Source organism: Notolepis coatsorum, assembly GCF_963971535.1.
Source record: "Notolepis coatsorum genome assembly, chromosome: 7".
Classification (NCBI taxonomy): domain Eukaryota; kingdom Metazoa; phylum Chordata; class Actinopteri; order Aulopiformes; family Paralepididae; genus Notolepis; species Notolepis coatsorum.
Genome location: NC_140171.1, coordinates 78868434 through 79012612, shown reverse-complemented (window position 1 = coordinate 79012612; position 144179 = coordinate 78868434). Strand labels below are relative to the sequence as shown.

Here is a 144179-nt window from a genome sequence, read left to right as displayed (position 1 = left end):
GCAATGATGAATATGCTTTTGAATTGATGACAAGAACGGAACTATAATGGAATGTATTAAAAGTAATGTAAAATAATTGAACTAAGTGATGGTATAATGTTATGATGATTGATTGAAGATTCTCATGAATAAATGAGTGCTGTTGTAATAAACACAACTGAGAGGATTCAGAACCAGTAACATCATGTCCGCGCCTCCTTTTGTCCATGACTAACTACAACCTGTTTCATAGGTTGAACATATCTAAATAATAATAATTTATAATAATTTAGGACCTGCTCAGAGGTCATCAATCGGCACACATGCGATGCATGCATGCAATTCGTATCTGCGATTAACCCATCCCGTCGTCCTTCCCCCCCAAGGGCAGCCGGGAGCAGACAGGCGTCAACGTGAGCCGCGCCAGGGGACCAATCCAATTGCTCCTGTCCGTCTTCGTCAAGGACGCCACAGTGTTAGCGATCTATTGTTGTGCATGTTTTTCCATTGGGTTTATCTTATCGGGGGGGGAAACCCTTGCGAGCACAGGGAGAACATGCAAACTCCACACAGAAAGGCCTGGGAGATACCCCACCTGGGTAACTGGCATCATGGAAACCTGGTCCCCAAGCGGGAATCGAACCCTGGACCTTCTTGCTGTGAGGCGACAGTGTTAACCACTACACCACCGTACCGCATAATATCTCTGCTATCAGGTGCCATATCCTGGTACCTGTAACACATGCAGTACAAAGAACACAGTACTGTGAAGCTTCCTACTATGATGGTAAGTAATCAAGAATGTGTCTTTTTCCAAACATGAGTGATCTTATAGGAAAAAGCATGACAATGAAGTCGTCATTGAAGTGAAAATGGAAAAAACATTATCGTACAGGCGAATGCAGATTGTGGAGGAGAGGCCCCTGGTCTGAGAGTTCAACTGGCCTGCCCTGTTCAGAGTGTAGTAAGTAAAAGTGTACACAGTATACGTTGACATTTTTAGCTGTGACCAGCAAAGGTCTCTTGGTTGATACACAAAAAAATCTTGTCTCATTCAGACGCAGTTGTGTGTAGGATTCTCAATGGCTGGTTTCTCCATTTGGTGTGCCTTCGAGTCCTCTGTCCATTTTAGGCTTAAAGGAACACGCCAACTTTTTTGGAAATTAGCTTATTTGCCATCTACCTAGAGTTAGACAAGCAGATACATACTCTTTTCTTCTCTGTGCATGCATTAGGCTTAGGGAACAGCCGCACCGTTAGCATAGCTTAGCGTCATTCACTAGAAGTAGGTGTGCCAGTGTAGCCTAGTTCCCAACAGTCACGAAATACACTTTTTTTGAAAAACAGGGCTTTTGAGGTGATGAAATCACTGCGGTCAGGCAGCAGCGGTTCGGCAAAAAACTAACCTCAAAAGTGAAAGTGGCAGCAGCATCAGAGGAGTTTAGTCCATGGTTCCGTCCCACTAGTGGTAGAAGCCCTGTTTACCACAAGCAACCTAGTGGTGTCTCACCTGCGGTAGTGAGAGGAGATGAAGGAGCCCCCCTCCCAGCAGCAAAGCAAGAGGGTCTAACAAATACACCACTATCACCTTCAACATAGTATAATATTTGTATTGCGTTTTTGAAGAGGACAATTGAGTGTAACACTTTAGTTTTCAGATTGAGTAGGACTCTGAGTAGGACTCGGCGCGTCAGAGGGTTAGGCGTCCTCTCTATGATATCTTCTTCGGCTAGATCTGCTTCCATCCTCATCTTCTGCCTCCTCCGGGAAAAGTTGATGGATGCCATTACGAAGAGCTTGTCTTCATGGATAAGGTAGCCGACTCCCAAAGCCTTGTTATCCTCTTCCTTATGTTGGTTCGGTAGAACTAGTGTCTCTGGCATGGTCTCCGGGGCGTCATGCCTCCCACTGTGACCAGATCGGACCCACGGTTTGAGGAGGAAGCCGCCTGTCTTCAAGATGACTTCGACCCCCTTGAGGATCTCTTCCAGTTTGTGTGAGTCATTGTGCGACACGAGGAGATCGTCCACGTAGCTGTTGTCCATGATGACAGTTCTTTCATCGGTTAGATGGGAGAACCGAGGAAGGTATGCGGTCTCTCGCATAGCAACTTGGGCAATACATCCGGTCGGCTTGTCTCCCATATTCACCCTGACGACGGCGTAATCTTCTATCTCGTCTTGCGGTGAGTCTCTCCACAGAAAGCGGTGTACATGAACCTCCTCCTCTTCCAGCCACACTGAGTTGTACATCTTTTTGATGTCACCGATGGCTGCATGTTCTCCTTCCCGGAATCTTAGGAGCACCGCTCGGATTGGGTTCAGCACATCAGGACCTTTCAGTAGGATGTTGTTCATGCTTACTCCTCTGTACTCTTGGCTGCTGTCCCAGACGATGCGTACTGGAGTGGTGACGGAGTGTGGGTTCGGTGCGGTCAAGTGACTCACGTACCATACTGCACCTTTCCATTGGTACATCATGGACCTAGTTAGTTTCACCGCAGCTCCTCTCTCCACCATTTCGTGGATTTGCCTGGTATAGGCGACCTTCCATGAGGGGTCTTTCTCGAGGCGCTCCTCCGTCCTGAGGAAAGTTGACTCCACAGCTCTGCGGTTGTTAGGGAGTGATGCTGGTTGTTCCTTCCAGGGGTACTTTGCATCCCAGTGGGAGTCCCCACAGTGCGAGTCTTTCTCCCTGAAGGTCAAGCCAGCCTTGATGGTCTCTAGCTCCCTCTCGTCAGCCAGTGTCATCTCCTTTCCTCCAGTAGGACAGTTACCGCAGCGACACCCCCCACAGACGGGGTCACAGGCTGCTCCTATGCTGTCCGATTTCAGCCAGTCGAAGACTTCCTTGTTGCTTGCGGCAGTTACTGCTTCTTTTATGCTTTTCCTCCTGGTTAAGTCCACAGCGAGGTGTTTGCATTCTCTCACGGTTGTTGTTCCCATGGAGCGTGCGAAGTGGGTCAATGAATGACGCGTGGTCATTTTTACCTCTTCGAAGAGGTCCGGATGCGCACCGCTCACAGTTTTGCCCAGTGGGCCGTCCCACCAGATCACCGGCTCTCTCCATTCTTTGTGGGGCCAAGCGACCTTCTCGGGTGCTGATGAGCAGATCAATGGTTTCAGGCCGGGTCAATTCTCCTGGCTTGACACATGGGAAAAACAGTTCTAATTTCTTTGAGTCCACCACTGTCTACTTTGGCGATGTCCTCAAGGCCGTAGCAGAGCATTTCGTGGGCCCTCAAGGTCCCTTTCGGGGTCCATACTTTTATTGCCACCACATACCTCTTGGTATCGACTCTGACTGCCATCTTCCCAACACCGTACACGACCAGTGTGATAGGCTCGCCAGCCAGCCCGAGCCTCTTGGCAGCTCTGTGAGTAATATAGTTGGTGTCGGAGGCAAGGTCCATCAACGCTCCAACACAGTCTCCTCCCCTTGTCGTGACATCCATGAGCATCATGAGGACTGGGTATTCTTTTATGCCGCTTTTGTCCAACAGGCTCTTGCTGGCGCACACTTGGGAGGTTGTTTTGTTCGTGAAGGCTTTCTTGAATGCTTCCATTTGGAGCGTCGACAACTTCAACTCCGTGACAACCTTCTCCTGCTCAGCCGTAAAGCCTCGGAGCCCTCTACGAGCACCGGGCTCATTGGTTGTTTCGCTCCTGCCCTGTGTCTTGGAGCAGAGGAGAAAATTATGGTTGACAGGGCCGCCCCCCTTCACACACTCATCCTTCTTACAGAGGAATCTCTTCTCGCATAGGCCGTTGGCCCCGTGATAAGCGAGGCATTTGGCGCATGCTCCAGCTTTCTTCACCTGGGCTCGTTTCCCAAGCAGTTTAGCCTTCTTGAAGGCCGGGCAGAAGTAAAGTCTTTTTCCATGTGCTTCCTCTCCACACATGGTGCACAAGTCCCTCTGGGGCTCTCTTCTTACTTCGCTCGCTGTTGTTCTGGTAAATGACCGTCTTGTCACCTCCCCTGTCGCTCAGCCTCTCACGCTGGGTTGGTCTATCGCCAGCGTGGGTGGCTCCGATCTCCAACTGTGCTAGCCTCTCGAGGATCCTTTCGTGTCCTTTCAGAAATGACAAGAGTCTATCGAAGTAACTTCCGGGCGTGACACCATTTGCGGGGTCACACTCATAGGAGATCCACTTCTCTCTCATGCCTATAGGCAGTTTTCTCTCTATGGTGGCGACAGTTAGGTAGTTTTTGATCACGTCCTCCATCCCAAGGTCCTTTAAGTCGTACAGTGCGGTTTCCACTGCCTGGACCAGGTCGATCATTGGCCTAGGCTGGTTACTCCGTACTGCAGGCACTTCTTCCAGACCTTTGAGGATCAGACTTGCGGTTGTGCTCCTGTCCCCAAAGCGGTTGTCCAGGAGCCTGAAAACATCGTCCGCCGTTCTGCAGCGATCCAGCCCGAGTTTCTTTCTCAGAGGCTCTTCTACGCTGTCGAGCAGGTGGTATAACTTGCATACAGGCAATCCTGATGGTTCGGCTAAAGCCTGGAGGTCCTCCCAGTTATCCCGCCAGCGCCAATAGGTCCTTCTGTCGCCACAGAATTTGGGTAGATTGATGGCGGCGAGCTTGATCCTTGGTCGGGCTCCCTGGTGGTCTCTGTGGTGAGCGAGACCTTCCTGCATTGCGCCCTCATCACCTGGTGGCATGGCGCGGTCACCTCGTGACTGAGGCATGATAGTGAGGTTGGCGCGCTGGTTAAAATGGGGTTCGCTGCCGGGTTGTCTCACCCGTGGGAGTGAACTCCCTCCGATATACTTGTGAGGCCCACTCCTTGCGGTCTCTTCTCCAAGCTGAAGGTGGGTGGCGTTAGAGGCCTCCTCATGGCTCCCGAAAGGTAAGGGAGAGTCTTTGTAAGTGCCCTCTGTTTGACTGCTGTCATGCTGAGGAGATGACGAGTGGATGTGAAGGACCGCCCTTTTGTCGTCGGTGGACGGGTAAGGTTTAGCTTCGGCAGCAAGTTGCAGAACATCGTTTGCAATACCAAGTGGGCTGGCAACGTCACCGCCCCTTTCAATGTTGTGTGTCCTTTCCTCCTCTTCATCCTCATAAGCACTTCCAATGTCACCCTTTCCCCCAGGCTCTAGGAGGGTCGACCACCTGTCCATTAGTGCTGCTCTTTCCTCGTCCAGGTGCCTGTACCGCTTCTCCAACTCAGCTACATTGGGACTTGGAAGAAGGTATCTCCACTCTCTCACCATCTGTTCGAAGGCGTTGAGTCTCCTCTCCAATTTGTTCCCCTCCAACGCTCTCTTGTCTTTGGGTGCCCATTGGGTGCTGAGTCTCTTTGTCTCTTCCAAGGCCTCCTCGAACTCCACAAGGGGGCCTAACTTTGGCTGCACGAAGCGGGACCATACCTCTGAGAAGATCCTCTTCTCCAGTGCCGCTTTCCTCTGCTTGCTCGCGTCTTTCTTTGCTGTTGTGTCGGCTATCATGGTAGCATGTGCGGTTCCGTCTGCCTCCTCCAATGCTCCAACATAGTCTCCCGTCGTGTCAACGAGCTTCGCAAACTCTACTTGAAGAACTTTCTTGTCGTTGATGAGCTCCGCTGGCGATGCAGTGTCAACATTGTCTGCTACCTGGTTGGCTCTCCTTGTGAAAGCTGTCTGCGCTGCAGTTCGCCTCTTCTTTAGCTCCTCCACATCTGCACCCTCCATCTTGTCCCAGTCAGCCGTTGCCCCAACTGGAGCTCCTTTTGCGGCTGAGTCACTGGTCGCAGGCAGTAGTAAAAAATGGAGTCAACAGTCAGAAGCATCTCACGCGGGCACTTCCTTCTGCGTTCCGTCCGTCCCGTCTCGTGGCGGCATGCGTACGGTAAATAATTGTCCAATTATCTAGCGGTCTCAGTCAATGAGTCAACTAAATGTCCCCATTGGAAGGGTGTAGGTGAACGACTTATAAATTGAACCAAAAGAAACAATTCGGACTTTGCAAGAATGTTCATTTATTGGGACTCCATGTCCAAACATTCCGTTATTTGGATAACTGAATTGCCATCATCACCAGGTCAATTAAGCAAGCAGTTAGCTGGTAGCTGGTAGTTAGTAGCAGCTTAAGTCTGTAGATAGTAGTACTTGTTAGCAGTTAGCCAGCAGCGTACGTTCAGACGTTAATGGATAATGTCAGTATAGAGGTCGATATGGCATTTGGTAATGTCCAGCAGAGTCGACACGGATAACAGTTTGTTGATGGTCAGGTTACAGTTAGTAACTGTCAGCGTTTAGCATTGGATAGTAGCATTTAGCAACTGTCAGTAGTCGATAGCATTTAGTCAGTAGTCAGATTATTTACCTATACAAAGGAAAGGAAATAAACTGCATTAATTAGTAACTAGATATATGAATGAAAGGATAATTGCGGATATTAACGGTGCATACAATGCAACGTACCGTTGGCCAGTCAGTTCGCCCACAGGGCTTTTCACCTTACAGCCTATTCTTCTTCTTCTTCTTCTTCTTTTGATTTTTATTGGCGGTTGGCACATCCTTCTTGGTGCATTACCGCCACCTCCTCTAGCTTGACGCGGTCTTAACGTTGCAATACCGCCATCTTCTGGACCCCTTTACCTCCTACAATGTCCATTCTGCATTCAGCATCCTGGAGTGCAGCTAACACTGCTTCCTCCTGACTGAGTCCCCCTCCATGAGACATGCTTCGCCTCCTGTGGCCTGACTCTGGACTACTCGATCACTCACACCCCCCTTCTCTAACTCTCTTACTTGATCACCCACAACCCCCTTCCATAACTCTCTTACTTGATCACTCACAACAACCCCCTTCCCTAACTCCCTTACAACTTCCTCCAATGTCAACCCCTTCATACCCAAGTGTATCACTGCTGCTTTAACTATCAACTTTAACCTATCTGTCCTACTGCTAACCATCGTTGTTGTATTCACTACTCCTGCCACAAAGGCCACTATATCCAACTTCTGCCCCCACACCCTCTCTTTCTCCTCCTGAACTTCCTCTACTGACAGATGCCCTTTCCTAAAACCCTGTTCCCTATCTTGCTTTCCCTGATCCTCCTGTACTATCCTTACTGCCAAATTCCCTTCTCTAAACCCCTGTCCCTTGTCTTGCTTTCCCTGTACTACCTTCCTAGCTGCCTCTGCATATGAAATCATATCTTCCCTTCTCACCTGCTGGACCACTGCCTCTCGTTTCATCGCCTCACAACCCCAATACGCTACACTATGCTTCCCACCACAACTACAACACCTCGGCTCCACTCCCTGGTCACAATCCCCATACTCATGCTCCCCACTACATCTAGCACATCTCTGCCCCTTCCTACATGACTTAGCTATATGTCCAAACTCCTGACACCTGTAACACCTCAATGGTTTCGGCACAAACTCCCTAACCCTATATGCCAAATACCCTAAAAATACCTCTTTCGGACTAACCTCACCCTCAAACTGAATAACTATTGTCCCTGTCTCCTCCTTCTCTGCACCTCTCTTCATCCTTTCTATACTCTTAACTTTCCCATTACGTTCGTTAATCCTCAAATCTCCTAACAGCTGCTCTATACTAACCTTAATTGGAATTCCACTAATCACCCCCTTGCAACCACCATCCCTTTTCTCCCCTACTACCACTACTCTACAGACATTCACTTTGCCACCGCTCTTCATTTCCCTCGCCTTCTCTACCTGCACTACACTTACACACCCTATAAACAAGTTCCCATCCCCCAACACCTTTCCGTACCTTACCTCTCCTAACTGCGCTTTAATGATTCTTGACAGCTGTCTCGGCTCTATATCCCTAACTCCGTCTTCTCCCTCAAATCGCACCACTACATTCAACCCTTCTACAAAATCCTTCCCTCTACCCTCATCCTCTGACCCACTCAAGCTATCTCCCCTCTCTTTCTTCCTCTTACTCCCCTTCCCTTCACTTCCCCTACTCTTCTTCTCCACCTTTGTCCACCCTTCTCCCCGCTCTCCTCTCCCTCACTACACTCCATACTGTCACTATCCGTCTCCTTTTCCTTGGCTGAAGTGTCCGTCACCTCACTTCCCTCTCCACACGTCGCACCCGGCGACTCCCGTCCCTCCTGGCAAGCCCTCATTCCACTCGCTCCCATCTCGATTCACCCAAAACCCTGGACAGTCTTCCACTGGCCGGGGCCAAACACGAGGACTCCACGCTCCCTGTCCATAAGCTGCATCGTTCGCCTTCCACCACCGGTCACTCCCCTTCATGTCCGATCGCCACCAAAACTAGTTCAAAATCGCTGCGGACCGTCGTCACAACCTCTTCCTCTCAAACCAGCTCCCGAAGCTCCGTTCTCCCTTACAGCCTATGGTCAAGAGTGTAATTTAAATAGCGCGACGCGCCGGCGCAGAGACAGCTTACCTGTCCAGAGTCACAATACGCGTTCCAAAGTGCGTCCACTAGGCGGCACCAAACAATAACTAACGCATGCATTAAATGTTACTTATGATAATAATGATAATAATAATAATGAACATATTGGGAAAAACATCGGATAATTCTCCATTCACCTATTCACACACATTCACACACCAATGGTGGCAGCTGCCATGCATATTGATCCATAAATAGTGTGTTTAGATTGTACTTCTATAGGTTTTTAACTTTACATACTGTATTTAAACATTACATTTAAACAAACACTGCAAGCTAAAGTTTGAAATAATTTTAATCTGTTTTATACAGCACACTTGCTTCCAAAATAAAGCAGTTTTACAATCCTGAGCGTTTGTTAACACTTGAAGCTTTTTGTTTCTAACAATCTGTACAATAAAAGTGTTTGTCTGCTTAACTTTTAGTGGTGCCACTTTATTAAATATGTTTGATAATCATTTAGGAGAAATCTGTAAAATAACAGTGTTTCTCTGCTGAGTTTTTAGTACCATAACTTAAGGGGTTTGATTGTAATAAGTTAGGAAAAACCTGTAAAATAACAGTGTTTCAAGTTCTGTCACTTTATTGAAGGAGTTTGATTGTAATAATTTTGGAAAAACCGGCCAAATAACAGTGTTTCACTGCTGAACTTTAAGTTTTGTCACTTAATTGAAGGTGTTTCATCGTAATAATTTTGGAAAAACTTGTGGAATAACAGTGTTTCACTGCTGAACTTTAAGTTCTGTCACTTTATTGAAGGAGTTTGATTGTAACAATTTAGGAAAAACCTGTAAAATAACAGGGTTTCACTGCTGAACTTTAAGTTCTGTCACTTTATTGAAGGAGTTTGATTGTAATAATTTTGGAAAAACCAGCCAAATAACAGTGTTTCACTGCTGAACTTTAAGTTCTGTCACTTAATTGAAGGTGTTTCATCGTAATAATTTTGGAAAAACTTGTGAAATAACAGCGTTTCACTGCTGAACTTTAAGTTCTGTCACTTTATTGAAGGGGTTTGATTGTAACAATTTAGGAAAAACCTGTAAAATAACAGTGTTTCACTGCTGAACTTTGAGTTCTGTCACTTAATTGAAGGAGTTTGATTGTAATAATTATGGGAAAACCTGTCAAATAACAGTGTTTCACTGCTGAACTTTGAGTTCTGTCACTTTATTGAAGGAGTTTGATCGTAATAATTTAGGGGGGAAAAAGCTTCTGATCGATGGATCTTTCCTTTGGGCCATGTCCAGAGTGCATGAACGTTAGGTTATGACTATCAGCGTCTCATTGCATATATCTCGCTTCAGCATATATATACTGAATAAATTTCAAAATGTACCTTTAAATGCCAGCATTCATCTGGCCACACCCCCATCCGCTTACCTACATAAGCAGGGGTGGTGCCACACACTCATCTCCTTCCCAACAAATTTCACCACAATGAAAAATCAAGGGCCGCAGCGGCGTCTAGACGCTGAGCGTCCACTAGTGTTAACAGATCTTGGTTATAGTCATAACCTAACGTTCTGTATCACACTAGCTCCCGCTCAGCGTCTCATTGCATAATAGGAGCTGAGCGGGAGCTAGAAGCTCGACAAATGTACCCCGCTGAGGCCCCCCACAGCCATCAGATCAGGGAGGACCGAGCCCCCCCGACCCCCCCTAATGGAGGGCACTCCCCCTATTGGGGGCTTCACGGGCGGGCGACGGACCCAACCGTGCGAAGAGGCACTCAAGCAACTCAACGCACAGGGTGAGCAGACCGTGGCTTGACCCCACGACTACACACACGCACAACCCGCATGCCACCCGGGAACGAACGGAGGGAACAACCTCGTTACTGCCCCCAGAATCACGGGGTCAAGGGCAAACCCAACCCCGTGGCAAGGCCGTAGCAGCGGAGCGCGAAGGAAGACCCAGACCCACCAAAGGGACTGGACCCCCTGGAACGGGGGCCCGGAGAACTCCATGATGCCAGCATCAAGACCCCACCAGGTGGGCACTTAGTGACCCCGCCCCCCACATCGCCAGCGTATTCGGACAAAGGCCCCTCAGCCGAGCGGGCCCTGTCCCCCCAATAGTACACCGCCTGGCACACTGACCCTGCAGAACAGGCAGTCAGCATGGCCGTAAGCACACAAAAAAGGTTAACCAACGGAAGCAGGCAGCGCACCGGGGAAAAACCAGGCAACAGGCTGTTAACCCTAGCCTGGAGACTGCGGACAAGACAGGCGCCAGAGGGGACAGCTGAACACAGCCGCCCCGGCGGAAGGGGCGTAAGCTGGCGTTGTTGCATGACCAAGCCTCCATTTAAAAAGCCCCCACCCAGAGGGGTTGAGGCAGAGAATGCTGACACGATTGGCAGACGTCATGAACGTGCAGGGGCACCCTCAACCGGTGAACCCGGGAGTTGACACTGCTCCAACACACCAGGGAATCAACCACCTTGGTGTTACCCAATGCGGTGGTTGTTCCTATAACCCCTCAAGAAAAAAACTCCAAAACACACCTGCGGGTATACACCGGCTATACCACAGTACAAGTGTTTCAGTTTTCAAAAAAGGGTTAACCCAGGCCTACGGGTCGACGAAACATGACTTCGGACCGGGCCCGGCGATACGGGAAGCACAGGGTCACCAGAGGAGGTCAAAGACCACCCCAACAGGCCCCTCTTCGCCATGCGTGAGAGAGGAGCGAAAAAGAATGGAGAACCAGCCCCAAGCACACCGTACTTGGTATTCCCAGGCGGTCTCCCAACCAAGTACTAACCAGGACCAACCTGTTAGCGGCCGAGATCTGACGAGATCGAGCGTGTACAGGTTGGCATGGCCGTAAGCCATTACGACAGTGCTGAGTAAAAAATTTACCCAACCAGGGTCTCCATAGCGCTTAACCCTGTGACACCCGGACCGACCTGGCATTTTTCCCCCTGAAAAAAGCCCAAGTCCCTCAGGGTACCAGAACAGCAGATCTGCATCCCCGGCGGACAACGGGTTCAACTGATCCGGACCAGCGTGACCAGAACCAGTCCCGTGCCCTAACCACACCGACATGCCTACTCCAGGAGAAGGGGCAGATATGCGTGTTGATCTTAAACATGAAAAGAAGGCGCCACCCAGACGTTCGGGCGAACCGCGCCCGGTGGCCCACCCCCAGGGCGTGAGACCCCTCTACATATGTTCAGATCCATTCCGTCATCATCCCCCAGATATGAACGAGAATCCGTCGATAACCAAACCAGGTCGTCGGATTTGGTCGTCGGAAGAGGAAAAACCTCCATCCCAGTTGCTTTATAAAAACGCCGTTTTAACCTCAAGCAACCAAGGCGTGCCAGTCAGTCGCCTGTTTACAGAACACCCCGAGCTAGCACTATACGTGCATCGGGACACACCCACATCAATGAACAGGCTATTTAGACCTGTCATTGAATCCCCAAGGCGCCCAGGGGAACGACAAGAGGGGTGTGATACTTCCTAATTCCAACTCTTTTTAATAGAAAAGAAGGAAGCACCAACAGTATGTATCCCAGTCTACACAGCCGGGGGTAAAGAAAATTCACATTTTTACATCCCACCACCCTCCCATAGGAAGGAGACGGGAATCCCCAGAGAGACTTCCCACGCGAGCTGTACAGATTGAAAAGAATATATTGCACCTTGAGCCATGTAAAAAATTGGTTTTAGGGCTCTCCGGGGAGGAGGCACTGAACCCATACACACTCAATAATCGAATTGAATCGAATACATACACAATAGAGTAGGACTCCTTCTTGAGGGTCCACTCACCTTGACAATCTGAGGAGGAGGCTCTGTACTCTGAAGGAGGCTCCCTCCTCACGGAAAGAGAATCCCAACTCACAGAAGGCCCGAATAGTAGCTTTGTGAGGAGGAGCCCTGACCACACCCCGAAACAGATCCATCACATGGACCTGAACAGCACACGGAAGTCCTACCAACAGAGACGCGCACAGTGACGTACTCTATGGCGGGGGAATTTCTGCGGTGCACACGCCCAATATTCCAGGCCGTGGGACCAGGAAACTCCCCCCCCCCCCCCCCCCCCCCTCACCCTGTAACGTGCCGAACCACGTACCCCTGACCAACAGAAAAAAGGGGGAGGAAAGGTTACCAGTTCACCCCTTTACGACCCCACACCCATGATACGATGTAATGACAAAAAGAGAGTATGACACAGTCATAGTCAGCTCCATGAAGCGTCTGACAGCTTCACACAGCGCATGAGCTAACCTGCTATCTGATTTTTACTAAGGAAAAAACACAGAATAGAGAGGGCTCTCCAAGAGCCCCGGTACCAAACTTACACATGTGCTTCTGTGGCCAGTCCAACCCAGTTGTAGGTCACATGACACACACAACCCATCATCACCTACAAAAAATGGCAAAAACACTCTACAGAGGAACGCCGTTTTTCATAATGAGAGAATACATAATTCTCGATTAGTATCGGCCACAGGCCTTGCTAAGCACACACGAAAGCGACCAAACAATCTTTTCTTTTAGGAAAATAACGTTTCTCCAGCTGTTTTAGCACAACCTCAGCAATCAAGCTAAGGGTTACATCGCATCCCTACCACACAGTGACACAATGTAGTGCAACAACATGTCTGAGAGGAGGATGAAGAAGTCCCCAGGGAACCGGGGGGAAACACAATCCTCCTACTTTACCCTTAATACGGCCAGTTAAAACAGGAAAACCTGTTAATATGTGAACACACTGTTCATTGTCATTACAGGCTGAGAAAAGAATAATTCTTTACTCATTTGTCACTAAGCATAGCTTTATAGGTTAGTTAACCCCCTTAGTTGTGAGTACACGGTACATATAAACACACATGATGTTTCTCAACACAACAAACCAGATCATTTTCACATCTGTAACAACAACCCGATTTGCATGGAGAAGCTAAATACCAGTGACAAGACAATTCACACATAACTCGCGTCGTATCCTAAATGTAGTACAGCAACACTCGTTTTGGAAAACATCGTTATTTACAAAACATTTAGAAGAGAAAGCCAGAAGAAGTGTACAAGGTCTGGTCAGGCCTTGCCTACCCGGAGCGTAGATCAAGCGAAGTGCAGTCTCAAGGCACCGTAGTAAACACAGCCGTTCTGTGTTGTCGATCTGGGCAGCGTCGCCGCTCCATCCCGTCGCTACGGTCCCCCTTGTTGACGCAGTCCTTGCCGTCCTGGCCCAGGGCAGGGTCGACGAACATCCTCTGTCAAAGATGACGTCGTAGTCAAGAGTGTTTAAAACATGTTATAATCAAAGCACGTTCAACAGAGTAGCATTAAGCTAACGGCCGCTCTAACCGTCGGGCGCTACCGCCCCTGCCCGCGAGACGCAGAGCAAACGGCGCACGCGACCAGAGGGGAGACTTCGAATCCCCCCCGCCTCTCCCCGTAAGGGAGAGGGGAGTTTGGAACCGCGGCGGCGCGCGAGGGGCCGGAGCCACCCCGCGCTGGGCCTCGGCCGATAGCAGCAAGCTAACGTTTCCTAGCCTAGCCAGGTAGGCCACCTAGTGATCACAGCAGGCTAGCGCCGCAGCTAACAGCTGACTGGCTAACAGTAGGCCACCACTAGCACGTAAGCTAAGCAGCTATCACCTGAACTTGTACACAATGATATAACACTCACTCAGACAGGCCGCCGTTCTGAAACCCTCCTCACTTTTTAAGAGAAAAGAGAAACAAGATGTTAACACAGTTTTACAACGGTGATTTTACCAACACCCGACGGAGCCAGCACAATACCAAACTGGCCTGTAGCTGACTTGAACACAGATCTTCCACTAACGAACATCTATGCCCATATTTCCTCGTGAGGGAATACTCTCATTTGGATATGAAAGATGGGGCCTACACGGTGACAGAGAAAACATCCACTCGTCCAGAAAACACAGGGATCACCAGTGTTAATGGTCGTGGCCCACTAGTTAAACTATAATGGGCTTCAGATCAAGGTCTTCCACTGTTGCCTAAGAGGCTGAAAAAAAGACCTTAATCTGGGGCCGGTGTTCGTAAACATTGTCAGCCAGCCCCCATAGCACTAACAGACAAGTGGAGCCGCAAGCAAACATCACTCACCAACCTGGAACTCACCGCTTCTCACAACAGCGGCGCGTCCTACAGTTCAGCTGTGTCCCGAAAGGTTTTACCGCAACCAGCACAGCAAGGAACTGCAGTTGAGAGGCATGCAGCGGCGTGCTCCCAAATACGAAAACCGGTGGAGGATTTTAGAATGATCACCATCTTCCAGACACTCCAGTGACGAAGACAATATCGCCGTATTTTCTCGAAAATAGTGAGAGAAAATAAAGATATGATGTCAACGTATCTCTTGTTCTTCCTTTCCTCGTAAACATTGTCAGCCAATATTTTTCTCCACGTCAAGTGGGCATATGAGCAACACGTTGCTTGTGATGAAATTTGAGAAGGAGATGAGTGTGTGGCACCACCCCTGCTTATGTAGGTAAGCGGATGGGGGTGTGGCCAGATGAATGCTGGCATTTAAAGGTACATTTTGAAATGTATTCAGTATATATATGCTGAAGCGAGATATATGCAATGAGACGCTGAGCGGGAGCTAGTGTGATACAGAACACTGTTGAGGATCCAAACATCACTTTGCTTGAATAGTACACAAGCGAAATCTGTATCATCACATTTGACAATGAGACGAGAATGTGACTGTGCAAGGTGTATTGCATGTAACACCAATCTTGTGTCAGCCTCCTCCTGGTCACTATAAATATATGTCAAGCAGTCAACGCCTGACTTGCTAATAGTCTTAACCTCCTCACCATTTTCAAAGCCACCTGCCAAGATGACCGTGTTCTCTGAAGAGATTCTCTGTGGCCCTTTCAGACATACAATGATCTGGGTGAGTGTGTCTGGAAAAGGATTGCAACGTTAATGGGAAAGGAAGGCATCAACTGCGTTTTTTATAGTGTTTTACAGATATGACCATCAACACTCAAAAACCTTGAAAGGCAAAGAAGAGGCACCATCCAGCAGACCAACATTTATCACAGAACAATCAAGTGTTCCCAACTACAGGAAATGCCTAAGGATCAGTGGGAACAAGGCTGCTCTATGTAGCTTTTTCAGCAACTACATAACCAATACAGGGCCACAGAGAATCCCTTCAGAGAACACAGTATGCCCTCCTCCTGTATGACCAAAAGAAAATAGAGAATGGACGTCCTTGCACCAACCTGGATGAGCAGAGGTACACACTAGCATCTACCACAGATTCATCAGCTGCAAATCTACCCCCAACAGAAGATGCCTCGGCTCAGAGAGGCTTCGGCTCAGCTTCTTCCCCCAGGCCATCAGAGCCTTGAACAATGAACACTGAGTGCCACAGAACACTGAACTTCTCACACACAAGCACACATGAGCACACACACGACACGCACGCTGTGCACGCTCACACACTAGCAGCCACTTTAACATGAGAAGGCACACACTCATGCCGCACACGCCCACACTTATGGCCAAAAAGGAAAGGTCACTTTAGAAATAGTATAACAACAGTAACAGTGTATTGCACTACCAAAGGACCCAGCATGTCCTATATGCTCTGTAAATAACTATGTACAGATACCGAGATGTCCCACCATGTTACCTGTTACCTGTTTATTGCACAATGTTTTTTTTTTATTGGATTCTATATGTTGTACCACTGTATTGCACATTGTTGCGGGCAAGACCACCCGCATTTCATTGTATACTTGTATGCCGTGACAAATAAAACTCTTGACTTGACTTGATTTCCAGCAACATGTGTTGAGAGCCTTGTACCAAACAGCAGTGTGGCGTCACAGCCATCTGGCCAAGCCTCTTCTCTGGAACCCAGTTGGTAGAGGGTGGAGGCTCAGAGAAGATGGGACCATTGAACCTGTTCCAGAAAGCACAGGCACCTAAGTAAGTTCAAGACATCACCCACCTGTACTGTAAAGATGGAAACTGCAATGATGTCAGCAAATGCCAATGTCTTTCAGTGGGCTTCACTTGCACTGAGTTTTGCTCTTGCTCTTTCCCGGACTGCCCAAATATGATCCATTTAGTCACTGATGATAATGTGGATGAGTGACGGTGATGTGTTGCTAGAATCAACCACATCTGTTCTTTCCTTAAAGTGACTTTTATATTCTTCATTCCTTTAAAGTGACTTTTCCATTTAGTTTAAAGTTACATTTTGTTTAAAGTGATTGTTTAAAGCGGTTGCAGCATGTGTGTGTGTGTGTGTGTGTGTGTGTGTGTGTGTGTGTGTGTGTGTGTGTGTGTGTGTGTGTGTGTGTGTGTGTGTGTGTGTGTGTGTGTGTGTGTGTGTGTGTGTGTGTGTGTGTGTGTGTGCTCATGTGTACTTGTGAGTGGAGAGTTCAGTGTTCAGTGTTCTGATGGCCTGGGGGAAGAAGCTGAGCCGGAGTCTCTCTGTGCTCGTAGCGTAGGCACTTGCCTGACCGCAGCAGCTTGAAAATGCTGTTGTTGGGGTGGTGGGGGTCTTTCATTATTCTGCAGGCTGTGGATTTGCACCTCCTGTTATATAAGTCCTGCAGGGGTGGTAGTGCAAAATGTGTGTTGACCATGTCATGTCCTCTGTGATGTGGACTCCCAGGTACTTGAAACTGCTCACCCTGTCCAGGATAGCCCCATTTATCTGCAGTGGCGTGTGTGTCACCTGCTGTATTCCTATACAATCCACAATCAGCTCTTTGGTTTTACCAATGTACAGGAGTAGGCTGTTATCCCGGCACCAGCGTGCCAGTTCATCAACCTCCTCCCGATAGGCCTTCTCGTCATTGTTAGAGATCAGCCCCACCACCATGTGTCATCCGCAAACTTCACTATGGAGTTAGAGCTGAACCTGGCCACACAGTCATGTGTGTACAGTGAATACAGCAGGGGGCTCAGAACGCAGTAGATTTAAATAAAGGTGTTCTATTTCTATTTCAACCTGATTCAATTGGATATTTGTTTCCATATGAAGTATCATAAAATGTATCATATGAAATGTATAATTTATTAAATGTATCATAAATATATTAACATTATAGACCAGAACATTACCTCAAGTGACTTTACTTTGCATTAACATTGAATTTGTCAACATGCTTCTCACCACTGATAATGTGCTTTGGACTGAAAACTTCATTATGTCAATGTTTAATTTTCTTTCATTTAGGACACCTCATACATTTACTGATGTAACTCCCTGACCATGCATGCTATATTTACACATGTGGTATTGCTGGATTCAGCACAACAACACCTTTCCGAAGAAGCCGTCATCTGTGTTTCTATGACAATCCATGGCAGAGCTACTACAAAGTAAATGAGAACATTCTGCATAGATATAAATTTTTTACATTGTCCGCTTATTTTAAGTATGTGTACATAGGTATATATATTTCCTACATGCATAAAGATATAATATTCACATCCAGGTTTTTCTATTAGGTTAAGCAACTGTCTGACTGCTAGCATGTCAAATTTGAAAGCTCTTGGAGCTTGTATTATTAATCTACATGAGTTTATATGTCTCAACTCCCATATACGGCCAGGCTATATTTTGGTTCTTTTTTCCTTTGGGGGTGTATAACAATATCTATCAATTTAACAAGTTTTGCAGTAAAATATTTGTATACAAGAATCCATTTAATATATGGGAGACCTTGGAGATGAGGAAAAACGTTCTTGTGTTTTGTTCTACCACCGGTAGGGCGGGGTATCTCAACATTTTGGGGGCATTGTCATCAAACAAGAGGTGGACGCGAGCAAATACTGCGGCATGGTCATGCTGGCCCTACAAAAGGCCTTCGACTGATTGATTGATTGATTGAAAACTTTATTAACAGATTGCAGAATGGGTACTGTAACTGAGGGGTACAATTCCCTGACTGTATTACTAGATATGATACTTACTACCACTACCTTTGTACTTAATATTCGGCCACCCAGTACTCGGCATAAATATATTATGATAAACACTCTCACGTAGATGAAACGGATCCAACACAAATGTACGAAGTCGAAGTATGTATTTATTCCTACACAGCAATGGTGTGTAGAGCAAGCACTTAATCACTTAATTACATTTATGAATTGAAATAGTATGCACTTTTATGGCAAAGAGTATTCGTCGGTATATCAATAGAGAATGTCCAATCTCTGATGGCGCAGGCGGTAAATATACGACCTGGAATAGTTAAGGAATAACAGCAATGATACTTTAATGATTATAAGACTGGATACACTAAGGGGGGTAATCCGGTCGCTTGTAAGACAACAGGAGTAGGAGGGGGGGGGGGGGGTAGAGTCTGGCTGCCTCGTCCGGCCAAGGGTATCCTGGGTGAACCCACAGTTGTGCAGCTCGGTGCGCCAGCGATCCTTGGACCACAGATGAAAGCAGGTGGACTCTCTGTGAGCCGGCTCTCTCCGGTCCACGGGGGAGAGACGTGAAGCGACCTCGTCTTGCAGAGCATCTCCTCACCTTGCGTCCTCTCCAGGGGGGGGGGTTCCAACACACGGCAGTGTCGGGGGTCTTTATCCATGGAATAATCACTGTACACAAAGCATAATCCGTGCCTGGGAAGGCGGGCTGTCGTCGGTAGAATAATCCGGTATACAGGTCCACTCGCTCGTCTGCTCTGGGGCTCCTCGGATGCAGTCTCACATGGGGTCGACCATCCTGGATAAGCAGCCAGTTCTCTGCCCGAAACGATGGGGTACTGACTACGGTAGTATTCTCACCGCACGAAGCACTATATATTAACAGACTATTATTAGCTTAATAGACTACGTCCAACTCGACGATATAGTGCCAAATATGACTATTCAAATATTAATATACACAATGTCTCAATACCGATGGTAGGCCGAACTTGGCCTTACTCCCACACGTGGCGTCGCGGGGAGGCTTTACGTCTGTCACTCTATTGGAGGGTAAGAAACTGGACTGAAAAAGGAAGTCCTACTTTAGTAGCGCAGTATATATACGCACTATGAACAAATAGTACCGTTAGTGGTGCGGTAGCCAGATTCCTACGCGGAACTAGGACTTGTTCGTACATGTTGAGCGGTACGTTTGAACTGGGTCTGGGGGGTATGGCAGCCTGGCACCAAGGTCTCGACCAATAGTAGAATGGAGACTATTATGGGATGTTCAGTAGGCTAGAATGGATATTCAATGCATATTGTACAAGGAATATACAAGGGATATCAGGGAATATTAGAGAATATACAAATACAATTAAATATATATATATAAATAAATATATATATTCGGTTTAATCTGGCCCTTCACAACAGCCACCCCCTGATTGGTCCCAGACCTAATCAGTTAAGCAGAGACAGATTAATCGCGTTGTCTATTTACACATAAGGGTTTGCTGTAGGGGTCAGTCAACTTCACAAAGTCATAGGGTTATAGGGTCATGGTCATCATCGATTGTGTCTGGGAGTCGGGGCAGTTCTATGAGCCTCGCCACGGGACGGGTGTAAGTGCGACCCTGGACAAGCACTTCAGCTGCTCGGACCTTGCCGTCGGCACCGGTGATCACTTTGCTTACGCGGCCGGCCGGCCACATAGCTCTGGGCAGTGATTGATCAATAATCATGACGACTGTTCCTTCTGTCAAATTGTCTCTCTCCTTTACCCACTTCTGGCGGGTCTGTAGAGACGGTAGGTAGTGCAGTAGGAAACTGCTCCAAAACTTGTCGGCTAGTACTTGGCTGTACCTCCACATTCGTCGGCCGTTCGCTTCTTCAGGCCGGTACATTGTCTGGGGTAACGCGGGATCTAGCCGCCCCATCAGGAGTGTGTTGGGGTAACTGGGTCGATATCCGCCACATCGCTGGAGACGTAGCCGAGGGGCTTAGAGTTCAATACTCCCTCAATCTCCATGAGGACTGTCATTAGGACTTCTTCCGCCACAGTCTGGGCCCCAAGTACTGCGTACAGGACTGTCTTTATGGAACGCACTTCCCGTTCCCAAGTACCACCGAAGTGGGGTGCGTTTGGGGGGTTGAATTGGAAGTCAATCTGTGCTGGAGCGAGGTGGGTCTTAAGTTCTGGGCCCATAGCTTGGAAGCTCTCTCTCAGCTCTCTTTCGCCGCCTTTGAAGTTTGTCCCATGATCGGACAATAGTGTAGACGGTCTTCCTTTCCGTGATGTGAATCTACGGAAGGCCATAAGGAATGAGTCTGTGCTCATGGTCGGGAGAAGCTCGATGTGTATCGCTCTGGTGGTCATGCATTTGAATACAATACCCCACCGCTTCTCGGTTCCTCTTCCTTTCTTTATGTGCAGCGGGCCAAAGCAGTCCATACCCGTTGAGTGGAATGGCTTGTCACCGATTCGGAGGCGACATGGAGGAAGGTCAGCCATCCTTGGTATGCTGGGCTGCGCGCGCCACTTGCGGCAGTCTAGACATGTTCGCTGGAAGCGTCGTACCGCCTCTCTTCCTTGTAGGATCCAGTAACGACGTCTGATTTCCGCGAAGACTCTTTCTGCTCCTGCGTGATGTACATCCTCATCGTATTTCTTTATAATCAGCTCTGTGACCTTGTGTCGGCTGTTCAATACGATCGGGTATTTAATGTCATCCGGTAGATTGGGGGCTCTGCGTAGGCGACCACCCACTCTGATGAGGGTATGAGCGTCGCTCTCGGGGGCCAGATGAATTAATCTGCTGTCGGATGGGACGGGCTTTCCTCCCTGTAGACAGGCCAATTCATCGGGGAACGAGTCTCTCTGGGCTCGCTGCAGTAGAAGCAATTCTGCTTCCTCGTAGTTAGCTGCTGACATTTCAGCGGGGGACTTACACTCCGGGTGGTGCCGCAGGAATGTCCTTTGTTGTGCACTCTCTATGGTAGTGCAATCATCTATGTTGGGGTCTGCGGAGATAACAGTGCTCAATCCACAGAACACAGGCTTCTTGTTCTCAGCCTCCTCCTGACTGGCTTCCCTCGGGATAGGCGTGGGCCACTCTCCTTCCGGGAGCTTTAGGAATGCTGGGCCGTCACTGTAGACATTGCGACGGGTGAGGTCATCTAGAGGCATTCCCCGGGTGATGACGTCAGCTGGGTTCTGTTTTGTATCAACGTAGCGCCACTCTGTTTCTCCGGTTAACTCTTCGGTTAAGTCTTGAATCTCGGTGACTCTGACTCCCACGAAGACTTTGTACTTGCATGAGTCCGATTTGATCCAGGCGAGTACTGTCGTGGAATCTGACCACAGGATTGTTCTAGACACCGGTATGGTGAGCTCACGTTGGATGAGCGTGGCTAGGTGCGCTCCGGCTAGGGCTGCGCAGAGCTCTAGGCGTGGGATAGATTGTTGCTTGCGTGGGGCTATTCTCGAGCGGGCGAGAACAAATGCTGTGTAGATCTCTCCCCCCTCTTCTTGGGCCCGCAAGTAGGCTACTGATCCGTATGCGACCTCTGAGGCGTCACTGAAGACGTGTAAGTCCATTTTACATGTCTCTGGCCTCACCGTGGGTGGGAAGTAGCTTCGGCGCATATTAACGCCTGGGAGTGAGTGGAGCTCCATCTCCCACTCTCTCCAGGTGGATGCAAGGTGTGCGGGAATGGGGTCGTCCCAGCCCTGGTCCTTGTCCCACAATGCTCGTACAAACATTTTTGCCCTGGTGGTGTACGGTAGAATACATCCTAGCGGGTCATATTGTCGGGCGAGTGTTGTGTACACACTCCGTCTGGTGGTCGGCGCCGCCGCCGGCCTTCCCTGCTCCGTAGTCAGGGGCTTGTGTCTGTAGTGAAGCGAATCTGTTTTGAATCGCCACACCAATCCCAGGGTCATCTCCTGGGCTTCTCCCGGGATTGTAGCCATCCAGGTCTCGCTGCTGGCTGCCTTGTCCTCGGAGGAGAGGCTGCGCAGTACTTGCGGATCGCTGCTGGCCCACTGCCTGAGATCAAAGCCGCCTTTGATCAATGAGGCGCAGAGTTTAATCAGGAGAGCCTCGGCTTCTTCCTGGGTTGAAAGGCTTTGTAGACAGTTGTCTACGTAGAAGCTGTTCTTTACGCTGTGTCGGACCTCTTCGTCCGCTGCTGGGTCCTCTGCTACATGTTTCTGTAGTGCAAATGTAGCACAGCAGGGGCTGCACGTCGTTCCGAAGGGGAGGACTTCCCATTGGTAGATGGCTGGGTGCTCATCTCCTGGCTTCTCTCTCCATAGGAACCGTAACAGGGGCTTGTCCTCCTCTACTAATCTCACCTGCAGGAACATTCCTTTAATGTCCCCGCTGATGGCCACCTTTTCCTGGCGGAAGCGGAGTAGAACGCCGAGTAGGGAGGGGCCGAGTGTGGGACCGGGCAGTAACTCTTTATTCAGATTTTGGGATCCGATCTGGTAGCTGCAGTTAAATACTATGCGGTCTTTACCGTTGTGATGGACCTTGTGGTGAGGCACGTACCACGATTCAGTGGTCTGGTCAGCCTCTTTAATGTCCATCTTTGTGACGTGTCCCGCTGTGATGAGCTTCTCAATCTCAGCGCGGTATACACTCTCTTGGGCGGGGTTCTTGGCTAAGCGCCGCTCCGTGTTCAGCAGGTACCGTTCTGTGGCGTCTGTCTTGGCGTGGAAAGTAGGCATTCCTTCTCGCCGCAGGAGTGGCGTGGCGTATCTCAACACGCCGTTGACCGGGACTCTCTTGGTCCCTGTCTCGAGGAGGTGAATGGCGTAAATGTCATCTTTAGAGCGAATGTCTTTCTTTCCGTTCTTAAAGGGCATTTGTTCCAAGGTCCATAACCGCTCTACGTGTTGCAGGAGTGCGGTTTCTCCCTCTGTGACTCGGGAGTGGAGACATCTAGTGGCTGTACTTCGGTTGAGAGATTTGGCGAGCGGGCCTTGGAGAGTCCATCCCAAACGGGTCTCGACTGCTGCAGGACAGCCTCGGGGTCCGGTATGAACCCGGTCTATCGGGACAATGAGGTCTGCATGGTCGGAGCCTATCAACAGGGTCGGCGTAGCATTGTCTATGAGCGGGATCGGTAACTTGCGCAGATGTGCATATTTCTCCATCAGCTTGGCGACGGGGTATGTGTACCGCGACAGTCCTATTTCTTGGCTGGTGAAAGCGTCTGTAATCTGGTACCGTCGCTCAGGCTGGCCGCTTGCTGCGATAGAGAATGAGACATTCTCGCCCTTTATCGTCTTCAAATCTCGTCTTATTGTCCGAATTGTCATTTGGGTTTCGCTTCCCCATAGCCCTAGCTGGGCCGCAGCGGAGGCGAGCAGAAGGGTCTTCTCTGACCCGTCATCGAGGACGGCGTAAGTGTCCAGGACTTTATTCTGGTAGCTTAGTGTCACACGCACTACTTTTAGGAGTACTCGGGCTCCACTGCTGCTGGCGGGATCGATGTACATGACGCTCGCTTTGCTGCTGGATGGTGCGGGTGAAGAGCGCCGTCTGTTACTGTCGTGAAGTATGTCCAGATGGGCTCCATCGCACTTGGTGCACCTTTTCTTTAAGCGGCATTCGGCTGCCATGTGTGAGCGCGCACAGCGAAAACAGCGCTTGTTGGACTTTATCCATTGACTTGCTTCCTCCGCGTTCAGCTTGGGGAAGGAGTCACATTGCGCTAGCCAGTGTTCTTTCTCACAGTAGGGGCACACTATCTTCCACTTCTCCGTTCTGGAGGGGGTACTGTGGCTCCTGCTGCTCGGTACTGACTCCGATTGGTGCATCACAGTCACCGATCTTCTTCCATCATTTAGTCGTCTGGTTCCTTCTCTGGAGCCAGGGGTGCTCCGTCCGAATGTATCTAGCCGTAGGCTGCTGACTTCTCTCGCCAGGAAGTCTGCTAGATCGAGGAGGTTCGGTTCGGGGCCATTCGGGTCTCGGTGGTCTCTCTGCCGCCTAAAACGCTCCTGTCGAGCGGGCGGCAGCTTCTCCAAGATCCTTTCCACATTTGAGTTGGCGTAAAGTTCATGCCTCCCCTTCTCTCTCTGCGCTCCCAACATCCCTACCAGGGACTGCACTCTGATGGACAGGTCGTCCAGTGCTCGATTGTCTATTGCTGGGGGTAAGCGGTCGATGTGTCGGATCTCCTGGATCACGTAATCCCATATGCGCCCATACCTCTGGTCCAATGCTACCAGCGCTGCTGTGTATGGGGTGGTGGAAGTCGCGTAGGCGAGCGCTATATTATGTGCGCGGGGTACCTTTAAGTGCTTCAGTAGGATGGCGTATTTATGGCGTTCATCCAATACATCCACCAACATGGTCTCCAGACACATGCGGAGTTCTGTATACTGGGCCCGGTTCTCTTGGGTGAAGTCGGGTACCATAGGCGGGCCAATGTATGACGCTGACTGTGGATACATCGGCGAGCGTTGGGGGAGAGGCCTCCTAGGCGAGTCTCCTCCCGCTCCTTGGTATGGGCTGGTACCGGCAGTGTACCATGGCCCGCTTGTCCAGGTGCTGTTCCTCGGTGCGGGTCGTGCGTCGTGCTCACCCGGGTATAGAGTCGGGGGTCTGTAGCGCAGCTCCGCGGGAGTATAGCCTGGGCTGTACCGGACCTCCTGGTCCGGTAGAGTACTGTGCTGTCGTCGGGCGTGGTTCTCCTCCTCTTCCTCTTCGTCTTCAGTTAGGTCATCCAGTGCTTGTAGTCTCTGGTTTAGCCTCTCCACAGGATATGCTGCTCCTTCCCGGTTGCTAGGTCTCGCTTGGACCGGTGGGGGGAGGTGGTCTGTGGGGGGTATAGACCTCGTCTGTTGGTCAAGTTCAGGGTTGTTTACTCGGCTAGGGGATGCCGCCCTGGAGGTGTGTCTAGACGAGTTCCTGGAGCCTCTGGCGGAGGGAGAGGGTGTTGTCCGTCTGATCAGCTGTTCTATTAGTTGCGCTTGCTGTCTGTCGCGCTCTGCGTCCCGTAGAGCACCAGCAGCTGCTCGCTGGCTGTCTGCTCGGTCTCGGGCCACATTCTCTTCCCTCTGAATGCGTCTTATTTCTAGACGTATATGCTCTTCTTCGCTCCGCTGCTGGATCTGCAGTCGGTCGCGTTCAGCAGCGGCGTTCAGGCTGATGAGGAAGGCCTGCTGTAGGGTCCTCTCTGCCTCGCTGGGAGAAGGCGGTTGTATAGGGGAGCCTTCCCTCGGGGTACTCCTTGCGGAGCCTTGGAGCTCTATCTCCACGGTGCTCTCCCCGTCTTCTTCCGTGCCGAGTTCTCTCTCGGTAGCGTTGTATTCCTCCCGGGACTCATCGGGGACTACTTCTTCAGTACTGGCGGGGTGTGAAGTCATGTCTGGTTCCCACTGGTCCCCACCGTGAACTTGGTCAGTTACATTAGAACCCGTAGGGGCCTCTATGGTCGGGGTAGTCTGGGCGTTGGGGTTAGACATACTTTTACTTTCTAGTTTTACCGCGTTTACTGTTAGTAGAAGACTAGGTTGTTGACTGACAGCGTAAGCCTCTAAGTACTGAGGGAGCCGTCGTTCGCGCTGCGGGCGTTGGTTAGGAGGATCGTTTCGTGGAGTGTTCATCATAGGCCATTTCAATATTAATAACACTATATTAATATTACACTAATTACCCTCCGGCTCGAAGGACCAATTGTAACTGAGGGGTACAATTCCCTGACTGTATTACTAGATATGATACTTACTACCACTACCTTTGTACTTAATATTCGGCCACCCAGTACTCGGCATAAATATATTATGATAAACACTCTCACGTAGATGAAACGGATCCAACACAAATGTACGAAGTCGAAGTATGTATTTATTCCTACACAGCAATGGTGTGTAGAGCAAGCACTTAATCACTTAATTACATTTATGAATTGAAATAGTATGCACTTTTATGGCAAAGAGTATTCGTCGGTATATCAATAGAGAATGTCCAATCTCTGATGGCGCAGGCGGTAAATATACGACCTGGAATAGTTAAGGAATAACAGCAATGATACTTTAATGATTATAAGACTGGATACACTAAGGGGGGTAATCCGGTCGCTTGTAAGACAACAGGAGTAGGAGGGGGGGGGGGGTAGAGTCTGGCTGCCTCGTCCGGCCAAGGGTATCCTGGGTGAACCCACAGTTGTGCAGCTCGGTGCGCCAGCGATCCTTGGACCACAGATGAAAGCAGGTGGACTCTCTGTGAGCCGGCTCTCTCCGGTCCACGGGGGAGAGACGTGAAGCGACCTCGTCTTGCAGAGCATCTCCTCACCTTGCGTCCTCTCCAGGGGGGGGGGTTCCAACACACGGCAGTGTCGGGGGTCTTTATCCATGGAATAATCACTGTACACAAAGCATAATCCGTGCCTGGGAAGGCGGGCTGTCGTCGGTAGAATAATCCGGTATACAGGTCCACTCGCTCGTCTGCTCTGGGGCTCCTCGGATGCAGTCTCACATGGGGTCGACCATCCTGGATAAGCAGCCAGTTCTCTGCCCGAAACGATGGGGTACTGACTACGGTAGTATTCTCACCGCACGAAGCACTATATATTAACAGACTATTATTAGCTTAATAGACTACGTCCAACTCGACGATATAGTGCCAAATATGACTATTCAAATATTAATATACACGATGTCTCAATACCGATGGTAGGCCGAACTTGGCCTTACTCCCACACGTGGCGTCGCGGGGAGGCTTTACGTCTGTCACTCTATTGGAGGGTAAGAAACTGGACTGAAAAAGGAAGTCCTACTTTAGTAGCGCAGTATATATACGCACTATGAACAAATAGTACCGTTAGTGGTGCGGTAGCCAGATTCCTACGCGGAACTAGGACTTGTTCGTACATGTTGAGCGGTACGTTTGAACTGGGTCTGGGGGGTATGGCAGCCTGGCACCAAGGTCTCGACCAATAGTAGAATGGAGACTATTATGGGATGTTCAGTAGGCTAGAATGGATATTCAATGCATATTGTACAAGGAATATACAAGGGATATCAGGGAATATTAGAGAATATACAAATACAATTAAATATATATATATATAAATAAATATATATATTCGGTTTAATCTGGCCCTTCACAACAGGTACAATACAGTACAGCTCAATACACACAATTGTTAACGGTTCCCGGTCGCGGCTCACGGCGCCGTGATGAAGTGACGTCATCAGTTTGTGCCGCTCTGTATCGAAAACTTAGTCCATTTCCGGGTTTTTTTCGGCGTGGCATTATGACGTGGCCTTGAAACTACACGCTACTTTTTATTTTGTCTTGATAAACCAATAAATGACTCAACCAGGATCATTTCAATTCGATGCTAAATAAACTTTTACGCACGCGTAAAATGTGCCAGATATAATTTTACATGCGTTACATTTTTATCAATATCTTGGCCATTTTTTGTGCTAGAATGAAACTGAAAACATTGGGAGGAAGTGACGAAGGAGGCGGAAGTTACTGCCAGAAAAAAATAGTAGAACAAGCCTGCACAATTCGTCCACTAGATAATTTCTGTCGGACAGTTAGTAGTTAGTAGTTCGACTTTTATAACAGTAGTAGTAGCAGTAGTAGTAGCAGTACTAGCAGTAATAGTAGTGGTAGTAGTAGTAGTAGTAGCAGTAGTAGTAGTTGTAGTAGCAGTAGTAGTAGTATTAGTAGACGTTTTAGTAGTAGTAGTTTGAGCTATCCATGTGCTAACGTTGACGATCCAGTGAGGAGGAGCAAGGAGCAGAAGGAGCCCTGCCTTCAACCAGTTCAGTGAGACATGGAAGGAGGGCTAACCAAGACAGGTGAGAGACTTATTATTATTATTGTTATTATTATTATTATTATTAGTGCTTTTGTTTTAGTTATTACTCTGTTCATAAAAGTTGAAAATAATGTATTTTTACATGTCATTGTCTACAGCAATGATTTGCCTGGGACATCTAGGGGGGCAGGGCGTGCCCAAGCCAACCCTAACCCTAACCCTTATTACTAGGTTTGCAGACTTTGTACGCAATATATACAGAATGGAATATTGAGTGTATATACAGTGTGTGTGTGTGTTGTATGAGCAGTGTCTTATATGTACAATGTGTGTGCCATTTATGTGCAGACATGATGAGCAGCCTGCTCCAGGCCGACGCAGGACAACCCAGGCCAGGCCAAGACGTCCAGCCCAGGCAGGAGATCAGGCAGGAGATCAGACGCCCTGGAAGACCGACAGTGATCCTGATCCAGCCCCTCAGCCCCTCCGGTTCATGCCGTGCAGACCCCCAGGACCGCAGCTAGACCCCCATGCCACGTATACACAGGTAACACCTGTCAAAAGGCGTTACAGTTTGACAGGTGCAATATTTTTTTTGGATACGCCTCAGGCATCCTGCACTCTATATGACTGCACTCTAGTCATATGTGTACTGTATATATGTATATTGAATATCCCACAATTTAATTATTTAGTTATTTTTTACTTTTTTACTGTAAAACATTTTTTTTGTAAAAAAAATTACCTTTACTGACTTTTTGTTAAAAAAAAAGCATGCTGGTGATCATTTCCAGTTGAGAATCAAAATTTCGCCTGTGTTTATTACCTGTGTATGGAGAAAATAATGCTTTGTAAATTGAATTCTGATCTGTTCTCTTTTGTTTATGTAAATATGCTACCTGAGGGTGCATTTCCAGCAAATGGGATGCTGTTAAATGTTCCTTTGATGCAGTCAGAGCTTGGTAAAGCTGCATTCTCCCACTATGCTCTCTTTTTATGGAATACGCTGCAAGTGAAACTTTGTCTACAGGCACTTCCTACTGTGAATGCTTTTAAAGGTATGCTACGATTAGCCCTTTATGAAACATGTAACTGTTTTACCTGATGCTATTGTTGATGTGATTATGCTCCTTGCCACTGCACAAATGACCCTCTGTATTTATATTTGAATTGTATGTTTTTTGTTTAATGCCCTGTTTTATGTTGAAACTTGTTGTGTGCTGTGTTGGTCAGGACTCCCTGGAAGAAGAGATCTTGTATCTCAATGGGACATTCCTGGATAAATAAAGGATAAATAAATAAAAAATAAATAAATGTCCACTGTTTTATATCCTTGATTTGATATGTTTGCATTGGTTCATACTAAAAATAACACATTTTCTCAATCCGATTTTGTGTTTTGTGTTGTACATTATGCAGTATACAGTATATACAGTATTATACAATATGAAAATTAACTGTCAGGTCATATATGTGAGGCTGTGCTGAAAAAAAAGATACCAAACATACCATGGTAAAACATTTTAAAATGGGAATTATACAATTTAAATCAAAATTAGCCAAAACATATGAAATATCCCAAGACCCAGAAGGGTTTTTAAGGGGATGCAGACCAAAGAAAGACTTTCGTCTTGTTTACATCAGGGTCCCCCATTTTCAATTCATCAGGATATATATGACATACAGATAGACAGTACTGCTACATCTATACATTTATGACATACCAGATTTGCAAATACAGTACTGTTTGTGATACAAAAAGAGTCAAGAAAAGGGAGTATATACATTTGACGTAGAAACTGTACATTGGAGGAGGTTGGGTGGGGTTGTGTGGGGGGGGGGTTGGGTACATTGGGATATTCCACATTGATGTGGCATAATTGCGAAACGTGTTTAGTCCCTTGTTTGAGCCGAATCTGGGTTTAACATGGTTTGTGGAGCTCCCTCTGGTGTTGTGATCATGGTATTCACTGACCTTTGGGAAGTATTTTGACATGTACATGGGTACCTTGGTCGTGTAGTGTATCTTGTAGACCAGGCCCATTGCAAGTTGCTGTACTCTGTCGTCTACTCTAAGCCATCCTAGGTTGTCAAAGTGGGCAGGGGTGAGGTGGGATCTAGGAGTAAGGTCAAGCAGCTGCAGTAGTCTGACCAGTTTGTTTTGAGATGTTTGTAATTTTGTTTTAGCGCGTTTTAGGTGCTTTGGTACCATGAGGTGCAAGCATAGTCGTAGTACCCTTGAATGAGTGCTCCTGCCAGAGTCTTCAGGGTATTCTTGTTTACCAGAGAGGAGATCCGGTACAAGAATCAAGTTCGTTGGTTGACTTTTTTTTATTACATTTGTAACTGCAGCGGTGATGTCATAATAGAACCGGTTATAACAGGCTAGAATGCCCTGGTTCATTGTGATGTCATAATAGATCGCCCTGTGTGGGCGGTCCTGCTGCCTTGTGATGTCATAATAGATCGCCACTAGTGTATAAATATTGAGAACCCATAAGGTTCGCCCTTTCACTTCTTCACCATCTTCAGACAAGCCACATCGACACCAAGCTCCATAACAGTCCTCTCATATTGCATGCAGTCAATAAGGTACGTTTGGGACCGTACTGCGCTTGTAGTTAAGTTCAGTGGGTTAACAACCACCCTTGTACGACCGATAAATTGTATGTATGTTGTTATGGTTTGATCCGTGATTGATTGTATTTCATGTATGTTTCACAGTTTTACGGTTCGGAATAAAGATGTTCTCTTCGAACGGAAATAAAGCCAATCAGTAAACATCAAAGACGAGTTGCTTCATCATTGCAAGAGTGACAGTTACAGTAAAACTTATATGCACCACGATGACCGTGCAATTCTAGACCATCGAACATCCACAACCTTCCGGAACATTCTAGAACCTCGAACCCACAACCTTCCGGAACATTCTAGAACATCAAACATCCACAACCTTCCGGAACATTCTAGAACATGTTAATTGTTCTAGAATGCGAGCTAACCAACCCAACGGTACCGGTTTAGAAAACGTCCGCTAACTTAACAGCCGGTAGCCAAGTCAACGTTCAATCATTAACGTCATTGTTGGGTAATAATGTGTTAATAATGTGTTAATAATGTGTTAAACATTCTAGAACCTCGAACATCCACAACCTTCCGGAACCTTCTAGAACATCGAACATCCACAACCTTCCGGAACATTCTAGAACATCGAACATCCACAACCTTCCGGAACATTCTAGAACATGTTAATTGTTCTAGAATGCGAGCTAACCAACCCAACGGTACCGGTTTAGAAAACGTCTGCTAACTTAACAGCCGGTAGCCAAGTCAACGTTCAATCATTAACGTCGTTGTTGGGTAATAATGTGTTAAACTGGTGACACATACTGTCAGGTTAGACTAGCTAGCGAGCACGGTGAACTACTACGATGCGATTAGCAGCACCGCGTCACTAAGACATGTAGCGAGTAGCCACCACTGTATTTAGTTACAAAACGGATGCCATTTTGTCACAGGAGAGATTAGCCTCTAGGATGGAACCCAGGTAGGTAATTTCATCTTTCCTTGTGACAATATTGTCACCCACTGTAACTGAGAAGCCGTCGGTCTTGCTGAGTTTGTTATTTGAACCGAAGAGAATGGACTCTGTTTTGCCCACTCTTTTTCTGGACACTTTTTGTATCACAAACAGTACTGTATTTGCAAATCTGGTATGTCATAAATGTATAGATGTAGCAGTACTGTATGTTTTGTATGTCATATGTTATGATGAATTGAAAATGGGGGACCCTGATGTAAACAAGACGAAAGTCTTTCTCTGGTCTGCATCCCCTTAACAATTGTATGTATTGAGCTGTACTGTACTGTGCCCATTCTGCAATCTGTTAATAAACTTTTCAATCAATCAATCACTAGGCTATTATACTTTACCTCAAATACCCCCACATGTGATGGTGGGTGGCGCGTCAGTCGCGCGTGGCTGTGGACGTCGTCGCCAAAGATGACGTACGGGCGCGCCACCATTTCTTCCCGGCGCGAGCTCCCATAGTAGAGAGCACGTTGCTCTCAACAGCGTAACTAAATACACTCACTAAAATTATTGTCTATCGTATCATTGGGACATAAACATAAAACAGGAGGGATTCGAGGTGAGTTTTATTAACAGGTGAACGATACATTGTACAATAATCGTTTGACAGTTGCTGAATGTGAATGGACTCGGAGCCCCACAGCTAAGCTAGCTAACGCGAACCGGCTAATCGTGTACTAGCTAGTTAGCATGGTGGCTACTCGCTACATGTCTTAGTGACGCGGTGCTGCTAATCGCATCGTAGTAGTTCACCGTGCTCGCTAGCTAGTCTAACCTGACAGTATGTGTCACCAGTTTAACACATTATTACCCAACAACGACGTTAATGATTGAACGTTGACTTGGCTACCGGCTGTTAAGTTAGCAGACGTTTTCTAAACCGGTACCGTTGGGTTGGTTAGCTCGCGGTACGTTACCCATTACTTGAGCAGGCCAGGCATTCTGTCCTAATAAAACCACTCATATCTCACTCAGTGTTGTTCATCTGCAGTGCAGCACCTCGGGAAGCGACGATCTGTTCTGCCGAGAACTCAAAAACAGGCAGACAGAATGTCAGAGAAGAACACTAGAATCGCCATCGTCAGCCATGACAAGTGCAAGCCAAAGAAATGTCGCCAGGAGTGTAAGAAGAGCTGCCCAGTTGTCCGAATGGGTGAGATATCATCAACTTTCTGTAGAAATCTGTTACTCACTTTACACATCAATTCTTGTTAGGGAACAAGTAGACCTACAGATAGTAGATGGTAGACCCTCTTATGAGGTTGGGTGAAATACCATAGGCCAGAAAACAAATGCTCTCCATTACGTTGTTGGCGTTATTATACTACCCTGGTGTAATATTCAGTTGATCGCTTGTGAAGTGCAATGTTGCCAGCCATGCCAAAATTAGGCTTACTATGGGTTTCCCTAATTGAAGTTACCTGCCATGTCACTTAATTTTTGCATAGCCAGTCACCTGCAAATGCAATCACGTGTCAGATTGTATAGCTCAGTTTGAGGAATAGCCATTAGGCCTAACAAAAATAATGGGTTGGTTCCGGTTGCCGACCGACCCTGCCGATTTAGGTGCGACCCAATTTATTTTATGAGTTTAAAAATATATATATTAAAAATTAAAGTTTCATAAAAATCTTAGTCAAACCTTTAGTATTATGGATATTAAACATGCTGTCAGTTTACATGCATCCATGTTGTCGTGAACATTTTAATTAAATAAAGAAAGCCCTATCCATAGTCGCCGTGGGAAGAGATAAAATAAAATAAATTCCCTACCTACTCATGGCCTTAACTGACAACCAACAGGAACCAAACAATATTTTTTTTATGCCTTATGCCAAACAATGCTGGGATTATAAACATTGCACTTGACTTTACAAATGATCGACTGAATATTGAAACTTCATGCCATCGGTATGACCAAGTTAGTGTAATAAGTAACAAAGCTAACAAAGTAATTTCATGTCTTTACATTATGTCGCCCGATTGGCGAGCAGATACAGATTTCAAACTGGATCAATTTCATATTCGGCCGATTCTTAAAGCTGTGAACCAGCTGTGAAAAAGTGGTATCAAAGAATTCCTGATTCATGTCACGTGAGTTTTTGAAGCCTTGCGATTGTTTTCTACATATGGTGTGTCTTTGTCTTTCCTCCAGGTAAACTGTGCATAGAGGTTACACCTCAAAGCAAAATTGTTTGGATTTCTGAATCACTCTGTATTGGATGTGGAATCTGTATTAAGGTAAATGGAATGACATGTCGTCTCACATAGTCCGTTGGAAGAACTCAGGAATTCCTATTTTCTTGAGTTTGTACTAACAATGTTTTCGTTCACAGAAATGTCCATTTGGGGCCTTGTCCATTGTCAACTTGCCAAGCAACCTCGAGAAAGAGACCACTCACAGATACTGTGCCAATTCCTTCAAGTTGCATAGGTGGGTTCAAGTCCATAATAAAGATATACATCGAATCCTGCTTGTTAATCCTACTAGCTTGGAGGTGTTTCATCCATCGGCGATGTGTAATGGCCATCAGCGATGTTTTGAGGGCATAGTGATGTGAAATAATAGTTTAATTAAACTTGACACAGGAACTTACATTAACACTGTTGTGGCTAGACTGAATACTGTAGCTACTGTTTTTCAAGGTTTAGACATTCAAACATTTGGAGACACGTTTCACTTGCCAAATTTTACAACAAATCCACATTCTGTTGTCAAATCAACACAACACTGGTTATTTACACCGATTTACCCTCTGCTCATGCTGCAGCATACCCTGCTAACTTGAGGCAGAATGGGCTAGTGTAGTGTGACATACAAACAACGTCAGAGTTCCTTAAAAGTTTTATGCTGTTGATTAAATTGGCAACACTGAAACAAATTTGTCATAATTTGAATGAATACGGCGACTAGCAGGCTGGTTTAAACCACCGAAATCAGTGGTTACATGAAGCAGTTAGAAAAGGAATAGAATAATAGAAATGGAAATTATGTCATTCTCTATGTTGATACAACATCTTCCAACATTGCTGCCTGTAACATAGCAACCATTAGACCTCATGCTCGAATGGACTTATGAGAAAATTATGAAAAAAATTCTTCGTAACTCCACTTACAAACTTCTTGGGCCGATTTTGGCATGATCGAATGGTTTCTTTTCTGTCATTCGTTTGTAGCTATGAACAGGATTTACAAACTCGAAACAGGCAGTCGTAAGTCTGACAGACTGGTGTGCGCAAGGGCTGTCAGTGTCACGATTCATCGCCCATGTCATCGAATATGAAATTTCGTCGATTTGCATATTCATGATCGACGCATTGTATTGTTAATTGTATGTGCCTTTTGCGGTGGAAATCAAAGTCATAACATGTGCCACGCGTAATCTAACAAATACGCAGCGAATCACGTTCAAATATATATAACTTCTCTTAAACCACTATTCGTGATTCTGCCTAGAGCCAGGACTTGACAGTCACAGTGCGAGTTTCGCTGGCATTTGATAACTTCCGTGTTTCACTCCAGCTGGAAGGGAGGGGCTGAGCCCCATACCCCCACCTTAAATTTTAGAAGCTATGGCAGCTCTTCAGCCCTGCGTTCTACAGCCTGTGATAATTCCTCTTGCGAGTTGCGAGTTTCTATGTAAACTCTGCGAGCAACAGGTCCAATAAATGCGTCTAACATGCTTTATATCCTCGCCATTCCTGTATGCCCGTGGCGTCGCGGCATAACTAACGCTAAGCTAGCTCACAGGCACAGGAGAAATCCGTTTCATGGAGTTCCAATAGTGAGGAAAGGTGGGCGGCAGGGGAGGAAATTAGGCCCTTTTACTCGCCAAATGCGAGTATTATTTATGTTTGGCGAGTGATTCATGAAGAGCACTCGCCACACTGGCGAGTAGTAAACAACAAAACCAAAAAAATCATTCTGCAATCTGCTGATTCGCTCACTGGCACAAGCTGAACTCTGACTCCCCCCTTATGATTCCTCCCATTTGCGCCTCATAATAATCCATAACCAATGAACATCATCGTTGCGCTCTAAGCTCCTCCAATGAACACTCGTTTTCTAGAAGATGCCGCCCAATCTACATTTACATTTACCGGTAGTCATTTAGCTGACGCTTTTATCCAAAGCGACTTACAAGTTCTGTACGACAGGTCATCAGGTCACGTCGCGAACAACAGCACGTGACGTGTCTCCTTCGAGTCGGGTGAGAATGACAAGTGGGCGTGAGGCTCACTCAAGTCAACCAGCATTAGCCGGCTAGCTACCTAGCATCATGCTAGTAGCTACTAGCATGTAACAAGCTACCATAACGCGCGTTCAACATAGTGGACTATACTGAGCGGCTTTGCATGCAGCCGAGTGACATTTTATTATTACCGAATTATTACCGGGTTTTGCCCCATATCACCACTCGCCCATATGCCCTTCACAACGGTGATGTTGTCATACTTGTCATTCAGAATACACCTGCTGAACCCCTAGCGTTGACATGAGATTCGATTCCAATGTATTGTCGTCATACATCACAAGTACAGTACAACCAGAATACGTTTGGCATCCAACCAGAGTGCAAATGTAACAAGTCAAGTTCAAGTTGTTTTATTTAGCTATTACATTACAGTGAAATGCTTGGTTCTTTCACTGCCCAGTCCAGCCCAACCCAGTCCAACCTAGACCAGCCCAACTTTCCCTGCCCAACCCAGTCCAGCCCAGCATATTACACTGCCCAGTTCAGCCCAACCCAGTCCAGAATACTTCCCTCTTTCATGTTAATATGTGATATCCTAATATTTTGAAGAATAGAGACAGTGTGATTAATATGTTTTATGCTAATATTGTGAAGAGTAGAGACACTTATTAATGTTTTATGGTAATAAATATTTTTAAGAGTAGAGACACGGTGTGATTATTACTATGATTGAAAATCAATTTAGATGATGACATACAAAGAAGTAATTATCACAATTAGCGATTTATTTATGGCTGGTGAGTGGTAAAAAATCTGTTTGGCTGGTAAAAAAAAATCATATACTCGCCAGTTGGCTGGTAAGCCAAAAAGTTTCCTCCCCTGGCGGGGGGCCTCTCTCTCCCGCTCTCTGTACGTTCAATGATGAGGATCAATGAAGTAGCATAAAAACTAACTGGATAGTGATAATGGATAATAAATATTTCACTTCATTAGCAAAAATATTGTAAAATCATTAAGTCGGCTATAAACTATTCTCCCTCGTGTGTGTGTGTGCATACATTTACTATAGGCTACTCTTTTTGACATGGATTAGGCTAATTAGCTTTAACAATCCTGATTCCTGAGCCTATTTTATTCAAAAGGAAGATATTGATTTAAATATGTATATAGACACAAAGGACAAGTTTAACTAATTCCATGTAAATCTAGCTTATTAACATTACGATGCAGCCCCCTGATGCAGACACACACGTACTGTATATGTGCGTAATTAATCGTTCCAGCAACAGTAGGCTTCTATAGTTATTTTTTTTGTTTTTTTAAATATGTTTTTGTAGATTTTATTTTTATTGGTTTGTACTACCGGGCAGTCCGGTAGAGCAGTGGTTCCCAAAGTCGGGGTCGCGACCCAAAGGTGGGCCGTGAGCAGCCACGGATGGGCCGCGAGATGATTTAAAAAAAATTAAAATAAAATAAAAAAAAACAAAAAAAAATTTTTATTTTATTTTTTTATTTTTTATTTTTTTATTTTAATTTGTCAGGCCACTGAACTTAGAAGCAGGCCAGGACAGTGTTTCTAGTTGTATTCTAAAATTCTATTCTATAGTATTCTAAAATGTGACTATATGGTTTTATATTAACTTAATAAATAAACAAAAACGAAAAATCTACTTATTTCAACGAACATTTCAAACTAAATAACAGATTATGCACATAAAACGCTGAAAACAACCGAAGCAACAATAGTATTTTAATGAGGCTATTATTATTATCATTATTATTTTGCAACAAGTTAGCCCTCTCATAAATAGCACATATAAATTAATAACTAACTTGAACTAACTTAATAGGATTGAAGTGATATTTGGCTTAAAAAATCGGTCGCATGACCAAAAAAAAAAAAAAAAAGCCAGACGATGTGCATTGGGCCGCGGCTCTCTGACGCCTTATTTTCTGGGCCCCGGCCTGAAAAGTTTGGGAACCCCTGCGGTAGAGAGAGAGGGAGAGGAGGAAATGGGAGACAGTGCAGGGGAAGACATTCGGCAAAGGACACCGGGTCCGGGAGTCGAACCCGGGTCGGCCGTTTCGCGACGCAGCGCATTTCATGGTGTGCTACTAGAGCGCCCCAGGCTTCTATTATTCTAATGAGATCGCGGATATGCACTGCCCCCCTGATTCATGACTACACTCGCCAACCCCCAGACGGAGCAGGAGGTGGAGAGCCAAGCGCGCAGGCGTTCCGGTCATTTTTGGACTCTGATTTTACATGAGCCCATTTCTTTTTCACTTCAGCCGCTGTGCGCTCCTCTCCTGACACCACATTAACCTCACCAGTTATCTCATCCCATGCTGCTTTTTTGTACCCGTATTGACACTACTAAATAAGATGTCATGTTCTACAGTATGACTTAGGGTCTTTATACCTCTATCACTGTACATATTAACCCATTTAGACCTAAAACGCCTGCTAATAATGCGTTATATAGCCTGCAATGCATATACACACATGTGTTTCCCAGTTTCAATGGGTTAATACTACAACTGTACATGCATCTGATGAGCACTATTACTCGGTAGTATTTATATATATTTTTTTCTCCACTTTTTCTCCCATTTTTCTATATTTTCTCCCATCCCAATTTCGTATCATCCAATTCAACCATCCCCTGTCACGAACGCTGTTTCTTGCCTCCCACAAGCCGGCTGCAATGTGGACTAAGTCATACATAGCACAAGTCCCCTCCGGTACTTGAGGTAACAGCAGTCGCATCTTTTCACCTGCGCAGCTCGATCTCAGTGGCGAGGAGTAACGCGTGGGAGGCTCACGCTGCCCCCGACACTTCCTGATTCTACTGCGCAGGCGCACCAACCGACCTGTAGGAGTCGCTGTCCACAACGCCCGATCCCTACCCATCAGTTTCCCACCCCCTAATACGGCCAATGTGTATGAACGACCAGCTAAACTGAAAGCAATGTGGAGCGCTGGGCTCGAACATTCGTGGCGAGCGCCTTGCCCACTACGCCACGTAGCCGCCCACTATATATTTTATACCCAGTTTAATGACCTGTGTGTGTTGTATGTTACTATTGCACTTTACTGTTACATTTGTACTCTGGTTAGATGCCAAACTTATTTCCGTTGTATTGTACTTGTGCTGTATAATGATAATACATTTTAATCTAATAAAAATCAGTCGCAAATTGCTTTTGCGTTGCCTGTGGACTCGGTCCTGTGCACATGGTCCTCGCCGGTCGGCACGACCCAGATGCAATGCTTAGCCTCTCTCTGCCTTATAAGGAGCTGGTGGGGCATTTCTGTACGAGAGCGCGCTTCCAGTTTAAGAATGAGTGACGTTCTTCATTCAGGGGAGTGCTGCTGAGAGAATTTATGAACAATGTTTCATCCGTTCAGGCATCCGTAGGAGGATTTTTGTAAATTTGTTCGTATAAACTTCTTATGAAGATGGTTATGTACACTTTCAATCATGTGGTCCATTGATTTGTACATGGCAATGGAAGAGACAACAGTTGCTATGTGTTGATATTAGGGATGGACATTGATTTTCAAATATTCAAATGGTTGTTAAATGATAAAAAAAAATCGAATAGTTGCAAATATCATTTTGTCTGGGCCACCGCTGAGTGGCATGCTGGGTACAACTCCCTATCTAGCCAGGTAGCATAACAGTCTATTAACAGCTGGGAGAACAGAAAAGAATGACGAAGAAAGAGACCAGAGATGTTATATTGTAGCAACATTTTGTATGTTTGCCATGTTGTAAGCTCAGACATTTCAAGCATCAGTGATGTAACGTTTAGAATTAATGCTTTTGTTCCCGGAAAATATGCTTGCCTCGTCCGCTAGCGGCAGCCAGCTAGTTCGCTTGTTGGATTATCTCATGTTTACTATTAAGTAAAAACAAAATCAAATGTTAACGTAGCAACTAGTTCCCAGTGACTATTGAATAGTAATTTGGGGAATTTTGCCTATCCCTAATTGATGGATGAGATATCTATAAGAAAAAAACATAATTAGTGTCTTATTACTGGATCTTGTAAACGAGTAACAGTAGAAGAGTATGCTTTTCCAGTGTTTTTAGTCTACCACTGCACAAATATTTGCATTTTATTTTGAAAGTGGTTACTAATGGCAGAAAATAACTGCATAAACATTCTGTGCAAGGCCTCTAATGGAACAGCAAGTATCACTAAAATGAATGGTTAAATTATATAGATTATAATGTTTGAAGGGAATGCTGTTTAGTTTTTTCTTGCATTGAATTCACTTAAGTAACATAGCTAGAGCAATGACACTCTAATCCAAGCCGGGTTTCACCCTAGTCTACCACAAGCAATGGTTACATCAAATCCTGTATATTGACAAACTTGATTATTTGTTTAATTGATCCGTTCCCCCTGTGGAATTCCAGATTACCAATCCCCAGGCCAGGAGCGGTGTTGGGTCTGGTGGGCACCAACGGAATCGGGAAATCCACAGCGCTGAAGATTCTGGCTGGAAAACAGAAACCCAACCTGGGAAAATTTGATGTGAGTGTGGGTGAAGGTAAACTAGATGGTTTTCTAGTTTACAAGCTTGAATATATATTTAATAATTACAAGGTGATGTAAACCTACCTTTGTGATTCTTTAACTAAAACTTCTTCAGGACTTGAATCAGGTTTAAAACCAGTGCGTCTCCAGTGTTACTTCTTGGTCCGGTGTCACTATATTACTGAGCTGCTGTTCCCTTATTGTCCTGCAAGGTCTCAAGACCTTTGACCAGGCAGTCTTTTGGAAGTTAATCCTAAATTTAAGGTAAAATCAAGAAGTGTTAGTGCTTTTACAGTCGCTGCCCCTAGATACTTCGCTGTATCAGATTAAGAGTTTTTGAAGCATGTTTTTTCTCAACTGTATTGATTAAAGGTTTACGTAACATACCTACTCAGCAGTTCTGATTTATAAACCAGAAAAGTAGGGTGGTATCTTGTCTGTCAAAACGGTCAAATTAATATCAATGAGGGGAATGACAAACCACCTGAACTGGACAAGCTAGACAGGCACCATGGGAACCAGCCAATATACCATTGAATCTTCATAAATGGGGAACAAAATTTACTTTTTGGCTTACCAGCTGAGCCAAACTACCAGCCAGGCAGATTTTTTACCAGCCACAAATTATTAATAGCTTTTTAGTATTTCGCCATGTATTATTATTACTATATAATACTCTCGTATGCCATTTCCAATTAATATCAGAAACAACATAAGGAATATTAGCATAATTGAGTGGACTGAAGGAATGAGTCAGCGTTAATAGTTTAAAATGCAGATAATTGATTAAAATATATATTTAGTGCAGTGGCGTCGCGTGGGTAAAATAACGGGATGCCAAACAAAATTATTTATTAAATATTTGTATTAATATATATATATAATATATTATTTTTTTTATTTAAGTCAAGCAGTCACTATGTACAGTATGGCTCGGTGGCCAGTCAAACTTTATTTTTTATTTATTTAACAGATTGCAGAATGGGTACAATACAGTACGGCTCAATACACACTTTTATAAGGGGATGCAGACCAGAGAAAGACGTTTGTCTTGTTTACATCAGGGTCCCCCATTTTCAATTCATAGTGACATTTATGACATACAAGACATCATGACATTTATGGCATAGGGACATACACAACATACATGACATTTATGGCATAGGGACATACAGGTATTTAGTACTGTTACATTTGTGACATACCGGTATACGATATTCAAATATACAGTACTGTTACCCATAGATCCTGACAGAGTATATACATATGATGGGGAGGGGACTGTACATTAGGAGGGGGTGGGTGGGAGAGAAATATACATACGGCCGGGAGAGAATATATACATGCGGTGGGGAGGAGACTGTCTAATTAGACAAACGTCTAGACAAACAAGACAAAAGTCTTTCTCTGGTCTGCATCCCCTTAACAATTGTGTGTATTGAGCCGTACTGTATTGTACCCATTCTGCAATCTGTTAAATAAAGTTTTCATTCATTCACGTGTTTGGTGCGCGGCGCGCCCAGCCATCGGAGCGCTCCTACTGTAAAATGCGGAAGCAGCCATTTTAGCGAAGGCTAGCTCAGCCTCAGTTTTACTCGTTTATAAAAATGATTTAAAATGTTTATTAGCAACGCCAAGCGTTGACATTTATATTTGATATATTTTGGACCCACCGCTAGCTTTTAAGCAGTGCTTGATGGTGCACTACGGAGGAATAAGTGACTGCATATTCCAGCCCCTGGCTTGCATTGCATAATTAATAAAGTGCTATATGCTTCATTGCATAATTATGCCAAAGTGGTGCTTCATCTCGCGAGGCCAAGACGTTTGGTCACGTTTGCTTTTAATGTGATTTGATTGGCCACTATGGCCAGATGCGAAATTAGCATATATTCCCCTACGCAGACTGCGTCACTCTGCCCCTACCTAGAGAATCAAGCTGGGGGCGTGTTAAGGAGCTAAGCCCAACCCAGCTTGAATCTTATTGGCTAATAATGAGGTAATGGGATGAATAACCCCAAAAAAAAAACGGCCTGGCGTCCTACTCCTAACCTCGTTCACAGCTTTATCTCGTGAGCCTCCAGCACGCGGGCAGCCTAAATATTAAAGGCAACCAACTTGTGTCTAACCACGCCCAACTTGCGTCTAGCCACGCCCCCGCGGCGACGCGGCAGCAGAGCGGAGCGGCAACAGCAGAGCGGAGCAGCAGCTCCGCTCTGCCGCGGAGCTCCGTCGCGGCAGCATTATATGCCAGTAACCGCCCCTTATTCAGTATCCAGAAATGGCTCAATTGGCAACGCTGCATGGCTGTGGATCCTACGGCTCGTTGCTGGCTAGTTCGATTCCCTTCATTTTTTTTTTTTTTTTTTAACGTGCATTCGCATTCTTTCGCCGTTAAGTTTAGGCATAACTTTAAGCATTGTTTCGGAGTTGGTTAAGGTTAGGCATTGTTTCGGAGTTGCTTAAGGTTAGAAGGGTTAAGTTTAGGCGCTGTTAAGGAGCTGGTTAAGGTTAGAGTTTGACTTAGAGAATGGCAATATTTATTAACGTGCATTCATTTCGCCGGTTAAGTTTAGGCATTGTTTCGGAGTTGGTTAAGGTTAGGCATTGTTTCGGAGTTGCTTAAGGTTAGAAGGGTTAAGTTTAGGTGCTGTTAAGGAGCTGGTTAAGGTTAGAGTTTGACTTAGAGAATGGCAATAGACAGCCTATTTCCGCGCTGCAGCGCGAGGCAATAGACAGCCTATTTCCGCGCTGCCGCTCTCTCGCGCTGCCGTGGTCACATGGGCGTATTGGCCAATCAGAGAAACGCTAAACACAAGTTGGTTGCCTAAAATATTCACGCTCCAGGGCAGGCTGGCTGCCTCAGTCAGTGACAAAGTGTTAGAGAGTGGGCGCAGTTTCGCTCGTTTGGTTAATTTCTCCAGGAGGGAGAATTATTATAACACGGCGATGAAAAATAATAAAATGTTTTATTATTGTAAACTATAAAAAAAATATATATATATATATATATATAATTTTTTTTATTCTACGGAAGCCAGGCTTCCCTTGGCTTCCAGGAGAATTCGCCACTGATTTAGTGTAGGACTGTCCCGAATACCATTTTACCGGCTTGGAATACTCCTTGGTGTTTCCGAATGAGTATTCGAATATTATTTCTCAAAAACACTGTTAAAAACAATAAGATTAACATTTCATAATTAACCAATCGGTCACAAATCATGAGTGTTGGCTACCATTCTGTTCTATCCAGTAGCAACCCGAGACAGTCACCATCAAATTGCCTTGGCAACATGCATTCTGAATCACTGTTGTACTACCAGTATGCTTCTGCGTGTATAGACAGTTGTGTGTGTGACTAGGAGAAGTGGGGTCGGGACACACACACACACACCCCAGGGTTTCCGTTAGAATTTTCTTTTGTCGGTCTGAGTGTCCGGTAGATTTCAATCTACCGGACAAATGGGATCAATTCCGGTCAGAGTTTATTGAGCTTAAAAACAATTGATAGGCCTATATAAAGAATGACATCCTCAAGGCATTTATAATATTTAACTTAAAACTAGGCTACTTTTGCGTATATACAGTCATTAATATATTCCAAATAAAATAAGTCCCTCGAGACTTCGTGCTGCTGCCGACTTGAGGTGTCTGTGGGGGCAGTCTGCCCGACATTAATAAACAGCAGTCTGTTATAATCACATTTTTATGAGCTAACGAATTCCGTTATATTGGACATTTGTATTAATTATATCAAGCGAAGAACTGAGAAATTTGGCAGAGAGAGACGGCAACATTATCGTGGGTTTGCGTGATGTATATCTCCACCTCCCAACGACTTGGTGCTGGTCATAATGTCCGGTGAAAATAATTCCCTCTAAGCACAATTTGATTATTTGAATTGTATTAAAATAGGCTAAAATTAAATAGCCTATGCGATGAACGAAACAATCATTACATTTGTTTCATCGTTGCTTCACCAAGCAGGTCTGTCTAATAATGCCAACGATGTGTCAGCGCGAGCTTGCTGCTAGATTTACGAGAAGCATGGAGCTGCAGACCCACAGAACAGCAGTGTTTTCAGGTCCGGTCGGGGGACCGCTCAGCAGCGCCCCCCCACCCAACAGCTGAATTGCCAATGGCTGAATTGGAGTACTGCACTGTGCCGGAAAAGCTGGTGGGTTCTGTGGGTCTGCAGCTCCATGCTTCTCGTAAATCTAGCAGCAAGCTCGCGCTGACACATCGTTGTCATAGACAGACCTGCTTGCAAATTTGCTGATGACACAGTAGTGGTGGGCCTGATCTCTGCCAACGACGAGAGGGCCTACCTGGAAGAGGTAGAGAATCTGTCACAGTGGTGTCAGGAGAACTGCCTCTCCCTGAACGTCAGCAAAACAAAAGAGATGATTGTGGACTTCAGGAGGTCGGGGGTCAAGGACTACAGCCCCCTCAGCATCGACGGGGCACCGGTTGAGAGAGTGAACAGTTTCAAGTACCTCGGAGCCCACATATCCGAGGACTTGACATGGACCACACACATTGACAGTGTTGTGAAGAAGGCACGACAACGCCTCTACTTCCTCAGGCGCCTAAGGAAGTTCCAAGTCAGTCAGAAGATCCTTAGGAACTTCTACTCATGTACAATAGAGAGCATCCTGACTGGCAACATCACCTCCTGGTTTGGGAATAGCACTGCACAAGACCGTAGCAGACTACAAAGAGTGACACGTTCAGCCGAACGCACAATTGGAGGGGGGCTTCCCACCCTCCAGAACATTTACAACAAGCGGTGCAGGGGGAAGGCTAAGAGAATCATCAAGGACTCCAGCCACCCGAACAACTGCCTCTTTGAACTGCTGCGGTCAGGCAAGCGATACCGGAGTCTTAAGGCGAGCACAGAAAGACTCAGAAGAAGCTTCTATCCCCAGGCCATCAGGCTGCTCAACGAACAATAAACACTAAGCAACAACCATCAAATGCACACGGCACACACATCCACACGCACACACTCACTTTTAAACAAACAACTCACTGCAGCACCCACTTTACACACTTTAGAACACCTAAACACACTTTACACTTTATATTTATTGGTAAAGGATTTGCACTACAACTCGTACACCTTACTGTAAATTGTACCTAAATTGTACCTCATCCCATTTCTGCTCTGCACTATATAGTATTGTATATTAGTACATTGCATAGTATATTGTATATTGTATGGTAACTCAGTTACTTCTATTCTGCATCGAACATTGTACATATGTCTATACTGAACACTGTGACCTCTATTTTACATGCTTTTTTTGTATTTTTGTATTTTTTAAACACGCATATAAACAAACATGACAACACACGATAAGATACACAAGCATTAATAGTGTATATCCAACGAAATTACCATTTATACCAATGTCTTATACAGGATATATCCCTAATACCTGTTATCTAAAAACCTACACACATATGCTCCAGCTCGAACCCCCCCCTCCCGGACCCCTCTTTGGATAGTACCTCCATTATCCCTCGCTCCTAACCAGACACTACCATTATAAGCTAGCTTTTATTCTCTCCACCACTTCTAACCACATTGTCATTTTGGATTCATTGAGACCCAGAATTCTTGCTGTAGATATTTCTTGATAAATCACATCGAGATATGTAAGAAACCAAACTTTCCGGCACATTTTTTCCGGTTGAAACCAGCGTGATGCGATCAGCTTTTTAGCTACTGTGATACCCGATAAAACCAATCTCTTTAGCTGTGGATGTACTGCAAACTCAAAAACATCATTCAATAGTAATACAGAGGGGTGTACAGGTATATTCCAAGATAAGAGTTTTGATAATTGTTGGGTCACATCTTTCCAGAATATCTTAACTGGTGGGCAGTCCCAGTACATGTGCATAAATGTCCCTTCATCCCCATTTGTACATTGGGAGCATTTAGAGTCTTGTTTAAGACCCATTCTGTTCAGTCTTATAGGAGTCAAGTATGTCCTGTGAATATAGTTAAGATTGATTTGTTGATGGTCCGGGTTCCTTGATGTAAGTTGGACATTTGCCCAGGCTTCTTGCCAATCAAAGTCACTTTCCAGGTCTGGTATATCCCTCCTCCAGACAGTCTAGTTGGAGGGTTTCATACGAGGACGTTAGTAATTGATGATAAAAATCTGAAACAACCTCTCGATGTCTCTCTTTCATAGAAGAATTTGTGGTATCTGTGATGTTCAATTGGTATGTCTAATGGAACACCGTGAGACTTCAAACATAGCCGTAACTGTATTTAAAAAAGCCATGTGGACTTGGTGAGATTAAATTTTTTGCATATTTCTCCATAACTACAAAAACCCTGTTTGTTAAAAACATCCCCTAATGAGTGTATGCCTTGCTCTTCCCATATAGGGAATCTTATAGGTCGTTTTTCAATCAAGAGTGCATTGTTATTGAATAAGGGAGTATGATTGTGCCATTTATGTGGGTTAGGATATTTTTTTTGTGTTTCACGCCATATCCGGATCGCATGAGTAATTATGGGGCCAAATTTCCGTTCACAATGCTTGATTGGTAGTTTAGTGTATGCTATGTCCTTCAGTCTATGTGGGGCTACTATGTTTTCTTCTAATTTTCTCCAGGATACTAATGCTTGGGGATCAAACCATGTTGTCAATGGTCTTAATGTGTACGCCTTAAAATAGTGGAAAAAATCTGGAAATGCCATGCCACCGTCTGCTTTATTTCTCTGTGCAGTGGATCTTTTTATACGTGGTGGTTTGTTATTCCAAATAAATTTGTATGTGGAGGAGTGTAATCTTTTCCAGTAACCCTCTGGAGGGGGTAACGGTAGCATTGAACTGAAGAAGTTGATTCTAAGTAGTACGTCCATCTTAACTATTGATATCCGTGCCTGTACTGAGTTTTTAAGTTTTGCCCACTTCTATTTTACATGATGCTATACTATTTTATTTCATACTTATCTTGTCTAGCACAGTCTCTGGAGCTTAACAGTAAGAAGCATTTTGTATAAAAGTATTCTGTACTTCTGTATGACAACTATTAAAGAAACGTGAAACTTGAAGCAACGATGAAACAAATGTAATGATTGTTTCGTTCATCGCATAGGCTATTTAATTTTAGCCTATTTTAATACAATTCAAATAATCAAATTGTGCTTAGAGGGAATTATTTTCACCAGACATTATGACCGGAGAGATTAAATATGTCGGACTTCAACAGATTTTGCCGGTCAAATACCGGTAATTACCGGCTAACGGAAACCCTGACACACACACACATACACACGTCAGGTATAGAAGCGACTGCTGACAACAGAAGCTATTTCTTCTATGAAAATTTGGAAAGTTGGCTCCCAATTTTTTTACACGCCAGAGTGGCTGAGTAGCCTCCGTAATTTACCAGCCAAAGAGGAAATCTACACGCCATTGGTGGGTGTTAATTTTGTTCCCTGTATGCCTTATTAACCCAAACCACTATTTTTCCTTGACTCAAATGTGTTTCATGAATGGCATTACTGTTCCTTGATTCAAATGACAACCTATGCGAGTAAATCTCCCATCTGCTTCCTAGCATCATATGTGGCCAGCTGTAACTTGAGACATGTCATTCAAGAGTTTTATTTGTCACATACATACACAAGACATGCAGTGAAATGTAGGTGGCTATGCCCGTCTCGATTGTGCAAAAAATACAAATAACAAAATAGAATATATAATATACATGTTAAAAAGTAATACGATTTCATCTAATTAATCGGCACAACTGACAAATGTATTCATGCTAATTGAACGTGTTCCTTTCCCAGAATCCCCCAGACTGGCAGGAGATCCTTGCTTACTTCCGTGGCTCAGAGCTCCAGAATTACTTCACAAAGATCCTTGAGGATGACCTCAAGGCAATCGTCAAGCCTCAGTATGTGGACCAGATCCCCAAGACAGTCAAGGTTAGTAAAGCCATAACACAACTTGTACTTTACACATCTTTAACTACTCTTAACACTAATGTTGGACACACAGGTAATGTTGTTTTACAATGATTAATATCTCAAAGAAGTTACCATTTCCTTTAAAAGCTGCCATTTTTATAAATAATTCTAATAGTCTAATCCAGCGCCTCTCAAACTACGGGTCGCGACCCAAAGTGGGGTCGCGGGTAGGTGACAGTGGGGTTGCGCATTGTAAAAAAAAAAAAAAACGAGCCCAACTCTGATCAAGTTTTCCACCTGGCAGCTGTTTGTATTTGTCTCGCCCCTTCATCAACGGAGGCCGACACAGTATTCCAATACACATCTCACTACATCCTGCGCATGTATAATCGCAGAGATAACGTCTCATCTTTTGTGTGTAACCTTGACACTCGCAATGGATAGGTTTGTTGTCAGAAGCGTAGAGAGAGAGAGAGAGAGAGAGAGAGAGGGGGGCGCGGAAAAACAACCCATTGCTTGGCAGAGAAATAATGATAATTAATGGTTGGCACAGCTGGCATATCTAGCCGAGATCTTTGACCACCTCAATGCGTTGAATCTGGGACTACAAGGTTGGGACACAGACCTGTTTGGACTTGCAGCTAAAATGGAGAGCTGGATGAAGGAACTCTTGTTTGTGGCACTCCAGGATAATCAGCGGATATTTGGGGGTATTTACTCAGCTTGGAGGAACAGAATGTTGCAAAAAAATATTTGAAGCCCATCTGTAGCCACATTGAAGGGCTCATTGAACAATTGAGAGAGCATGGACAATTTGGACAACTGGATCCTAGATCCGTTCATTATGCATCACGCAACGGGCCTCACTGTCTGAGCAGAGCAAATTGATCTTTCGTGTGACAAGTTTTTTTTATTATAATAAATAATAAATACAGATCTCTCCTCAGAGTAGAAGCGGATCTCCGCCTCTTTCTCAGCACAACGCAGCTACCTATCATGGAACTGTTCAAATGTACAAGCACACCCTTCCCATTGAGTAGTTTTTCTTTTGTTCTTAAAGCGCACGTGAGCGATTTTCTTAAAAAAAATCTGTTCTGGCAACATATTATGGCTAAATATGCCTTGTTTTATGTGTATACACAGAAACAATTATGTTGCTTTTGTTGATAGTATTAATTAATTTCATTGATAACAGTGCTGTAATTTCATTTTCTAATAAATATGCATGATCAAGTTCAACAACGTGTGCTTTTATTTTGATATTCCTTATTTTCACGCTGAAATTACACGATACATTAAGTGTGGGGTCGCCAAAAAAATCCTAAATAAAATGGTTGTGGTATAAAAGTTTGAGAACCCCTGGTCTAATCAAACTAAGCTTGTCAATAAGCAGATAATTGCAATTTATTTCTGTGTAATCTAACCCATCATTGCACTTTCACACAGTAATTAAACACACAAACACTGTAAATATCCTTGTAGTTTTACCACAATCTCCATAAGGTGTTTGAGGGACTGAGCTCCTGTGTGTCAGTCTAAAGATTGGTGAATAATATTGTTGAACGTCGTCCACTAGCTAATGGCTGTATCCCACTCTACCACCAGGGGAGCGTGGGTGCCATCCTGAGCAGAAAAGATGACACCAAAACTGAAGCCATTGTCTGTGAACAGCTTGGTATGTTTACATGATATTGTCCAGCTGTTACCTACACTCATCTGATCATTATTTTAACTTTGATAATTATTTTAACTTAAAGGGGCACCATGAAATGATGTAGATGAAAAAACATCATTACCTTGTCTTATAGGGACTGCTACCGTATTATTTCATGTAGCTGTTATTAACGTAATGCAAGGATTCAATGTCCCAGATGATCACTGGTGGCTATTCAAACAAATGTTTACTCTTAAAAACTGTTTTTGAATGTGTGAGGTTATGTGCAAAATAAATCTGCATTGTTTTTTGGTGAAGTGCCCCTTTAATCTGGACAAAGTGGCTGAGGATTCAGACATTAACCCTTTCACTACCACACTACAGAAGGTTAACCCTTTACTATCACACTACTGTGATAGTAAAGGGTTAACCTTCTGTAGTGTGGTAGTGATGGGGTTAATGTCTGAATCCTCAGCCACTTTGTCCAGGTTAACCCTTTACTATGACACTACTGTGATAGTAAAGGGTTAACCTTCTGTAGTAAAGGGTTAACCTTCTGTAGTGTGTTGGTGAAAGGGTTAACCTTCTGTATTGTCGCAGTGAAAGGGTTAACCATTCGGTAGTGTGGTAGTGAAAGGGTTAAGCAGATGTTTTTATTATTCAAATGAAATGATTTATTTAGAAAAGCGCCTTTAATTGATTGGACATTCATCCTCCCATCTTCATATACCGTACTTTTCGCACTATAAGCCGCACCTGACTATAAGCCGCAGCAGCTAAATTGAATGATGTGTACATATATAAGCCGCACTGGACTATAAGCCGCATGTGTTTTAATGTTTAATTACCATATGTAAGGAGTGGAGCCTGCGGCTTAATTTGACTCAACACGGGAAACCTCACCCGGCCCGGACACGGAAAGGCTTGACAGATTGATTGCTCTTTTTCGATTCTGTGGGTGGTGGTGCATGGCCGTTCTTATATTGAGCTTTAAGTTCCCACCTCTACAGAGAACGACTCCCACCTCTACAGAGAATGACTCCCATTGGGACACAATACTGTCGGACAAATAACAAGAATTAACTCATTTACAAGTTGTATTAAGTAAATAAGGGAACAGATAAATAACATTTCAATGCAGTAAAAAAAGCAATATTTCGATTTTCGGGTTGTCCACATATAAGCCGCACCGTTATATAAGCCGCATGCTCGAAAAATGGGGGGAAAAGCCGCGGCTTATAGTCCGAAAAGTACGGTACTATTGGTCTGGGAGTTTTATTATTTTTGGACAATTTACAGAGAACCACTCTTTTGGCAGTAGTTAATATTAGAAATGAAGGATCTCGTTCTAAAAGGCTGTATATGCATTTTGGACAAATCAATTCATATACCTCATATTCATTGTCATCTTCTGAAATGTTACTGTTGATATTCAGTTCTGAGGTTTACTCTTATGACCGCAATAATCTTATGAGAAGGTGCATTTTCTTTTCTTCTCTTGTGGATATCTCATTTGGGATGAACATAAATGTCACGCTCACCTGTCTTTCTGTCTCTCTCTCTCCCCCCTCCCTCCATCAATCTGTCAGATCTGACTCATCTCAGGGACAGGAATGTTGAGGACCTCTCGGGAGGGGAGCTGCAGCGCTTTGCCTGTGCCGTAGTCTGCATCCAGAGGGCCGACATGTACGGTTCACATGCCACGTCTAGCTACATCTCATCCAGATCTGCAGTGACTGACTGCATTTCGTTTACCATATCAGGCCATATTCAGCAATGTATTAGTGATTACTAGGGATGGGGTATGGGTACCGAATTCGGTACTTTTAAAGGTACTTACCGAAACACATCGGTACTACAGAGTATCGATTCACGTGAGATACTGTTACTTTTTTCTTTTCATGTCAATGTTCACACGCACAATACGCTTACCTAGGATTTGACTTGATTCAACAACAAAGCAGTCGGGGCAATGGCAAGCCGAAAACGGTCGAATGTGGTTATTTGAAGTTTGGATTTTTTTTTCTTCTTTTTTTACAACTGAGGTAGGTAGATTACATTTTTAGAGACTAAAGTACCGAAAAAAAGATACCGGTATCGGTTCAAATGTGAACGGTACCCATCCCTAGTGATTACTAATTTGATTAAAAGAAAAGGCAACAGCCCCTCGAGAGATTTCAAAACTAAATTATGTTGCTTAACACTTTGATTGCCGGAAAACGCTTTTTCACGTCATTCAGAGCCATGCTAAAGGTGCCGAGGACGCCGTAACTCGTCTTTGATATCAATATTTCAAAAATCTGTGATCGAAATCATATTTTCTTTCCGGAGCCCTGAGATGTGCTGGTGGGCTCCCACCAACTGTCTAACGGTTCGAGAGCGCCATCTGGTGGCCGATCGGCCAAGAGGGAGGGGCGCCCCAAACAGGAAGTGCTCATCCATATGAGCTCCGGGCACTCGCGTCCGGTAGCCGGACTCCATCTCAACACACTGGATGATCAATCGCTTGCCCTAACTCAATAAACAACGTTATTTGGACGTATATAGTATTATACAAGCTGGAAATGGTTCATCAGGATAAACATCCCATAATCGAAAACGGTCTACACCACGCTGATCGTCCCACGGCGCGAAGATGATACGGTAAGATTCAGCGTTATTTTTGAACGTTTTCCATATAAACTGTTATGATGAACATATGACCCACACTAGATGAATGATATAACGCTGCCCACGGAATTATAAACGATCCCCCGCCCATCCGGTCATCATCAGATCATACGTAGATCATTCTAGAAGTACGTCCAATTGAATTTTTTTATATCGCCCCGATTGCCATCAAACTGTATTTCATCATCAATATAATGCATTTGGGGCTATAGATCACGTTCTGGAGAAAGCTGCAGAAAGAGATGAAAACATACTTATACATTAGACCATACTTTACTATGAATATGTGAATGAAAACGTTTAACGTTGCTACACAATGAACAATACATATAGGACTTTGAATGGGCCCTAATAATGGCAATGTAGCAATAGAATTTAAAAAGTTATAGCCATGCAAAGAAGGGGTACTTCTCCATAGACAAATAGAGCTGGCAATCTATGGTATATCATGAATTTAACCCATGGCAATCAAAGTGTTAACTGGTCATTGGCTGAAGAAATGTACAGAAATGTCTAAAACTGACTAAATATATATTCTTGTATCACCGACATCGGATATCTTGCTAGCAAATATGTCAGAAAACGTGAAGCGAAAAGTGGATTGCAGTTAGAATGGCGTAATGTTACGCTGAAGCACAATATTGCTAAAGCTACAGAGGTGGCCTAATGTAAAACACACGTTATTGAACTTATTGATTATTAACTACAAATCACCACAATACTGCTAATCACCAGAGAGAACAAGATAAGAGGGATGGTAGTTCATGTGTACTCTTTGTGCATAACATTAGCTGGTACTATGTGAACAAAGAGTAGCTACTGATAATGAAGATGTTAATCTCACTCACCAACAGGAGACTGGGCAAAAGTGACTAGCAGTCTGTTATATTCCTTACAGCCTTTGTGTTGGGAGTCCCAGCAGGGACAGATAGAATTGCCCATTGCAAAGCTCCCAAAGTAACCTTAGTCCGTGAGTTGGCTAGTAGTCTGAGTTTGCTAACTACTTTCTCATCTCCAGACAAAGCTAATTGATCAGACTCAGCTGGGTCCAGCTCAATTACAATGGCGGACCTCAGCATATGTCTGCATAGGCATGTCTGTGCACCATAAAAATACTCATGACAAAACTGGTATTACCAAATGGCGCTCAATATCTGTAGAGCGCTTACTTTGAAGATCAAATGTTATGTGGCTACATTGATCCACTGTGTGTCCATCTATGTCTGTTTTTAATACATTTTCAATGAGTATCCATTTGTTGGACAGATAGTAGTTTGATTCTAATTTAAGCCTGAGTGGTCCGGTGCCGGTACGAAATTAATATCACGTCATAAATAGACCAATACAGTCCTTATTAATTAATGTTTCATTTCTTTTTCAAATGTAGCCCAGAGTAAAGACATAACCCTTATCAAAACGGCAGTCAAAATGTACATTTTCAGCACTACGTTTGTTTACCAATGATTTTTTTTTTTTTTTTTTTTTTAGCATTTTTTACAGCTTATATTGGTCACGCACGACCGACAGAGGAAGACATGCAGCAAATGTCACCGGGAGCGGGAGGCGAACCTGGGACGGCCGCGTAGGTGTGCGAGGCACTATGCGGTGCGCCACGAGGGTGCCCCATTTACCAATGATTTTAAGTGTTACTAGCGAAATATGAGTTTATAAATATCTCTGCGCATCCCGGTGGAAACCGGATGAATTAGACCGAAATAAAGGAAGCTGTCATACGTGTTTGTAGTCCTATGAAGAGACCCTGGGCTTTCGAATTTAAATAAAACTACACTACCCAGCTCACGCCAGCCCCTGTCAAACTTGGAGCCGCCTGGCATTAGGGTTGGGTACTGTTCACATTTGAACCGGTACCTGTCAATCGATACCGGTACAACCGGTACCTTTTTCCGGTATTTTAGTCTCTAAAAATGTAATCTACTTACCTCAGTTGTAAAAAAAAATTCCAAACTTCAAATTATTTATTTAGAACAATTTGTTAATATATATATATATATATATATATATATATATATATATATATATATATATATATATTATGGCTGTCCCAGACTAAGGATTTGGATGGTCGACTAGGATTGGCCAAAATCTGCCGTTAGTCGACTATTGGTCGACTTAAAAAAAAAAAAAAAATGTTTTTTTTTTTTTTTGGGGGGGGGTGCTTAATGTCTGAAGGAGTCGACTGAAGGCTTCTTGTCCTCTGCAAAAGCGTGCAATTGGTCCACTGATGGATACATCTTGATATTTGTCTAGTCTAGTGTGTTCATTAGATGGGTGAAATCCTCTTTCAGTGCCTCTGTGCCTGTTTTCATAGGCAGTTAGCCTCTGGTATGCGTGCCATTAGCGTTAGCCACGCTTCTAGGCCTATTTTCTTTTGGAAAGAATGATAAAAAAAAAAAATAAAAAAAATTATTATTATTATATTCGACTAAGAGGTTGGCCAGTCGACTACGGCCCCTTTCGACCGATTAGTCGACTAATCGATTAATAGGGGTCAGCCCTAATATATATATACGCATATCTTTAAAGGGGAACTATTTTACTATTTCTTTCACTATTTGGGCACTTTTACACAATTCCTGTGAGTCCTCTGTAATTTTTTTATTCGTTGTTTTGTATTTCTAATCAAGTCCTCAAAAACAGCATTTTTCGGGCGGCTACGTGACGTAGTGGGCAAGGCGCTCGTCACTAATGCGGAGACGCTGGGCTCGCCTGTTCGAGCCCAGCGCTCCACATTGCTTTCAGTTTAGCTGGTCGTTCATACTAATACACATTGGCCGTATTAGGGGGTGGGAAACTGATGGGTGGGGATCGGGCGTTGTGGACAGCGACTCCTACAGGTCGGTTGGTGTGCGCCTGCGTAGTAGAATCAGGAAGTGTCGGGGGCAGCGTGAGCCTCCCACGCGTTACTCCTCGCCACTGAGAGATCGAGCTGCGCAGGTGAAAAGATGCGACTGCTGTTACCTCAAGTACCGGAGGGGACTTGTGCTATGTATGACTTAGTCCACATTGCAGCCGGCTTGTGGGAGGCAAGAAACGGCGTTCGTGACAGGGGAGGGTTGAATTGGATGATACGAAATTGGGATGGGAGAAAATATAGAAAATGGGAGAAAAAGTGGAAAAAAAAAAAAAAAAGCATTTTTGAGCCTGGGCTCCAACCACTTGTGTGCAGCTCATCATGTACCTGATGCCACACAGCCACATTATCATGCAGCGGTGTCTCTCTGACATCACAAATCAGCGCAACCATCATAATAATATTGTTAACAATAACAATAATGATGTAATAATGTAAAAATGATCATTAAAAATACCTGATTATGAGGAAAAAATATTTACGATGCATGGAATATTCTTGAGGCACACTAGTTACAACTATATTTCAAACAGGCACTCCATGTCAAAAAGGTTGCTGACCCCTGCTCTAGTGTCTACTAGTCGATTTTGTGTTTTGAGCACAACGTTCATCATAGATCTAGCCTTTTAATTTTGCTCTCAAAGTGCACCAGATCGATGCATTTAACTTTAAAACTTAAAAAAAAATAAAAGCTCGCCATCAATCAGAAGCTAGCCACAAGACTTGCATTCACACTCTCCAGCACACAGCCTCCCTGCCTGGCACAACAACCACAACAGTAGGGTCTATAGTCAGTCAGGACAGTAGGCTCCCTTAAAACGCTAACGCTATTTATAAAATTTTATTTTTTTTGCTTTAATCCCTGCTTATCAATGACTTGCTTGCAGTCAACATGTACGAAACGGATTGTTTTTTCATCGGTACATTTCCGTTTTATACCGTTTTGAATACAAGTATAGTTTTGGAGATTTCAAGTAATTACAGAGAAAGACGCGATAATAGCCCTTTAGTGGAATACACAAAACATGTAATTTTTCCGCTGATTTATGAATCGTTTTCAAATAAACGCTAGATTATCGATAGTATTATGTGTCCTTATGTGGGCTGAAAAATCGCTTATCCGTGCCTTTCTCAGCGCCAACGGCACCCACACACAGACACGTTGTGATCGCTATGAAAAAAACATCTGATTAACCCAAGACTGGTTACATAGAGTCCTTACCTCACATCAGATGTTCTGCAAAAAGATTAATCCAATTCCTGATCGCCATTCCAAATATCGATTGTGTCCATTGATCCAACGTTATAGTCCAAAACACATAATCCACGCTCCTCCCAGCCTCCCCAGTCAATGTGGTAACACGATACTGCTTGCCCGAGAAGCAAAACCCCGACCGGATTTTCTTTTTATGCACATCCCCAGGCAATCCAATCCAATGATGTGCAATACCATCCGGGAGACGATAGGCGGCGGCATTTGCCCTTTTGCGAGCTCAGACCCATTCCCAACGATAACATCAGGTTGGATGGATGAAAATGAATGGATATCGCTAATAAAAGAAATAACGATTAAAACCAGACTATACTCGTGATTGGCGCTCAAGCGATGGCGAGTTAACCCGACTGTACTCGTGGTTGCCGTCCAATGAGTTAATGGGTTAAATGTATTTAATGACCAGTTTCTTCTTTCCCTCCTCAGCTTCATGTTTGACGAGCCGTCCAGTTATCTGGATGTGAAGCAGCGTTTAAAAGCTGCCATCACCATCCGGTCCCTCATCTCTCCCGACAGGTCAGTGCTACAGACAACACTCTGTAGGTGTTGTTAAACTCCAGATAATACTCTGTATATAATATCCTATTTTGGCTTGGTGTGTCGGCCTGATGCACAATGTGCAATATTAGTACATTCCTAACACATTGTGAAGTACGTATTCAGTCTAAGGCGACATTCTCCCTTTCTCTATCTTAAACAGATACATCATAGTGGTGGAACACGACCTAAGTGTCCTGGACTACCTGTCCGACTTCATCTGCTGCCTGTACGGAGTGCCCAGCGCATACGGAGTGGTCACCATGCCTTTCGGCGTCAGGGAAGGTAGCGGAAATTCTTGAAGTTGTCCGTTTCTCCATGCGAGTGATAGTAGATGACTTGAATTTTCATTGGTGTTCAATGATCTAAATAGCTAAATACCCTCTGTCCATAGTCGGAGAGGACAGTGATCTGACCCTATCTCTACCCAACTGGTCACTGAGCCAGTTGGTACACCTTCTGAATGTATGTCATCTGTGTGCCCCATGTTTAAAGGAACAACTTTTTGGGAAATTAGCTTATTTGCCATCTACCCTGAAGTTAGACAAGCAGATACATACCCTTTTCTTCTCTGTGCATGCAGAAGGCGTAGGGAACACCCACACCGTTAGCCTAGCTTAGCGTCATTCCCGGCGGCGACCACTGAAACTAGCATTCATTGAAGATATATATCTGTTCAGTCTGTTTTTGTAAGTGAATGTTCTTAATCACTTAACACATTCGGGGCCAGACCCGAGATATCTCGGGTTAACTCGTCGCCGCTTGAGCGCCAAACCCGAGAAAAGTCTGGTCTTCATCGTTATTTCTTTTATTCGATATTTCCATTCATTATCCATCTAGGGAGCCTGGTGTTATCATAGGGAATGAGTCTGAGATCCCAAAAGTGCAATACCGGCTGCATCCTACCAGGCGGCGGTATCGAGCACCCTTTGAAACTCTGTCTTGGGCTGTGCGTCGATTATGTAGGTCCGGGCGGACTTTTCCATGTCGGGCAAGGGGAGCGGTTGTCCCGATCGGCTTGAGGAGCGTCAAATGCTCCAAATGTTTATACGTTATATGGGATTTGGTCTAGTATACCGTAATTCCTCTAATAATGACCCGGGCTTGTATTTGTTTCAACTGTAGTGGGTACCAGGCTTTTATTGAAAGGAGGCATGTATAAGAGAGAGGCCTATATTTCTAATTGTCAAACGGATCATAATGAATAAATCCAACATTTTGTGTCAGTTTGAACCCAGTAAAATGTACTGGGTTTATTTATTGAAACCAAGTACTGTATGAAATAGTAAACAGTGCAATTACAGGTGGTCACTGGTCATTTCAACGTTTTCAAAGTGAAATCATGTAACTTTACCTGAGTAAAATAGTGCAATCACAATACTGGTATAAACAATTCTGAGGTAGGCTTACTCTCTTGGTAAACATTAACACTTTGGCGACCGATGGGCTTAGTCTAATTAGTGGCTAGAGGACCGGGGAATGTAAACAAACATGTGGGTTTTGTAACAACTTTATCTATGCTTTATAGCATACTAAGCATAGGTGTCAAACTCATGGCCCGCGGGCCAAATGTGGCCCGCCACGTCATTTGATGTGGCCCCCAAGAGCTCTGGTAAATATATATATATATTAGAGGTGGGCATAGAATAATTTTTTTAATCTAGATTAATCTATCTGCAATCCTGGATTTAATCTAGATTAAAATGGCTCAAAAAAAGAAAAGAAAAAAACCTGCCGAAGGCATTCAAAATATGTGTGTTCTACCCAAATAATGACCAGAAGTAAGTCCTTACTTTTTCTTTCCTCATGTTTCTCAGGCCAGGTGGCCCATTACACCATGAGCCCGTTTCCAAAATGCATTACAGACCGTTTGAAAAAGCTGTTTTGCTATGATAATTGGTAATGAAATATCAAAATAATGTTCAATAAGATGTACTTGTGTTTAATAAGTTGTTTTATTCAGAAGTTAACACAAATAAATAATATTACCAGTACAGTATCTAGCACACTCTCAGGAGCAAAACAGAAAGAATCATTTCAAACTTGAACTATGTGACATGGCTTGAATCAACTGCTCCAGTGGAGTTGCTCAGTGGCCAATGGTGTCAACTGTGGTTGTACTGGGCAGCTCCCAGGTGTGAATGGAACTGTGTGAATGTGAAGCAGGGCGTTCCTGAAAAAGAGCATCTGTGCTCAGCGAACCTACCCTGGGTAAATAAAGGTACATTTTTTTTTTTTTTTTTTTTTTTTATAAGATTAATGCGTTAATTATATTATCGCGCGATACTAGTAACGGCCCAGCTCTAATATATATATATATTTTTTAAACATTACTCTTGGGTTCAAAAATAGCGGCGTTAAAATAATTGTGGGTTAATGCGTTAATAAAGCTTTAACTTTGACAGCCTTAGTTATTACACATTCTTACACACAATCTTTTTGTAGAGCTAAATCTATACTTTATAGTATTGCTATCTGTCCATTCTCATTGTCAATTGAGTGCATAAACCGTCCCTTCAAAATGGCTTAAAGAAAAAAAAATCCATCAATAGGTTGTCATTTTATAGCGCAGTGAATATAAGCTTTATCGCAGATTTCGTCTCATATTTTCTGGAAAGTAGTTATGAAGCTAATTGCTACTAATGTTATATTCAACGGCATTTCCGTTTTATATATGCTAAAGAAATAACACAAACTGCATATGATCCGGGCTGTCCCAAAGCATGTATGGATGAAAGGGGGGCGGCCGGGGACGTCGATTAGTATTATTGATCACAGATAACGGTGTCCGTGTAACTAGCCACATTGTCCGATCGGCTACTTGCGTTACACAGCAAGCTCCAATCCGGCTGTAATTTAGGTGAAAAGGGTCTTACCGTCAGCCCGTGGGATACCCCCCAGCATTTCCCCGTTATCGATCTGCATCTGGTAGATCGATATGTCCATTGGTTGATGATGAATCCTCCTATTCCATGGTGAAATCTGCGATTCGAAACGTAATACACGGTGCATGATGTTCGTTCGGGATCAGGGTAATATGATCCTCCATTGGAAGGTAAAAAAAAATAAAAATCCATTGCCCACAATCCATACTGCAGTGGAGCGATGGCGCCTCTAAGAGGATCTGGCCGGTATTGCATGTTGTCGAGTCCACAGAGGAGGGTAGATCTGCAGAGCCGATCGGGGATCTTGATCCGGTTATTAATATGGAATAAAACAATAACAACTTGCCACGGCTATATACGTGCCTCTGGTCCACAACGCATGGCACCGAAACCCGTATAAACTCGTGGCTGGTCCTTAATGTGTTAACACCATACCATATGGTATTTACTGCACAGCCAGCATAACAACAATAACAAAATATTGCGGTGTAGAAACTTCTCTAGCCAACCTTTACTGGCCACAAACGCCTTGCCTTCATCACTCACTGTTGGGTAGATTTCCATTGCTTTTCTTTGTATCATTTTGTGCAACACATGGTTGTGTTTGTCGCGCAATGCATAAATCCACTCGGAAAGTAGTGTCTCCATCTCCTCGCTCACTTTTTTTCTCCCTCCTCCAGGGAGAAATGCGTGCTCTTTTACCGTCCGCTGCTTTCAGCTCATTCCTTTGTTTTTTCCAATATCGGATTTGTCTGGAATCAATGTTAAAGTGCTTTGCGGCTTTCTCCCGAATGCTCCGCTGCATACCTCAAAACGTCCTCTTTAAACTTAACGTGTTTGTTTCGTCTCTGTTTAGTACCGGTAGCCATGCTTGTTCTGTTGTTGTTGTGTTGCGTTCTGTGCGCGACCCGTGTTCCATATACGGAAGTAAGGGGAGGTTCGCTCACGCGTATATTAGTAACCCGGCTTGTATTAGGAGGTCGGCTTATAATTGCTTATTTCAACAGTGCACCCGGTCATTAATAGAGAGTCGGTTTTTAATTGAATACAGGTCACTATTAGAGGAATTACGGTATTTCCTGGAAGGCAAGATACAGGGCGCTAAGCTAATAACATTAAATCGAACTGCGTTTCGGCACTACAGAAGCTAAAACTCAAAATGCATATTGTCTGTATTCATGGTCCACCATGAATGTATGAAAGGGGGGGGGGGGGGCGGGGGACGTCGTTTCTGATTATTGATTACCAATAACGCCGTTAGCCACATTCGCTGATCGGCTGGTTGAGTATGATAACAAGGCCTGATCAGCATTTAATTTACGTGAAAAAGATCTTACCGTGGGCCGGTTGGATCCCCAAAAGGATTTCCCAGTTATCGATCGCCATCTGGTAGATCGATATGTCCATTGGCTGATGATATATTCCTTTACTGCATAGTGAATTCGGCGTCGCAATAGGTATTCCAAGCAGTGTTGGGCAAGTTACTTTTAAAAAGTAACTAGTTAAATTACTTACTCAGTTACAAATTATAAAAGTAACTAGTTACTTCAGAAAGTAACTATTGCGTTACTTTCATTTTTCTTTTTTTACATAAACAACATACACAAATCTAAACTATTTTAATGTTGCTGTGGGACAAAGTGAGACTAGCCTCCAATCAAATGCCATGTATGTAGATATTATAATTACTATGTTTATATAGTGGATCATACAAATACAATAGATGTTTTGGAACTTTTGATATGTATTGCCCCTCAACAGGCCACAACTGGGCAACATTAAATTATGCTTGTTAACACTGAGTGCCGGGACCCGTCTTTAGACGTCTTTCCTGGCCATGCTAAAGTTGCCGGGGGACGCTGTACAGCGTCCTTATATCAATATTTCAAAAATCTGCGATCGGATTCATAATGTCCCTCCGCTGGCCTGAGATCCACCAGCAGGACCCACTGAGCTCTCTGGCGGTTCAGGAGCGCCATCTGGTGGCCGATCGGCGCAACCGCTTAACAGGAAGCGCAGTAGAGGTTTTGCTGGTCGGCCATATTACTTCCGGGCACTCGGTATAGGTTCCGGCACTCTAGCTCGTCACACTACATAGCGATCGATTGCCAATAACTCGATAAACAACATGATTTGGACGTATATACCATTATACAAGCTGGAGATGGACCGGGTAATAATATATCCCATAATGATAAAATTTCTACTCGACGATGATCGCCCAACGGCGCGCGGAGACTGGGGTGAGTTTCAGCGTGTAACGTTACTGTCTTCGATAATAACTGATATTATCAACATTTGACCCACATTAGATGATTGGTATAACGCTGCCCACGGAATTATAAACGCCCCCTCGCCCATCCGGTCAACATCAGATGACGTGTAGTAACTTCTAGAAGTACGTCTAGTTGGAATTTTTTATATCGCGCTGATTGCCATCAAACTGTATTTCATCATCAATATAATGCATTTGGGGCTATATATCACGTTCTGGAGAAAGCTGCAGAAAGAGATGAAAACATACTTATACATTAGACCATACTTTACTATGAATATGTGAATGAAAAAGTTTAACGTTGCTACACAATGAACAATACATATAGGACTTTGAATGGGCCCTAATAATGGCAATGTAGCAATAGAATTTAAAAAGTTATAGCCCTGCAAAGAAGGGGACTTTCTCCATAGACAAATAGCGCTGGCAATCTATGGTATATCATTAATTTAACCTTAGGCAACCAAAGTGTTAAGCACTATACCAAAAATAAATAACATATATACTGATTGATTGAACATTTTCATTAACAGATTGCAGAATGGGTACAGCAGTACGGCTCAATACACACAATTGTTAAGGGGATGCAGATCAGAGAAAGACTTTCGTCTTGTTTACATCAGGGTCCCCCATTTTCAATCCATGACATTTATGACATACACAACATACAGATATAATAATCGAATCATTCTAAACCAGGGGTCTCAAACTCAATTTACCTGGGGGCCGCTGGAGGTAGAGTCTGGGTGAGGCTGGGCCGCATCAAATATTCCAAAAAAAAAGGGTTTAAACTAGTATTCCAAAAAAAAGTACAACTGATCCAATCTTCTCACAAACAAACTCACTAAAACCTCACAAACACCAGCAACTGAGCATTCTCAGTGGTGTCAGTGGACTCATCCACAGCTATGGAAATGCATGTGCATTTTTTTAACAATAATTCTGCTTGCAGCTTGATATGATTTCATTCCATTTATTTTTGTGGTTCTTAGCACTGAATTCTGAGGAAAGGCTGCATCAAAATAACTGTGTTTTGTTTGGCTTCAAATTGCCACTCTTCACAAGAGCTACCGTTTCTTGGTGCTGGGAGGATGCACGCATATTTTTTAGTCCATGCACCATTGAATTGCAGCGATTTTCACTGTCTACTTTTCTTTTACTTTCTTTGAACATGCCACATTTTTCTACTAACTGCCTGCTGGCGAAACTAGGCTACTAGCTACATTTATCTTATCTCACAGGGATACAACTGGGAATGAGGTTACTAGCTACAGTACCTGCAGATTAGACTACCTGTCGATGTGCTGTCAACTCGCTCTGACTCGGCCCCGCTGAAAGACAACATGCATTCCGTGAAGACCCGCCCTACTCTGCTCTGATTCGCAGACTGTGGGTGGGGGGGGAGACACGCTGACGGGACGCTGAATGTGATTGATCCAGAGTAGACAGACACAGACAGTGGAGCAGTGCTTGCAGAGGAGATGAGTGGAGAATTTGCGCACTAAACAAGGAAGAACATATTGCCCCTCAGCGCAGATATCTGTCTGATGAAAGAAACAGGTTCATTCATAGTAACGCGCCGCATTTATTTGCAGTAACGGTAACGGCGTTATTGAGATTGGAAGAGTAATCCGTTAGATTACTTGTTACTGAAAAAACTAATGCCGCTAGTAACGTCGTTACTTATAGCGCCGTTATTCCCATCACTGATTCCAAGCTACAGGCTACACGTATAGATTCCAGCTAACCGGAAACTCCATTGAAAGTATAAAAAAAAAAAAAAAGCACCGTTCTGCCACAGGGAACACTGCATTATCGAGACAGCGCCCCTACGAGGATCTGGCCGGTAATGCACTTTTCAGAATTCCAAGAGTAGGGTAAATCTGCAGTGCCGCTCGGTGACATTGAGTAGGTTATTAAAATGGAATAAAAGCCAAAACAACCTTGCCACGGACATGTCCGTGGTTGGCCCTCTACCGTTGGATCCGAAACATGGACATGTCCGTGGTTGGCCGGGAACCAGTTAAACAGACAACATAACATATATCGAAGTGCTTGACTTAAACTTAAACATAACATATGAAAGTGCTTGACTTAAACTTAAAAGTATCTTGTAGCCAGCGTTTCCGTTAGAACATATTCGTGCCGGTCTGGGTGTCCTGCAAGATTTCTATCACCGGACATATTCGAGATATTCCGGTCAGAGTTTTAAACAGCAGTCTATTATAATCACATTTTTATGAGCTAACGAATTCCGTTATAATTGGACATGTGTATTAACACTTTGACTGCCATGAAACGTCTTTTCACGTCATTGCTGGCCATGCTCAAGTTGCCGGGGGACGCTGTACAGCGTCCTTATATCAATATTTAAAAAAATCTGCGATCGGATTCATATGTCCCCTCCGCTGGCCTGAGATCCACCAGCAGGACCCACTGAGCTCTCTGGCGGTTCAGGAGCGCCATCTGGTGGCCGATCGGCGCAATCGCCAAACAGGATGTTGAATAGAGGTTGTCATGGCGACCGTAGTACTTCCGGGCGCTCGCTATAGTTCATGGGACTCTGGCTCGTCACGCTACACGGTGATCGATTGGCAATAACTCGATAAACAACATGATTTGGACGTATATACCATTATACAAGCTGGAGATGGACCGGGTAAAAATATATCCCATAATGATAAAAATTTCTACTCGACGATGATCGCCCAACGGCGCGCGGAGACTGGGGTGAGTTTCAGCGTGTAACGTTACCGTCTTTGATACTAACTGCTATTATCAACATTTGACCCACATTAGATGATTGGTATAACGCTGCCCACGGAATTATAAACGCCCCCTCGCCCATCCGGTCAACATCAGATGACGTGTAGTAACTTCTAGAAGTACGTCTAGTTGGAATTTTTTATATCGCGCTGATTGCCATCAAACTGTATTTCATCATCAATATAATGCATTTGGGGCTATATATCACGTTCTGGAGAAAGCTGCAGAAAGAGATGAAAACATACTTATACATTAGACCATACTTTACTATGAATATGTGAATGAAAAAGTTTAATGTTGCTACACAATGAACAATACATATAGGACTTTGAATGGGCCCTAATAATGGCAATGTAGCAATAGAATTTAAAAAGTTATAGCCCTGCAAAGAAGGGGACTTTCTCCATAGACAAATAGCGCTGGCAATCTATGGTATATCATGAATTTAACCTTAGGCAACCAAAGTGTTAATTACATCAAGCGAAGAATGAGAAATTGATTTGCAGAATCAAATTACTATCTCTCGCCTCTCAAGTTAGTGCGATACGCTACCAGCATCAAGCTCCCGCCCTGCAGGCTTGCGCTGCAGCAGCTGTCACACGCACCCCCAAATGAATCTCGAGTAGACATCGCTTCACCTCGTTGTATCAGACACGTCACACATATCATAATGTTCAACTTCACACACAGCAAACTGTAGTTGATCATCACATTGCCTCGTTTGCTAGCTCGTCGCCACATGCAGAGAGGACGAGCCAGTGGAGCCACATGCGTGTAACGCATTTGTTAATTTCATTATAGGTTATAGCCTACATTTAGTTATAATCAATAATATGCATTACTATGTGACACGGCAGTCAACCAACAGTTGCATATGATTAAAAATGTCAACACTCACTCACCCCGTCTCTCGTTGTTTGTGCCTATCCGTTTTGTACCTGCGACGGCTGCGAGAACAGCGACTTTAGTTGCTGGTTCGACTTTAATAGATCCCCATTGGAACAGGCGAGGCTCGCAACGGTAGCAGCAGACTGGGGATGCTCTTTGTGGTTCAATCAATAAATTAATAGTAAAAGTACGCTCGACATTTTTGTTTCTTTTCCGCGGGAGCCACCACGGAGCGTCAGCGGTCTCTGTGACTTCAAGTTCAGAAGACTCATCTTCGTTGTCATTATTAGACCTGCTTGTGCTTGGTTTCATGAAATATTTACTAAGCTTAGCTTGTTTCGCCATCTCTCTCTCTTCCTCGTATACCTGTTTGTCGTTATGGTGGCCAGAGCGTGCAGGCTCAAAAAAAAGAAAAATAAGTTTCACATCTGAGCGGCGCCATCCTATCAGAGTGAAGCAACAATTAAACTGAAAATGGAATTATTGTTTCGTTCATCGCATAGGCTATTTAATTTTAGCCGATTTTAATACAATTCAAATAATAAAATTGTGCTTAGAGGAATTATTTTCACCGGACATTAAGACCGGAGATATTTAAATATTCGGACTTCAACATATTTTGCCGGTCAAATACCGGTAATTACCGGCTAACGGAAACGCTGCTTGTAGCATACAAAATAACTCAACAGAATAGTCATAATTTAGAAAAATTCACGTATAATTTTTTTTGTTTTTTTATTAATTAATTTATTGGCCAGCCCTAGTATTAATCCATCCCTAATCAATAGTATAATGTTTCCAACCACATGACCAGAAATGTAAGTTAAAAAAGAACCCCCTTCGTTCCTCCTCTCGTCCCCAGGTATCAACATCTTCCTGGACGGATACGTCCCCACAGAGAACCTGCGCTTCAGAGAGACCTCGCTGGTGTTCAAGGTGGCTGAGACGGCCAACGAGGAGGAAGTGAAGAAGATGTGTCGCTACCAGTACCCCCACATGAAGATAGCCTTGGGCGACTTCAGCCTGGAAATCCTGGAGGGAGAATTCACAGACTCTGAGATCATGGTCATGCTGGGAGAGAATGGTGAGAGGGCGAGCAAGTGTTTCTGAAATAGTTAGTGATTTTTCCATATAATGGTGTATATTTCATTTATTTTCATTTCAAACCTTTATTTCAACTCGTACGACACTGAGGTTACCCTCATTTACAGTGACGATGAGCTTACAACACAAAGACAGTTTGTCAGCAAATTCATACATATAGGCAGGCACAAAAAATAAGAATAGACAATAAAAATCAGCTAAGACGGTTACAAGTCGACGACTCGACGCACAGTAGTCTGACATCATTCTTTTAAATGTAGCATAAGAAGGAAGAAGCTTCAGAGTCAGTTGGAGGGCATTCCAGGTGTTGGAAGCATCAAAGGAAAGAGCTGTTTTACCTAGTTCAGAGCAAACTGGGTAGAATGATCGACAAAGTCCAGAGGTTTATCAAATGTATTTGTATAGACCGAAATCACAACAAATTGCCCCCATGGGCTTCAGAGATCAAGAAGAAACATCACAATAGATCCAGAACAAAAACCACCATACAATCCACATTTTGCAACACCCACAGACTTTCCCCAATGAAGATGAGGAATGACTCCCTAAAACATAGCAATAGGAGAACAAACACCACAGGCGCTGTGTTGGGGAGAAACCTCAGAGGGCTGTTCAAAGGGGATGCCCCATCAGGATGTCAGTGATATTATAGTGTTGGATGGATGGAGAATAGAACAAGCGAATAATTGGTATGTGTATGTATATATTAACACATTCCTTGCCAGCCATTGTACCCATCAAAGTACCCTCTCTGCCAGCGCTATAAGTCTATGGAGATGTTTACCTTCTTTGCAGGGCTTTAACCATACAAAAATACCTTCTAGAATATATTTATCATTTTCTGCAGTAATTCCTAGAACGTGAGTTATAGGCCTAAACGCATATATAGATTATCGATTGGCGTTTCTTCCCTATACACGCTATATAAAAAAAATGCAACTGTATATGATCGGTATACGTTATGCTTCATCATGCGTAAAGGGAGGGGTCGTTTATAATTCCCAGATCATCAGTAAATGCTTTATGTAGGTTGGGTGATATATTGATCAGATCGGTTTGCTCACAAGGAAACTCACAATCGGGTTGAAAATAACGTTATATTCCTCTTACCGTGGGTCAATGAGACTGGCGGTGAAAGATCCCAAGTACACGACGCCGATTGCCTAGGTCCATTTCCGGTTTGTATGTCGCAATAAACGCCGAAATCATATCGATTATTAAGTTTAGAAAGCGATCCATTATGTACATAATGTCTGTCGGGAGTCCTGCAACGAGATGTGACTGTCGGATGATTTTCATCAACGCACATCGGCCACATCCTGTAGGCGAGTGTAACTTGCCCAACCATCCACCAGGCGGCGGTATTGAGCCGTCGTTGCCGTCGCCTATAGGGTCCAGCTGCAGCGTCGCGGGTGTATATATGAATTATGAATGCCATGGCGAAAAAATTAAATATTGATCTCAATAACGCTGGACAGCGTGGTCTGGCGCTCAACGCATGGCGGCCAATAACGCTGGAAGGTGATTTTGGCGCACAATGTGTTAAGGCTGTCAATCGATTAAAATATTTAATCTGATTAATCGCATGATTCTTCATAGTTAACTCACGATTAATCACAAATTAATCGCATATTTTTTTATCTGTTCTAAATCTACCTTAAACTGATCTTTTTCAAGTTTTAATACTCTTATCAACATGAGCGTCAACAAATGCTTGCTTTATGCAGCCATTTGACACAAAAGGATGACCCTCATGCATTGCAAATTTGCATCAAATTCAAAATGTTGAAAAAAATTCAGAAACGAACGGTATCAATGAGTATCAATAATACACCTGAGTGAAGTCTACAAAACTATTTTCTTTACGTTAATCTCGCAATAAAAAAAATAATGCCGTTAAAAGAATTGTGCGATAGCGCGTTAATAACGCGTTAACTTTGACAGCCTTAGTATATATACATGTAATAAAACATATATACATACATACATAGTAGCAATAGTATCTAAAGTATATAAGAACATTAAAAAAAATTTATAATAATAGAGCCAATAACAAAATAGCATAGGAATGAATACAAGCACTGGTATGAAACATTTTAAGGCTCAAATTTTAAGAGTTGAAGCCACGCAACATGCCTATAAATCACATCACCATAGTCAAAAATGTATAAGAAAACGGCTTCATTAATCCTCTTTCTACTACCGGTAATCACAGGAAATTAAATCACTTAAATGAACATTTCTCATCGAGCCACAAGCAAAGATAATTATACTCAGTGACTCTGTTAGAATCACTTACGATAGGTACTTCATCATAATCAACATGTCTGGCTCTGGAGTATAGATTTAGTTTTACTAACATTGAGGACTAATTTAACCTCTTAAGCCCTGTCAGAAGGAAGCAACAGTTGTGATTGGAGTCATCAAGAAAAGAGGGTAGAGTTTCAGATGGGTCCATTGCAAACTACACTCTGTGTCAGTAGTCTGAGAGGACAATGATTTGCCTCAATTTGAGTTTTGCTACAGTGAACACCGACTGGACTTTTAATTAGGCGCTCTCTACCCATGGGTCTGCCTCTGAGCCAGTTGGTACACTTTTTTTTGATCCACTTTTCTCCTTATTTTTCTCCCATCCCAATTTCGCCTCGCCAATTCTCCCTTCAATTCTCCCCTCCTCTGTCTCGAACGTTGCTAGACTATGCCTCCCACTGGTCGGCTGCAGTGAGGACCAAGCCTTGCATCACGTGTCCCCTCCGCGTGAATACTTTCGGCAACCAACATGCCCTTCCGCGTTGCTCTGATTGGCCAGCGATCGGCCAGCCCTCTACGCTCGTTTTCCCCCTACGCCGGTAACGTGCGCATGCGCATTTTCTTTTTGATGGCACTCACACGCCAAGCAGCTTTTCGCCACACAGCTGGATACTATTGCACAAAGCCACAAGCTGTGCAGCTTTTAATAGCAGGTTTTAATAGGTTTTGCCGCAGCCGCGGCAGGTTTTAATAGGTAAAATTATGCATTCGTCACTACTCTCTATATCAACACATTAATAGGTTTTGCCGCTGCGGCATTATGCATTTGTCACTACTCTCTCTATATTGACGCATAGCCACCAGCTAATATACGTTCCACAAACGCTCCACACCTCCACAAACATCCCGCAGCACAGACGCACACATCCGCACACAGCAGCACAAACATTCCCCACATTTAACATTCACAAACGCACAATATTGAAACATAAACACCGCATAACGTTAAACACTAACACTACGATACCCAGAGCTCATCGCGCAAACCGGAAGCGGACATACGTAATCTTTCCTCACCGCGTCACTCTAACGTTACCTCACCGGCAACTTATCTAATTTAACAGAAAATTAAAACATCTTTTCAAAATCTTTCTTCACATCTATATTTGTAAATTCCACATAACCTTAGATCTTGTTCTTTAAACATTACGTAGGCCCCTTACCCGCTCGCGAATTGAACTCCACCCCATACGTTAAGCTAAAACCAAAGATTTTCGCCCATCACCCCGTTTTAAACAGCGTAAATACGACATTTCTCCGTTTTTAAAGCAATCAACTTATATACGCCAACTCCCCCACACCTTAGCTAGTATCCCTCCGTTTTTAACAACAATCCGACGGTCGCAACATATTTAAAACACATAATATTCATCGCTAGTCATTACACGCCAAACCCCGCCGCTCTCGCAAGACGCTCGTATTTTCAAACCTCTTTGTCTAGTTTAGCGACACGACAATTCAACATTACTTTTACAGTTATACTGTTTATTAAAACACACACGTATTTAACAACGACCTCAAGTACTTCCTATTTAGCTCCTGTATCATAACACAAGCGTATTTGTACGCTCTGTAAACGAGCACCTGGGGGAGCCTCATGCGCGGCGTAGGGGGTAAACGAGCGTAGAGCGCTGGTATTCACGCAGGAGAGCGCTGGCCAACACTGGCCAATCAGAGCAACGTGGAAGGGCATGTTGGTTGCCGAAAGTATTCACGCGTCCCCTCCGGTACACGAGGAGCCAGCTGTCGCATCTTTTCACCTGAACAGCGCGATCTCTCAGTGGCGAGGAGTAACGCGTGGGAGGCTCACGCTGCCCCCGATACTTCCTGATTCTGCTGTACAGGCGCACCAACTGACCTGTAGGAGTCGCTGTCCACAACGTCCAATCCCCACCCACCGGCTTTCCCACCCCTAACACTGCCAATTGTGTTAGTATGAACGACCAGCCAAGCCGGTAGCAATGCCGAGAGCTGGGCTCGAACCCAGCATCTCCTGCGTTAGTGGCGAGCGCCTTGCCCACTACGCCACTTAGCCGCCCCAGTTGGTACACTTTTTGAATGCAGTGTTAGATTAGGTGGTCTTCAGCCTCTAATCAACTCATCACCTGCTGACTTCCCTCTGCGTTGTGTTTGTGTCATCTGTTGATGGTTATCTTACTGGCTGTCACACTGTATCACCCCGCTGGTACATCCGTAATCAGAAGAATCAACACTGGAAATGTGGTCTCTTTCCTTGATGGTTATGTTTATTTCATAAACATAAGACTCGTACAAGATGGAACAAATTGAAAGTCTTTGAAAGGTGAAGAAACTAAATGTATAATTCTATCTCTTGATGGAAGCCTGTCCTGTTAGCCGGAGATAGCTATCTGTCCTATTAGCCGAAGCTAGCTCGTCCTCGTGGTCGGGGTTTCCCTTCCCCCTCTCCCAACCCTCATCCGAGAGCTGGGAGCTCCGCTCCTGTCTCACTGTCAACTAGGCTTGGGCGGTATGACGGTATTACGGTATACCAGGATATTTCGAAATCCCGCCGGTATGATTCTCAATACCGTGACGTCACAGACTGCTATTACACTGACACAAGTTGATTGTAGTGCACAGCACGCACCAGCAGAGGGTTACGTGGCCATCGTTCTGTGAGCTAGCGTTGATACCTGGCTGCTGCGGGCCAGAGTCATGTAATATAATTATATTATACGACTGGTGCGGGCTAACTGGCCATCGTTCTGGGAGCTAACGTTAGTAGCACTAGGTTGCTGCGGGCTAACTGGCCATCGTTCTGGGAGCTAACGTTAGTAGCACTAGGTTGCTGCGGGCTAACTGGCCATCGTTCTGGGAGCTAACGTTACTAGCACTAGGTTGCTGCGGGCTAACTGGCCATCGTTCCGTGATTTGTTTACTTGGTAACACGGGTTGCTAAGGAATTTAGGTTCGAGGTTGAAGAAAGTGCACTTTTAGGATGAAAGAACGGCCCTAATGTCAACGTGTTTCAATATAAGCGTTATGTATGGTGATAACGAGTATATTGTTAGCTCCGCTAACTTTCTTACAGGCCCCGTCTGTGACTCTCTTACAGGCCCTGTCTGACTCTTACAGGCCCTGTCTGACTCTCTTTGACTCTCTTACAGGCCCTGTCTGACTCTCTTACAGGCCCTGTCTGTGGCTCTCTTACAGGCCCTGTCTGTGACTCTTTGACTCTCTTACAGGCCCTGTCTGTGACTCTCTTACAGGCCCTGTCTGTGACTCTCTTTGACTCTCTTACAGGCCCTGTCTGTGACTCTCTTACAGGCCCTGTCTGTGACTCTCTTACAGGCCCTGTCTGTGACTCTTACAGGCCCTGTCTGTGACTCTTACAGGCCCTGTCTGTGGCTCTCTTACAGGCCCTGTCTGTGACTCTCTTACAGGCCCTGTCTGTGACTCTCTTACAGGCGCTGTCTGTGACTCTCTTACAGGCCCCGTCTGTGACTCTCTTAGAGGCCCTGTCTGTGACTCTCTTAGAGGCCCTGTCTGTGACTCTTACAGGCCCTGTCTGTGACTCTCTTACATGCCCTGTCTGTGACTCTCTTACATGCCCTGTCTGTGACTCTCTTACAGGCCCTGTCTGTGACTCTCTTACATGCCCTGTCTGTGACTCTCTTACAGGCCCTGTCTGTGACTTACAGGCCCTGTCTGTGACTCTCTTACAGGCCCTGTCTGTGACTCTCTTACAGGCCCTGTCTGTGACTCTCTTACAGGCCCTGTCTGTGACTCTCTTACAGGCCCTGTCTGTGACTCTCTTACAGGCCCTGTCTGTGACTTACAGGCCCTGTCTGTGACTCTCTTACAGGCTCTGTCTGTGACTCTCTTACAGGCCCTGTCTGTGACTATCTTACAGGCCCTGTCTGTGACTCTTACAGGCCCTGTCTGTGACTCTCTTACAGGCCCTGTCTGTGACTCTTACAGGCCCTGTCTGTGACTCTTACAGGCCCTGTCTGTGACTCTCTTTGACTCTCTTACAGGCCCTGTCTGTGACTCTCTTACAGGCCCTGTCTGTGACTCTTACAGGCCCTGTCTGTGACTCTTACAGGCCCTGTCTGTGACTCTTACAGGCCCTGTCTGTGACTCTTACAGGCCCCGTCTGTGACTCTCTTACAGGCCCCGTCTGTGACTCTCTTACAGGCCCTGTCTGTGACTCTCTTTGACTCTCTTACAGGCCCTGTCTGTGACTCTTACAGGCCCTGTCTGTGACTCTTACAGGCCCTGTCTGTGACTCTCTTACAGGCCCTGTCTGTGACTCTCTTACAGGCCCTGTCTGTGACTCTCTTACAGGCCCTGTCTGTGACTCTCTTACAGGCCCCGTCTGTGACTCTCTTACAGGCCCCGTCTGTGACTCTCTTACAGGCCCTGTCTGACTCGTACAGGCCCTGTCTGTGGCTCTCTTACAGGCCCTGTCTGTGACTCTTACAGGCCCTGTCTGTGACTCTCTTACAGGCCCTGTCTGTGACTCTCTTACAGGCCCTGTCTGTGACTCTCTTACAGGCCCTGTCTGTGACTCTCTTACAGGCCCTGTCTGTGACTTACAGGCCCTGTCTGTGACTCTCTTACAGGCCCTGTCTGTGACTCTTACAGGCCCTGTCTGTGACTCTCTTACAGGCCCTGTCTGTGACTCTCTTACAGGCCCTGTCTGTGACTCTCTTACAGGCCCTGTCTGTGACTCTCTTACAGGCCCTGTCTGTGACTTACAGGCCCTGTCTGTGACTCTCTTACAGGCCCTGTCTGTGACTCTCTTACAGGCCCTGTCTGTGACTCTCTTACAGGCCCTGTCTGTGACTCTCTTACAGGCCCTGTCTGACTCTTACAGGCCCTGTCTGTGACTCTCTTACAGGCCCTGTCTGTGACTCTCTTACAGGCCCTGTCTGACTCTTACAGGCCCTGTCTGTGACTCTCTTACAGGCCCCGTCTGTGACTCTTACATGCCCTGTCTGTGGCTCTCTTACATGCCCTGTCTGTGGCTCTCTTACAGGCCCTGTCTGTGACTCTTACAGGCCCTGTCTGTGACTCTCTTAGAGGCCGCGTCTGTGACTCTTACAGGCCCTGTCTGTGACTCTCTTACAGGCCCCGTATGTGACTCTTACAGGCCCTGTCTGTGACTCTCTTACAGGCCCCGTCTGTGACTCTTACAGGCCCTGTCTGTGACTCTTACAGGCCCCGTCTGTGACTCTCTTAGAGGCCGCGTCTGTGACTCTCTTACAGGCCCCGTCTGTGACTTACAGGCCCCGTCTGTGACTCTCTTAGAGGCTGCGTCTGTGACTCTCTTACAGGCCCCGTCTGTGACTTACAGGCCCTGTCTGTGGCTCTCTTACAGGCCCTGTCTGTGGCTCTCTTACAGGCCCTGTCTGTGGCTCTCTTACAGGCCCTGTCTGTGGCTCTCTTACAGGCCCTGTCTGTGGCTCTCTTACAGGCCCTGTCTGTGGCTCTCTTACAGGCCCTGTCTGTGGCTCTCTTACAGGCCCCGTCTGTGGCTCTCTTACAGGCCCTGTCTGTGACTCTTACAGGCCCTGTCTGTGACTCTTACAGGCCCTGTCTGTGACTCTCTTACAGGCCCTGTCTGTGGCTCTCTTACAGGCCCTGTCTGTGGCTCTCTTGCAGGCCCTGTCTGTGACTCTCTTACAGGCCCCGTCTGTGACTCTCTTACAGCCTGAGTTGAACAAACACACACACACAGAGGAGATGTCTGTCTCATCTATAGATATTTACATTATATACACATCTGAAAAACAAGTGCTATCTTTCAACAGTATGTGAACTATATATGTCATGCTTTAAGGTACAAATAAATTCATATTCATTTTATAGCCCCAGAATGCAGAATTTGCATAGAGAATCGTGACTCAAAGAATTGAAGGTGAATCATGAGATTCCCAAATATTTCAACCCCTACTTGTAATATAATTTTAGTAATGGGGATATTCTTATGATATTCTTATGATATTCTATTTTAACCTCTTAAGCCCTAGCCATATTTTCTGAAATTGCTCCACTTCTACAAGGCCCATTTGCATGTTCTTGGTATCTATGGACCTCAGGGAATGTATTCCCAGTCTCAGAAATATTGTGTCTGTTACTATGCTTGAGTAAATTGTAATGAACCAAAGGAGAATATCAATTATTTTATTTGTATTTTTTCCATTTTTGAATGTGAATAACACCATGCTAACATTGACCAGACATGAATAATTGCCACTGAGCTCATTCAGCACCTCCTTGAGATCAAATGTACTAAAAACCTAAGCAAATTAACAAAGGGCAGATGATTTACAGGGATTTTGTATGAAAATCATGTCAATATAGAGAACTTCCGTTGTCTGGCTGCTGTGAGCTGAGATTTTTATAAGCTCATATTTAGCTAATAACACTTAAAATCATTGGTAAACAAACGTAGTGCTGAAAATATACACTTTGACTGCTGTTTTGATAGGGTTAGGGTCTTTACTTTTTGCTACATTTGAAAAAGAAATGCAACATCACTTAATACGGACTGTATTGATCTATTTGTGACGTCGGACGACATATCTCGTTTTATTAGCCCCCCCACTGAGTGCGGACGACGACAAATATCGTTTTATTAGCGATCTGAAATCGTATTTCATCAACCGAGTCTCCCGTTGGTACACCAGCTCCTACAGGAGCTCAGAATGGAAAAAAGCTAATAATCTAGAGTTGTATTCGCTGAGATCTCAGCGTTTGCCCTATGTGTGATGTGTGTGTGTGCGCGATCGCTGATGAGGAAATAAGAGAATCGATTTTTCAGCTCGCGTCCATAGCGTGCATACGTACACGTATATTATCGATAATCTAGCGTTTATTTGAAAACAATTCATAAATAGGCAGAAAAATTACAGTTTTTGTGTATTCTAGAATATTCCAGTAAATGTCTTATCATGGAATCTTTATATTTTCCTTAAACGAGGGCTTTTCAAAATGCTATAAAACTAAAATGAACCGATAAAAAAACAATCCGCTTCGACAATGTTGACTGCAAACGAGTCATTGATAAAGCGACGGGCAGAATAGACACATAGCCATAATTTAAAACATAGATTAGGCGTTTTTAAGTTAACATTTAAGTGGGTGGCGGCATTCAAGGAGGTTCCGGGGCACCGAGCTCCGGCACGGAAAGTGTTAAGATTGATAAAAGCTTCCTGAAGAACATTAAAAGAAAGTTCTCAGTGGCCAACTGAACAGTTTCAGTAATACCCAACACAATTATTGACTGATATGGGTTTTCAATTGCTGAGAGCAGGGCACCCAATATAATGGCTGTATATATGTTTGTATGTGTGTATATATATATTTATTACATGGCGTTTTAACATTCGCGAAAATGCTTGATTGTGATTGGTCAATAGCGCTCGGTTGCCCATAGCAGCGGTCAGTTATTTTTCGATAACTGACCGCTGTCAGGGGCAACCGAGCAATAATTAGGTATATTGTTAGTAAGTTAGCCATGTAATAAGCGGGATAATGTATAGCTATACTCGGTCATTGTCGCAAAATAATTGACCTTCACTGCGTTTAGAACACCTCGGCGAGGCGCCTCGGTATTCTAAACTCCGTGTCGGTCAATTATTTTGCGACAATGACCTCGTAGCTATACATTATCCCTTACATATTAGTGATGGCATTTACTCGATCAAAAAATGATATGTTACAATGTCTCTTATTACATTGTAGCCATCAGTAGAATGGTGTATTTTCAAAGAATGTTTCAATGAACAGATAAGAGGGTGCAATATATAACTGATGAGGAGGTAACTACCTCTGTGTCTGGAAAATAAGCGAGGGGGAAAAAACACGAGCGACGGCAACTTGCAAAATTAAGCAGGCTAAGAGAAGCGTTGATTTTGAAAAAAAGAACCCAAGCCAGTCTGCCCATTTATCAAAAATGGTGTGATCTATATGGTTGACGGCGAAGGATATCGGCAAATGATACACAAGCCAGCATACCATATCCCATCCTGAGGCACAATCACCTTGCGACCTGGCGACCGAAAGCTATAGCCATAATATGGCAGACCACCTCACGTAACAGTTAAAAGAAGCCATTCCCCATCCCGGGATACAAATCTGACCAACCTGCCTCAGCCTGCGAAAGATGGTAATGTCAGTAGGCGATATCGAATACAGATAATATTCGATAGAGAACGGCTAATATCGGCCAACCACTAATATTGATATTTAATAAAGAGCTTCTGATTATCGTGATATTCATTATTTCCCTGGTTTTACTATTGCGTCACTATGGAAACCTCTCACATATTTGTGTTGCGTGAGTCGGGGGGGTTATTTCCCACTCATTGAAAACGGCTGTATTGACCTTACCTTTTTTGAATTTTCACCCATGCTTAACATTTCTGAAATGTTACTGTAAGTCACTGTGTATAAAAGCTTCCACCGATGTCATATAATATTATTATATTGTGGAGTGAAGAGAGACGGTGTGCGTGTGTCTCAAAGTAACTGAATGCTTTTATTTCTTTCCTTCTAGGGACAGGTAAAACTACATTCATCAGAATGCTGGCCGGGCGACTGAAACCAGATGAAGGAGGTAAAGGAGCTATGACATTTTATTATTTTATATATATTTTTTATATATATTTAAAAAAAAATTATTATTATTATTATTACGCACACACTGACTTGTGATTCTTTAGAAACAAAATGTGATGTTTTGGTCCTTTCCCTGTAGGTGATGTGCCTGTCCTTAACGTCAGCTACAAACCACAGAAGATCAGCCCCAAATTCAAAGTAGGTTTTTATCAGTCTGAACATATAATACTGTTTTTGTCTGGGATGCAGTGCTACTACTGTACTTGATCACACTGATACTGTGAATAATTGTCAGAGGGAAGCAACAGTTGTGATTGGAGGATCAAGAAAAGAGGGCAGAGTTTCAGATAGGTCCATTGCAAACTACACTCTGTGTCAGTAGTCCGAGAGGACAATGATTTGCCTCAATTTGAGTTTTGCTACAGTGAACACCAACTGGACTTTTAATTAGGCGCTCCCTACCCATGGGTCTGCCTCTGAGCCAGTTGGTACACTTTCTGAATGCACAGTATGTGAACTATATGTCATGCTTTAAGGTAAAATAAATTCATATTTATTTTATTCTCCCAGCCGCCCCATTGGCAGATCTAGTATTTTTGGTGCAAAAAAAGAAAGAAAAGGAAATAGTTTTGCTTTGTTTGAGATTTATTTTTCTCTGGAACAAATTCCACCCATTTTTCTTTTCAGTTATGGCTTATGGTTATCGCTGAATCCTATAGATTAGCCAAGCAGAAAGACTAAGAATATACAAGCTTTGTAACACAAAGCTTTGTATCGAATTTGCATGTGACTCAAAGAATCAAAGGTGAATCATGATATTCCCAAAGATTCCAACCCCTACTTGTAATAGAATTTTAGTAATGGGGAAATTCTTATGATATTCTATTTTAACGTCTTAAGCCCTAGCCATATTTTCAGAAAATTCACCTAAAAGTACATACCCAAGTAAATGGAAGATTGCTCCACTTCTACAAGGTCCATTTGCATCTGGATTTAGTACCTCCAGGGCTCTACAGTGCGACCATATTGCTCGCATATGCGCCTAAAAATATGTATGTGTGAACCTGAAAAATCAATTACTCGCACGGCGTGCGACTGAGTGCAGATTACAGCCTCATTCGTTCTTTTTTTTCTCCGCTGTGAGAATCGTTAAACTACAAGTCCCACAGTTCACAGCCGCATAAACGTTCCAATCACAGTAGAGTTTCCTGTGGTCACGCGACTGGAAACTGAAAGTAACGATCAGCGTCACTGTCTTGAGTCAGACAATACAGCCATGTCGAAGCCCATTCATTTTTATTTTGCGCGAAAGATACCGGAGAATGAGAAGTCAGGCGAGGCAGCTCATGTTACAGAGGTGATAGTTAACGTTAACCAAGATACTGACGCTAGCCAGCATGCTAGCGAAGTTGGCCAAGCTAGCGCGGCTACACCCACTGTAGCACCCAATATACCCACTGTAGCTAGCGAAGCTACACCCACTGGAGCCGGAGGGAAGACATACAAATTTAACGTGAATTGGCTAAACATTTTCCCATGGCTAGAGTTAGAAAACAATGTCATGTTTTGTAAATATTGCAAAGTAGGATCGATGCATTGCGATGCATTGTTAACCCCTACACCAAAGTAACTGGCCCACTGTGTATGTGTGTACAGCTAACTTGGCTAGCGTTATCAACCGCAGAGGTGGGCAATAGGGTCCAGCTGCAGCGCCGGACGGCCAGAGTGCAAGCGGTGTGACGTCGTAATTGGCAGAATCGACTGTCAATCAATGGTCTACCTGACACGCAAACTCATAAACAATGTTTCTGTACTGGAGGTGTACAGTATGCCTTTCTTATTAGGCAGAGTTGTTGGCTACAACTTTGCCACAGTAGGCATTAATCACTTAATTAATAGTTCAAATGTCTGTGTCCCATTCCCGTTTGCACACGCAGATGATACACACACACGCACACAGTGGGCCAGTGACTTTGGTGGTATGTGCTATTGCACAGATGCGTGTCCCGTTCCCGTTTGCACATGCACGCACAGTACAAATATACATTTATTTTTGAAAAAAAAAAAAAAACTGTTACTTGAAATATTTTCACTGTGCTCCTAAATATTTTTGGGTGCTCCTACATTTTTTCATTTAGGAGCACCTGTGCCCCTAGTGAAAAAGGTTAGCGTAGAGCCCTGACCTCCAGGCGCCCGTCACAGGGCAGCAAAGATTGTGAATGAAATCTACTGTAAGTGCAGTTACTTTTGTATAATGTCCATAGCTCCGCCATTTTTCACCGTTTTTTGTAGATGTTCACAGAAATGTATAGAAACTATTAGGGGTGTGGAGATTTCTCGATTCTAAGATGCGTCGCCACGTGGACGATTCTGCATCGATGCAGTGACCGAACATAGATTATTATAGCCTACTAACGTTGTGTTAAAAAAAAATATATATATATATATATGGTTTAGGGCTGACCCCTATTAGTCGACTAATCGGTCGAAAGGAGCCGTAGTCGACTGGCCAACCTCTTAGCCGAATATAATATAAAAAAAAATATTAATAATTATTATTATTATTTTTTTATCATTCTTTCCAAAAGAAAAGAGGCCTAGAAGCGTGGCTAACGCTAATGGCACGCATACCAGAGGCTAACTGCCTACAAAACAGGCACAGAGGCACTGAAAGAGGATTTCACCCATCTAATGAACACACTAGACAAATATCAAGATGTATCCATCAGTGGACCAATTGCATGCTTTTGCAGAGAACAAGAAGCCTTCAGTTGACTCCTTCCGACATTAAGCACCCCCCACAGCCCAAATGGAATGATAAAAAGGAAGAAAAAAAGAAAAAATTAAAAATATTACCGTAATTCCTCTAATAGTAACCCCGGCTTGTATTTGTTTCAACTGTAGCGGGTACCAGGCTTGTATTAGGAGGAGGCCTGTATAAGAGGGAGGCCTATATTTCAAATTTATTTTATACTATTAGAGGAATTACGGTATATATATATATATATATATAAAAACTAAAAGGAGAATACCTTCAAGAGAAAGAAGGGGCCGCACACTCCTCAGGACTGGTTTTTGCTTTTTTATTGTTGCACAACGCGTTTCGCTATCTGCTTCCTCAGGTCCTATGCAGCAGGTGTCAATGATAATCATTATATACAGCATACTCCACCCCACATCGTAACACATCAAGCCCATTGGCTACTCAATTATCACATTTAGTTTTATCATTTTGCAGGATGTAATGCATATAACTCTTATGTATAAAAATTATGCATAGAGACCACATATATACACATAGACTCATTTTTGAAAATTATATATAACACAATATGAGAAGTGACAAATACCTAGGTCATTAGATCTGATAAACAGTTAAAACAGACTTAAAACCACACCCATATAGGTTACACAGAACGGGTAGTGATTACAAAAATTGATTCAGCTCGAGGGATTCATTTAGACCAGTGGTTCTCAACTGGTCTAGCCTCGGGACCCAACATTTTCCTTAGTCATTAAGTCGCGACCCAAAATTTTGAACCACTATGATTTATGTAAAAAAAATAAATGCAGTAATACGCAATCTTTCAAAACATGAAATAAACACAAGTGCAACAACAGTGCAACTATTGCTAAAAACCCAATGAAATAAAATAATAATAAATAATATATGCTTCTTAGCAGATTTCTTAGCTTAACATAACAGACCTAAGTTTGGGGGAACTAATGGGATAACTGGGGTTGCAACAAAAGTGCAACTAGGGCTAAAAACTAGGGATGTCCGATATTATCGGCCGACCGATATTATCGGCCGATATCGGCAGTAAAATGTGATATCGGAAAATATCGGTATCGGTTTAAAAACAAAAAAAAACAATAACAATATTTGTTATATATATATCCAGTGAAATTATTAGTTACCTGAAATTATTCAGTTTTTTGGACGGGGAAACCCTGCATATATCGGTATCGGTTGATATCGGTATCGGAAATTAAGAGTTGGACAATATCGGAATATCGGTATCGGTAAAAAAGCCAATATCGAGCATCCCTACTAAAAACCCAATGAAATTAAATTATAATAATAATAAATAATTATGCTTCTTAGCAGACTTCTTAGCTTAACATAACAGACCTACAGTAAGTTTGGGGGAACTAATGGGATAACTGGGGTTGCAACAAAAGTGCAACTAAGGGCTAAACACAATGAAATAAAATAATAATAATAAATGAAGCCACTTTCACAAAGATAGTTAGTGCAATTTTTTTTATAAATTTTTTAACCTTTTTTTTTAACACACACATCTGCGACCCACTCAAAATGGCCCCGCAACCCACTTTTGGGTCGCGACCCACCAGTTGAGGAAACACTGATTTAGACCATGGGGTTCCACAGAATTCAGAGTAAAAATCCAGTACGCTTCCCTTGTAAGAAGTTTTATTATATCACCGCCCCTGGGTGGTAGGGTGACTCTTTCGATTCCAATGAACCTTAGAGAGGCTGTGGATCCATGATCTCTCTCCTTATAGTGTCTCGCAATGGCATAATCCATATTGTTCCTAATGGCTGCCTTGTGTTCTGCTATTCGCACCTTCAAATTTATTTTTGTTTGTCCAACATAGACCTTACCACAGGGTCATGTATTTCAGCATGTATATCACATGAGTGGTGTTGCAATTAATAAGATCCCTTATTTTATATTCCTGTCCAGACTGTGGATGGTAGAAAACCTTTGTTTTCATGGTGTTTGAACAATGGGTACATCGATCACATGGATGGTTACCACACAGCTCTGTTCTTAGCCAGTTAGAATGACTTACTACAGGGGATTTATACATAGAATTGACGACAGCGTCCCTTATGTTTTTTCCCCTTTTAAAACAAAATCTTGGTGGTAATGATAATTTGCGAGACATCGCCACCACGCAACAAGTCAAAATGCTCGCTATATGCAACCAGCTCCACTGTCTGTGTGTACTCGAGTAGCCTCCAGCTACGGCCAGGATTCTCCGGAGCTGCAGCTGGACCCTATACTGTAGCCTCCAGCTTCGGCCAGGATTCTCCGGCGCTGCAGCTGGACCCTATTGACTATATTCAGCGTGCCCTCAGCTCGAATACGCATCGACTCAGTGTTATAAGACATTGATATCAGGAGCTATCTGAACTATTTAGTTTAATGGGACGTTTCGTTTTTAACAGTTAGGGTTGGGTACCGTTCACATTTGAACCAGTACCTGGGGATCGATAATGGTATACGACGACAGGGCTTGAGACTAACACCGTCCCGTCGTCCCGGGGGAAATAAAATATGTATTTGGGATGAAGAAAAATCCTCCACGGGGCCGGGACACAGTCGGGACGAAGAGGATTTATTTTCCCCCACTTGGAAAATGTCAACTGCGCCGACTGTCAGTGCGCATATCACTGTCAGACAACGGTGCGTGTCTTCCGAGTGCTCGCTTTAGTTGACAGTGGCACGAGACCACTGCACGAGATCCGCGGAAATATCAGAATGTTTAATAGAATGTTTAATAAAAGTTCTCGTGGTTCCGGCCATCCTCTAGCCATCCTCTCAGTCAAGGGAGCACTCTCAAACATGCTGCACTATTTGAAGTGTATAACGTTAAACAGAGCAGAAGAAGATGGAATAACAGACAGACTGACCAACAGGGAACTGCATCCAACCCTAGTACAAAGGCAGGTCTGCGGTGGTCGGGTGGTGGCTACTGCCACTGCTGGCTCAATGTTCTCGACGGTCACATTTTCATTCGACGGCTCACTAGGAGGTGGAACGTGTCGAAAATATGAAGCAATACTAACTTTACTTTTCTTCATAGGCATAGCTAAATCAGACAGTCAGCCAGTCTATCAGAGTGCTCAATCGATTTTCCCCACTCTCATAACCGAGTGCTCAGCTCGCGTGAGTGGCGTCATCACACGGCTTGGATAATTTAGGAGTGAAATGCGAATGCAAGGCTTGAAATCCCTACTCGCAAGCCCGCCCCCAAATATTATTTACCAATCGCAACGGCCAATTAAAGGGGCAATTTGCGACGAGCTCGTCGCACTGTACAGCCCTGCACCAATGTGGAGACGCTGGGTTTGCGTGTTCGAATCCAGCTCTCCACATTGTTTTCAGTTTGGCTGGTCGTCCGTACTAATACAATTGGCAGTATTAGAGGGTGGGAAACTGATGGGTGGGGATCGGGCGTTGTGGACAGCGACTCCTACAGGTCGGTTGGTGCGCCTGCGCAGTAGAATCAGGAAGTGTCGGGAGAGATCGAGCTGCGCAGGTGAAAAGATGCGACTGCTGTTACCTCAAGTACCGGGGGGGACTTGTGCTATGTATGACTTAGTCCACATTGCAGCCGGCTTGTGGGAGGCAAGAAACAGCGTTCGTGACGGGAGGGTTGAATTGGATGATACGAAATTGGGATGGGAGAAAAATATAGAAAAATGGGAGAAAAAGTGGATTAAAAAAAGAAAAATAGTTATATGCATTACATCCTGCAAAATGTTCAAATTAAATGTGATAATTGCGTAGGCAATGGGCTTGATGTGTTACGATGTGGGGTGGAGTATGCTGTATATAATGATGATCATTGACACCTACTGCATAGCACCTGAGGAAGCAGATAGCGAAACGCGTTTTGCAACAATAAAAAAGCAAAAACCAGTCCTGAGGAGTGTGCGGTCCCTTCTTTCTCTTGAAGGTATTCTCCTTTTAGTTTTTATATATCTCTCTTGCGCTGACCTGCACCTCCAGTCGGGGTCCAACCAGATGTACACGAGTCTTATTTAGTTTAATATATATATATATATATATATATATATATATATATTTTTTTGTCTAACTAACTAAACTAACAGCAAATTTTGGCCGACCATCCAAATCCTTAGTCGGGGACAGCCCTGATCTGGTTATATATATCTGGTTTGCTATTTTAGTCGCAAATGTGAGTAAAGCACTCGCACTGTCGAGTCTTGACTTGCACATAGCGCACATTTACGCATATAACGTAGAACATTTGCACATATTGCTGTGGTCAAAAATAGTTAGTAAAAGTTAGACATACGTAGTACCTACTTACTGGTCACAGGAGTCTTCAATAAAGTTTGGATGGTAATCCATTTTGTGAATCCATTTGTTTAAACAACATATTTGTTGGCAGACGGCTCCTGCTATCCTAACGTTAGCAAGCTAAGCATGCATAGCGCGACCTGTGTAACGTTAAGTAACTTGTGTTCCACTGGGAAAGACTGTTCATCACTGCATACAACTTGGTTTAATCCAAACGTCCATTCAGAAACTTATGAAATCCATTCTGCGATATCTAACTATTTTCCTTTCTTGGTGTGTTCAGCTGACACTGTTGACACACCCACTACGCAAAGCTAGTGCTCCGATCATGCATCCACTCAACTCATAGAAAATACAGCATCAGGCTATTCTAAAAGTATTTATACTAATAAAATGCAGAGTATTGAACTATTTTTAACACTTTGGTTGCCTTGGGTTAAATTAATGATATACCATAGGTTGCCGGCTCTATTTGTCTATGGAGAAGTACCCCTTCTTTGCATGGCTATAACTTTTTAAATTCTATTGCTACATTGCCATTATTAGGGCCCATTCAAAGTCCTATATGTATTGTTCATTGTGTAGCAACGTTAAACTTTTTCATTCACATATTCATAGTAAAGTATGGTCTAATGTATAAGTATGTTTTCATCTCTTTCTGCAGCTTTCTCCAGAACGTGATCTATAGCCCCAAATGCATTATATTGATGATGCAATACAGTTTTATGGCAATCAGCGCGATATAAAAAATTCCAACTAGACGTACTTCTAGAAGTTACTACACGTCATCTGATGTTGACCGGATGGGCTAGGGGGCGTTTATAATTCCGTGGGCAGCGTTATACCAATCATCTAATGTGGGTCAAATGTTGATAATAGCAGTTAGTATCGAAGACGGTAACGTTACACGCTGAAACTCACCCCAGTCTCCACGCGCCGTTGGGCGATCATCGTCGAGTTGAAATCTTATCATTATGGGATGTAAATTTACCCGGTCCATCTCCAGCTTGTATAATGGTATATACGTCCAAATCATGTTGTTTATCGAGTTATTGGCAATCGATCACTGTGTAGTGTGACGAGCCAGAGTCGCGGGACCTATAGCGAGCGCCGGAAGTACTACGGTCGTCTAGGACAACCTCTATTCAACATCCTGTTTGGCGATTGCGCCGATCGGCCACCAGATGGCGCTCCTGAACCGCCAGAGAGCTCAGTGGGTCCTGCTGGTGGATCTCAGGCCAGCGGAGGGGACATATGAATCCGATCGCAGATTTTTGAAATATTGATATAAGGACGCTGTACAGCGTCCCCCGGCAACTTGAGCATGGCCAGCAATGACGTGAAAAGACGTTTCATGGCAGTCAAAGTGTTAACAGCTGGGTATCGAGATACTTTTCTAGTATCTGTGTATCATGAAACACTAGTAAAGACATTTATTTTGACTGTTACGTGTGGGTGTGTTGTACCCTGATCAGGTGTTCCCAGTGTAATGTCTAGTTGTAGGTCCCTGTCCTGGTCTTGTTGTTCCTTATCGTTCCCCTCCCAGGTGTATCCATTTGCAATCAGCCCAGGTGTGTCTTGTCTCGTCATCCCCTTGTGTATAACTGTCTGCCCTCCCCTGTGTGAGATGCTGATCCTGTTTGTACAGTCCTGTGTTTTGTTTGTTGTTATTTTATGTTATTCCTTTTGATTACAAAGCCCATGGTAAATATAATTAAATGTCTTTTTTGGTTACTTTGTCTACCGTTTCATAATTATGTTACATTGACGAGACGACGAGCACTCCTTCAGTCAATGGTAACGTAATATTGACATTCGGATTTAAGAACTTTCTAAATAAGAGTTAATTTATCTGACTACTTGTATCAATTGATGAAAAAGTGTGCAGTAATATAGACTGTAAAATTGAGGATGTAATGTAATATATTATTGAGCTGCATCGAGATGCATCGTAGAATCTAATCGTGAACAGCTGAAGCGTAATCCAATCGTGAGGCCAGTGAAGATTCACAGCTCTAGAAACGATATTCATTGTATTTTATGGCAATGTTCAGGTTTGTTCGACTCGTGAGATATAATCATGAAAATAATGCTTGATAAAGACATTTACTACAGCTTAAAATCATCGATAAAAAAAAACGTATTGCTGAAAATATACACGTTGACTGCTGTTTTGATAGGGTTAGGGTCTTTACTCTTAGCTACATTTGAAAAAGAAATGCAACATTAATTAATACGGACTATTGATCTATTTATGACTAAATAATAAATCGTGGCCCGATACCGGGCCGGTTGGGCTTGGGGTTAACCTGGTACTGTCCCGATATTCAGTATCGGTATCATTCTGGAATTTTTTTCTTTCCCTCCCTTTTTGCAATTTCTCTGCCTTTCTTCCTCCCAATGTCACCTGAAAACTTCACCTTTCCTCCTGCTACTACTACTGCTGTACACCCATCCCCTTCAACAATGTGCTTCCTACCTATCCCCAAACTTTACTCCACCAGACCAGCCTCGAGCCATCCACGCCAGTTTGGAAGCAACCCTGCCAATCTCAACCCGCCTACAGCCACAAATATACCCGTCACTGTACGTGGAGGCTTATGGAATTGTCAATCAGGAAAGCTGACTTCATTACTGCCTATGCCCATAGTCAAAACCTCCAGCTTCTGGCTCTTACTGAGACCTGGATAATACAAGATAACTCATCAACACCTGCAGCCTTATCTACAAACTATAACTTATTCACACATGACAACCTTCCAGACGTGGTGGGGGCACTGGTCTTTTGACCTCTCCCTCGTGGTCCCCTCGAACACTTCCCAGACGAGCTGGACATGCTTCTAAGCTCTTCAACCTGCCTGACTTGTCTCAGTCAGACGCAGTGGTCTCCTACAGTCCTTTGACCTGACTCCCACTGTCATGCCTCCCACCCACAAAGCAGGCTGCTCTTTGGATCTCATATTCCAGCATAATTAACACCACAGTAACTCCCCTCAATGTATCAGAAAACGTCTTTATATCCTTCTCACTAACTCTTATGCTTAACTCTAAACCATCCACTCCAACCCAAACCGTCTCATTCCGATGCAACTTGCGCTCCCTATCCCCCTCCACCCTCTCCTCCGACATCCTATCCGCTCTACTATTGAGCGAGACTTTCTCTGCTCTCCCCCCAGATACGGCAACCTCTACCCTCCTCTCAGCCCTCTCAAACTCCTTCGACAAGCTCTGTCCTCTCGCCGAGAAGCCTGCCCGCAGTTCCCCACCCAGTCCATGGCTGTCGGATGCAGTGAGAGAAGAAAGACAGGTCCTGAGTGGCAGAGAGGAAGTATAGAAAGACACGCCTCACTGGTGACATCACCACCTATCACAACCTCTTGTTAGCTTTCTCCAAAACCATTACTACTGCCAAAGCTTATTTTTTTCACCATAAGATCGAGGCCTCAGCTAAGAACCTTTGAAAACTCCACGCCACTATGTCCTCCTTCCTCCCTCCTCTCTCTGCCGAAGATTTGCAATATTCTTTGAGAAAAAGGTGGAGAACATACGCAGCTCCTTTTCCCAATTCCCACTTATTCCAAATGCTGAGTCAAGAACCTCATCCTTCATTCTGTCATATTTCTCATTACAGACACTGAGACCTTGACACTGGTAACATCGAACCGTCCCACTACATGCCAGCTGGACCTGATACCCTCCCCACTCCTTGAGATCATAGCACCAGACATCCTCCCATTCCTAACTGCAACCATCAACTCTTGGGTGGTTCCCAGCTCCCTAAAACAAGCCAGAGTTGCACCGCTCATAAAAAAGACCAACCATGAACTCCACCAGCATAGACCACTATCTCCCTGTCTCTCTACTTCCTTTCTAAATCACTTGAGCATGCTGTATCGAACCAACTTACCGATTATCTCTTACAGAATGACCTCCTAGACCAGGGTTAGACATTTAAAAAAAGAAATCGGGGCTTTTTTTGCCCCTTAATTGATTTTCAGGGGCATTTTTTTGTATTTCGGGGGCACAGCATTTTTATGATGAAAATTAACATAAAGATTATAAAACATTGACACTTTTTTTTACAGTCTTCGTCCCTATGTTTGCTAACGTAATGTTAATGTCTCCATATATAGGGCTCTACGCTAACCTTTTTCCCAAGGAGTACATGTGCTCCTAAATCAAATGTAAATAAATAAAATCTAAATAAAAATTTAGGAGCACACAAAGAAATTTAGGAGCACAGTGAAAATTGTTCAAGTAACGCAGAGTTTATTAACTATTTATCACATGCATATTATACTGTGCGTGTGCACACTATGAATTGAAAATGGGGGACCCTGATGTTCTCTGGTCTGCATCCCCTTAACAATTGTGTGTATTGAGCCGTACTGTACCCATTCTGCAATCTGTTAATAAAGTTTTCATTAATTCATTCATTCAAGGGCCAAACATCTGTGCAAATAGCACATACCACCAAGATCACAAATTGGCCCATGCCTACTAGACGCAAAGGATATCGGTTGTCAAGCTGCTTTTGTATGTTGTAGTGTTGTTATGATACCAACATTTTGACTTTGATACAGATAGGAAAGGTAATGGAATATATTATTAGATGATGGAACATTGAAAATTCTTTATGCAATTATTTAATTCATTATGAAATTGAAATTCTGTTTTTGGGTGGAACGTTTGTTGGAGGGAGGGAGGCGGGGACCACTGCGTGTTACACACAACACGGAGAAATTTCCAAGCGTCTAGCTGCGGTGCGTCGTTAACGTCGGAAGAAATTCCCCACTAATCCCTAAATTCAGAGCAGAGCAGTATCCTAATGACTTATGCTTCAGTCGATAAGGTGTTTTGCAAATTCTGTCAACATACCGTGGGGACTGGACCCGCAAAAACATGTGCGAATATCACTTCAAAAGCCATGTCAGCCGGATTCCTCTTTCTCCTCGTCTCTCTTTTGCTCAAAATAAAAATGAATGGGCTTCATGGCTGGCTGCATTTTTTGCGTTGTCTGATTCTGAATGTATAACTTGCCTATGCCGGTACCGTGACTTTGTTTTCCAGCGCTACTGTGATTGGACGTTTATGCGCCTTGTGTAATGTGGGACTAACAGCGGAGCTGTTTTGTAATCTTCACTCATCTCGCACACTGCGAGTAAATTATTTTTCCGGTTCGCGCACACACACTTATTAGGGGCAAATACGAGGGAAATGCTCGCACTGTAGATCATATATATAATTATATATATAATTAGTAAACTGTCGGGGGGGCTTTTCTTGCCCCCCTTAACTGATTTTCGAGGGCATTTGGTCAATTTTCGAGGGCATTTTGCCCCAAGCCCATGTTAATTTCGAACCCTGTCCTAGACCCTAATCAGTCAGGCTCCAGGACTGGTCAATCCACAGAGATGGCCCTCATAGCAGCCTCTCCTTTGTCCTGATTCTCCTGGACCTGTTGGCAGCCTGGGAGTGGTTGGCTCTGTACTGACATCTGTCTGGAATAACGACCAACCACCTCAAACTGAACCTAAGCAAAACCAAATTGCTTCACCTGCTGGCCAAATCCTGACATAAGAGCGCAGTGAAGGGAGCGGTTCCCCCCTACCTCCGGTCAATGGTCTCTAACTACACACGCTCAAGACCTCTCCGCTCTTCATCTTCTGGCCGTCTCAGACCCACTCCTATACGAGCTCCAGGAGGGTCATCAAGGAGAAGTCGCCTATTCTCTGTCCTCGCTCCACAATGATGGAACAAACCACAGTTAGGACAGCTGAAACATGGCCGATCTTTTGCCATCAACTAAAGACACTACTTGAAAATAACAAAGAAAAACACTAACCTTCTTACTGTCCTCTACTATCATGCACTCTTCCTAATATACTAATATGCCTCTACTACTATGCACTCAACAAACACTGCAGCAAGTTTCAACACTTTGATGAACATTGTTACTCAGCTGAAAGAGTTGTACCCTTTCTGCTGACTTGTCATATAGAACTTTGGATAAAAGCATCAGCTAAATGACAAAATGTAAATGTATCACTACTCCTGCCTGATCACTCACCATCTGTCTATCTTTCTGTCTGTAGGGCAGTGTGAGGGCCCTGCTTCATGACAAGATTCGTGATGCCTACACACACCCTCAGTTTGTCACAGACGTCATGAAGCCCATGCAGATTGAGAGCATCATCGACCAAAACGTGAGTTACAATCTGTCCACATTCAGTGGTTTCTTCTATGTTTAATAATTTGGTCTTTGGAAAACAGTGACGACATTGCCCCCATGGCTAGAGAAAGGGAGAGATTAAAGTGTCTATAATATATCCATTGTCATTTCACCTAATGTCTTCCCAAAACAAGTGTAGTCTCAATATTTCATATTCAGTTTTTCCATTTTCAGTGTTATAAGATGGCATAATTATTTGAATATGGTAACTGTTTCAGTGCTGCACACAACCTAAACATGGACCGCAATGGGATGGACACAGCATCCAAATAGAATAGTGTGTGGTGGGGGCTGGCGATATGACGATATTAAATAAATATCGGGTACAGTTCATAAACTTTTTAAACGTATCGCGGACATTGTGATGTTTCTCACAATCCCTCACATCAGTTTATAAGCCGCTGCGGTTGAGATGACTTACTTTGGCGCAGCGCTTGCCTTTACTCTCTCAGTTTCTCGTCTCTCCCCCTCAAAGAAAAAAAAATGCACACACTCGCCCCAACTTACACGCACTTACGCACGCGCGCGCACACCCACCCAGAGACGGAGAGGCGGCGCCACAGGTTTGTTTTGAGGAGACAGCCGGGGATACGAGAGTGTGAGAAGTCGAGAGAGCTTCGCGAGTTTAAACGTTAGCCCTACATGTTTTATTCAGAAACGTCAATGGAATATGGAGGCGCCGAGGTGGATGAACTGGTAGTAGCCTCGCGTTCTAACGGTTAGCATTGCAGCTAGTGTAATTGAGCCAGGCATTAAAGCGTTCCGTCTTGGGACGGATATCCGTCCATTTGATTTGGAGATTCCGTCATTTGATTCGGAGTCGTGACGGATTTTAACCTGAGCCAATCAGAGGCGTCAAATATCCTTTTTTCCCCTACCGCGGCCGCACCAAACAGTCATTTGCGAGCAATCGGCAAATTCTCAGGCAAATGCAACCAACCAGAAGGCGAGATTGTTCTTGTTTACAGCCCTTTCACCCGCCTCCGCTGTGCTCAGCACCAATGGGAAGCGCCCATTTTGAGACTCTCTAGCGTCTAGCTCTACTCGCGAGTAAACTTGACTCATCAACAACATGCGGCAACTTTTACGAGACCGTAAGTTCATTTGACTTATTCTAGTCTAAAGAAACATATATATTACTATTGCTATTGATACATCTAGGTAACGTGAATGCCACAAAACGAATGCCTTTTGTTAATCAGAACGTTATTTACGCGACAAGCAGTGTGTTGTTGTCGTTGTTGTTGGTGGTGTTTCGTGTGTGTGCTTGCGCCGCTCGCTTTCTGATAAATGTATGAATGTTGATAAATCTAGATAACGTTAATGCCACAAAACGAATGACTTTGTTAATCAGAACGTTATTTGCGTTATCAATTGTTTTTAAGCTCAATAAACGTCTTTCTCCCATTTGTCCGGGAGATCTCTGGGTAACAGTACTGTATATTTGCATATCATATATGTCACAAATGTAACATTACTATATACCTGTATGTCATGTATGTCACTATGAATTGAAAACGGGGGACCCTGATGTAAACAAGACGAACGTCTTTCTCTGGTCTGCATCCCCTTAACAATTGTGTGTATTGAGCTGTACTGTATTGTACCCATTCTGCAATCTGTTAAATATTGATTGATTGTTATTAACAGATTGCAGAATGGGTACAGTACAGCTCAATACACACAATTGTTAAGGGGATGCAGACCAGAGAAAGACTTTCGTCTTGTTTACATCAGGGTCCCCCATTTTCAGTTCATCATAACATATATGACACACATGACATACAGATAGACAATACTGCTACATCTATACATTTATGACATACCAGATTTACAAATACAGTAGCCTATTGTTTGTGATACAAAAATAGTCTAAAAAGAGTATATACATTTGACGAAGAAACTGTACATTGGATGTGGTTGGGTGGGATGGGGGGGGGTTGTAACTATACATTGGATTATCGACAACCTTACTTGGTCCCAAGAAGAGGGTCTCGTGTATTAAATAAAGTTTTCATTCATTCATTCACTCTGGATCTTGTAAATCCAGTAGCAATACACACAATTGTTAAGGGGATGTAGACCAGAGAAAGGCGTTTGTCTTGTTTACATCATCAGGGTCCCCCATTTTCAATTCATAGTGACATTTATGACATACACATACATGACATTTATGACATAGGGACATACATGCCTTACAGGTATATAGTAATAGTACTGTTACATTTTGTCACATATACGATATGCAAATATACAGTACTGTTACCCAGAGATCCTAACAGTAAATATATACATATGATGAGGAGGAGACTGTACATTAGGAGGGGGTGAGTGAGTGGGTGGTAAATAAATATATACAAACGGTGGGGAGGAGACTGTCCATTGTTGTTGTGGCATAATTGCGAAACGTGTTTAGTCCCTTGTTTGTATGATAACAAGCCGTTTAGTTCATGGTTCAAAGTGGGGAGGGGTGCTAGCTCGCCATCAATCAGAAGCTAGCCACAAGACTTGCATTCACGCTCTCCAGCACACAACAGTAGGGTCTATAGTCACAGTCAGGACAGTAGGCTCGCTCTACAAGTAGGCTCCCTTAAAACGCTAACACTATTAAAAAAAAATACAGTAGATGTTAAAATAAGAATATGACTTGGCCAGAAAAAAAGTTCAGTCAGGAGATTTTTTTTTGCTTTAATCCCTGAATTGAGCTAATAAGGCACTGGATTCATACAGTAGCTTGATAGCTAGTGTCGAAATCCTCTGTCTTGCGTTGAAGATGACGTCACGGCGCCCCAGCTACACCGTCTTTATATCTATCTAATCTATGGGGGGTACTACCGAGCCGAGTAGGTACCGTGCAGACCGTGGAAAAGCGGCATAAGGGAATACTTCATAATGTTTCATGCAATTAAAAAGTAAGTATAGGGGAGCTCCAGTAGCTCACCACGTACCGCAAGTGCTATTTCAGCGCCGTGGACAACCGCGCTCGCGTGGATCTGGGGCTGAGCGCGTTCGAATCCCGGACGGCAGCCGTGCCTTTCCCAGAGTGTCTTTCCCCCCCATCTGAACCCTTTCAGCCTGCTCTGTCGGTCGAACTTGACCAAGTATGAATGCGAAGAAAAAGCGATAAACGCTAAAAGAACCAGGTGACTGGTCAAAGTTTAAAAAAAAAAAAAAAAGTAAGTATATATATGATTATGCACACACACCTTTACAGTGTTTCGTTTACCAGTAGGATGTTATAACATTGCTGATAATATCTAATCTATGGGGGGTACTACCGAGCCGAGTAGGTACCGTGCAGACATGGACATTTTTTTTCTGTATTACTGTCAGACCAATCTTTTAGAAACGTTTAAAATAATTTTTTAATGCAGACATATGTTGCAGGGACTATTTTAATCGGCATGTTAGCGTGACTGTATGCTTCAAAGGATTAAATCAAGCATTTTTAAGGGCTTTAGAGGAAATGTCAAAATATTGTGATGTACATCGTGTATCGTAACATAGCCAAAAAATATCGTGATATCATTTAGAGGCCGTATCGCCCAGCCCTAGTGTGTGACATAGGGCTGGGCATTGTCACCGATTACCCGATTGGATTTCAATTCACAAGGTCCTGATTCAATATCTATCCAATTTGTGTTGAAGGTGCTGGTTTCAGGTGGCCAGGACCTGCCAATGTTGTCAACAGATGTCATTTGGTCAACTGAGTTTCTGTAGTAGATAAGCAGAGACTCGGCACAGGGCTAGAGATACATCTGCGGGGAGGTGCAGTAGAAATAACATCTGGCAAAAGTCTTACACATCCACTGAAAACTGGCATAAAATTTAAACATTTGATTTCAATGTTTACTCCTTTTTTCCCTCTCTCGCTCTTGACCCCCTTGGCCCTAATGTGGGATGGTACACAATACATGACCGTCCCGGGCCAGTAGATGAATAAAGGCTGAATTCATATTCAGCCACATTTACAGGATTTGGGACAGTAGTTCTTCACTTAGGGATGAAAGTTGTCAAATTGTAGTTTGGGACTGTTGTAGGGAAAATATGCTGATTCTAATCATGCCTGTGTTTGTGTTGTGGCTGTAGGTCCAGAACCTGTCGGGGGGTGAGTTGCAGAGGGTAGCCTTGGCTCTGTGTCTGGGGAAGCCAGCTGATGTCTACCTAATAGACGAGCCCTCTGCCTATCTGGACTCGGAACAGCGTCTCATGGCCGCCAGGGTTGTCAAGCGGTAAATCACACCCACCTAGAGATATGGTTCACTTTTTAACATTTAAATTGCTGGGTGACTCATCCTAGTTGACAATGTAAATATTTGAAGTGGGCTAAAGGCTGAGTCAGTGATACAAATGTTAATCAATGGGTATAAAAAGGCAATGGAATCACATTTGTATTATCTAGTCTCTTGATACCATGACCAACACTAGACAATTGGTAGATATGAGTTTAATTGCATTTGCTGTATTTTGTAGCTGTAAGAGAAACAGACCTACAGTATAATAATTCACAATGTGTTAGGAAAGCTCAGTTTCCATCTACAAATGAATGTGTGAATATAACCCAGATTTATATAATCAAAAAACAAGCCCACATACAGACTTTCCAGAAGAAAGCACTACATTTCCATTGCTTGTCAATAGAAATAAACATTTAGCAATTGACATATTTTATGCATTATGTACTTTTGTTGTGAAGGGCCAGATTAAACCGAATATATATATTTATTTATATATATATATTTAATTGTATTTGTATATTCTCTAATATTCCCTGATATCCCTTGTATATTCCTTGTACAATATGCATTGAATATCCATTCTAGCCTACTGAACATCCCATAATAGTCTCCATTCTACTATTGGTCGAGACCTTGGTGCCAGGCTGCCATACCCCTCAGACCCAGTTCAAACGTACCGCTCGACATGTACGAACAAGTCCTAGTTCCGCGTAGGAATTTGGCTACCGCACCACTAATGGGACTATTTGTTCATAGTGCGTATATATACTGCGCTACTAAAGTAGGACTTTCTTTTCAGTCCAGTTTCTTACCCTCCAATAGAGTCACAGACGTAAAGCCTCCCCGCGACGCCACGTGTGGGAGTAAGGCCAAGTTCGCCTACCATCGGTATTGAGACATCGTGTATATTAATATTTGAATAGTCATATTTGGCACTATATCGTCGAGTTGGACGTAGTCTATTAAGCTAATAATAGTCTGTTAATATATAGTGCTTCGTGCGGTGAGAATACTACCGTAGTCGGTACCCCATCGTTTCGGGCAGAGAACTGGCTGCTCACCCAGGGTGGTTGACCCTATGTGAAGCTGCACCCGAGGAGCCCCAGAGCCGACGAGCGAGTGGACCTGTATACCGGATTATTCTACCGACGACAGCCCGCCTTCCCAGGCACGGATTATGCTTTGGATACTTTGATTATTCCATGGATAAAGACCCCAGACACTGCCGTGTGTTGGAACCCCCCCCCCTGGAGAGGACGCAAGGTGAGGAGACGCTCTGCAAGACGAGGTCTCTTCACGTCTCTCCCCCGTGGACCGGAGAGAGCCGGCCCACAAAGAGTCCACCTGCTTTCATCTGTGGTCCAAGGATCGCCGGCGCATTGAACGGCACTACAGTGGGTTCACCTGGGATACCCTTGGCCGGACGAGGCAGCCGGATTCTACCCCCCCCCCCCCCCTCCTACTCCTGTCGGCTTACAAGCGACCGGATTAACCCCCTCTAGTGTATCCAGCCTATAATCATTAAAGTATCATTGCTGTTATTCCTTAACTATTCCAGGTCGTATATTTACCACCTGCGCCTTCAGAGATTGGACATTCTCTATTGATATACCGACGAATACTCCTTGCCATAAAAGTGCATACTATTTCAATTCATAAATGTAATTAAGTGATTAAGTGCTTATTCTACACACCATCGCTGTGTAGGAAATAAAGACCTGTTTCTAATTCGTACATTTGTGTTGGATCCGTTTCATCTACGTGAGAGTGTTCATGATAATATATTTATGCCGTGTACTGGGTGGCCGAATATTAAGTACAAAGGTAGTGGTAGTAAGTATCATATCTAGTAATACAGTCAGGGAATTGTACCCCTCAGTTACAACTTTCATATAAAAAGTGATTGTCCATCACTGTTGTAAAGGGACTGCATGTTTTGGGCAAAAACTGAACATTTTGTAACATTGCCATTGTTTCTTAGATTTATCCTCCATGCAAAGAAGACGGCCTTCGTGGTGGAGCACGACTTCATCATGGCCACCTACCTGGCAGATCGGGTCATTGTGTTCGACGGTATCCCCTCCAGGACCACCATAGCCAACACGTGAGATTCACACTGCTCATCATTCCACTTAATTTAACCAGTATATTGTCTCCCAGCAGCTGACTGCTGTTCCTGAGCCAGCTGGTCCTGAAACTGAGATTCATATAGTGCCTCCCAGAGGGGAGGAGGGCAAATAGTCTGTGGTGAGAGGTGCCTTCCTCAGACACCATTTGTGCTAGACAGTCTCAATTGCAGGGAGTGATGTACCGATGATGCATTAGGTGGTTTTCACCACCCTCTGCACTGCACTGCACTGTGTTGTGTACATAAGAAAGTGCACACTTTAGATTGAATCTCTTTGCAATATACCTTTGTCACAGCAGACATTTTGATGTGTTATAGAATAGGTGTAACTAACAACATTAATCACAAGTCCATTTAATTTGTATGCGCTAGTGCCAGGGCCCAGACATGGCATTTGGCCAGAGAGAGATGCTGTTATTTCTACAATAGGGAGGTGTAGTCTGACGTCACCGGTTGTTCCACCCGTATAGGGATTCATCATTGGGAAAATAGATTAGATAGATAGATAGATAGATAGATAGATAGATAGATAGATAGATACTTTATTAATCCCCTTGGGGAAATTCAGGGTATCTCGCAGCTCACATAGTATACAGACATTGACCATTCCCATACAGTAGTTACACGTTATGTCTGCATCATGAATTAAAATAAGTACATGATAAAATTCAATTAAATCATACCCATCAATATTAAAATTAAAATTAAAATAGGAGCGTGATTAGATAAAAGCAGGTGTATAAAAACAGGTGTAAAAACAGATGTAAAAACAGGTGTAAAAACAGGTGTAACTATAATACGCTGTTGTACAGTCTGATGGCTGTGGGGACAAAGGACCTCCTGTGCCGCTCAGTCCGTGAGTGCAGGGAGATGAGCCGTCCGCTGCGACTGCTGCTCTGCCCCACCAGGGTGTGGTGGAGAGGGTGGTTGGTATTGCCCATGATGGCCAGCAGCTTGCTCTGAGTGCGGCTCTCCACCATGGTCCCCAGTGGGTCCAGTCTCCTCCCTACCACTGAGCCAGCCTTCTTGACCAGCTTATCCAGCCGTCTGGTATCCCTGGCCGTGGTATTACCACCCCAACAGACAGCGGCGTAGAGGAGCACACTTGACACCACTGCCTGATAAAACATAAACAACATTTCCCCACACACATTAAAAGACCTGAGCCTCCTAAGGAAGAACAGCCTGCCTTTATAGATTATCGGCTATTGTAACAATTCTGCCGCATGGAATTTGAAAAACGTTCCACTTTTGCACAAAATGAGTTCCCTTCTAACATTATTGTTTAAAGGCCCACTTGCAGGTTGTATTTTTGTTCAATAAACAATGTGGACTAGGCCAACGGTGACTTTCATGAAGAGGGGGAAAAATTATCGAAATTGACCCAGTTTTAGCGTTTTTATCAAACATTTTGTCCGCCCAACCACAACCACCACACACATGCATATTTTAATCCATGTTTCATAGCGTGCGTCATCTTAATGATGACGTCACACAAGGTATCAGGGCAGCGAGGGGCGCTGAGAATCACAGGCAGGAAGCAAAGAGCCTTCTTGTTACTACTAGCCGAGGATCTAGTATCTGTTTCACCTAACACTATTGCTCCGTGATCATAGCCATTTATCTCTAAAGCTAACCACTATTTGTAAAAGCCACAACCACGTTACCATATTTGTAAATACTAATGTAAATCATTGTGTCGTTGTACATATTGTGTATATAACGTTAGTAGCTAGCTTGCTAGCCGGCATTCTCGAAACTCCTAACTCCTGTATACCTTTGTCCTCACAAACAAAGTATTCTGCCAGGGAACTTATGGACACGACAGTAGTAGTAGTTATAAGGTGTTTGAGCTTGTAACGTTAGTTAGCTATCGTGGTAGGCCGTTTCGTGACTGTGATGCACCGAGTGCATCAGTCACGAAAGGGGCTACTATCGTGCTATCAACATGCCGTGATGTGTAGCTTGCTAGCCGGCATGATGCGTGCAGTGCTTTGCCCCACAGGTCTGAGAAGAGGACCTGCACATTTTACTCGTTCCCGAAACTCTTCTACATGCCCCGATTTAAAATCGTTCACGACAGTTGACGTAATGCTAATGTTAGCTAGCTAGCTTGGTACTATGACCCGTGACGGGGATAAGGCGACAGCCAATAGCGCTGCTGTACTGAACAACAGGCTGCCTAGTGGTAAATGTAGTTGTTTTTTTACGACATTAAAAACCTAATAACTACCTTTTGTTTCAACCAAAAATGCAGTAGTAGAGGTCCATCAAAGTCTCTCCGACGATTAAACCCATTTTTGTCTTGTAAGGCATCCATTTGGATCAAGGAAATGGCTTTCTGCACTCGTGAAACTCCATTGTAGTGGATGAGAAGTAGGGAAAAGTTACCTTCAGTGACGTCACGGCACTGATCACGTCTGATAAGAGAGACTTTTTGATTGGCTCCATACATGTTATTCGTGCGTGGACATTTTTAACCCTTTCTGAGTGGAATTTCCGGCGTCAAATGGAAAATAATAATGAAATTAGATACCAATGACGTAAACTACCCATAATTGAAGAGTAGGGTTTAACCTGCAAGTGGCACTTTAAGCATTTTTTATTGAAATAAAATTTGGCGATTTTTTTTTAATGATTAATTGCGAATATTTTCATGTTGAGCTATAGATTGTGGCTGAATAAGCACAGAAAGGTACACCGTGCCAATGTTAATGCTTTATTTGTTTTAAACTAGACAATTTAGAAATGGGCAATGGGGAAATGCATTGGGTTGGACAGAGGGTGGAACACGAAAAACGGCAATGACGTAACCACTACACCTCCCTATAGTACACCACTACACCTCCCTATAGTACTTACAACAAATGTCTGATTTAAGTTGGCAATGTCTTAACTATCGGAAAAACAATTCCTTTGTCTTGGAATGTTAGTTTAAAAAATAATAAATAAACAAAACAATGTTGACCCTAGGAGTGCTGAACTCATTCCTTCAGTCTCATCTCCTCTCGTTCTGTTCTCAGGCCACAGAGCTTACTGGCTGGGATGAATAAGTTCTTATCACTGCTGGAGATCACATTCAGGAGAGACCCTAACAACTTCCGACCAAGAATCAACAAGATGAATTCCATCAAGGTACGGAATGCTCTGTTTTATTCTCAATAATTTTTACATAGGGTTCCCGCAGCTTAATTTCTTAATTTAATGTCTTACATTTTATAATCGGAATTGTAGGCCTTAAAGAAATCTTAAGGTCTTAAATATGATTTTGATAAGTCTTAAAAATGTACTGGATTAGGAAGTTACTTACTATGTTGCAATACGTTTGGGGGAAATGTCCCAGCTGCAAGTATGCCAGTATGGTTGTGAAACTCAAAGTGGTCTTAAAAGGTCTTAAGTTTTAAATGTAACTTGTTTAAATAAACCTGCAGGAACTGTGCTACACTATGTAACTTTTTCCACTATGTAACCAGAGAAAACCCTCAAACAGTCATGCATATAACAACGTGAAATTGCCCATACAAGCTCTTCTGGTTGAGTGCAACCAGTGCTGTGAAATCTGTCTCCTATTTGGCAGAGATCCTTTATATTGTCTAAGTAGGCTGACTGATTAGCAATGACAAATAAATAAGTTATCACCTCTTCTGTCATCAGGACCGCCTTCTCTGACCTTATTTACAAACAGTTAAAGCTATTCAGTGGTTAAATACTCTAAGCAAACCACCAAACAAAAATTTATTATGCCTTTTCTATTTAGTTTCAATGTGCCACTAGTCATTCACCATGTCACTAGTCAGCATCATCAACTCATCAATACTATGTGTTGTGATTTTGTTGTTGCACAACATTACTTTGAACAAATGTTTTTTATTTTCCCTTTTTTTAACATGAAACTAGACAAACAATACAGTAACAGTAATAATCAATGATAAATCACAGGACAATAACAGAAATAATAATAACAATAATGACAGTAATTAAATCAGAATGAATGTAGATTAAAAGACATAAAAATAATAAATACAATACATGGGCTCTTGCTCGCTCTTCCTCGCTCTTTCCTTCCCCCCCCCCCCCCCCCCCCTCAGGACCCCCACTTGGACTATACATCCACTATTTCATTTAACATCAGAAAATTACAAATTTATATGCTTCCCTTTATCTTCTCCACCACAGCTATCCAGACTGCAGTATGTTGCACAACATTACTGAAAGAATATCTTGCTACTGCACTGAGTGCATAAAGCAGTACACATTCTTTACCCAATGAATTGCCACCCCACCCAAAATAATGATGTGAAAAAGATTCAATAAGAGATTTGAAAGGAATTGGATTTGCTAAGCAGATTCAATAATATTTCAAACCCTACACCCGTCTTAACCATCTTTTCATATCTTCTCTTCAGGATGTGGAGCAGAAGAAGAGCGGTAACTACTTCTTTCTGGATGTCTAAAAGATCCATTCCCTCCATCAGAGAGCTCCTCCTCCTACCCCTACCCCTCTGCCTCATCTATCATGGAGGAGGAGGAGAGACAGACGGAGACTCTTGAGACCCAGCAGCAAGCCTTCCTAGAGTCCACAGTTTTATTACAGGACTTCCCACTCCTTTCCCCAGGGGCCCCCTAGTGGATGGATGGATGGATGCTCCCAGCTCTAGCATACCTGAGCCATCCAGTCTATTCATTATTATTATTATTCTCGCTGGTTTCATTGGATGGGCTAGTGCTGGAACAGAGCAGCAATGTGCTTACGCCTGTAGGGGGCGCTGAGGAATGGACTGGGGAGCACTAACTTTAAGAGCCCCTTGCTCTGTGCTATGGGCCTGGGCTGACCAGCACCAGTATATACACATACCTTTGGGAACCAAAGGTGTGTTTTATCAACAGTCCTGATAAGCAATCCATGTCATTTAAAAAGATAATAAATCCACTTATATCCAGTGCATGACCATGCTTTATTTTGTTCTCCTTTTTATTATTATAATAAATTAAATCAATGGATTTTTATCAACAAAGTTCACTGTCCCCTTTGGAAAATGCTACTTTTGAAGAGATTATAATTATTATACCTGTTTTTCATGTGTTTGACAGAATTAAATGTTTGATCCTATTTTTATGAACCGAGCAATAATGGTGCGACACATTTCCAAAAGTGGCAATGTTATTTAGCTAAAAAGCTACTCAACATCTGTTGACACATCAAACATGGAACTGAAAATATTGTAGCTTGTGTATATTTTGTCATCTTAATCTACCACTAGATGGAGCTCAATATCTACTACTACATTTGCTACTCTTTCGTACTGATGGATGGACAATTTATCTTATGTTGTTTTGTAAATCAAAATGGCAAGTGATGTTTATATCATCTAAGAACTAAACCATCTTGAGAGCTTCATTGGTCATCTATTAATGTTGTCTGGAAAAGTTATTTGACTGATATTCAGTTTGATTGCATGAAAGCTTATGCAATATTGTCCTATGTCAGGCCCTACCACAATCATCTTGTCATTGTTGCAACAACCATCTAAATTAACTCTCAGTTTAACTACGTATCAATAGGCAGGATTATGCAGTTAGTGAAATAAAATAGTTTAGGTAATTTTGTTCATGGAGTCTTATCACTGCTATATACACTACTGTTCAACAGTTTGGGGTCACTTAGAAATGTCATTTTCTTTAAGAAAAGCACTTTTTTTTCAATGAAGATAACATTAAATTAATCAGAAATACACTGTTATACATTGTTAATGTGGTAAATTACTATTCTAGCTGCAAACGTCTGGTTTTTAATGGAATATCTATATGGGTGTATAGAGGCCCATTTCCAGCAACCATCACTCCAGTGTTCTAATGGTACATTGTATTTGGTAATTCCGTTAGAAAGCTAATGGATGATTAGAAAAACCTTGAAAGCCCTTGTGCAATTCAATTACGTTAGCACAGCTGAAAACGGTTTTGCTATGTTAGAGAAGCTATAGATCGGCCTTCCTTTGAGCTAGTTGAGTGAGTATCTGGAGCATCACATTTGTGGGTTAGATTATACTCTCAAAATGGCCAGAAAAATAACTTTCATATGAAACCTGACGGTCTATTCTTGTTCTTATAAATGAAGGCTATTCCATGTGAGAAATTGCCAAGAAAACAAACGGGCTCTAACCAGATTAGAAAGAGAAGTGGGAGGCCCCGGTGCACAACTGGGCGAAGACGAGTACATTAGAGTCTCACTATAGTTTGAGAAATAGACTCCTCACAGGTCCTGAACTGGCAGCTTCATTATATGGTACCTGCAAAACGCCAGTGTCAACGTCTACAGTGAATAGGTGACTCCGGGATGCAGGCCTTCTAGGCAGAGTGTCAAAGAAGAAGCCATAACTGAGACTGGCCAATAAAAGGAAAAGATTAATATGGTCAAAAGAACAGACATTGGACAGAGGAAGATTGGGGGGGTAAAAGTGATATGGACAGACTAATCGAAGTTTGAGGTGTTTGGATCACACACAAGAACATTTGTGAGACTGAACCAGTGAAAAGATGCTGGAAGAGTGCCTGATGTCATCTGTCAAGCATGGTGGAGGTGATGGTAAAGTGGGAGATTTGTACAAGATGAAAGGGATTTTGAATAAGGAAGGCTATCATAAAATTTTGCAACGCCATGCCATACCCCGTGGACAGCGCTTGATTGGAGCCAATTTCTTCCTACATCAGGACAATGACGCAAAGCACACCTCCAAATTATGCAAGAACTATTTCTGGAAGAAGCAGGCAGCTGGTATTCTGTCTAATGGAGTGGCCAGTGCAGTCTCAACCCCATTGAGCTGTTGTGGGAGCAGCTTGACTGGTACGCATTATTTGACGAAAGCAAAGTTTGAACGACAGAATTATTTCAAATAATCATTATTTCTAACCATGTCAGTCTTGACTATATTTTCTATTCATTTTGCAACTAATTTGATAAATAAAAGTGAGTTTTCATGGAAAACATGAAATTGTCTGGGTGACCCCAATCTTTTGAACGGTAGTGTATATATCATACTGTATATGATGAGCGTATATATTATATACACACTGCTCAAAGAAATAAAGGGAACACGTAATCATTACAATGTAACTCCAAGTCAATCACACTTCTGGGATATCATATCAACCTGTCCAGTTTGGAAGCAACACTGATTGTGAATCAATTTCATCTGCTCTTGTGCAAATGGAACCGACAACAGGTGGAAATTAGAGGCAATTTGCAAGACAATCCCTATAAAGGAATGGTTCTGTAGGTGGTGGCCACAGACCATTTCCCTGTCCTCATCCTTTCTGGCAGATTTCTGGTTACTTTTGCATTTTGCCTTGTTTACATCAGGGTCCCCCATTTTCAATTCATAATGACATAGGCCTACGCAATATACAGATATATATCATGACATTTCTGACATACAGGTATACAGTACTGTTACATTTGTGACATACAAGATATGCAAATATACAGTACTGTTAAACAGATCCTAACAGAAAATATATACATACGAGGGGGAGGAAACTACATTAGGAGGTGGTGGGTGGGTGGGTTTGGACATTTACGGGGCCATACAGATATATATCATGACATTTATGACAATACATGACATACAGTACTTTTATTGTTTAAAAGGATCCCCATTAGCTGCCACCTAAGTGGCGAGCTAGTCTTCCTGGGGTCCACACAGAAAGACAACACAAAACATAACAATACATGAGATACATATCACAATCACAATTCACTTAATTAACAATGATAATCTAAAAACAGTAAAACATTGTAGACATCATTATAAACATCAGAATATTTTGCTCACATATTTAAGTAGTGCATTCTCAAGTGGTATTTGAAAGACACTTTGCTATTCAATTTACTTATGTTCAGTGGGCAGTTATTCCAATGATTGATGGCACGATAAACAACCGTCCTCTTTAAAGCATTTGATTTTGTATGTGGTAACATAATCTGTCCATCATCGGCTGACCTAAGAATGAACCTGACTGCATCTGACAATTTGTTTGTATAAGAAAACAGGTTGAGACATTTGTGACATACAAGATATGTAAATATACAGTACTGTTAAACAGATCCTAACAGATAATATATACATACGAGGGGGAGGAAACTGTACATTGGGAGGGGGGGTTTGGACATTTACGGGGGCCAGTTTCGAATTGCAGCCTCCTGTAGGTGCTCTTTGAGAGCGGTTTTGAAGGTGGGTAGGGATTTTTTTTTAAATGTACGGCTGTGGGTAGGGCGTTCCACATTGATGTTGCATAATTGCAAAACATGTTTAGACCCTTGTTTGTGCGGAATCTGGGTTGAACATGATTTGTGGAACTCCCTCTGGTGTTGTGGTATTCACTGACCTTTGGGAAGTATTTCGACATGTACATGGGTACCTTAGTGGTGTAGTCGTGTATCTTGTAGACCAGGCCCATTGCAAGTTGCTGTACTCTGTCGTCTACTCTAAGCCATCCTAGGTTGTCAAAATGGGCAGGGGTGAGGTCAAGCACTAGTCTGACCAGTTTGTTTTGTGATGTTTGTAATCTTGTTTTTAGTGCCTTTGAGGTGCTTTGGTACCATGAGGTGCAAACATAGTCGTAGTACCCTTGAATGAGTGCTCCTGCTAGAGTGCTCCTGCTAGAGTCTTCTGTGGCAAGAAGGTTTGCTGTGTCTCCCAGCACACTTGAGAGCATGGAGGAGATACCAGGAGACAGGCCAGTACACCAGGAGACGTGGAGGGGCCGTAGGAGGACAACAACCCAGCAGCAGGACCGCTATCTGGTCCTTTGTGCAAGGAGGAACGAGAGAAGCACTGCCAGAGCCCTACAAAACGACCTCCAGCAGGCCACAATGTGCATGTTTCTGCTCAAACTGTGAGAAGCAGACTCGATGAGGGTTGTATGAGGGCCCAACGTCCACAAGTGGGGCCTGTGCTCACAGCTCAACACTGTGCAGCGAGATTGGCATTTGCTAGAGAACACCTGGATTGGCAGATTCGCCATTGGCACCCTGTCCTCTTCACGGATGAGAGCAGGTTCACACTAAGCACATGTGACGTGACACCGTGGAGAACGCTCTGCTGCCTGCAACATCCTCCAGCATGAGCGGTTTGGTGGTGGGTCAGTGATGGTCTGGGGAGGCATATCCTTGGAGGGCCGCACAGACCTCCATGTGCTAGGCAGAGGTACCATGACTGCCATTAGGTACTGTGATGAGATCCTCAGACCATATGCTGGGGCAGTGGGCCCTGGGTTAAGTGGGCCCTGGGTTAAGTGGGCCCTGGGTTCCTTCTCATACATGACAATGCTCTGCCTCATGTGGCTGGAGTGCGTCAGAAGTTCCTGCATGACAAAGACATTGATGCTATGGACTGGCCTGCCCATTCCCCAGACCTGAATCCAATCCAGCACCTCTGACATCATGTCTCGTTCCATCCACCGACGCCACATCGCACCACAGAGTTGACTGATGCCCTGATCCAGGTCTGGGAGGAGATCCCTCAGGAGAACATCCGTCATCTTATCAGGAGCCTCATCAGTAGCATGCCCAGACATTGTAGGGAGTGCATATAGGCACGTGGAGGCCACACACACTACTGAGCCTCATTTTGAATTGTCTTGAGGAATTTCCACAGAAGTTGGATCAGCCTGTGATCTGATTTTTCCACTTTTATTTAGTGTATGATTCTGAATCCAGACCTGAATCCAATGATTTTTATTTCCATTGTTCATTCTTATGTTATTTTGTTCTCAACGCATTCCACTATGTAATGAATAAATATTTTCAACTGGAATATTTCATTCATCGAGATCTAGGATGTGTTGTTTGTTTGTTTGAGCAGTGTATATATTCAAGTCAAGTGTTCCTTTTTTATTTTAAGTGTCAGCAGCATGGGGCTGTGGCGGTACAGGCAGAAAATAACTTTATTTAACAGATTGCAGAATGGGTACAATACAGTACGGCTCAATACACACAATTGTTAAGGGGATGCAGACCAGAGAAAGACGTTTGTCTTGTTTACATCAGGGTCCCCCATTTTCAATTCATAGTGAGATGATGATAATAGTAATAGAGTCCAACCTGGGGGACTATGGCTGAACGTGCTGCTCATCTTGGCTAGTTCCTAATGATTTCACAAAATATCAAATCATTACGAATCATGATTTTCATGCTCATCCAAGCCACCTGTATCTGTAGCGAGAACCACCCAACAAAATTAGCTAAAATGGCTGTCTTAACCTAGGTCTCTCACTACGGAAACATAGTAATAAACTAGTAAAAAGGTATTATTTTTAACCTAAGATTGTCTTTCATTCCCTTTTCTAACGAGTATTTTAGTATATTTTTTCACAATTAAATAACTATTTATAAATAATTAGTTTTACTAAATGTCAGTGTCGCTGCGCCTTCTTGCCTCCCCTGTATTTGCAGCGGAGATGCTTGTTAATTCTTTATGTAAAAAAGAAGAAAAAGGCTCTCCAGAAGGGCAACAATAGCTCGTACCTGTGCACATCCCTGTAGAGTGCAGCGGCCCGCCTGATCTCCAACCTACCAAAGTCAGCTCATGTTACCCCATCGCCACACGAATCCACTTCAAGGTCCTTGACCTGGCATATCGTGCAGCGAAGGGAACGGCTCCCGCCTTGACCTGGTCTCTTAACCTCAAGACCCCTCCGCTCTACATGTTCTGGCCACCTCAGACCCACTCCTATCCAAGCTCCGGGGCGGTCATCAAAGAGAAGCCGGCTATTCTCTGTCCTTGCTCCACAATGGTGGAACGAACTTCCCACCAATTAGGACAGTCAACACCCTCCCAATTTTCCACCATCGACTAAAAACACACTTCTTCAATTAATATGTGAAATGAAGAAATGTTTTTTAACTTCATTTACTATCATGCACTTTGCCACTAAATAATCTTCCTTGCATATATTACTACCTACTATGCAATAATGTCTACTACTATGCACTCAAGACTGTAGCACCCAAGTTTCAACAGTTTGATGAAAAATTGTTACTCAGTTGAACGAGTTGTACCTTTCCTGCTGACCTGTTGTACAGAACTTGTCGCTTGGATAAAAGCTTCAGCTAAATGACTAAATGTAAATGTAAAAAGTCTTACATTAACATTACACAAAAAGTGTTGGCCTTAAAAATTTATTGAAACCTGCAGGAACCATGAATACTGACACCTCCCTGGCAACAAATATTTGGCCAAAGTATGGTGTATGTCCTTAAAGGCCACATTGTCGATTTTCAACCTAAATCCTATAATTCTGTTGGTTAATTGGAAATAAAATTGACCAATGTGTTCTGTGACCCCAGCCCCACCCCTCCTGAAACTCTGCTGAATCACCTGGCGAGTAGACCTCTAGTGAACTGCAATCGCTATTTCCTCAGGCCCAACCTGAGGGAAGTTGAAGAACTAGTGTCTGCAGTTCACCAGAGGTCTGCTCTCCACACGGTTGACGTCTCTCCGTCTTGATCAGCCCGGCCGCCGCCTTCCATGAGAACATGTATCGTATTTCACCCAAAGTAGTACCTGGTGCATGGTAAATGTGCTGGAAAAATCACAATCCCAGCCCTGGTCACTGCGTCCTTAGCATGTATGTTGAGGAAGATGTCGATGTGTTCATCAATGTCCCCTGTACAAAACCTGTGAAATAGCCTTGTTTTCCCATAGCCTCAGATTGCAGAAACCGTATCACAACCAGTGAAGGCGTGACAAAAGAGCAGGTAGTGCCTCTGTCTTTCAGAGAGAGCCACTTGGATCCTCATGACATCGGAAGAGCCCTTCGACATGGTTACGAAGAGTGGATGGTCGGTGCTTGAGCTATGCAAACCAATACTATAATTAGAACTATATCTAATATCTAATTTGCAGTGTTCTTTTGGGGTCTCATAGAGAACCAGAGTTTAACAGGTCAGCGGACTGTTGCTGGGAGTGTGTGTGTAAATGACCATGATCGATGGGTCCCCCCCCCCCCCTAAAGGCTAAAGTCTTTCAACCGAGGGTGGAGGGAGGTAAGAGGGGTGAGTGAGTGGTGCACGTAGCTTACTGGGGGTAAAACATGACACCAGGCTTACGCACACAAGCAAGCCAAACATGGCACCAGGTTTACTCAAGAGCGAGCCGAAGGCGAGTTGAGACTGACAAGCGCCCGACTAAGTTGGAGCAGTTAGAGCGGTTAAGTCAGCTTGTACGTACTGTAAATGCTTGACCCTCAGGCCCCTCCTGACTTGCCCCCCCGCCATGACACACGCACACCTGTCTGGCGGGTGCAGGGTAGCAGGACAGGACAGCTGCGGCCTGGGGGGGCTTGTGGTTTAACCGCAGGGATCAATCCAGGACCAGTGACATCATCATAGTGTCCGGGTAAAGGTTCTAGATAGAGAACAATTGGAAGAAGGAAAACCCCAGTGGAATACATTACCTCCCTCCAAACTCCCAGGCCAGGTTTCTACGTTAGTGCCCACCCTGGTTTCATAGCACCAGTTACATCAGATCATTTCTAAGCCATTGGTAATTGTTATCCATCTTTTTGTAGTTGAGCATTGCCATTAGGCCCACAGTATCTCTTCAAATCACTTTTCAACTATTCGGCTTCCAAGTGATTTGCCATGAGTATACATGTGTAGCAGGGTGGATTATCCCTGCTTCGTGGGAACAGGTGGGCACAATCACTGGGTAGCGAGACACAGTAGAGCTCTGTCTGACTGCACCTCCGTCTTTGAGTCTGGAGCTTCAACTGGAGGCTGGCAGTGTGAGTGGAAGGGGCCCGTGATTTACCAACCTGGTCTGGTACTCTGGTCTTCCTCCCCTGCAGCAGGGCGGGCAGCAGTACTCCCCAACACGCTCTCACCTTCCCCAATTACTCCTTTAACCCTCCCACACCTAGTGACTGAATTGTAAATAAATAACTTGGTTCCCCCCGCAAGCAGTACCCTCCCTCAGTGACACTAGAAACCTTACAATAAAAAGGGAAAGGTGGAGTAGGAAGGGGTTAATTATAGTAGCGTTACCCACACCAAAATAGTTAACACTGTGCACAGTAATGGACACGCACACAGAATCCCATCTAATGTTTTTATGTTAATTGGTACGGTTGAATACAAAAGCTTAATAGGAGTGGTCCAACGGAATGAAATCCTACTACTGCTCAATTGTAACTCAATACCTTATGTACCCGTATATTCTACACACACCTCTGTGTTAGCACCAGGAATAATATACTTTAATGTATTCGACTCATCGCCCACGTCTGGGTCAGTACCAGGTATAATACCTCTATCAGGCTTTAATTATATGGTAGGAATAATACCTCAGGTCTGGAACCTCCCCACTGGGAAAGGGTTGATTAGATGGGAAATTATTATCAAAGAACCAACACGTTATCACACTCAAAGGAAATAAAAAATGTGGGCCCACTGTACCAAAACAAAAGTCCTATACTAATGCCGGCATATAATGTGTATGGGGTACCCCTATGAACTGGATTTAGCAACGTTTAGCTTCGCCCGTAGGCCGCACCACACTGTGTACTGTGCAATAAGATCCGGAGCACTGACGCTCTATTGTACTCAACCAAGATGGCGTCCTCGCCGCGCCACCACTGTTCGGGGTAGCAAGATGGTCGTCGAACGCTCTCGTCGCGGGCGCGAGCAAGCGGGGCTGGAGCAGGGGGGCAGTATCGGGCTGAGAGCGCGTGCTGGATGATGGCGACCTCTGCTGGACGGAAAGAACTCCCGTGATGGCCTGAAGACAGCCGGTGCAGGGCAGACGTCGAACGCCGGCGAAGACTGATTGTTGACGGCCGGTGCTGGGTAGACGCGCAGCTCTACTCTTGCCCTACTTACACTGAAGCTACTCTTGGAGTCCCAAACAGCCCTCCTGCTAGACGCAATATATAATGACGCAGGGTGTCTCTAAACACCGGTCTTCTTCAAGCCACGCTGGCGGGGCGCCTCATTAGAGGGAATATCTTTAACTTAAGCCACACTTGGCTATACCGCATTTCTTCTAGGATAACTCGTTGTATCGCTAGGGTTATTCAGTGGGAAAACATGCAACACGCTACTACGTTTACCTTTCTAGGATAACCCGTAATATACTCAAGTTCAATACGTTAACCCGTGTGGTCCTGCACGGGGCTCTGTCTAGACATGACCGATCACATCCAAGTCCAATGTCGAAGAGGCTGGTTCCTCACACTTCCGTCTCAGTTGACTTGCTTCCTCCTCCGTCACTCTCGTACGCTCTCTGCCTGCCACCGGCGCCCCCTGCTGGCACCGCCTACTAGCCCCACAGGGAAACACTGGGTGGAAGAATATGATCCAGGGTTATTGTTTATAATCCATATTCCAGCCGGTATGAGAAGGAGAAACCCACGTCATTGATCAAGGGGATATTTAATGGAAACTAGTTAATATGTCTTGGTGTACCAGTAGAGATAAAAGGCAAGTCAGCACTTCTGAATAATAACCATATTTTCAGGGTGCTACACATGTATACTGAACACATGTTTATATGTGTTCACACGTGTTTATAATATGGTTCAATAGATCATCTATTTTATTATAGTATCATGATATTATATGCTAGGAACACAGTCAACCTTATGGTCCATCTGGGTATTATACTACTACACCATTGTTATGATAAGTTTTACATGTAGTATTCCCCACACACACCATCTTGCGAGTCTTATCTCCTTTATAATGATGGCCACCGCCTCACATCTCCTCTCCTTACTCCATGACATTTACCCCCAAACGTCCTTGTGATCCACCTCACTAGTGTCATTATTTTTTACGGCAAAGTCATCGCCAGCTTTGTTTGGGAAGAGGTCTATTTTTTGCCCCTCCTGTACGACAGAGCTGTGTTTGGAGGCCAAACCAGGAAGAGGTGATGTCATGATGGCTATCACTTACAATGCTCTAGCCAGGCCCCAGATCTCCAGACCCCCACCTCTCCTGAGAGATGACCTCACGCCTGGTGCACTGGGGCTTGGGAACATCTGTGGGATGATCTTAGCTAGCAGGATGCAGGTTTGATCCACTGGAAGACAATGCAACACAGCAGAAAAGCTTATCATTATGTAGTGGGGTGCATTTTGTGATCAGATGTTCTATAGCTCTGAATTGTGTCTCTGTTGTAGAATGTGTGTAGATCATGGAAACATCTGAATCTTTCCACACAGCCCATGTGACCTGGTGTGGATTTTATCCTAATGTAATTGAAAGGAGGAATGGGGGGATTACACAGTACATGAAAAATAAAGCTGGGAAATGTAATGTCTTCAAAACAGCTGCAGGGGAACAAATTAACTTACACAAATGTTTCAGGCACATGCCGCCTAAAGTGTTGCCCCAAACGTTTGCGTCATCTGTGCCCTCTCTGCTGTTTTGAAGACATTAAATCCTCAAGCTTTATATTTGATTACTGCACAATACCCCGTTCTTTGTTCATCAGAAATTAGGAGACCATACAGAGTGAGGGTGTGTGTGGCTGTCGTCTGCCTCTGGGCCCCAAAGGGCTGTGTGTGTTTCCACTGCTCTTCTCCCTGTGCACCAATGAGCTACTACACCTCTAGGCATATCCCAGCAGTCTCCTCAGGTAACAGCATCTATGTTTGTAAAGCGCACAACCTTGAGCTCAACATCCTTCTCATTTGACCTTTATGTGACTCGGGATGCATTGAGGGTGGGCCCTCCTTTTCAGTGATGCCCAGATTACATTAGGCAATAATAGAACATAGTCAAACATAATAAAATGTATTAAAAAAAAACTATACAATTCGGAATACAACATAATAACTCGTGTCAGATAACAACCCTGGCCAAATGTCAAGGAGTGCCTAGGTCAGTAGCGGCTCGTGGATGCTTCGCCACTAGGGGCGCTATACCAAACATTTTGCAAACATGTACAAGGCACGCATTGGCGAATATTATCACCATTGCCATCGATCAATATATGATCAGTCAGTCAAATGCAACCACGTTTCCAATAGCCCAACACAAACACGCACAGCTCTCTCTCTCTCTCTCTCTCTCTCTCTCTCTCTCTCTCTCGCTCTCTCTCTCTCTCTCTCTCAGATGATGTCAGATCCATTCAATAATAAACACATTTGTAAAGCTCGTCATTTTTTAAACAAGTTACCATTCATTGTCTGAGTGGTTATGCCCCACACGCGGCGAAATTAGAGAGAGAGAGAGAGCGAGAACGAGAGAGAGAGAGAGAGAGAGCATTTTAGTAAAGTTACATTTTCAACAAGATTGCTGCTATTTAAACACTTCATGGAAACGGGGTAACGTTAACCTTATGTCGACTGTAGTATTGTATGACCTCGACATAACGTTTAAACGTTAACGTTACTCCGTTTCCATGCAGTAATTATAAAAGTGGCCAGCTAAGATAACGGAGCTAACAGCTAGCAGTAGCTAACGTTAGCTGAAAGCTGTAACGTTACAACGTTATGCGGCATCAGTAGACAACGTATCATGTATTAAACTAGAGTTAAGATCGCTAATCTACCTTGTTGTTGGCTTGTTGATAAAGTATATCCACTCCATGGCATTGTCCATCCAGCCTGTGTTGATGTCCATCCATTGTTGTCCCTCCGAATCCATATAGCTTGTTGTTAGCCAACAAGTACTGTGTGAGTGAAGAGCTGTGTCTTTGTCCATTTCCGCCTCGAACAGCCTGCAAACTACCTGGTGTTCTATCGCCATGCTCTAAGACAAACCTTAACCAACTTTGAAAGAGTGCCTAAGCCTAACCGTTGAAAGAACTTGCCATCACGCTCCAAGACAAATATCTGCATCACACAACACAACAACAGCATAAACTCATGTTGCAAACTGCGGTTACGGAAAGTACAGCGTCGGCCAATCAGAGAGCTTTTAGACGCTCGGCTGCTTGCTAGGTCGTTTCAAACCAGCGCCCGAGTTCCATCATAATACATCATATTCAACGCAAAGCGCGTGGCTGCGACGGATACAGCGATGAACCAGTGCACGGCGGGCACGCGCACTCCAGGCGCAATTGCGCCTAGCCCAGAGAGAAATACGGCGAGGAGAAATGCCTGCGGCTACGTAATGAAAAGGTCTATATCAGACAGAATCGTCACTTCCTGTTCAGGAAAACTATTATTAATCTTTGTCAAATTAAGTTATATTGTGCATTGGAAACACAAACATACTTAAAATGAGTAAATATTATTCATTTTAAACATGTTTATATTATTTATAGGGCTATAAAACAAAAAACTAAAACGTTTTTTTTTCTTCTTCTCTCAATTAACAGGTGGGTCAGCGCCCTAGCGCCCCTAGTGGTAGAGCCGCCACTGGCCTAGGTCATTTTCCCCCAGCTCCTAAATAACATTTCAGACTGCCAGATCCACACAAAACCCATTATCCATAATATGTCCCCTTTAGAGAAGAAGTCATCAGGTCAACATGAGGACATTGTGTTGAACAAGTACTTTTACTTTTAATACTCGAGTACATTCAATATCAAGTACTTAAATATGTGTACTTGAGTGGAATTGTGTCCACTGCAGGGCTGTACGCTAAGCTTTTTCACTAGGGGCACACTTGCCCCTAAATGAGAAATTTAGGGGCAAAGAATATTTTTTAGGGGCACATTTATAAATAACTATTTTACCATTATAGTAGGGCTGGGCGATATGGCCTCTAAATGATATCGCGATATTTTGACATTTCCTCTAAAGCACTTAAAAATGCTTGATTGAACCCTTTGATGCATACAGGCTAAGAGAATTATTAAGGACTCGAGCCACCCGAACAACTGCCTCTTTGAACTGCTGCGGTCAGGCAAGCGATACCGGAGTCTTAAGGCGAGCACAGAAAGACTCAGAAGAAGCTTCTATCCCCACGCCATCAGGCTGCTAAACGAACAATAATCACTATGCAACAACCATCAAATGCACACAGCACACACACGCACACACTCACTCAAACAAACAACACACTGCAGCACCCACTCTCCACACTTTAGATCACACAAACACACTTACACTTTATATTTATTGATAAAGGATTTGCACTACAACTCGTACACCTACTGTGAATTGTACCTAAATTGCACCTCGTCCCATTTCTCCATTTCTGCCTTGCACTATATAGTATTGTATATTAGTACACTGCACAGTATTGTATATTGTATGGTAACTACGTCTATTCTGCATCGAACATTGTACATATGTCTAAACTGAACACTGTGACCTCATTTTTTTTTACTTCTAATTTTACTATGTTATTTTATTTCATACTTATCTTGTCTTGCACAGTCTCTGGAGCGCAACAGTAAGAAGCATTTTGTATAAAAGTATTCTGTACTTCTGTATGACAACTATTAAAGAAACTTGAACTTGAACTTGAAAACAGTCACGCCAATATGATGATTATAATAAGTCCCTGCAACATATGTTTGCATTATTAAACCATGAAGATGCTTTAAAAAATAATTTAATGAAAATGTACTAAGAGTAGTCTACTGACACACTAATAAAAAAAATTATTTACATCTAAGACAATTTATATAAAAACTCTTGGGTGCCTTTTACACAGTACTGTGTTTTCTATCCACTTTAGCCAAACACACACACACACACACATATATACACACACACACACATATATATATATATATATATACATATATATATACACATATATATATACACACACTACTGTGAGAAAATAATAATCACACAGACTTAATGATTTTAGAATATTTCAGATAATGAAATTAAATGTTTATATCATTAACTATCCAGTTAGTATTTATACTGTGTGTAACATTTGGCTACTTTAAATCATTGAATGGAGAGAGAGAGAGAGAGAGAGCCCCCCTCCCTTCGGGTTTTGATCGTCTAAGCTGCCGTAGGTGATGACGTCACACTCGAATGTAAACAGGAAGAGATGGAGACACACGGAGATGGGAATTGAATGATATACAGAAACGAATAACCAATAAATATGAAGTTATGTTTAAACTTCTGTTGTCAAGCGTTGTCAATATAACCCACCCACTTTCCTCACGAATGGAACTAGTCTTGTGGAGTCCGCTTTGACCGTTTTCCAGGGTTAGCAGAGATCGCTAGTTAGCTTAGCATAATCCTAATGGAGACCTTGGTTAGAAGCTACCGTTAGCTCATTGCTCGTGTCAATTAAATTGCATGTTATTAAAGGTCCGCGCTGGTCTGTCTAATGAAATTACAACCGCAACATTATATTGCACTGTACAGCCCTGGTTGTAGGCTAATGTTTTACTACAATTTGTATGGATTAATTTAGGAGTGAAATGCGAATGAAGGGTTGAAATCACCACTCGCAAGCTTGCCCCCAGATATTATTTTAAAACTTGCACGGACCAAATTAGGGGGCAATTTGCGATCATATCATCGCAGTGTACAGGCCTGCGACTGGTAAAGGCTACTGCTACCACGACTGTACCTCAGAACCTTATTTGCCGTAGCCATGTACTCCACCCACTGCGTCAGAGTAATATTTAGCAAAGTGTCACGGCTGAAACTTTATAGATACATTAAATGCAAAAAGCCTGGAAAGAGGGTGAGATGAGGATACTGTATCAGGATTTGGAGGATGTTTATGGTTTGTAGACATACACGTCACCACACATTAAGAAGCTTCAACTACATATGGAAAATTACTATTTAATTGAATAGAATCATAATCCCACACTTTTTGGCAATCTGTACTGAGGGGTCCATTACTGTTCATTTGTTATATGGCTGAGAATACCCTCAAGTCAAGTCAATAGTTTTATTTGTCATGGCATACAAGCATACAGTGAAATGCGGGTGGTCATGCCCGCAGCGATTGTGCAATAATACAAGTAATAAGAATAAGACATTTGTGCAATAATACAAGTAATAAGAATAAGACATAACAGGTATGATGTACATAAAGTTTACAAAAAGCATGGTAAAAGACATGCTAAGGTCCTGCGATAGTGCAATACAATGTTAGCTACGGATGAGGCACTGGGTCTTATGTACACTACTATACAATACTATACTATACAATCTACAGTTATACTATATATCCTTCTTTTTTTTGACCAAATCTTTTTATTTCGAATTTTTTTTCAAACATGAAACACAACTCACAACACAATAATAACAACAATACATAAGACATCCGAAAACATAAACTAACACAACGCTGATTAGACAAAAAGGTTGTCATCAAGTAAAAGTATACCAACTAAAATAAAATATATACTATACAAAGTGCTTACCGAGCCCCCTCCACCTCCAGGCCCGGCAACCGCACGCCCCATCCCGGAGGACCCCCAGCCTGGCCCCCCCGCGAGCCAAAGCACCACGCCTCTTTAGTGCCTCGACCCGCAGAGACCCCGACCCGCGGCCACCCCCAGTCAGAGCCCACGGTCACCAGACCCAGACCAGAAGGGGGTCAGAAAATATCTCCCCCCCCCCCCCCCCCTCTCGCCCCAGGACCCCCCACGTGAGACATCCACATTACATTACTTCAGTACTCAATTTCCAGAGTCACATGCGTTCTTTAAGTTTTTCTACCACAGCCCACCAGACCGCGATATTGGCCTCATTAACACCTATGACACGTGCAGTGGAAATCTCCAAATAAATAACATCGAGATACGTGAGAATCCATACCTTCGGACATAACTTATCTGGTTGTATCCAGCGTGAGGCAATCAGCTTTTTGGCAGCGGTCAGACCAGCCAAAATGACCCTCTTTACTTGTACAGAGGTCGGCAACTGAGAAACATCATTTAACAACAGAACAGAAGGCAAGGCCGGTATGGTTAGAGAGAAAATCTCTGATAACTGAGTGGTGACATTTTCCCAGAAGATCTCAACAGGAGGGCATTCCCAATACATATGCATATGTAGAAGGGTGGATTATCCCTGCTTGTGGGAGTAGTAGTACACAGACACTGGGTAGTAGGATACTATAGTATTGGACCTATAAGTACCCCCGTCTTTGGCCCGGAACGTCGTTCTGGAGGGCTTGCAGCTGGAGTGGATGGGGCCCAGGATTTACTAACCTGGGGACTGGTACTCTGGTCTCCCTCGCCTTCCAAGGCGGTCAGCAGTAGCTCCCCACACACCCTCAGTACCTCCGACAGCCCTCCCACACCCAGTGACTGTCAGTTCAATAGTATTATTGGGCTTCCCTTTAAGCAGTACCCTTCCTTGACCACCTGTATAGACCCTTCAAATGCTATTCTGTAAATGGGGTGTAAGGGTTAAATAATTATGCAGTCACAATATTTACCCAGAGAATAAAATAGCAAATAGAACTCAAAGAAAGAGACACACACAATGATCCCGATTAGATCTACGTTTAGTGAAGCCTAGGCAGGTTATACATTACAACGTTAATTCTTAATATATGGCACCGGGTGCTCTTGTTATCAATGTAGGGGAAGCTCTTCCCACCATAGGCACTGAGTGCTCCATACATTAAACCACCCCGCTTGTACTGGGGGAACCCAGGCATAGAACGTAGACACATTGGGAATTTCAGAATCAAACAGTCAAATAAACAAATAACAAAATAACCAATAAATGTGGGCCCACGTTATCAAAGAAAACCTAACCTAAGCCGGCTTAAATTGTTTGGGGTACCCCTTAGACACTGATGGTTAGCGTTCACTTCAATGGACGTTGCTGTTGATACACGTGGTACTGTTAGTACTTAGCCAAGATAGTCTACTCAAGTCAGACGGAGCCGTTAGCGGCATGCTACTATACCACACACAGTAACTACTATAACCCGATAACGTTAGACGTTAGTCTCGTTAGCTCTAGACCTTAGTCCTTGGGTTCGGTTTCTCTTACTCACACACTATCGCTGATACTTCTAGGATAACCCGCAAGTATGTCTCATCACCCGCCGCTCGCTCCGACGGGGCTCTCCAACTTCACTTCTTCAACAGGGCTATTCCAAAGCACACACCTGCACGCGACCGTTCATGGCCAAGTCCAACGCCGAAGAGAACTTCCTGTTCCCCTCGCCTCCAGGTAATTCCCTCTTCCTCGTTGCTTGCTTCTCTCCACTGCTCCACCTGCCACCACTGCACTCCGCCCCCTGCTGGCAACCTCCACTGGTCCCACGCAAGGACCGCTCCAGAAAGGGAAAGACAGGGCTCAATGTTATTGCTAGTAATCCATACTGCATCTGGAGAAGAGTAGCACCTCACCTCGTCGTTAGACTGGGCGAGCTATCCAAAGGAACACTGTTAGTCTATCCAAAGGAACACTGTAAATCACACGTTATACACACACAGGGAAAGTAACAGTTAGTTAGCACTACTGAATACTTTGTAGAATATTCAGGCTGCTACATTTCCCCCCACTTTAAACTTGCCAAGTCCTCTGCAAGTTACTCAATGAAACCCGTTTAATGACATGAAAACGGTCCTTAGACCCACAGTTTCACACATTGTTCCATTAGTTTCACACACTGTTCTACAACCATCCTCTTCAGCACGTCGTCCTGGCGGTCCCGAGCGGGTAACCGACCTCTGGTGCTCCTCTGGGGCCGGGTTTGTTCAACCCCCCCTGTATCTGCTTCCGTTGGTAGGCCCTCGGCCAGCACGTAGTCCTGGCGATACCGAATGGGTAGCCGACCTCTGGTGCTCCTCTGGGGCCGGGTTCGTCCAACCCCCCCTGCGTCTGCTTCTGTGTCAGATTCGTCTGTCTCTGTGGGTAGGCCTTTGGCTACAGCTCCGCCCGCCGAGGCCTCTGAGGAGCCGCCCGCGGCGCCCTCCTCGCCCCCGTCTCCGCCATCTTCTCCATCCTCGTTTGAGGGGACTGACTTTATCTCTCCTGACGTCCTCTTGACGTCCCCGTGGCCACCCTCTGGTCCCGGCTTGGCCCCTGGCGGTGAGCGTCGGCGTCCATACCGGCCCCTGCTCTGGACTGTCCTCACCTCCTCGACCTCCTTCCGACCTGTTTCCCTGGTTCTCCTCTCTGTCTCGCCCTAGCCGGGAGCGGGGAAAACCCCTGGGTCGGAAACCTCGGTGGTAGTTCTGTCTCTGGAGATCCCGGTCTACCCCGTCACGCTCTCTCCTCTCAGACCCCCTCTGGTCGGCTTCTCTCCTTTCGGACCCCCTCCTGTCGGACTCTCTCCTGTCAGGCTCTCTCCTGTGGGGCTCTCTCTCTTCAGGCCCTCTTCTGTCAGGCTCTCTCCTGTTGGGCTCTCTCCCCTCTCTCTGTTCGGACCCCCTCTGGTCGGCCCTTCTCCTGTCGGGCTCTTCCTCTTCAGGCTCTCTCCTGTCCGGCCCTCTCCGTCCGGGCTCTCTCTGTTTAGACCCCCTCCGGTCGGCCTTTCTCGTTTCAGACCCCCTCCGGTCCGGCTCTCTCTCCTGCTCTCTCGGGTCCGGCTCCTTCTTCCCAGGCTCTCTCCTGTGGGACCCTCTCCGCTCGGGCTCTCTCTGTTCGGACCCCCTCTGGTCGGCCTTTCTTGTTTCAGACCCCCTCCGGTCCGGCTCTCTGGTCAGCCCCTCCCCCGTTGGACTCTCTCCTGCTGGGCTCTCTCCTGTTGGGCTCTCTCCCCTCAGGCCCCCTCTGGTCGGCCCTTCTCTCTTCAGACCCCCTCCTGTCGGGCTCTCTCCCCGGCTCTCTCTGGTCAGGCTCTTTCTCTTCAGGCTCTCTCCTGTCAGGCCCTGTCTTCCCCCGTTGCCGATCAAACGGGGTCTTAGGGGGCTGGATCCCTCGGACCGCTATCCGCCCCACTGGTTTCAGCTGGGGCCCTTCCGCCTGAAGTCGCCGCCTCTCCACCCAGTCGTACCCGTGGTTCCTCTTCTGGACCCCCATCCGTCCGGGGGCGACTGGCGAGTACGGGATGAGAGCCGTGACGGAGAGGGGGTCCCTTTCGGTGTCCTCCACCTCCGGTTCTGACCTCTTTGTCGTGCCTAACGGGGCGTCTGCCTCCCGGCTGCCCCCGCCGGGTTGGTGGTGGACTACCACAACGTGGCTAAGGGCGACATCTTCGGAGTCTGGGCGATAACTACGGGCGGGGCGCATCCCCTTCATCCCGTGGAAGAGACCGTCCACTCCGCCGAGCACATTCATCCCCAGCAGTCCCTGGGCCGCGTCTCTCGCGAGTCCTCGGAGGGGGTCGTCCTTGACGATGAAGATACACTTGTCTGTGAACGTCATCTCCAGACACTTCACCTCTGCGTACAGGCACCCCACCACAGGGATCTCCAAACCGTTGGCGGCTGTGAGGGTGATCTAGTCGGCGGAGCTCAGCCGCCGCTTTGGGAAGTTCTGCTTGAAATGGCTTTCTGACACCGTCGTCACCTCGGCTCCAGTGTCGACCAGGCAATGGGTATCCACGCTATCTATGCGTACATCCAGGGTAAAGCACACCCCGTGTACCTTCTGCTCCTCTGAGCTCTCGGCGGCTGGCCCGGTGCTTCGGTTGGCGGGGCCAGGGCCGGGGCGGGGCCTACCGATGGGGCCGGGGCAATCTCTGGCGATATGACCCGGCTGTTCGCAGGCGTAGCATATCAACCTCCCGACCTCATCTCGCCTGGCCATACCCCGCGAGGTTGCGGGCCCGTCTCGCCTAGGTCGCCGCCCAGCGGCGCCTCTCGGGGGCGCGTCTCGCCCCTGTTGCAAGGCCTGAAACAGCTGTTTCTGACGCACGCTCAACCGCTCTTGGCCGGCGAACAGCTGTCTGATCGACTCCTGGAAGGGGTCGGTGAGGGGAGGGGTTTTGCGTCCCTCTGCGGCGGCGGCCTGAATCATGCCTCGGGCGGGATTCCTCGCGGGACCCAGGACCATCTCTTCCTCGGACCAGTCTATCGCCTCCGTCATCAGGTCGATAAACGTCCGTTCCCCGTCCCCTCTCTCGCGCCTCCTCATCTCCCGTCTCAGCGCCTTGTCTCTCAGGCCGAGCGCGAACTGCTCCCGCAGCCGGACTTCAGGTTCGGGGACTTGTCGGGGGTCTCTGTCCTGAATGCGTCGCATCCGCTCTTGCAGGTCATATATCTCTGTACTACATTCTGTTGTGGAAGGACAGCTCATTCACTGAGAGACTTACACTGCATCAGGGTAAGACATTTTAAGTCATTTAGTAATATCTTTAAACTGAGACTTGATTGCTGACCTGACCAGCTGACTTGATTAAGGGGCGTGTTTAAAGCGGCCATTTTGTTTCCTTAAGTGACCCATTAAGGGCCAGGTGTTAGAAAGCACTAATTAGTGATAGGGATTTAAAGGCCTGCTGGCTTAGCGTCAGCGAAGCGTCGAGAAACGAAGAGGGACAAAGAGGAGTTTTCCTGGAGTTAGCCGCCGAGGAATCCACCGATCCACCTAGTGCTAAGTACACCCTAGTCCTATCTTACACTCCACGCTGAAAAATCTCCCTTTCCCTCCCACTCTGCTATTTCTCTACTTCCTCCCTGCCACTCTTGACACCACAATGTGTCTCATATCCACAATCTGCTCCCCCAGAACAGATTCAACCCACCCACGGCAGTTTGCTAGCAACCCGGCTAATCTATCCTACCCTCCTACAGCCACTAATACACCTGTCACAGTACAGGGAGGCCTATGGAATTGTCAATCAGCAGTCAAGAAAGCTGACTTCATTACTGCCTACGCCCATAGTCAAAATCTGCAGCTCCTGGCTCTAACTGAGACCTGGATAACCCCCAATAACTCATCAACACCTGCAGCATTATCTACAAACTATAACTTCACTCACACACCTCGACCTTCCAGGCGGGGTGGAGGCACTGGCCTCATGACATCTCCTTCATGGACTACAAACTTAACACCCCTCCCAGCACTGTCACTCTCCTCTTTTGAATATCATGCAGTATCTGTCTCTAATCCTTTCAATCTCACCATTGTTACACTCTACCGCCCTCCAGGTCCGCTCGATCACTTCACAGATGAGCTGGACATGCTTCTAAGCTCCTTACCGGAAGATGGTACCCCTCTCCTTCTATTGGGCGACTTCAACCTGCCTGACTCATCTCAGTCAGTCATAGTAGTCTCCCTCCTACAATCATTTGACCTGACTCCCACTGCCATGCCTCCCACCCACAAAGCAGGCAACTCCTTGGATCTCATATTTTCCCGTAACTCCAGTATCATTAACACCACGGTAACTCCCCTACATGTATCTGACCATTCCTTCATATCCTTCTCACTAACTCTCATGCTTAACCGAAAGGTCTTCACCCCAACTCAAACCGTCTCACTCAGACGCAACCTGCCCTCCCTATCCCCCTCCACCCTCTCCTCTGACATACTATCCACTCTACCTTTGAGTGACACCTTCTCTGCTCTCTCCACAGAGATGGCAACCTCCACCCTCCTCTCAGCCCTTGCAACCTCCTTCGACAAGCTCTGTCCCCTCGTTGAGAAACCTGCCCGCCGTTCCCCACCCAGTCCATGGCTGACAGATCCAGTGAGAGAACAAAGACAGGTCCTGAGAGCAGCTGAAAGGAAGTATAGAAAGTCACGCCTCACTGCTGACATCGACACATATCACAACCTCTTGTTAACATTCTCCAAAACCATTACTAATGCCAAAGCTTCTTTCTTTCACCATAGGATCGAGGCCTCTGCCAAGAATCTTCGCAAACTGCATGCTACCATGTCCTCCCTCCTCACTCCCCCCCCACCCCCCCCTCCCTCATCTTTCTCTGCCGAAGACTTTGCGATCTTCTTTGAGGAAAAAGTGGAGAACATCCGCAGCTCCTTCTCCCAACCCCCACCCATTCCAAATGCTGAATCGAGAACCTCATCCTTCACTCTGTCATCTTTCTCTCCCATTACAGAAGCCGAGACCCTGACACTGGTAACGTCGAACCGTCCGACTACATGCCAGCTGGACCGGCTACCTTCCCCACTCCTCCAGACCATAGCACCAGACATCCTCCCATTCCTAACTGCAACCATCAACTCCTCACTCAACTCGGGGGTGGTCCCCACCTCCCTAAAACAAGCCAGAGTCACGCCCCTCATAAAAAACCATCCCTGAACCCTACCGTCATAGGCAACTACCGTCCTGTCTCTCTTCTCTCCTTCCTTTCTAAAACACTTGAACGTGCTGTATCCAACCAACTTACTGCTTATCTCTTACAGAATGACCTCCTAGACCCTAATCAGTCAGGCTTCAGGACTGGTCACTCCACAGAGACAGCCCTCATTGCGGTCACAGAGGCACTTCACTTAGCAAAAGCGAAAGGCCTCTCCTCTGTCCTGATTCTCCTAGATCTATCTGCAGCCTTCGACACAGTCAACCACCAGATCCTCCTCGCGGCCCTCGCAGGAATGGGAGTGGCTGGCTCTGCGCTGACATGGTTGTCATCATACCTCAATGACCGCTCCTACCAAGTGTCATGGAGAGGGACCCTGTCGGCCACCCGCCCCCTGCGGACGGGTGTCCCCCAGGGCTCGGTTTTAGGACCCCTTCTCTTCTCCCTCTACACTAAATCACTGGGTAACATTATCACGTCTCATGGCTTCTCCTACCACTGTTATGCCGACGATACTCAACTCTTCCTCTCCTTCCCTCCCTCAGATATCCACGTCTCTGAGCGGATCTCGGCCTGTCTGTCCGACATCTCCGCCTGGATGACGACCAACCACCTCAAACTGAACCTAAGCAAAACAGAATTGCTCCACCTGCCGGCCAAATCCTCCCCCCTGACCGACCTTTCCATCACAGTCGAGAATGCAGCTGTGACCGCGTCCCCGACCGCCAAGAACCTTGGTGTTGTCCTCGACGACCAGTTGAACTTCTCTGCTCACATCGCAGCGACAACCAGAACCTGCCGATTCCTCCTGAGCAACGTCAGAAGGATCCGCCCCTTCCTGACAAAAGAAGCCACCCAACTCCTCGTCCAATCAACAGTCATCTCCCGCCTCGACTACTGCAACGCACTGCTCGCTGGCCTCCCGGCCACTGCCACTAAGCCTCTTCAACTCATTCAGAACGCAGCGGCCCGCCTGATCTCAAACCTACCGAAGTCGGCCCATGTCACCCCACTTCTTAGGGACCTGCACTGGCTCCCCATTGCTGCACGAATCCGCTTCAAGGCCCTCGACCTAGCATACCGTGCGGCAAAGGGAACTGCTCCCGCCTACCTCCGGTCAATGGTCTCTAACTACACACCCTCAAGACCCCTACGCTCTGCATCTTCTGGCCGCCTCAGACCTACTCCTATCCAAGCTCCGGGAGGGTCATCAAAGAGAAGTCGCCTATTCTCAGTCCTTGCCCCACAATGGTGGAATGAACTACCCACCCCAGTTAGGACAGCCGAAACACGTCCAATCTTTCGCCGTCGACTAAAGACGCACTTCTTCAACCATTATCTGAAAAAAAAAAAAAAAAAAACCTAACCCTAACTAACCATACTGTCATGCACTTGTCCTAATAAACTAACCTACACTGTAGCACTCAACACTTTGATGAACATTGTTACTCAGCTGATAGAGTTGTGCCCTTCCTGATGGCTTGTCGTACAGAACTTGTAAGTCGCTTTGGATAAAAGCGTCAGCTAAATGACTAAATGTAAATGTAAATGTAAATATGCAAACTCCCGTATGCTCTCCCCATCAGCTTGTCGGCGGTCGAGGAACTCTCCCAGGCGGACACTGACTGGGGTCTTGTCTCCGTATGTCTCCTGTAGTACGCGAAACAGGGCCTCCGGCCCCGGAGCGGTTCCTCCCAGGACGAAGCGCACCGTCCGCCTTGCCTCGCCCTTTAAGTGCTGCTGTATGCACTCCGCCTGTTCCTCACCAGGCACTCTGCTGGTCCGGAGATGGACCTTCATCTCCCGGATCCAGTCCTCCACCGGCGACTCTCCTCTCTCCCTTCCTCCTCCAAACTCGCTGCATTTCCGGTCCCGCTGGACATACAGTCTGTGAGGGGGGCGAGCCGGATTCACGGCCCTCCTGGTTGAGGGCGGCTCGTGTCTGTTCCAGGGCCCGTGCCTGTCGGTCTAGGAGACCTGCCTGCCGATGGGCTTTGTCCGCCAGGTCCTGTACCTGGGCGGTCAGCTCCTCCATGGCCTCCGGGCCCTCCTTCCTCACTTCGGTGACGCCATCTTGGCCGTCTCTTTGCTCCTTCAGAGCCGCCTGGGATCGACGCTTCTCTTGGGCTGCCTGCTCGGTCAGCTCCTTCACATCGTCGGCCCCCTGCTTTAGGAGTGCCGCCTGCGTCCGGCACCTCTCCTGCAGCTCCTCCATCTTCGCCGCCATCTCCTGCGCGGCTCGGGTCCCTTCATCGGACGTCATGGTCTCTCTACTGGTCTGTCAAGGAAGTGGAGTAGGATGTTGATCCTGTTCGTGACGCCAAATGTAGAAGGGTGGATTATCCCTGCTTGTGGGAGTAGTAGTACACAGACACTGGGTAGTAGGATACTATAGTATTGGACCTATAAGTACCCCCGTCTTTGGCCCGGAACGTCGTTCTGGAGGGCTTGCAGCTGGAGTGGATGGGGCCCAGGATTTACTAACCTGGGGACTGGTACTCTGGTCTCCCTCGCCTTCCAAGGCGGTCAGCAGTAGCTCCCCACACACCCTCACTCCCTCAGTACCTCCGACAGCCCTCCCACACCCAGTGACTGTCAGTTCAATAGTATTATTGGGCTTCCCTTTAAGCAGTACCCTTCCTTGACCACCTGTATAGACCCTTCAAATGCTATTCTGTAAATGGGGTGTAAGGGTTAAATAATTATGCAGTCACAATATTTACCCAGAGAATAAAATAGCAAATGGAACTCAAAGAAAGAGACACACACAATGATCCCGATTAGATCTACGTTTAGTGAAGCCTGGGCAGGTTATACATTACAACGTTAATTCTTAATATATGGCACCGGGTGCTCTTGTTATCAATGTAGGGGAAGCTCTTCCCACCATAGGCACCGAGTGCTCAATACATTAAACCACCCCGCTTGTACTGGGGGAACCCAGGCATAGAACGTAGACACATTGGGAATTTCAGAATCAAACAGTCAAATAAACAAATAACAAAATAACTAATAAATGTGGGCCCACGTTATCAAAGAAAACCTAACCTAAGCCGGCTTAAATTGTTTGGGGTACCCCTTAGACACTGATGGTTAGCGTTCACTTCAATGGACGTTGCTGTTGATACACGTGGTACTGTTAGTACTTAGCCAAGATGGCGGACCCACTCTTGTCACCGCTAGTCCGGATGACAAGATGGCGTCAGCGATCCGCGAGCACAACCAGCAGGTTGGGCGAACAGCAGGCAGTGGTTAGCTGGCAGAGCTTGCTGTATGGCGTCCTCTGCTGGTGGGAAGAGGCGTCCTCTGTACCGTCTGGGAAACGTCCACCGCTGCTGTTGCTGGCTTGCTTCTGTCGCGCGAGCTAATACTTTGGCTACCTTAAACACAGCTAAGCTTTGGGTCTCGGCGCACTCTCCTGCTATTTGGTTACACTGTTAACGCAACGTGGCTGGCTATACCACCGGTCTCTTCAGCGCCTCGCGCCCGGTAGTCTACTCAAGTCAGACGGAGCCGTTAGCGGCATGCTACTATACCGCACACAGTAACTACTATAACCCGATAACGTTAGACGTTAGTCTCGTTAGCTCTAGACCATAGGTGTCAAACTCATGGCCTGCGGGCCAAATGTGGCCCGCCACGTCATTTGATGTGGCCCCCCAAGAGCCCTGGATTTTTTTTTTACATTAATCTTGGGTTAAAAAATAGCTGCGTTAAAATAATTGTAGGTTAATGCGTTAATAAAGCTTTAACTTTGACAGCCTTAGTTATTACACATTCTTACACATACATATATGTTGAACATCTGAGGTATTGATGAAGTAACAAAGGAAAAAAGCCAAAAGCACTTACTCCTCAGACATTCTTTGACAATTTTACAGCCCAAAATACAAAAAAGATCCAGGCAGAATAGGTAACAAAGGGTTGAAGAAATATTGTCTGAACTGTCAGATGCAAACTGGCTGTGTGACATAACCGAGCATCTCGCTCAATTGAATAAGAAGCTGTAGGGACGCAAACAAGTCCCACCCAAAACTTGACCAATATAGTTGTGAACTGAGACAACCCTTATTTTGTTATTTTTGAGTACACTTACAGTTGTGTGTTCATGCAGACACATAATAGCAATTTCATTACGAATTGAAAATGGTGGACCCTGATGTAAACAAGTCGAAAGTCTTTCTCTGCTCTGCATCCCCTTAACAATTCTCTACTTGCACAACCTGAAAGTAGGCACTTCCGGCTGACTTCCGGTTGCCAATGGTACTTCCTGTCCCATCCAAATACATTGGTTTTAGCTACTTTTCTCCCCTTATTTAAACAACTTTGTCGTCACAGAGAGGCAATGAAACGTTTGTATTATTATAGTATAGAATGTATTTAAAGGATAACTCCACTATTTTGGGAAATTAGCTTATTTAACATCTTCCCTGGAGTTAGACAAGAAGATGCATACCTTTTTTGTCTCTGTGCGTGCATTTTAGCTTTGGGAATAGATGCTCCGTTAGCATAGCTTAGCTTCATCACTGGAAGTGAGGCAGGACAGTAGCCTTACAGTGCCTTACAGTGTATTGCAAGGTCTGACATTGACCAAACTTGATATGCATGACCTTGGTGGGCTCTAGGTCAACTCCTGAAAAGGGGGTCAATGTCAGACCTTGCAATCAAAAGTTAGGGGCGCACTGAAATTATGGCAAGGGTTATTAGCCCCCTAACTTTTGATTGCAAAGTCTGACATTGACCCCCTTTTCAGGAGTTGACCTAGAGCCCACCAAGGTCATGCATATCAAGTCAAGCACCCGGCTGGTGCTAACTAGCTAGCCATCGTTCCCGGCAGCTAACGCCGGTCCCCGACTGGTGCTAACTAGCTAGCCATCGCTCCAGGTCCCCGGCTGGTGCTAACTAGCTAGCCATCGCTCCCGGCAGCTAACGCCGGTCCTCGGCTGGTGCTAACTAGCTAGCCATCGCTCCCGGGAGCCTGCGCCGGTCTGTCTGTCGAAGACAGAGGGAACCGCATCAGGCTTCAGCTGATTAGTGGTCTTCTGGACAAACCTTCCACCCCCAACAACATAATCCGAGGCAATGAAGTGTTCGCTGGAGATCTTCATTCCCTGTCCAACAGGCTGATCGCGCCGCCTGAGTGCAGCCAGCCTGAGTGCAGCTAACAGTAGCTACTGTCTGTAACTGTGATGTATTTTCTGTTTGCAGTCCAATGTTCACCAAAACACACACCCACACACTTATAATTTGTTCCTCAGCGTTATATAGACAGGTCATGTTTTGTAAACTAACGTTATGTTTAGAATGGAATGAATACATGGGTCGGGAAAGATAGTTAGCTCAAAGCTAATCCGGCCTGTTTAACCACTAGCTTCTGTTAGCTAATGAAGGCTAATGCTGGCTGAGCAAGGAAACTAACAGTAAACGTTTTTACATGAAATACAGCCCAAAAACCCTGCTGACAAACGTTTGCTTATTAACTCTTTCAGTGCCACGCCTGGTTTTCCGTTTTACCGCTTGAATGCCACCATCTGCGCCAATGTTAACGTTAATATCGCCTAATCTATGTTTTAAATTATGGCTATGTGTCTAATCTGCCCATCGCATTATCAAAGACTATTTTCCAGTCAGTGCTGTGAAGACAGATTGTTTTTTTATCGCGTCGTTTCCGTTTCAGAGCAGTTAGAAAAGCCCCCGTTTTGATATAAAAACAGCTCATTCTGGAGCATTCTATGAAAATCGTCTTTTAGTGGAATATTCCACAACGTTGATATTCGTCGGCCTTTTTATGAATCGTTTTCAAATAAACGCTAGATGATCAATATTATACGTGCACGCAAACACATTACGGCCGCGCACTGATAATCGCTCTGTTGATTTCCTCACAGACTTTTACAGTGAAACCGAAAGAAGACATTTCACAAAACAGCTTATAACTTCATCAAACTTACTCCGATTATCCTACCACTGATAACATAGAGTCCTTACCTGACATCAGATGGTATCCAACTGGTATATTCCAATTCCTGATCACCATTCGAAAAAATCGATACGTGTATGGATCCAACGCGACACAGTAGATCTCCATGATCCGCGGGGATCTGAGGCTCCAGAATGAACTGTGGTAACCCCGGCTGGATCAGTGAACTGGAAAATGTGGAGTACCGGATTTTTTTCCCCATTCATTTTCATTGAGTCCATTCCAAAATCACTTATGTCATCTGGGAGACGACAGGGGGCGCTTTTTTCCACAGTGATCACCGGCGCAGCTCGGCTATACTCGGGTAGGCTCGGGTGATGCAATAATTTTTCAGATCGCAAAAAAAAATAATAATAATAATAATTCCGAGAAATCTCGTGAGTGGCATGCAACCACCTATAAAAAAAACAGAGAAATCTCGTGAGTGGCACTGAAAGAGTTAAATACATTCTATACTATAATAATACAAACGTTTCATTGCCTCTCTGTGACGACAAAGTTGTTTAAATAAGGGGAGAAAAGTAGCTAAAACCAATGTATTTGGATGGGACAGGAAGTACCATTGGCAACCGGAAGTCAGCCGGAAGTGCCTACTTTCAGGTTGTGCAAGTGGAGAATTGTGTGTATTGAGCTGTACTGTACTGTACCCATTCTGCAATCTGTTAATGAAAGTTAATTAAACTATCTTCCATTAGTTGGATGTATGGCCTCTGCAAGGTTGTGTGCAGCCATTTGTTTTTGTAACATCTGCTACATCTGTCCCACATGTTCTTTGCAGCTCAGTTGTTAGTTCTGCCCCTCTTGACTGTGACAAAAAGGTTTTGAACAAACTTAATGTCATAGCTTGTATTTGATGATCTTCTTCTTTGTTATTTACTTGAATGGTTTGATCATTGATTAATGGAGTAATATGGGGTTCTGATAAACTAAAATTATTTGTTAAAATAACATAAGCTAACATATATTTTTACATCTATGCAAATGCATATGCAATATGTATAACTTGAATAAGTAATAAATACAGAAACAACATGTTTAACAATATGTAAATGAGTAGCTACATTTATTTTACATTACATTAACATTTATACGGTCTTTGGCCCTTTGAGGGCAACCATAATGCTGATGTGGCCCTCTGTGAAAATGAGTTTGACACCCCTGCTCTAGACGTTAGTCCTTGGGTTCGGTTTCTCTTACTCACACACTATCGCTGATACTTCTAGGATAACCCGGCACTAGCAAGTATGTCTCATCACCCGCCGCTCACTCCGACGGGGCTCTCCAACTTCACTTCTTCAACGGGGCTATTCCAAAGCACACACCCGTTGTAGCTGCGACCGTTCACGGCCAAGTCCAACGCCGAAGAGAACTTCCTGTTCCCCTCGCCTCCAGGTAATTCCCTCTTCCTCGTTGCTTGCTTCTCTCCACTGCTCCACCTGCCACCACTGCACTCCGCCCCCTGCTGGCAACCTCCACTGGTCCCACGCAAGGACCGCTCCAGAAAGGGAAAGAAAGGGCTCAATGTTATTGCTAGTAATCCATACTGCATCTGGAGAAGAGTAGCACCTCACCTCGTCGTTAGACTGGGCGAGCTATCCAAAGGAACACTGTTAGTCTATCCAAAGGAACACTGTAAATCACACGTTATACACACACAGGGAAAGTAACAGTTAGTTAGCACTACTGAATACTTTGTAGAATATTCAGGCTGCTACACATATATGTTCCAATGGCACCGTCTGGACACAAGGAACATCGAGAGTCAGGCCTGAGACCCATTAGGTTCAATCGCCTGGGGGTCAAATAAGTCCTATGAACAAAATTTTGATGGTTCTCTTGGTGATCTGGGTTGCGTGATGAGAGCCTAATATTTTCCCATACCGCATCCCAGTCAAAGTCTATATCCAACTCAGGGATATCCTTTCTCCAAATCGTATCTAAGGGTAGGTCTTTATATGAGGCTGTAAGTAGGTGCCGATAAAAGTCAGAGACGAAGCCTCTCGATGTCTCTCTGTCATAAAATAATTTGTGAAACCGGTGTCGTTCTAGTGGAGCGTCCCATGGGACTCTGTGAGCCTTTAGAGCTGCCCTCATTTGTAAAGAAAAGAAAAAGGAGCTACCGGGGAGATCAAATTCGTTGGATAGGTCCTGAAATGACCGGATACCAGAGTTGTTGAAAATATCCCCCAATATATGGATACCTTTCCCCTCCCATCTGGGGAATCTAATGGGTTGTTGTCCAATAAGGAGCAAATTGTTATTGAACAGTGGGGAGTGTGTGTGCCATTTATGGCGGTTAGTGCAAGTTTTCTGGGTATCACGCCAAATCTGGATCACATGTGTGATCAGAGGGCAAAAAAAAATCGTAATTTGCATTGTTTGATTGAGATGTTGGTATACACGATATCTTGAAGTCTGTGTGGGGACACCATCTCCTCCTCCAATGGACGCCAGGAGACAGCCGCATGAGCGTCAAACCATGTGATAAGAGGTCTTAGAGAGTATGCTTGGAAATTATATTTGAAGTCCGTCCAATTTACTCCTCTGTGCAGTGGTTCTCTTTAAGCGTGGGCGTTTGTTATTCCAGACGAATTTATATGCAGCAGAGTGCAGTTTTTGCCAGTAACCAACAGGAGAAGACAGCGGAAGCATGGAGCTAATAAAATGTATTCTAGGTAAGACATTCATCTTAATTATTGAGGCGCGGGCCTGTAATGAGTTCTTTAATTTGGACCACCTGTCAAAATCCTTCGCAATCCTGTCCCCCAAACTGGAGTAGTTATACTTTACAGTCTGGTTAACAGTCGGGAATATTTCAACCCCAAGGCATTTAAAGTGTTCTACCATGAGATATTTGCTGGAAGGAGGGTTGCCTTCGCAGCCTCGTTGAGTGGAAGGAAGGCTGATTTTGGCCAGTTGATCTTAAATCCAGATAGGCTGCCAAAGTCATCTATTACTTGGAGAAGGTAGGGCAGAGAGACGGCCGGGTTCTGCATAAATAGGAGTACATCATCCACGTATAAGCTGATATGGTGATGTGTGCCCTTAATTGACACAGGGGATATAACTCGTGATTGCCTTATGTACTGCGCTAGGGGTTCGAGTGAAAGAGCAAAGAGTCCTGGGCTAAGAGGACAACCCTGTCTAGAAGAGCGCGAAACAGCGAATAGTGGTGAGCAAAGCTTCCCTGTCAAGATCATGGCAGACGGGCCTGTGTAGAGAACTTTGATCATGTGAATGAAACCCTCGCCCAATCCCATCCTTCCTAGTACTGCCCATAAATACGATCACTCCAGTCTGTCAAAGGCCTTCATCGCGTCTAAGGACATGACGGCCGTAGGGGTTGCAACATCCTTACTGGCGTCGTGTAGTAACCGTCTGATATTATCCGTGACCAGTCGGCCTCTTATAAAGCCAGTCTGATCGGGGTTAACCAGAAACGTCATATGCTTTTGAAGTCGGATGGCTAGCACCTTAGCATATAGCTTGAGATCGGCTCCGAGGAGACTTAAGGGTCTATAGCTGCCACATTCAGTGGGGTCCTTATCTTTCTTGAGTAGAACAGATATAAGCGCCATATTGACATCCCTGGAAAAATTGCCCTCCTCGACTGAGTGTAAAATCATTGAAAGTAATAAGGGACCAAGTATATCCCAAAACGCAGTATAGAGTTCCGGTGGAATGCCGTCCCAACCAGGAGCCTTGCCCCGCTGCATGTCCGCAATTGCTTCCCTGAGTTCATCTAGTGTGATAGGTTCAGCTAACCGCTTTGCGTCCTCCTCTGAGATTTGTGGTAGGTTAATTTGACTAAGATAGTCCTCCAGCTTGGCGTGATCAAAGACCACTTCCGACTCGTACAGGTTGGAGTAAAATGAGCTAAATGTATCATTGATTTTTTTGGGGTTGGTGGTTATCTCCCCCTGTTGGTTCTTAATGGCAGGGATATCCGCAAATTGATTGCTGGCCCGTATCCTCATAGCCAGTAGGTGACTTGGTCTAGAGCCATGAAAGTAATAGTGTTGTCTTGTTCTGTGCATTTGAAATTCAGACTGTTGTCTTAGAATGGAGTTAATCTCCTTTTTCACTACTTTAATTTGGAGCTCCAGTCGGTAGACATACAATAGAGCGAGCAAAAAGAAATAAAAAAACACAAAACCCTGTGCCCCCCCCTCCCCTCAAATATCTTGTCCGATGTCGATCAAACATCACCTGGCACTGTGACCGGGTCACAGCAACCAGGACCACATTATATAACTTTACCATTCTAACCAGAATTGTATATTGTAACAAATTAGGAATATGGGGATTCCCCCGTCTCTCAACAGAGAGTATCAATCTACGTCTATATAGAATTCAGTGCATAGAATATTATTCATACGAAAAAGGCACATGAAACATAGTTCGTCCGAACTGAACCTGATTAAAGTGACATACTCTTAACACATGTTGAAATAACACCATTGTGGAAACAAACCCCAATCATTACCGTGCTGTCCACGTTGAGGCTGCGCAGCATCGGCGACACACTTGTATTCTGTTATGACAAGAAGGAGAGTTAAATGCATAACATTGTCCTCAGCGGTAGGATCGCCTCGACCTGCCACTCGCATACAGTTCGTTGCAAAGGGGAACAATCCCCTCGAATGGACGGATCATAAGCATATTCAGTCTGTTTGAGTGAAGACTGTGATCTTCATCCCGCCCGGTTAGAGTCGAATAAAGATAATAAACAAACGTAACAGTCCTCGCGCCGTTTACTGGACAGCTCAAGTGTTGGATGATAAAAAGGGCCAGAGATAAATAATAATGAAAAAACTGATAAGAGTATAGGGCGTCTGAATTACATTAAATTAGTCCGTAATCATGTTCGTGATTGAAACAGTACTGTATAGAGAAGTCAGGTATTACCGTCTTGAAGGTTGAGTAAGCAGCGGATGAAAGTGACTACCACAATGCAGTGAGGACGGTAGCTTGGTTAGCTTGTATGCTAGCCGCCCACACGTGGAATCAGCTCCGCTCCTATAGGTATGCTAGCCTGGATAGCTAGCATGTTAGCAGGCCACGCGTGAAGCCCGCCTCAGGTACCCGCTCCAGCACCTCACTGCCCGTCGCTCGGCGCATGCTCCACCGCGGCCTGTCCGCTCCCCCCCGTCGGAGCGACCGTGCTGCTTCTTCGGATGTAGTCCTCCGCCTCAGATGGTGACTTGAACAGCCGGTTGCATGACACCTCTCCCCGACCCGTCTTTACCTTTAGTGTTGCTGGGAATATCAAAAACACCTCCACAGCTCGCTCTCGTGCCAGATCCATAGCACCTGCGAATGCTCTTCGCCGTTTAGCTGTGTAATCGCTAAAGTCAGCGGCAAATCTCAATGTACAGCCATTCACAACCGGGGGCTTCTGTCTGGCCTCTCTCAGTATTTGCTGTCTCGTCTGGAATCTCAGGCAGCAGAAAATGAATGTGCGAGGGTTTGCACGTCCGCCCTTCAACTGGGTGGCGGGTCTAAAAATCCTATGCGCTCTCTCGATCTCAGGTCGGGCTAGCTTTGGGAACCATTTTGGAACCATTTCCTCAAGGTACCTTATCGGGTTGTCGTCCTCCGTTTCATCAGGCAGTCCATAAATTCTCACATTGCATCTCCTACCACGGTCCTCCAGGTCTGCTGCCTTCAACTCATAATCACGTAGCCTGTCCTCCAAGTCTAATATTCCTGCGACGTTGGTCTCAGCAACCTGCACGACCGCGGACATATCTTCCTCCGCCACGGTTAATCGAGTGCCTATTGTAGCCACCTCCTCCTGCAATGCATCCACCCTGCCCGCTAGCTTAGCCAAGATAGCGTCCGTTTCCTCTCGGAATATCGACCTGATGAGATCCCTATCCACATTGTTCAGGGTTCCCAACTTGCTCTGCGTATGTTTATGCATAATTCCGACTTCTGGAAAATCAAATGGTATAAAAAATAAAACGTATTCAAGGATAATGTGACCTGATTGCCGAGCTCCGAAAAATCAGCCAGCCATGTGCTGTGGAACAGAACCGGAAGTCAGTTATACTATATATCCTAATGCTATCTTGCTATATCCATCTATTTACTATACAAGAACCACTCCCGTTTTTTTTGTGACCTTTTTATTGTGTAAAGTGACCGTTGAGTGTGAGCGTGTGCAGCATGTGTGTGTGTTCATGCTAAAGTGACTGTTAGTGTGTGAGCGTATACAGTATGTGTGTTGTGTGTGTGCTCATGTGTGCTTGTGTGTGGAGAGTTCAGTGTTCAAGACTCTGATGGCCTGGGGGAAGAAGCTGAGCCGAAGTCTCTCTGTCCTAGTTGCTGGTGTGCGCAGGCATTTGCCTGACCGCAGCAGCTTGAACAGGCTGTTGTTGGGGTGGTGAGGGTCTTTCATTATTCTGCAGGCTCTGGATTTGCACCTCTTGTTATATAAGACCTGCAGGGGTGGTAGTGCAATACCCGTAGTACGCTCAGCTGAGCGCACCACTCTCTGTAGGGCCTTCTTGTCCTGTGCCTTGCTGTTTCCATACCAGGCAGTGATGTTTCCAGTCAAGATGCTCTCTACAGCTCCGGAGTAGAAGGACTGGATTATCTTCCCCAATACTCTGAACTTCCTTAACTGTCTCAGGTGGTAGAGGCGCTGCTTCGCCTTCTTTACGACTGAGTCTATGTGTGTTGTCCATGTCAGGTCTTCTGAGATGTGGACCCCCAGGTACTTAAAGCTGCTCACCCTGTCCACGGTAGCCCTGTTTATCCACAGTGGTGTGTGTGTCCCCTGCTGTGTTCTCCTAAAATCCACGATCAGCTCCTTGGTTTTACCAATGTTCAGGAGCAGGCTGTTGTCCTGACACCAGCGTGCCAGTGCATCAACCTCCTCCCGGTAGGCCTTCTTGTCGTTGTCAGAGATCAGCCCCACCCACCACCACTGTGTCGTCCGCAAACTTCACTATGGAGTTGGAGCTGAACTTGGCCACAGTCATGTGTGTATAGTGAGTACAGCAGGGGGCTCAGAACACAGCCCTGGGGGGACCTGATGCTCAGGGTGATGGTGTTGGAGGTCTGACCCCCCACCCTGGCCGCCTGAGGCCTTTCACTCAGAAAGTCCAGTATCCAGGCGCTCAGAGCGGAGCTCAGACCCAGCTCAATCAGCTTGTCCACCAGTCTGGTGGGGACTATGGTGTTGAACGCTGAGCTATAGTCAATGAACAACAGTCTCACATAGCCCCCCTTCTGGCTGTCTAGGTGAGTGAGGGTGTTGTGTAGTACCTGAGAGACCGCATCGTCAGTGGACCTGTTTGACCTGTATGCAAATTGCAAAGGGTCCATATCACTGGGGACAGTGGGGAGGGAGGCACAAATGTAATCCTTAACCAGCCTCTCAAAACATTTCATGACCAAATGTAATCTGCACTTAAACATCTTCGTCATTTTGTCTTTTCATATCAAAGTAATACGATTATGGAAGAAAAACAGCAAACTGGGTAACTTCCCACTGTATGGAGTGTCCTGTTTAATTCATGTATGTTTTATATACAATATTTGTGTGTGTGTGTGTGTGTGTGTGTGTGTGTGTGTGTGTGTGTGTGTGTGTGTGTGTGTGTGTGTGTGTGTGTGTGTGTGTGTGTGTGTGTGTGTGTGTGTTCGAGCTCTGTAAAGGTGGGATCACAATTATTGTGTTATATCAACTGGTGATTGAGAGTAGCAAAACAGAAACCTATTTATATGAAAATGTTTTATGTATTTCAGATATTTACATTTACATAGATATTTGTCAATAGAGATTGCTGTGATTATTTGCTATGCATTTATTGTTTTTACCTAACTGCACAACACATTTCCCAACTGGGACAATAATAGAATAGAATAGAATAGAATCTTTATTGTCATTGTTGTTACAACGAAATTGAGTTTAGAGCATCACCACTGGCATACAAACATACTGAATATAGCATATACAGAATTATAATATCAATAATATAATATCAATGTCCCAAGTGCAATAGTGCTAGTGCAAATAAATAGTACAGTGACAGTCCAGTTGAGTTAATGGATGGAGGGGGCGTTGGCTTGCAATGGATGGAATAGTGTATAGTGTATTAGTGCAGCAATGCAAGTCCGGTTCACAGTTATTGTTGCAATGTAGAAGTGTGAGTTATGTCACCGGGGGTTGGGGGTTGGGGATGGGAGGTGCGGGCGGCAATAAAGACTGATTGATCAGTGATTTTCTTGGCTTTACACCCTTTGGTTCTTTGGGGAGCATATACAGTAGGTCAACATTCACCTTTAACATTCACTTTAGACAATTTGAACACTTTTTAACACTATTGATTTATTACTAAAAGATTTGCCCTACCTAATTTTTGCATTTTGTACTTTAGTTTTGTACATTGTATATTTTGTATAGTGTTTATTCTTTTAACTTTTTTTCCTGTATGAAGCACAATCTCTGGAGGCTCATACAGAACCAAGCATTTCACTGTAATGTACATGTACCTTATGTGACAAATAAAACAAAACTTGAACTTGATCATGCCCTGAGGTTCACCGTTGCTCTGTTCTGGACAGTTTCACTATCTCTTCCCATGTTCTTCCATGTGTTAATAACTCTTCTCCAGGTTCCCCTCATCCTGTGGCAGCTACAGTATTCAGGGATGTCTGGTGTTAGATGTTGGGTTCTTGAGACCGATTTAGCCCCATTTCCATATTTATTTGGGGTTTCCGTTGGATACTGGTTAGTTCTTCCCCGGAGGTCTAAATCTTTGGCAGTAATAAGTTATACTTTATTAATCCCTATGGGGAAATGATTCCTCTGGATTTTACCCAGCCTAACCACTTAAGGGCAGTGGGCAGCCACAGACGGGCACCAACTTCAGTTGTAATGCCAGTAGGCCTACCTTCCACAGGGGCAATGTGCACATACTGTAACTGGCATGCATGCCTTTCGGTCCGTTTAGACCAGTCCATGTTGTAGGGGTGGGAATCTCAAAATTGTATTTAAATTCTTGGTGTCACACTTCGATTTCAAATTCATTCCACGATTATCTAGGTAACAATAGATTTGATTATAGATTTATAACAACCTTTGTGTTCTAAAGTTTGTATATTGTGTGAGTCTGCTTGACTAATCATGGCAATATGTAGGATTTAGAACGCTAACGATTTACAACTCTAAGGTCAGAAGAAAGTTTAAACCAGGAGATGAAAACTGAAAAAGATGAATTGGGGAATTTGTAAATTGATATTTAATCTTAGAAGACATGTTGCGTAACCATCAATCCATGAAGGCTTGAGGCGTGGTGTCTGTTGCCATCATCCTTCTCCAGGTCTCAGCTTCATGGAGAGATTTGACATTTGTGTCAACAGGACTAGATGACAGAACCTCTCAGAGTGCACCTGTACAGAGGGGACAGCTGGCCCAGATACAGGTGCACTGTCATGTGTCGAGCCATGAACAAGCCCTGACAGTTGGTTGAAGTTCAACGCGTCGCCGCCCCCTTGTTCAAAAGGCACCATCACAGAGCTTTTTGACGGACAGATGGCCTGTCTGGAGTTGACTGTCCCAACCAGCAAGTGACTGTGGCAGCTGCCCATGGATCCCTCCCTTTAGACCCAGGCCCTGGTTATCTCTTCTGTAGCCCACACAACCCCCCCCCCCCCCCCCCCCAAACCTGGGGAGGGGAGTAGCCCAGACCACCCTCCATACCCTGCCCAGGGGATCTCTTGGCTGAGGGTGAGGAGAATTGCGGGGGGCAGGGGGCGGGGGTTTAGACACAGCCAACAGTCCATAGGGAAGTTCTCGTTTTACACAGTGGCTTTAGACTAGAAATAACTCATTGTCTGCTGAGAGGAGCAGAGATGAAAATCTGTCACGGGTGGGTGTTGAGCTGGGAGGATGATCAAACAAGTGTATGAGAGGTGGTGAATCTGTATGTAGTAGTGAGTTACTCATTGTATATTTGAGTGGCTTCATGTGTCCACGTGTCTGTGGTGACTCCGCTCAATGCAGTGTTCACTACGGCAAGAAGGGGGCCTTCATCTCAAAGTGACCACAACCAATGATAGACAGGTCAATGACATTGTGGCCCATGGGCTTGAGTCAGCAACACCCTCTCCTATTGGTGCATTCTCTGTCTCTATGCAGTGTAGAAAGAGGTTGGGTGTGTGTGTGGGAGGGGCGGGGGTAAACCAAGAGCCCTTGGAGACAGTATTCAAATATTACCACCACAGACATTATTTCTAGAAGGACTTGCGGAAAGCCGTGTCGAGCGAGGCACCCCGTTTGAAATGCGAGCCAGCCTGATGCGCTGCCATCATGCCTCTCGTTACTGCAAAAACTTGGCGGGCCTGCCAAGAGGCCTCCGATGGCACTCGTGGGCCAAATGAGTTGCATGTGTGAGGGAGCGTCACCCAAACACGTGTGTCAGTCATCGTTAAGCATCTCAACCCTGTGCTAATTCACAAAAGTCTATGGAGAGGTGCTGTAATAAATCCCAAACCCCCAGAGCTCTGCTCTTCCTCCGTCTGGCTAGAGACAGGCAGCGTTCCAAAGCTTCTAAATGGCTCCCAACTATCTGTGAACACTGACCTGATAGGCCCTACTACTACTAGGAACTAGGTGAATAAAATAGGAGTGCCTGGTCTACTTACACCCTAGTTCACTCACTGCCCCCCCCCCCCCCCCCCCCCCCCCCCACACCATCCTCTTTTGGATCTGTGGGAAGTGTTGTTGTGCCTGTATTTATTTACCCAGGGAAGATTTGCTGAGCACTTTGTGGGAGGGGTTCATTTATTCATTACCCCCACACAGATATTCTTGCCAGTCTGGCGATCAAACTGTTTTCCAGCTTCTCTGACCATGAATCTACCACATGCCCCCCAAAGGTGTGAATGTGAAGAATGGGGAATAGATGACTATTCCAATAAGTTGATCTCTTTGTTTAAATTAAGCTGGCAGCCCCTCCTGTATGATTTATGTATTGCATGATGGTACAGGATGTACTGTAGAGGAAATAGATGGTTCTAATGTGCTCCATGTAAGATTGGCACCCCTGTGGCCATGAGAGGTAACTACACCTTGTTTAAACATGGCAGATAAGATCATATCGTTCACATGTTATGCTCTTGGAATGAGACCATAGGCTTATGGATTTTGTGAGGGTTTTCTCTTGTTTAGCCCAATTCTGTGATTTAGCTTGTAAAAGAAGCAATATTTGTTTTTCATGAAAAAGTTCCATAGTGCAGGTTTAAGTAAAATCCCAGTCAAGTGCAATTTGTTTGTAGCTCAATATCATTCATAATACATGTTACAGTGGAATGACACCCCCTGACCTCAACCCTCAATTATATTATGTGACACTGAAAAATATCCTCAAGCCAATAAATGTAAAGACAGGATGATGTTCATCTGGTTTGTAATCCTAGTAGTAAATATGCGTTATTATGGAAAACACATTAATATGATGAGCTTTCTGAATAACATCCCTATAGGTTCCCAACCCCTACCCACGACTCTGCAGGTCTTCCGTCATTTGAAATGAGTACCATGTAGACTCAATCATGTACAATTGTGACAAATAAGCAAGTAATTCAGTGGTTAAGTCTGTGCTGTCCTCATTCCAACGGGTCAGCGACAAGGACCTTGTAGACTCCACCACTAAATGATGTGCTTATTCTGCATATTCTATGCATGTGGCTGAGTCTGCACGGTCCCCATTTCAAATGATGGAAGATCGAATTCAGTGCATCTGTAAGTTGTTTGCCGAAAGCTTGTCGACCCCAGGCAGTGGTGTAGAAGGATTTGAGGTGGTGTTGCGTATTCAGCGACACAGACTGTTCTATATTTCAATGGCGTTAAGGCCAACTATATTATACAAAGGGAATGAGGTGAGTGAGTATACAGTAGGCCTTAGCATAATAACCTATATAGCCTTGAATCCACCACCAACCCCAGGACACCGTTGATGCGTGTAGACCAGGGAGACGGGCCTGTCTGCGTGGTAGATGGTTTGATTGTTATTACTATCACTTTATTAGCAAACAAATTTATTTATGAAAACTCCAAGTGAGATATGAGCGGGTTCCATGACCATTCTGGAATGTTCCAAGTATCATAGAAATGTTATTTTTGGGGAGGATATGCGGTTTAAACTTCACAACATAAACATTCTAAATGGACCGCATTTTAATTTGCTGTCGAGCTATGGACTGCAACAGGAAATAAACTGGCCCCTACTAGCAACGCAATTCCTTTGAAACTGTCATTTTGAGGCTAGTCTACGCCACCATGCTTTTGTTCATCAGAATATTTTGAGCCATGCTTTTTCCAGTCTAGAAGTCACTGGTCTAATGCACACTGGGAATCCTCAACTCAAGCATTAGTCTTTTTCTTTACCAGTAGCCAGTCTTAAAACAATAATAAATTAATTAATTATAAGAGCATGATAAGTAGCCTAATTACATCAGCTTGATCTTCATTGTATGTGATCGCAATATACCCATGATCTCTTTGACTTAGATTTGATTGGCATAATCTATATATCCACGATGATCTCATGGACTTGATTTTGGCACAAACGTCCAATTGTTTCATGCTGGTCAGATCATGAATGCAAATGTGCATTGTGTCTGCTTCCTCTGCAAGCAAATTGAGATGGGGCAGAAGAATTTACTGTACAAAAAAAGAATAATACAGTCAGACCGTGCACAGAGAAAAACAAAGCTGACACTCCCCTCCAAAACAGGCAAGTAATCACATTTGCCTTACAATCCTAGTCTAATTTAGGCATCTGTAGCTCGTGTCTCTCCCTCCATTCTACTCTCATCACCCTCCCGGATCGCACTGTTTTCCCAGATTTCACATTCACGTGCAGCTCTGCTCTCGCCTCACTCAGACATGCTGTCGCCAGCCCCGTGACGTAACCTGCGCGAGCATTTTCAATGGGTTTCCTCCGCCGCTAGAGTCTGTCTTGAGGAGAATCTAGTCCCCCCCGCGATTCACAGTTTACTGCCACTGGTTATCCGTTCCGCGTTGAACTTGACTAATGAACTGTAATGAACTGACAATGTTTTTTCTGCCTTTTCCACGATGTTAAAAGGAAGCTTATATTAGGATAGCTTCGTATTGCTACTCTGTTTCAAACATGTTGAATAGGCATAGCTGGCAGATTATTTAACAGGGCTGAATATGTTACAACATCCATTCATCTGGGGTTTTTCCACTTATGGAAATTTCACAGTATGTTTGATGAATGATGCTTTGCTATTAATCATATATC

The 144179-nt window shown here is 44.6% G+C and overlaps 1 protein-coding gene across 3 annotated transcripts; it reads left to right on the top strand.

Annotated features, from left to right (window-relative positions):
- The first annotated feature begins 32095 nt into the window (after nt 1–32095).
- LOC311231402 (ATP-binding cassette sub-family E member 1) lies at nt 32096–103480 on the top strand. 3 transcript variants are annotated; one of them, XM_084317973.1, is made up of 18 exons: nt 32096–32224; nt 32641–32818; nt 33821–33906; nt 34002–34099; nt 40292–40409; nt 48235–48372; nt 49960–50029; nt 51598–51694; nt 57250–57339; nt 57524–57645; nt 67037–67258; nt 78116–78175; nt 78317–78375; nt 91355–91465; nt 95581–95723; nt 97711–97833; nt 100881–100992; nt 102264–103480. In XM_084317973.1, exons 2-18 carry the CDS (start codon nt 32716–32718, stop codon nt 102309–102311), a joined length of 1800 nt encoding a protein of 599 aa, XP_084174099.1. In that variant the 5' UTR covers nt 32096–32224; nt 32641–32715; the 3' UTR covers nt 102312–103480. The 3 variants fall into 3 exon arrangements, with proteins under 3 accessions (XP_084174099.1, XP_084174098.1, XP_084174100.1); XM_084317972.1 differs by having other exon boundaries at nt 32657–32818; nt 102264–103479; XM_084317974.1 differs by having other exon boundaries at nt 32107–32224; nt 32662–32818.
- Nucleotides 103481–144179: the final 40699 nt, after the last annotated feature.

Bases quoted from the DNA above. Each gene is read 5' to 3' on its own strand.
- LOC311231402 (XM_084317973.1), top strand. From the start codon at position 32,716: ATGTCAGAGAAGAACACTAGAATCGCCATCGTCAGCCATGACAAGTGC. The intron at 48,373-49,959 runs GTTAGTAAAGCC...CTCTACCACCAG, and splicing joins AGATCCCCAAGACAGTCAAG to GGGAGCGTGGGTGCCATCCT. The intron at 91,466-95,580 runs GTGAGTTACAAT...TTGTGGCTGTAG, and splicing joins AGAGCATCATCGACCAAAAC to GTCCAGAACCTGTCGGGGGG.